At 41.9% G+C, this 108,110-nt stretch overlaps 3 protein-coding genes across 3 annotated transcripts in view; all 3 read right to left on the reverse strand.

Moving 5' to 3' along the window:
- LOC311121451 (class I histocompatibility antigen, F10 alpha chain-like) overlaps positions 1–4,167 on the reverse strand; it is a 5,294-nt gene extending 1,127 nt beyond the window's left edge. Inside the window, exons 1-5 of the mRNA XM_084157964.1 lie at positions 3,965–4,167; positions 2,120–2,392; positions 1,694–1,987; positions 1,294–1,578; positions 986–1,096 (exon numbers count right to left, since the gene is read on the reverse strand). Of these exons, the coding sequence (XP_084014090.1) occupies positions 986–1,096; positions 1,294–1,578; positions 1,694–1,987; positions 2,120–2,392; positions 3,965–4,034 (1,033 nt within the window). The 5' untranslated portion in view covers positions 4,035–4,167. The remainder of the gene's footprint in view (positions 1–985; positions 1,097–1,293; positions 1,579–1,693; positions 1,988–2,119; positions 2,393–3,964) is intronic.
- Positions 4,168–28,248: 24,081 nt separating this feature from the next.
- LOC311106830 (uncharacterized protein) lies at positions 28,249–57,814 on the reverse strand. The gene is made up of 11 exons (XM_084149202.1): positions 57,620–57,814; positions 55,799–56,071; positions 55,373–55,666; positions 54,973–55,257; positions 54,659–54,775; positions 32,607–32,702; positions 30,762–31,034; positions 30,336–30,629; positions 29,936–30,220; positions 29,628–29,738; positions 28,249–28,530 (listed from the first exon to the last, which is right to left on the reverse strand). Exons 1-11 carry the CDS (start codon positions 57,687–57,689, stop codon positions 28,523–28,525), a joined length of 2,106 nt encoding a protein of 701 aa, XP_084005328.1. The 5' UTR covers positions 57,690–57,814; the 3' UTR covers positions 28,249–28,522.
- Positions 57,815–77,401: 19,587 nt separating this feature from the next.
- On the reverse strand, positions 77,402–102,843 carry LOC311125292 (patr class I histocompatibility antigen, alpha chain G-like). Its single transcript, XM_084158390.1, has 22 exons — positions 102,660–102,843; positions 100,111–100,383; positions 99,638–99,931; positions 97,598–97,882; positions 97,265–97,381; positions 96,281–96,319; positions 96,123–96,173; positions 94,462–94,497; positions 93,735–93,789; positions 93,593–93,693; positions 85,346–85,381; positions 84,635–84,673; positions 84,477–84,527; positions 83,191–83,226; positions 82,480–82,518; positions 82,322–82,372; positions 81,057–81,092; positions 80,346–80,384; positions 80,188–80,238; positions 78,923–78,958; positions 78,212–78,250; positions 77,402–77,821 (listed from the first exon to the last, which is right to left on the reverse strand). Exons 1-22 carry the CDS (start codon positions 102,727–102,729, stop codon positions 77,808–77,810), a joined length of 1,788 nt encoding a protein of 595 aa, XP_084014516.1. The 5' UTR covers positions 102,730–102,843; the 3' UTR covers positions 77,402–77,807.
- Positions 102,844–108,110: the final 5,267 nt, after the last annotated feature.

Raw genomic sequence — 108,110 nt, forward strand, 5'->3', positions numbered from 1 at the left:
ACCAACACATTTCAGACAAAGCAGTCATCTAAATTACTGCAAAATCCTATTTCATCTAAATTAATTATGGGTTACCTGTACCATTTGGCTTTTTATTTTATTTTAATTACCAATAAAATATTACATTTGTAAAATAACTGTCCTTAAGGATTATATAGTAATTCTATTTAGCCCTACGTCTAGCCCCCCAAAAATGAGATAATGATTGACATATCATAAAACCATTTTGATAATGAAAATATGCTGATTGTGTGGTAACCAAACAATATGCTATTTTCTTCTAATTGCTTTTTTAGTGTATATGTGATTGATAATAGTGCCTTGTTCTGTTCTCTGACATAAGGTAACTCAGGTTTCACTGCATGTTTATTATCATACTAACATTGCTTGTCTTATAGAGCAATCAAAGAAACCTTTGGACTATGGTGAATGATCACACAGAAAATCTCTCATATTGGGGTCAGCCATTTTCTTCATCTTTTGAGAACGGCAAAACCTAAATCAGAAAAGGCCACTCCATTGCCAGTAGCTGGAAAAAACACAATCTAAAGTTCCAGTAAATTGAAAAAACATAATTATCTGTGACTTTCAAAAGTAACTTTTAACACAATGTATTTAATGCAACCATTCTCTTCAGAAGAGGATAATGTAATAGGAATGAGTGTCTAAAATAGGCCGTATTTTTCAGAACCAAAACATATATCTAAATACAGTAAATGCTTGATTCTTACATAGGGTGTCTTTACATTTGGATGAGCAGTTAGTTGTTTTGATATAAAAACATAATGTTGTCCTAACAACTAGTGTCAAAAGTAAGTTATACATAACATTCAACCATTATGTTGATAAATCACATGTATACAGACCGAGGGAGAGGCTGTGATACTAACCTGTAGTTCTCAAGCCAGGAATCACTATGATGGGAAAATTAAATTTAAAATTTAAAAAAGTAAAAAATGTTTCATTGATATAAATCAAGACCTACCAATTTTCCCTCTTCTGTGCAGAACAAACAGGACCACCAAGATCAGAACTCCAATAATGACTGCCGCAATGACTCCACCAACGACACTTCCGCAGTCACAACATTTTCCATCTGCAAAACAAAAGGCATAGTTTTTATAAAAAGCAACAATATGTAACCAGAAGCTAATTTCAGTTTCGTTCCTGCTTCACTTGCAAAGCTGTTGTTAGTATGCTGTTCAGATCAAATTAAGATTGTTTCCCGTCTCAATAACACTAAACCAAATTAACCATCAATAACACTACTAAACCAAATTAACCATACTTTACCCCATTCTTCCACAATGGGCTCCTTCAATGCTCTGTGGTTGACATAGCATTCATAAACGTCTGTGTCTGCCTCTGGGATCTGCACACTCATCCTGATCTGGTAGGTGTCATCATCATTGGGTAGGACTTCTGTAGACAGCACTCCATCATCTTTGGTCAATGGAACACCATTCTTCTTAATATGCATAACCACATCTTTGGGATAGAACCCTGTGGCCATGCAGGTCAGTCGGACATGTCCTGCAATTTGGGCCTTTTTAGCAAATGCATATACCTTTGGAGGGGCTAAAGAGGGAATAAATGGAGAACATTAATATTATTTCTGATCTCACATTTACAAATGGTCGTTTTTTGTTAACCATTTGTTAGGCTATACTATTTAAGGTTCATAAGTACTCACAATCAGCACTACTAAATTCTTTCTCCGCATATTCCATGAATTTAGACAGCCAGTCCACACACTCCTTCTCCAGGTAGCCCTTGGTGTACTGGTTGAGGATCTGCACCCCGTCCCACTTCCTCTTAGTCGGCAGAGCTTGATCAACTGGGGCCACCCACTGCATAGTGGCATCATCGAAGGCCAGGAAGTCGTCACCATCGTAGCTGTATTGGTCAATGCCCTTTATGAATTTCAATGTGCCGTCTGGCTGTTGGTCAGTCTCACAGCCATGCTTCCACTGAAGGATATGGACATCTGAAACAAAAAATAAACAATGAAAAAGAAGGTGAATGATGCCTCTATGGCAATATACATAGATAACTAATGACCCACAATTTTAAAAGATTAACGGTGAGCGTAGGACACATTTCAGGTGTGGTCCCTCACCAGTGTTGTTGTGCTTCATGCGGTCCATCAGGATGTTGACGTTAACTTTGAACCACTGCTCCTTGCTCTTGCGTGACTGAGTGCCTTTTTCCCAGTAGTCTGCAGGCAGCTTCTCCCTCATCCAGTCCTGTTTGGGAATCTTCTTCTTTGCCACACTGTCATAGTAGTCGATCTGTTTGTTATTAATCAGGCCCATGGCAGTGAACTCATGGATACCAGGCAATTCTACTGGCTTTGACAGGGCAGTGTAGATGTAATTCAGGGAGTAGATGGCTGTAGGGGAAAACTTTTTACATTAAGATAATTTATCGGAATTTGCCTTCTCTCCATGTTACTCAGACAACGCTGTAAAACATGAACAGGAAATTACTGTATGTCAAATATTTATCTCTATCACACTGTAGGTCTGTAACGGCCAACAAAATAATGTAGTCAATTAATAGTGTCAAAGAGACCTTGCATGATGTTGTCTAAATGGTAGGTAACATATCAATAACAAATAAGCCCACACTAGTGCATTAGTGAGAAGTGGGACACATTCTGCAACTTATAAATCAACCTATTTCATATTAATATATTAAAAGGATACTTTGGATTTTGGCAATGAGGCCCTTTATCTAATTCCAGAGTCAGATGAACTCATGGATACCATTTTTATGTCTCTCTGTCCAGTATGAAGGAAGTTAGCATTGGCTTGTGAATTTACCTCTAACTAGCATTAGCGCAATGACTAACAGTCTATGGGTACAGCTAGTTAGCGTTGGCTCTCAAAAGTACCTCTAACTTCCTTCATACTGGACGCAGATACCTAAAAATAGTATCCACGAGTTCATCTGACTCTGGGGTAGTAGATAAAGGGATTCATTGACAAAATCCTGAACTATCCCTTTAACCTAACACCTACCGACCTCATGAAGAGCTTTGGAACTCTTGATATAATGATTAAGGTGTTGGCTTGACAGTCGCTGGAACTGGGTTTGAGTCCCGGTCCGGGCTACCCTGTGAATTTGCTACATTGGTGTCAGAAATGGGATGTGGCCCGTGAGGTCATCGGAGAGGGACTTGGTAAAGAGAAGTGTGGGGACACGCTCGCCTGAATTAAGGTGGTAATGTAGTGACCTTAACCCAACACCTACCGACCTCATCAAGAACTTCGGACCTCTTGGTGAAACGATTAAGGTGTTGGCTTGACAGTCGCTTGATCCAGGTTTGAGTACCGGTTGGGGCTATCCCCCAGATTCACTACCATAAAGAATATAAATCATTATGTCTTTCCTTTGTACACGTATTGTTTTGTTGTTGTATTGTTTGTATATCGTATTTTAAATTTGTGTGACTGTCCTTGTCTATCAGTGAGTGTGTAAGTGTTTTGTTACTTGTTATGACTTGTGTTTTGTTTGTGGGCCCCAGGAAGAGTAGCTGCTGCTAAACAAATAAACAAATGTGTGTAAAATTACAGAAGTCATTATCAGTATATAGGCTACTGTAAAATTGCAAACACATTACAAACATATTAAATCTTCTTGCACTTGTTTTACTTTGTGATAATAAAAAATAAGTAGACGACGCTATGCCTGGTTATTCCAAGCAGAGTAAAAATATGTGTGTTCTTGTTCTTGTGCTGGCCTGTAAGTGCGCAATAGCTTTCCGGTAATCGATACAATGGATGGAGAAACGCGCATAAAGGTCCACTACAAATGCTATAATGCAATTTAAACAAGTAGACTATTATGCTAATAGGCCGCAGCAGTTTATATAGCGATTTTAAAAGTATTATTTTGTATAATTTTTTTGGCAAGCCTGGATGTAAACTTTTACTTTCACTTTTGATAGTCGAGTACTTACCGCTTTGGCTCTGGCAAATACATTCTAATGAAAAATATAAAACAAAAACCATCAAATTAGGTCTATACATCTTGTTAATTAAACTACAGCTGTTTTCTTAAGCTATATCCCTATTTTTAAAAGTAAATGTCGATGGAAAGCTCCTTCACAAATGTCTGATGAGTTGCTGCTGCTTCCTCTTCTTCTTCTGTGGGTTTTATGGCGGAGTACTTTTTTTTTTTTTTTTTCATAGTCATTTAGCAGACGCTCTTATCCAGAGCGACTTACAGTTAGTGAGTGCATACATTTTCATACTGTCCCACCGTGGGAAACGAACCCACAACCCTGGCGTTGCAAGCGCCATGCTGTACCAACTGAGCTACAGGATTTTCTTTTGTAATAATAATAATAATAAGCCATTTAGCAGACGCTTTTATCCAAAGCGACTTACAGTCATGCGTGCATACATTTTTGTGTATGGGTGGTCCCGGGGATCGAACCCACTATCTTGGCGTTACAAACGCAGTGCTCTACCAGTTGAGCTACATGGAATATTGGCTAAAGCCGTATCACCATCTCAGGTCCTAGAGCCTGAGAAGGGAGATATGGAGATTTAAAAGAAGGAAGAAATGGGAGTTTTGTTTTGGCAATGTACTATTTTCATTAGGGTGGAGTAAGTTAGTATCACTATTAAGTATGGATTTTTTTTTTTTTTTTTGTTTTATATATATTTTGTGGTTTCAAACCGTCCAGTTGCTGCCACCAAAATCCATTGTCCACCAGATGGAAGCAGTTTGTGTGCAAGGTTTCAGAATGATCCAGAGAAGAATTACATCACTACACAATATTTTGTATCAAGTCTGCCAAATTGTCATGCAACGGACACACCGATTGTGTTTGGCTTTTTGGTACACAATAAATACATTAATTTCCAATAGAACGCTGCGTCTACCTTGCAGCATTGCGTTGCGGAGACAGTTGCAGTGCGTTCTGTGAGGTGCATACCTTGGATTTATCGAACGTATGCGTCAAACCTTATGAGTAAATGGGTTGACAGAAACGGTAGCAGAAGGTGAATGTTGAACTTTTGTTGCACACATTTCTAGATGATACTGCATACTATTTTGCGCAAAAACACAGTTGGTGTGTTCAAAAAGCGTTGCATTGCATTCTTTGCCATTTGATGAGTATTTCTATCCAATGATTTTCGAGGGCTGAAATAAACCTAGCTGTTGTCAGGTAAAATAGAGCGTGGGAGGTTTCCGTGGCTGTAGCCTGTGGCGTCATAGTGAAGAAAAATATGGTATATGAAAAATATATGAAAAATATAAGGCTATGAAAATATCACAACATATTTTTACTTGAAATCAAATATTTAATAAAATCTCTACAATAAGTCAATTACAATTAAATGTGTTGTTACAACTCTATCATAGGTCTACACAATGGTAACACCTGACCTTATTCTCTTTATTTTATTTGAGGTACTTAAACTTTTGAAACTGTTGTCACTGACAATTCATGTGTAGTGATTTTATTTATTGTTTATTTGCTTTACTTTAATGTTATTTTATGTTTCTTAAGAGAAAATATACTTGTAGTGATGTCCTATGTTCATTTGTTATTTTATTGCAATTTGAAAAAAAAAATTAAAAGGCTGATTTTTCACTGTAGATAGGAATGGATAACTTATTTCATGCACAACATGAAATAAACATTCACATACCCTCAATAATTGTATTATGTAACAATAATGATAATTTGAATTTTACATTGACAGACTTTTTCTGACCACTTGGTAAACTTTCTGTTTATCGGTCTGTAAGTCTATTTTTCTCTGATGATACATACAGTGGGGGAAAAAAGTATTTAGTCAGCCACCAATTGTGCAAGTTCTCCCACTTAAAAAGATGAGAGAAGCCTGTAATTTTCATCATAGGTACACGTCAACTATGACAAATTGAGAAAATAAAATCCAGAAAATCACATTGTAGGATTTTTAATGAATTTATTTGCAAATTATGGTGGAAAATAAGTATTTGGTCACCTACAAACAAGCAAGATTTCTGGCTCTCACAGACCTATAACTTCTTCTTTAAGAGGCTCCTCTGTCCTCCACTCGTTACCTGTATTAATGGCACCTGTTTGAACTTGTTATCAATATAAAAGACACCTGTCCACAACCTCAAATAGTCACACTCCAAACTCCACTATGGCCAAGACCAAAGAGCTGTCAAAGGACACCAGAAACAAAATTGTAGACCTGCACCAGGCTGGGAAGACTGAATCTGCAATAGGTAAGCAGCTTGTGGGAGCAATTATTAGGAAATGGAAGACATACAAGACCACTGATAATCTCCCTCGATCTGGGGCTCCACGCAAGATCTCACCCCGTGGGGTCAAAATGATCACAAGAACGGTGAGCAAAAATCCCAGAACCACACGGGGGGACCTAGTGAATGACCTGCAGAGAGCTGGGACCAAAGTAACAAAGCCTACCATCAGTAACACACTACGCCGCCAGGGACTCAAATCCTGCAGTGCCAGACGTGTCCCCCTGCTTAAGCCAGTACATGTCCAGGCCCGTCTGAAGTTTGCTAGAGTGCATTTGGATGATCCAGAAGAGGATTGGGAGAATGTCATATGGTCAGATGAAACCAAAATATAACTTTTTGGTAAAAACTCAACTCGTTGTGTTTGGAGGACAAAGAATGCTGAGTTGCATCCAAAGAACACCATACCTACTGTGAAGCATGGGGGTGGAAACATCATTCTTTGGGGCTGTTTTTCTGCAAAGGGAACAGGACGACTGATCCGTGTAAAGGAAAGAATGAATGGGGCCATGTATCGTGAGATTTTGAGTGAAAACCTCCTTCCATCAGCAAGGGCATTGAAGATGAAACGTGGCTGGGTCTTTCAGCATGACAATGATCCCAAACACACCGCCCGGACAACGAAGGAGTGGCTTCGTAATAAGCATTTCAAGGTCCTGGAGTGGCCTAGCCAGTCTCCAGATCTCAACCCCATAGAAAATCTTTGGAGGGAGTTGAAAGTCCGTGTTGCCCAGCGACAGCCCCAAAACATCACTGCTCTAGAGGAGATCTGCATGGAGGAATGAGCCAAAATACCAGCAACAGTGTGTGAAAACCTTGTGAAGACTTACAGAAAACGTTTGACCTGTGTCATTGCCAACAAAGGGTTTATAACAAAGTATTGAGAAACTTTTGTTATTGACCAAATACTTATTTTCCACCATAATTTGTAAATAAAATCATAAAAAATCCTACAATGTGATTTTCTGGATTTTTTTTCTCATTTTGTCTGTCATAGTTGACGTGTACCTATGATGAAAATTACAGGCCTCTGTCATCTTTTTAAGTGGGAGAACTTGCACAATTGGTGGCTGACTAAATACATTTTTTCCCCACTGTATCTCATCATAATGTCATGACTGATTGCTCTGACATAGGTGTCAATCAGTACATCTCTACTGTCAACTCAGTCCTCCCTTCATCATCAATTCATCCTCCAGCCCTCTACCTTACCCTTTTCCAAGTTCCCCACACTCCAGTAGTCCGAGTGCCTCCTCTTTTTCCCGACCCCTCCATTCGAGTGCCTCCCTTCTCTCTGTTGAAAGCCTGAAGCCCGCCGGCGATGTACGTAAGAGCCTTGTTCCTGTTTCCTCCCCCCTCTCCTTCCTCTTCTCCACCCTCTCGGTAGTGCAGTGTCCATAGGGTGGCCGGGGAAGGGACCCAGCGGCCTCCTCTCCAGATCCCCCCTCTGCAATTTTACACACGTTTGTTTATTTGTTTAGGTCCCACAAACAAAACACAAGTCATAACAAGTAACAAAACACATCATAAATTGCAAACCTATCCAGATATTTGGAAGCCCTGATTCTTAGGGCCCTATTCAAGAATAAGAAAACATGTACTGTGTGGGGCAACAAATAAGATAAACTTCATAACACAGCATTCCTCCTTCCCACACAGAAATATGATTTTACCCTGAAATAGCACTAAGTGTGTTAGATAAGATAGGACATGATATCTAGCAGCACACAAAATGCATACCTAACATGAAGATTTCTGCAGGTGTTTACTTAGAACCATTTACTATGTAAGCACTGAATCATATGTAGCTGCTGTACATATTAGTACACAGAAATAAACTGAATATCAACATCGACACCTAATACCAACCACATAAGCATTGATATATCCATTGGCTTACCTTGTAGAGTTTTCAGTGTTTCTACCTTGACATCCCCCTGACCCTTTAAATACCCCATACATTAAAAGAGTTTATCAGCTGACAGCATCGTGTCCTCTGTCCCTAATTGGTTAATCGGGCCCTTGATGCACAAGTGTAACGCAACTCTGACATCTACATTCTTCTGGCTTGGAAACAGGTCTTACTTAATTGATGGACTCTAAAGTGCCCAATTATTGTGCTTGATTGTGAAGTGATTCATTAGGATTTGAAGAAACCTCGTCAAGGTCTCAGTCATTAAGGTAATCTCACGGGGAGGACACAGACACACCTGAAAGAATTCCATTGTCCAGTTCCTGACAAAATCCCAATCCTTATAGACATAATTCATAAATACTCCGGATCAGTCACTTTTCTCAATTGAACGATTCAAGTAAAAACATCATACAACCAGACTTCTATAATGATCATACAACATCAACAATGGCTGAAATTCCAACACGAAAGATAACTTCTCTTTTGCTTTCTGTTTGCCATGTATAAATCCTATTTTTATGTGGGTAGTTGGATGTATTTGTTTATGTTTTCTTATCGGTATATTGGTATCCAAGTTCATGTCATTTTCTGGTGTTGTTGTGTGTCTACACAATATCCTGTCTTTTGGGCATTGGGTAATTGGTATTATGCAATCATAAGTAGTTTATTGAGGTCACAACCATACTATAGATTACATTAATTACTAAACAGAGCTGTTATCCTCACAGAGGACAGTCCTGCCTGCTTAGTAAATTCTCATTTTAAAGACGTTCTCCGGTACTTTTGTATACTTTTTAGCCAGTAGTTCTGAAAGTAGTGCTAACGAGCCAAAAGTGGTCCCTGAAAATTGCTTGTTATGTCACATATGTGCAGATATGTGCTCCCTCTCTCGCTCTGTTGTGTGTGCATCTTGCTAGCTGTTACTCAAATGGTGAGGGGCTGAAGCTCATTGGCTGAAACTCGAATTGCTAGGGGGCTGGCCCATGTGGGGGAAATGGTGCTGCACAGCTTCCAGAAAACAGTCGCTTTCAAACTAGGGATTTTGTGGCCAATTAAGGTAAGACAGTAATTCTGCTCATAGATTATGTATGTATGAACTACACATTGAAACATCCAGCCCAAAGCAGGAGGTTTAAAAAAGACTTACTAATTGCCAAAGTTCCAGAGCATGCCTAAGAGGATTGTAACATGATCCTAACTAAACCTGGTCTGTTAAAAGCATTCTAGTAAGGTACGACTTCTCAGATTTGACTGATAGGTGTTTACTTCAGCTATCTGATCTGTTGAAAAATGCTTTTAGACAACGAGTAAATAAAAGACTACCTACACTTCCATTAGTTAATATAGCCCATTTATTAAAGACCTCATATTGTCATATTGTGACAAGGTGTGAATGAAGGAGTCAGGCACAGGAGGTGAAATACTGAAGTCCAGAGATTAATCCGTTTGCATAAATCAAACGCCTCAAGCGTCAAACGAAACTATACAAGGGAAAACATCCACCTTGGCAATAACACAGTGAAATGTAGCTCAACCGAGCTACACGCTCTCACAACAAACAATCACTCACAAAGACAAGGGGAACACTTATACACATACTAATTAGGGGAATGAGCACCAGGTGTGTGTGATTGACAAGACATGACAAGTGGAGTGATGAGAATCGGATCGGCAGTAGCTAGTACTCTGGTGACGACAAATGCCGAAGCCTGCCCGAACCAGGAGGGGGGGCAGCCTCGGCGGAAGTCGTGACACATATTTGGGGTGGGATTGGGTTACTTGATCTTGCGCACAGATTTCCTGGCACTCACTGTGTACAATATCATCACAAACGACGATGGGCCAATTGTGCGCCGCCCTATGGGACTCACAATCACAGCCGGTTGTGATACAGCATGGAATCGAACCAGGGGGTCTGTAGTGACACCTCAAGCACTGAGATGCAGTGCCTTAGACCACTGCGCCACTCGGGAGCCCATGACCCGAGTGGCGCAGTGAACCATGACAAACCGTGGAACAAAAAAAGTAGTCGCGAGGAATAATCATAAAACGCTTACATTTACCATAGCATTATTATATACTGAACAAAATATAAACGCAAGATTGAACAATTTCGAAAAGATTTTACTGAGTTACAGTTCATATAAGGAAATCAGTCAATTGAAATAAATAAATTAGGCCCTAATCTGGGCAGGGGTGCATTCATGGGTGGACCTTGGATGGCATAGGCCCACCCACTTGGAAGCCAGGCCCACCCACTGGGGAGCCAGGCTCAGCCAATCAGAATTTGTTTTTCCCCCACAAAAGGGCTTTATTATAGACAGAAATACCACCCCACCCCTCCTCAGGTGAAGAAGCCGGATGAGGAGGTCCTAGGCTGGCGTGGTTACACATGGTCTGCGGTTGTGATCCTCAATGACTTTAAATGCATTGTATCCAGGTGTGGTTGTAGTGTGTTTTTAAATGGTCAAATAAATCAAACAAAGGATAATTATTTTGCCTGAACTGAAATAATGGATGGATGTTTATCAGAAGCAATTGAATGTAATGTAATTTAATTGGAACTGAACAACTGCATTCCACATGAAGAGTTTGCACTTTACAGGAGTCTATTGTACATCATTAATGAACAGCATTAGGTGAAAATGGATGGGAAATACTCTTAGACAAATACAAGCAGACCTCTTCTGGAATGTATATACTATTCTTTAATGTTATCAATAACATCAGTCTGACCATTTTTTTCTCCATCACCCTGAGAGACATTCCAAAACAACTGACCAGGAATTGTTAATTGGATAACATTGTGTGAGTATCATTCAGGGGCACCTTGTGATTGAAGCTTTTTCTGCAGTTACCACAGCTTAATGATTTATCTCTTGGACCCAGTTTTTATTTACAATAACTGCCTGGCCAAGTTGCCAAAACCCAGCAATAGGCTACAATAAAAAGAGACACATGGACAATGCAATACTTAAGAGTTAAAACACATGGTAATGTTTTACATTTACATTTACATTTACATTTACGTCATTTAGCAGACGCTCTTATCCAGAGCGACTTACAAATTGGTGCATTCACCCTATAGCCAGTGGGATAACCACTTTACAATATGTTTTGTTTTGTTTTTTGTTTTTATTTTTAAGGGAGGGAGCTTGTTCCACCATTGGGGTGCCAGAGCAGCGAACAGTTTTGACTGGGCTGAGCGGGAACTATGCTTCCGCAGAGGAAGGGGAGCCAGCAGGCCAGAGGTGGATGAACGCAATGCCCTCGTTTGGGTGTAGGGACTGATCAGAGCCTGAAGGTACAGAGGTGCCGATCCCCTCACAGCTCCATAGGCAAGCACCATGGTCTTGTAACAGATGCGAGCTTCAACTGGAAGCCAGTGGAGTGTGCGGAGGAGCGGGGTGACGTGAGAGAACTTGGGAAGGTTGAACACCAGACGGGCTGCGGCATTCTGGATGAGTTGTAGGGGTTTAATGGCACAGGCAGGGAGCCCAGCCAACAGCGAGTTGCAGTAATCCAGACGGGAGATGACAAGTGCCTGGATTAGGACCTGTGCCGCTTCCTGTGTAAGGCAGGGTCGTACTCTCCGAATGTTGTAGAGCATGAACCTGCAGGATCGGGTCACCGCCTTGATGTTAGCGGAGAACGACAGGGTGTTGTCCAGGGTCACGCCAAGGCTCTTCGCACTCTGGGAGGAGGACACAACGGAGTTGTCAATTAAATGATGTGGCATAAATATTGCTGCTGCCTGAGCTCTGTCTTCAACCACTCCTCTCTGGAGAGTCTCTGCTTGTGGGCAGTAAACAGTCCCTTTACATTGGCTGTGCCCAGTCTGCTAGGTTCTGAACTGGCCAAATTTTTTGGCATGTGTTGCTACTGACTTTCCTTTTGTAGGCACGGCGCATTCTGTGGGTGGGTATGGTCACGGATGAAGCTTTTGTGGTAACAGTGGGTGTTGTCTGGAATATCACCTGGGGAACAAATTACATGAAGCACTGTCCAGAGACAGATGGAACTTGAACAACCAGAACACCTCTGGTGCCAGACAGCTGGTTATTTGGTAAATAGCTGCCTCTGATCAGAGGTGGTCCAATGGTAGGTGAAGTACAAACTCTTCTTGGTTATTGTCACGTTCGTTGACGGACGGGACGGACCAAGGCGCAGCGTGATATGTAAACATGTTTATTTACACGAAATAAACACACAACAAAACAATAAACTAACGACACGTGAAGTCCTAAGGTAACACAACAAACCTTATACAGAACAAGATCCCACAACCCACTAGTGCCAATAGGCTGCCTAAGTATGGTCCCCAATCAGAGACAACGAGCGACAGCTGCCTCTGATTGGGAACCACACCGGCCAACATAGATCTAGACATACTAGACTTATAACATAGACCTACATCACATAGAAAATACACACCCTGACTCAACAAATAAGAGTCCCCCGAGTCAGGGCGTGACAGTACCCCCCCCCCCCCCCCCCAAAGGTGCGGACTCCGACCGCACAACCTTTACTTAACAGGGTAGGGGCCGGGTGGGCATTCCGCCTCGGAGGCGGATCCGGCTCCGGGCGTGACAACCACCTATTCTCCGCCTCCCTGTTGCGCCCCTGGTCTGGTCTGGACCTCAGCGCGCTGCTTCCCCTCTCCTTCCTCCCACTATACTCCAAGCCCTGTCTGGACCCTGGTGTGGGAGACCCAGAACCAGGAGAGGGGCTGACGTCTGGGTCTGGACTATAGCCGCTGACTGGAGCTGGACCAGGCACCGGTGGAGCGGACTGCTCAGGCTCCGGACTGGAGCCGCTGACCGGATCTGGACTAGACCCCGGTGGAGCGGACTGCTCTGGCTCCGGAGTGGAGCCGCTGACCGGAGCTGGATCAGGCACCGGTGGAGCGGACTGCTCTGGCTCCGGAGTGGAGCCGCTGACCGGAGCTGGACTGGACCCCGGTGGAGTGGACTGCTCTGGCTCCGGAGTGGAGCAGCTGACGGGAGCTGGATCAGGCACCGGTGGAGCGGACTGCTCTGGCTCCGGACTGGAGCAGCTGACCGGAGCTGGATCAGGCACTGGTGGGGCGGACTGCTCTGGCTCCGGACTGGAGCTGCTGACTGGTGCCGGACCAGGCACCGGTGGAATGGGCACGGGCTGTGCCGGACTGGACACACTCACCACTGGCCTGGTGCGAGGAGCAGGCACAGGCCGAACCGGACTAGGAACATGCACCACTGGCTTAGCGCGAGGAGCAGGAACAGGCCGGCCGGACTTGCGACACGCACCACTGGCTTGGTGCGAGAAGCAGGAACAGGCTGGGCTGGGCTGGCGACGCGCACCACTGGCTTGGTGCGAGGAGCAGGAACAGGCCGGGCCGGGCCGGGCTGGCGACGCGCACCACTGTCTTGGTGCGAGGAACAGGAACAGGCCGGGCCGGGCTGGCGACGCGCACCACTGTCTTGGTGCGAGGAGCAGGAAAAGGCCGGGCTGGCAACGCGCACCACTGGCTTGGTGCGAGGGGCAGGAACAGGCCGGGCCGGGCTGGCGACGCGCACCACTGGCTTGGTGCGAGGAGCAGGAACAGGCCGGGCTGGGCTGGCGATGCGCACCACTGGCTTGGTGCGAGGGGCAGGAACAGGCCGGACCGGACTGGCGATGCGCACCAAGGCCGGGCCGGGCTGGCGACGCCACCACTGGCTTGGTGCGAGGAGCAGGAACGGGCCGGGCCGGGCAGGCGATGCGCACCACTGGCTTGGTGCGATGAGCAGGAACGGGCCGGACCGGACTGCGAAGGCGGACTGGAGGTCTGGAGCGGAGAGCTGGCACAACCGGGCTTCTTCCTCGGCCGGCGCCTTCTGCGTTGCCGCTGCTCCTCTCTATACCGGGCCTCCACTGTCTCCTCCCAAGGACGGCGATCCATCCCGGCCTGAATCTCCTCCCATGTCCAGGATCCCTTTCCTTCCAAGATCTCCTCCCATGTCCAGGCTGTCTGCTCCTGGACACGCTGCTTGGTCCTCGTTTGGTGGGATCTTCTGTCACGTTCGTTGACGGACGGGACGGACCAAGGCGCAAACATGTTTATTTACACGAAATGAACACACGACAAAACAATAAACTAACGACACGTGAAGTCCTAAGGTAACACAACAAACCTTATACAGAACAAGATCCCACAACCCACTAGTGCCAATAGGCTGCCTAAGTATGGTCCCCAATCAGAGACAACGAGTGACAGCTGCCTCTGATTGGGAACCACACCGGCCAACATAGATCTAGACATACTAGACTTATAACATAGACCTACACCACATAGAAAATACACACCCTGACTCAACAAATAAGAGTCCCCCGTGTCAGGGCGTGACAGTTATACTGAGGAGCTGCAGCAGGGCGGGTTTTTGCAGGCTGACATAGTGGGACATGGGCCTTGAGTTGACATGTGGAGTTGTAGCATTTTTTGCAGAAGGGGCATTCACTGGGTCTCTCCCTGGCAAGAGTGACGTGTCTCTGTAGGCTAGCTTTAAAAGCAAATGCTTCGCCACAGTGACATTTTTTAGACGTGGTGATACATTTTGAACAGTGTTCTCCCGCTGGTGGGTCGGGATCCAATGGTGTGCTACTGTAAGTGCTTTATTGCGAAGTGGAAACGTCTAGGAGCAACAACGGCTCGGCCGCGAAGTGGTAGGCCACACAAGCTCACACAATGGGACCACCGAGTGCTGAAGCGTGTAGCGCGTAAAGATTGTCTGCCCTCAGTTGCAACACTCACTACCGAGTTCCAAACTGCCTCTGAAAGCAACGTCAGCACAATACCTGTTAGTCGGGAGCTTGATGAAATGGGTTTCCATGGCCGGGCAGCTTCACACAAGCCTAAGATCACCATGTGCAATGCCAAGCGTCGGCTGGAGTGCTGTAAAGCTCGCGGCCATTGGACTCTGGAGCAGTGGAAACGCGTTCTCTGGAGTGATGAATCACGCTTCACCATCTGGCAGTCCGACGGCTGTATCTGGGTTTGGCGGATGGCAGGAGAACGCAACCTGCCCCAAATCATAGTGCTAACTGTAAAGTTGGGTGGAGGTGGAATAATGGTCTAGAGCTGTTTTTCATGATTCGGGCTAGGTCCCTTAGTTCCAGTGAAGGGAAATCTTAACACTACAGCATACAATTACATTCTAGACGATTCTGTGCTTTCAACTTTGTGGCAACAGTTTAGGGAAGACCCTTTCCTGTTTCAGCATGACAATGCCCCCGTGCACAAAGCGATGTCCATACAGAAATGGTTAGTCGAGATCAGTGTGGAAGAACTTGACTGGCCTGCACAGAGCCCTGACCTCAACCCCATCGGACACCTTTGGACTGAATTGGAACGCCAAGCCTAATCGCCCAACATCAGTGCCCGACCTCACTAATGCTGTTGTGGCTGAATGGATGCAAGTCCCCACAGCACTGTTCCAACATCTACTGAAAAGCCTTCCCAGAAGAGTGGAGGGTGTTATAGCAGCAAAGGGGGGACCAACTCCAAATTAATGTCTATGATTTTGTAATGAGATGTTTGACGATCAGGTGTCCACATACTTCTGGTCATGTGGTGTAGCTACGAACCTATTCTAAATAGTTTTATCTCCGGTGTGATCCATAGCAGTCTCCGTAGCGCATCATTGTCCTCTTTAGATAGGGAGATATCCTCCTGGTACTCATCGACCACTTTCTCAACTGCCCCAAAAATATCCACAACCGTTAAATGCTCCGAAAGAAACGCATTCAAAGACTGTAATTTATTAATTGTTTGTGGTTATTCACCTTCTTGAGTGTCTGGCTTCATCCACGAGGAAAGAATGTTCGAAATCAAAACAAATTCCCTCCCTCCCAGTTTCTACTTCCGTGTTGTCATCTTACGTTCTTATCAGCATGGTGAGCCCAGAAAAACAAATTAGCGTGGGTTTACTACACGGTACAGACCAGTGGTAAAGGGAAAATATGTGGGCAGAGAGGAACATTTGGGGTGGGTAAAATAGTGTTTATCCAAAATTATAGGGTAATCTGGAATGATCATTTCTTGTATGAACTAAAATAACACATTATAGATTGATCTAGATCAGAGAATGCCGTTAGCAGGTGTGTCGCAGCCGGCCGCAACCGGGAAACCCATGAGGCGGCGCACAATTGTTTTGACACTGACACAGGTTATCGAAGTAACATAGCTAGCTTAACGTCCGATGACTGACCAGCAAAATAGTCTAATGTTAACCCCTCTATTTCCATACTAAGCTGGAGTTATTCTTTTCTTATTACCGTAGCTAGCTATCTAAACAAAGTGTGATTTTATAGCTAGTAGTTGGCTAGGGTCATCATGTTAATTATGTATTAAAATGCATGATCAATATCCTATGCACTTGCATATGCTGGTGTGTTTGTGGTGGAAATGTGCTTTAGCAAGTAGCTAGAGTTTATACACTTCATTTTATTGTTTCATCTATTAATCCATTCTGCTAACTGTGATTAAAATGTATATAATTTATGCTTATTAAATGCAAACTTTCCCCTTTATTTTCACAGCAGACATGGAGCCCAGCTTCAGAAAACTGCCAAATGGAAGCCTTGTCTTAATGGACAGTAAGGATTCCAGGATTTACAGGACAAAAACTACTAAAAGAGTGTGGAGCAGGGCTGTTTCTCCAAACAAAGTGGTGGATTCAGCCAGGAGGGCTGTACTGCTCAGAGGTGGCAACCCAGCAAGCAGAGCACATTTGCTGGGTCAGCATGAGATGCAGTTTAGCCGTTATAAGGAGCAGACCTGACAAAATGTGGTGTGACCCCCCTCCGCCACCCCTCATCTGCAGCTCAGTACTGGTGATGGAGAGGTACTGTGCCCATTCTCTGCTGCTCTGGATGCCCAGGAAGCTCTGGCAGGTGAAGCTGTATTGCCCACATTCTGACTGTGAGAGGGGGGAGTTGACCTCATCAGGACTCCACCAGAAGATCAGGCAGTTTGTGGATGTGGATGGATCTTACTATGTGGCAGCAGAATACCTTCAATGTCCCAAGTGCAGTAGGAAGGTCATCAGTTGTAACATATGGTTCCTTACACTGTTCCAAGAAAATACACTGGTAATGGCAGTATAATTTTAATCTAATGAATAATCTAATGCAGCTTTTATATTTAACACAAACAGCAACACATTTCTCTTTGAGAAATGTTATTATAGAGTTATTCCATACTCAGTTCGATGTATTCTCATATATTTGTGTTGTGGGTTTTTTCTTTAGGGAAGCTGATAGGTTTGGAGTACCTCTTTGATCAGACTGGTTTGGTGCTGCAGGATTACATGGCTGCCATTGAGGAACTGGAGACAGGTGATCCTGATGTCCAAGGGGAGGATGATGAGGGCTTTGTCGAGCTTGTGGAATTTCAGGACCTGACAGTTCCAGTGCTGGAGACAGCCCTACCTCTTGTTGGCACCTTTCGTCCTACTGCAACCCCGTCTACTGATGTGGAAAATTATCACTATACTTTATTAAAAATCAAAGTTCTTCCAGAGTTTTTGTAGAATTAAGATAGACTTTATTACACAGAGTAACGTAAGCCGAGATGATCTGCAGAGCACCTCCCGTCTCCCTCTACGCTCTCCGTCTATATAGTCATATTCACACACATCCCAGCTCAAAGCCCCTCCCTCTTAGGTTCCCTCACCATTATCTTCAGTTTCCCTCTCTCTACCGCTCCGCCCACTTCCTTAGTCTATGATAGGGCTAAATTTGACTTTCATTCAGTTTAGAAACAATATTATTACAATCAATCACGCCCTTGTCATGCAAAAACACTCATCAACCCCGGCTCTCCCTGCCTTGACCTAAAGATTGATTGTTGGACATGACAGGTCCACACTTAATCATTCAAACATTCCCAAACCCAACTCCTCCTCCCCCTTCATGCTGTAATTACTCATGATTAGTCTAAACTCTGTTCAACTCTGGCGCCGCTCTTTGTACTTTGTTTGAGGAGAGATGCATTAGGCAACAGTCTGGTTTCAGCCTCTGATAAGGTAGGACAGCCATGGATTAGGTAAGAGCGAGCAATTCGACCCTAGGTCAGATCCCCACTTCACACACACATCCAAGCCCAGTGAAAGGAACCATTCAAGTTCTTGCCTAGCAACAGAGAATCCCGACGATGTGTTCATCACGTCTGTGATTTAACTTTGTTTATCCCATAGTTCACAAAAAAATTCCCATCACTACCAGCATCCAGTCCACAGCTGCATCAGTCAGTCCCCTGTCCTCCACTCCTGTACGGCTACTCCACCACCTGGGCCTCTGTCCTCCACACCTGGGCTCGCCAGTCCATCAGTCAGTCCCCTGTCCTACGTTCCTGTACAGGCTGGGCATTCTGATGGAGGCAGTGTTCAGTCTCTCACCCCGCCGGTAGACTCTATAAACCCTGATGTAAGTAATTAACATTTATTTGGAATTTCTGATGGAAATAGATTTATATGCTTCTTTTGTTGATTTATGTCAGTGATACAAGGGCTAATTTGTTACTTTATGTTTCTTTCAGGAATCTGTTGGTCCAGACAACATCGGAGGTTATGGTGGGATCCAGGACTTGGCTGATTACCTGGTCACGCTCCGTTCTCATGGCCTCTGAACACCCACAAAGCATTGTTACCTATCGCTCCACAAAAGCCGCAGCCCTTGCACACGCATACGCATGTTTACTCACTCCCATAACTGTTGCTATAATTTTGGACTATTTACTTGTACTGCTCACTTTATCTACTTGTTGACATACTGTAGCACATTTCATAGTACATATCGTTACTGTTTGTTTGACTCCTACTTTCATACCTTTTAATATTTGTTTACCACTTGCCTTATGTTTTTGTTGTTACTTTTATTGTTGCTATTATCATATTTCACTGTTGAGAGGTAGCCCAATAATGGACTAAAGGAGCCTAACGTTACTCCTTAGTCCAAGGACCTTAAATGTTCTTTTTAAAGTGTGAATTGGCTCTGGCAGCCAAAACAGCCAAATACTTTAAACTCTAAACGTGAATCGATTCTCAATTACGGTACGGTTCTAGAAACATAAATCACATCGAAATAATTTCAAATGCAAAATACACTTACTGTTTTAACACAGTGTGATGTCACGAGAGGCTGTGTCCTGGAGGGACGTTACATCCCCCTGAGGTGGCTGCAAACCCAGACAGCTATGGCTCCATCTGCTGGTATGGTCGGGAACTCCACCCCTCTATGGCCAATCTTCCCACGCAGCTGAAACAAATGAGGAGCTGATGAGCTGAAGGTTTGGAAGGGAAGAGACACACTGAGGGAGTGTGGGGGGGGGGGTGAAGAAACACAGTCTCCAACCTGGGCTCTCTGGAGGACAAGAGTGCTGCACGTCCACTTCCATGAGGAATATAAGGATTTGGAGATACTTACCTTTGGGAAATACTCACCTTTGGATATATGCACCTGTGGAAATACGTGAGAGACATTTGGAAGGACTTTTTGCTGTGTTGGCCACTAGCTGCAACGTGGACTACAGTAAGGCTGGGGAAAAGTTATCTGAGCGAGTGAGAATTATGATTTTGGATGTGGAAGAGACATCCCTGAACTGTTAACCCTTAAAGAGCCACAAGAGAACAGAATTTTGTTATATTTTCGTTAATTTCCCAAGACCTATAATAAAATCCTTGTTTTGTTTGAACCTTGTCTCCTTGCACTACTTGAGCAATCCCGCTGAAAGCTGTGTAGCCTCTCGTGACGTCACAGATGGTGGAGAATACGGGCAAGCTCAAGCGTTAATAGTGCATGTCAGAGGAGGATACCGAAGGTTTGATCACCCAGTTTTCCAAGTTGGCCGTAGGCTCCCCGTCGACTGAAATGGAGGACATATTGAAAGCCCTTGTTGCTGGCCAGCAAGCCCAGATGCAAGCAAACGTGGCTCTCTTGGAGGAGCAAAAGAAAGCCAACCTTCTGAAGGCAGAGGAATTGCAGTTGCAGAGACAGAGGGTTGTCCAAAATACCCGCCCAATAAAGGCAAGTGACTTTATATCTAAGATGGGAGCTACCGATGACATTGAGGCATACCTGCATGCATTTGAGGCCACGGCCACTAGGGAAGCCTGGCCCAAGCAACAGTGGGTTGGTCTGTTAGCCCCCTTTCTAACCGGGGAATCGCTGAATGCTGTCCGGGACCTGGGCCCTGACCAGGTTACTGACTATGATGCCCTGAAGTCTGAGATCCTCAGCAGATATGGACTCACAAAGTTTGGTATGGCCCAGCGCTTTCACAGCTGGACCTTCCAACCAGACCAACCTCCTCGGGCGCAGATGCATGAACTTGTCCGAATCGCAAGGAAATGGCTGGATCCGCAGAGGAATACAGCAGCGGCGGTGGTGGAGGCCGTTGTGGTGGATCGTTACCTACGCGCCCTGCCTTATGAGGCAAAACGGTTCATCAGTCAACAGGCCTTGACCACGGCTGATCTGACCGTGGAAGCTGTGGAAAAGTACCAGGCCACAGCGGAGATGCTGAATGCTTCCCGAAAAGACCCCAGGAGTGCGGCCCCACCACAAATGGGAAGAACTCGTCCAAAGGACCCCAAGGTCTCGAACCCAGCCACGTCAGGACTTATCCCGGCTCCAGGGGGAGCCAGAAACCAGGCGGGTCCAAGAAGAGTACACCAGGAGGGGGAAACTCGACAGTGTTACCGGTGTGGGGAGATGGGACATATCTCCTGGCAGTGTGGGAAACCAGCCGATGAACCTATGCCCACTGCGGAGTCCTCCAGCTCAGCACCCACACACCGTGTTGCCTCGCTCTTGGGAGTCGTAGATGGCGGCCCAGATCGACCCCCCACCTGCCCGGTAACTGTGAATCACCATGATGTGGAGGCCTTACTGGATTCTGGTAGCCGGGCCACCCTGGTGCGTAAGGATTTGGTGGGCCCAACGTGTCTGACCCCGGGGAAAGTCCTCCCAGTTTCCTGTGTCCATGGGGACACCAGAGAATACCCCATTACTGAACTTACAATGACCAGCACACGGGGAACCATACACACGACGGCGGGGGTGGTTGATTCCCTCCCCGTCCCTGTCCTAATTGGACGAGACTGCCCAGCCTTTTACCCACTCTGGAGAGAGTCTCAGGAGAGGATAACCCGAGTACCTCGGAAACGGAGAGGCAAGACTCAACCTGGGAAGGCTCCGGTGCAATCCTCCGAGTTACTCACTCCCGCCCGGGCTCTGATAGGGATGGCAGGTGCCCAGACCGACACCGAGACTGGTCCGGATACGGGAGAAGAGAACGCAGCCCAGGAAAGTGCTCCGGTCTCCAGTGAAGAAGACGTCCCAGGCACCCAAGAGCTTCCCCCTCTCACAGGCCAGTATGGTACGGCTCAATTACAAGATCCTACTCTTGCAAATGCCTTAAGAAATGTGCAGGTATTAGAAGGTGTAGTGTTAGGTGATAAGACAAACCCTACTTACCCCCATTTCGCAGTAAACCGGGGGTTAGTATATCAGATAGTCAAGAAAAATGATGAAGTGCATGAACAGCTCCTCGTGCCACAGCCCTATCGGGCCACAGTACTCAACCTAGCACACACACACCCGCTAGGGGCCCACTTGGGGGTAGAGAAGACTAAGGAAAGAATCATGCAACGTTTCTTTTGGCCAGGAGTACACAAAGAGATAGAGAACTACTGCCGTAGTTGCCCTGAGTGTCAGCAGGTTGCGCCAAAGCCCACATATAGAAACCCGCTCATTCCCTTGCCCATTATCGAAACTCCTTTTGAGAGGATTGGATTAGACATAGTCGGGCCCTTACCGAAAAGTTCCAGGGGACATCAATACATTCTGGTCATTCTGGACTATGCATCCCGGTACCCGGAGGCCATTCCGCTGAGGAAGGCTACATCCAGACAAATCGCCAAGGAGCTGTTCCGTCTCTCAACTAGTCTGGGAATCCCAAAAGAGATATTGACGGACCAAGGGACTCCATTCATGTCCAGGGTGATGAAAGAACTCTGTGCTTTACTGAAAATCAAACAGCTGAGAACCTCGGTCTACCACCCCCAGACAGATGGCCTAGTCGAACGTTTTAACAAAACACTAAAATCCATGCTGCGGAAAGCGGTAGGGGAAGATGGGCGCAACTGGGATCAGCTGTTACCATACATATTATTTGCGGTGAGAGAGGTACCTCAGTCTTCTACTGGTTTTTCACCCTTTGAGCTCTTGCTTTCCTACAGACCCAGAGGACTGCTCGACATCGCCAAGGAGGCCTGGGAGGAGCAGCCATGCCAACAGCGGACACTGATCGACCATGTCGGGGCTATGAGGGAGAGAATGAAGGCCATCTATCCCATGATGCGGGAACACCTGGAGGCCAGTCAGCGGCAACAGCAAGCCTCCTACAACAGATCTGCTCAACCCAGGGAGTTTAAGCCGGGGGACAGAGTGCTGGTCCTGGTGCCAACCGTTGAGTGTAAATTCCTGGCAACCTGGCAAGGACCATATGAGGTCATTGAACGCATGGGAGAAGTAAACTACAAGGTGAGGCAACCAGATAAAAGAAAAACCGAGCAGATTTATCATGTTAACCTTTTAAAGAAGTGGCACGCCAGAGAGGCGATGTTCAGCTGTCTACCCCCCACAGAGACCAAGGAACCGGCGCGAGAAGAGGTTCAGCTGGGTCCAAATCTGTCCCCACATCAACGACAGATGGCCCTGGAACTCGTGGAGCAGAACCAGGATGTCTTCTCCTCCCTTCCCGGTCACACAGAGGTGGTCCAACATGAGATCCGCACCATGCCTGGCCGAACGGTAAACCAGCGCCCGTACCGCGTGCCAGAGGCTCGTAAAGTGGTTATACAGAAGGAGGTAAGGAAGATGCGGGAGTTGGGAGTAATCGAAGAGTCCCACAGTGCCTGGGCAAGTCCCATCGTACTAGTTCCCAAGCCAGACGGTTCAGTACGATTTTGTAATGACTATCGAAAGTTGAATGAAGTGTCTGAATTTGATGCATACCCAATGCCTCGTGTCGATGATTTAATAGACTCCTTGGGGCATGCTCGTTTCCTAACCACTCTTGATCTCACAAAAGGCTACTGGCAGGTGCCCCTGACCCCGGCGTCCAAGGAGAAGACAGCCTTTGCCACCCCGGAGGGGCTCTACCAGTATACCCGACTTCCGTTTGGTCTCCACGGGGCACCTGCCACGTTCCAACGCCTGATGGATCGAGTCCTTGCGCCCCACAAGAGGTACGCAGCGGCTTATTTGGATGATGTTGTTATACAAAGTCCGGATTGGGCCAGCCACATACCCCGGGTACAAGCGGTGCTGGATTCGCTCAGGGAAGCAGGGCTCACGGCAAACCCGAAGAAGTGCAAGCTGGCCTTCAGTGAGACAAACTACCTGGGGTACACCATTGGGCGGGGGTTGGTCAAACCACAGGAAGCCAAACTGCGGGCCATACAGGACTGGCCGCAGCCCATCACCAAGAAGCAAGTAAGGTCATTTTTGGGCCTCGCTGGCTACTATAGACGCTTTATTGCAGATTTTGCTACCATAGCTGCACCGTTGACGGAGCTGACGACCAAACGCCACTCACGAATGGTGAAGTGGAACCCTGCGGCGGAGGCGGCTTTCCTCAACCTGAAGCGAGCACTCTGCTCCAGTCCGATCCTGGTGGCACCAGACTTCAAGAAGGAATTCATTGTCCAAGCGGATGCTTCGGAGGTGGGTCTGGGTGCTGTCCTCACCCAGGCACATGACGGTGAAGAACATCCCATTCTCTACCTAAGCAGAAAGTTACTTCCAAGAGAGAAGAACTATTCAACGGTGGAGAAAGAATGTCTGGCTGTAGTCTGGGCCCTGGAGTCCCTTCGGTTCTATCTCCTGGGCCGACGTTTCATGGTGGTATCTGATCACGCCCCTCTGCAGTGGATGGCCAAGAACAAGGAATCAAACAGTAGAGTAACCAGATGGTTTTTGAGCTTGCAACCGTTTAACTTTTCTGTTGTCCACAGGGCTGGCAAGCACCACGGCAATGCGGACGCCCTCTCCCGGCGTGATGCCGTCTTCGCTGCCTTTACCCCGACGAGGACGTCGGTCCCGAGGAGGGGGATGTGTGATGTCACGAGAGGCTGTGTCCTGGAGGGACGTTACATCCCCCTGAGGTGGCTGCAAACCCAGACAGCTATGGCTCCATCTGCTGGTATGGTCGGGAACTCCACCCCTCTATGGCCAATCTTCCCACGCAGCTGAAAAAAATGAGGAGCTGATGAGCTGAAGGTTTGGAAGGGAAGAGACACACTGAGGGAGTGTGGGGGGGGGGTGAAGAAACACAGTCTCCAACCTGGGCTCTCTGGAGGACAAGAGTGCTGCACGTCCACTTCCATGAGGAATATAAGGATTTGGAGATACTTACCTTTGGGAAATACTCACCTTTGGATATATGCACCTGTGGAAATACGTGAGAGACATTTGGAAGGACTTTTTGCTGGGTTGGCCACTAGCTGCAACGTGGACTACAGTAAGGCTGGGGAAAAGTTATCTGAGCGAGTGAGAATTATGATTTTGGATGTGGAAGAGACATCCCTGAACTGTTAACCCTTAAAGAGCCACAAGAGAACAGAATTTTGTTATATTTTCGTTAATTTCCCAAGACCTATAATAAAATCCTTGTTTTGTTTGAACCTTGTCTCCTTGCACTACTTGAGCAATCCCGCTGAAAGCTGTGTAGCCTCTCGTGACGTCACAACAGTTGCAGCCAACCTTATTTTTTTGTGACAACATGTTTGTGGCGCTCGTCTTCCGTTTACACATAGGTGTTAGGAGAGGCAGATAGCTTTTTAGCACAGGTAGTCAACTCGGTCTTCCGTCTGTTTTCTGAAAACTCGCGCTATAGCATGGAGATATGGCCATGTGGTAACATTAACCCTATAAAGGTGTGTATAATTTGAACATGTTGTTTAGAGCGTTGGGGCTTGTAGTATCGAGTCAATGCTGGCAATTATTGCTGATAAACAAAGGAGTCCGCTCATACTGAACCTTGACCATAAGTTTATTCATATCACAAGCTTTCAGCATGAGTTTACGGATGTCATGACACCCGGAGAACGGCGTCCCAGATTGCAATGGCCGCTCTAACCTCTTCGTCGTTTTTACCCAGTATATATAATCTATGTGTAATGTAATGGAACTGAGAGTCATGTTCAACGGCTATCTCAGGAGAAGCAAAGAGTTTGAATACATTTACATTTACATTTTTGTCATTTAGCAGACGCTCTTATCCAGAGCGACTTACAGGAGCAATTAGGGTTAAGTGCCTTGCTCAAGGGCACATTTACGTCATTTAGCAGACGCTCTTATCCAGAGCGACTTACAAATTGGTGCATTCACCCTATAGCCAGTGGGATAACCACTTTACATTTTTTTTTTTTTTATATATATATATATATTTTTGTTTTTCATTAATTTTATTTCTTATTTTTTACTTTTTTTTAAAATTATTATTATTTATTTTATTTTTTTTGGGGGGGGGGGGTAGAAGGATTACTTTATCCTATCCCAGGTATTCCTTAAAGAGGTGGGGTTTCAAATGTCTCCGGAAGGTGGTGAGTCACTCCGCTGTCCTGGCATCGTGAGGGAGCTTGTTCCACCATTGGGGTGCCAGAGCAGCGAACAGTTTTGACTGGGCTGAGCGGGAACTATGCTTCCGCAGAGGAAGGGGAGCCAGCAGGCCAGAGGTGGATGAACGCAATGCCCTCGTTTGGGTGTAGGGACTGATCAGAGCCTGAAGGTACGGAGGTGCCGTTCCCCTCACTGCTCCATAGGCAAGCACCATGGTCTTGTAACGGATGCGAGCTTCAACTGGAAGCCAGTGGAGTGTGCGGAGGAGGGGGGTGACGTAAGAGAACTTGGGAAGGTTGAACACCAGACGGGCTGCGGCATTCTGGATGAGTTGTAGGGGTTTAATGGCACAGGCAGGGAGCCCAGCCAACAGCGAGTTGCAGTAATCCAGACGGGAGATGACAAGTGCCTGGATTAGGACCTGTGCCGCTTCCTGTGTAAGGCAGGGTCGTACTCTCCGAATACAATATACAGTGAGCTCCAAAAGTATTGGGATTGTGAAATGTTTTGTTCTTTTGGCTCACTACTCCAACACTTTGGATTTGAAATGATACAATGACCATGCGGGTAAAGTGCAGACTGTCAACAAAATTTTCATCCATATCGGGTGAACCGTTTAGAAATTAAAGCACTTTTTGTACATTGTCCCCCCATTTTAGGGGACCAAAAGTATTGGGACAAATTCATTTATGTGTATTAAAGTAGTCAACATTTTTTTATTTGGTCCCATATTCCTAGCACACAATGACTACATCAAGCTTGAGACTCTACAAACTTGTTGGATGCATTTGCTGTTTGTTTTGTTTGTGTTTCAGATTATTTTGTGCCCAATAGAAATGAATGGTAAATAATGTATTGTGTCATTTTGAGGTCACTTATTGTAAATAAGAATAGAATAAGTTTCTAAACACTTCTACATTAATGGATTACGGATAGTCCAGATTAATTGTGAATAGCGATGAGTGAGAAAGTTACAGACGCATAAATATCATACCCCCAAGACATCCTAACCTCTCACCATTACAATAACGGGAGATTTGCATTTGTTTCGGGGGGATGACATAAGGGCTATGTTGAGAGGTAGCTTGCAAGTAAGTATTTCATTGCACTGTTTACACCCCGCTGTATTCTGTACATATGATTAATACAATTGGATTTGATTTAATTTGATTTGATTCTTGACAGTAAGGATGCTTGCCATTTCAGGAGACATAGTTCTAAAAGAGAGTACACCAGGGCCATACAGTGGCTTGCGAAAGTATTCACCCCCTTGGCATTTTTCCTATTTTGTTGCTTTACAACCTGGAATCAAAATTGATTTTTGGGGGGTTTGTATCATTTGATTTACACAACATGCCTACCACTTTGAACCCTCCCACGACAAAACATTTTTTTACTGCTCTAATTACGTTAGTAATTATGTTGGTTACTGCTCTAATTACGGGGGTTTGTGGTATATTGGCCATATACCACAAACCCCCGAGGTGCCTTATTGCTATTATAAACTGGTTACCAACGTAACTCTCGTAGTAAAGAAATGTTTTGTCATACCTGTGTTATAAGGTTTGATATACCACGGCTGTTGCGTCGTGCCTAAGAACAGCCCTTAGCTGTGTTATTTTGGCCATATACCACACCTCCTCGGGCCTTATTGTTTAATTATAGAAAGTGCAAAAAAAAGGGCTTGAATTATTTATTTTGTATTTTTTTCAGAAAAACTAATAACTCATACAGGATGTTTCAAAAGCAGTACAGACTATACACATTGTGTGTGTACATCCGTGGGCATGTATGCATTAAGTCATGTAAAATACTGGTTTAGTAAATAGTAACAGCAATGCCAAGCAAAATTAAAGAAATACTTTGGTGAATGCATTTAGTCCAGAGGTAGCATGCATAACACTAGAGGCCCTATTCATTAAAAACCCCTGACTAGGTTTCTGGCATAAGATACAAAATATTTTTGTCTTGAGCTTCAAGACTGCATGTTGGAATTACTTGTGTCCTCCATACATCAATGTTTACAATGTGATATTAAAAGAAACTCCACTGCATATTAATTCAAATGTACCTTTGTCTTAGCCTGGAAACCCAGTGAACGGTTTTGAAATGGGCCCTAGGTTGAAATAAACAATCATAACAAATGATATTGCAAATACCCCAAGTATTAAGAATGCTCTACAATATTAAACAACATAACACTTTTTACATATACTTGCAGGACCTTAAAACAAGATACACAATCCGGTAAAAACACTGACGAAACACACATACTGTAAATGTGTTGTAAAGAACATGTGCTTTTTTGTTACTCAAAATATTACTTAAAATGTTTGTCTACAACTCTTTTGAAATGTTACTTAAAAATGAGTATGTCATTGATTGGCCAGAGGTATAAAAACATATCAGCATATACCTGTAGACTTATATAACCCTGATCTAGTACAGGTCTAGTTATAATCCCTGAAGACCTATACAAATACCTTAAAGATGCCTCTCCATACAGTAACATCCACTGTAACAGTAAAACAATTAAATATATGACAGAATACATCCATTGAAGAGAATGAGCTACATCAACATGTAACTGAATAACAAGCGTTAGTAATAGCCATACTATAAAATTATGAAATGAATTGACGTTCCTTCGTGGTCCGGTCAGGAAGTTTGGCCACCAATGGTCATCTAGCAACCTGCACATAATTAGACATGGAAAATATGTGCATTATTAGATTGAACATGAGTTAACAGTGCATAATGTAGTTGCACTGATTACTTATTACTGACATGTAAAAACAACTCTCAACCAACACATTTCAGACAAAGCAGTCATCTAAATTACTGCAAAATCCTATTTCATCTAAATTAATTATGGGTTACCTGTACCATTTGGCTTTTTATTTTATTTTAATTACCAATAAAATATTACATTTGTAAAATAACTGTCCTTAAGGATTATATAGTAATTCTATTTAGCCCTACGTCTAGCCCCCCAAAAATGAGATAATGATTGACATATCATAAAACCATTTTGATAATGAAAATATGCTGATTGTGTGGTAACCAAACAATATGCTATTTTCTTCTAATTGCTTTTTTAGTGTATATGTGATTGATAATAGTGCCTTGTTCTGTTCTCTGACATAAGGTAACTCAGGTTTCACTGCATGTTTATTATCATACTAACATTGCTTGTCTTATAGAGCAATCAAAGAAACCTTTGGACTATGGTGAATGATCACACAGAAAATCTCTCATATTGGGGTCAGCCATTTTCTTCATCTTTTGAGAACGGCAAAACCTAAATCAGAAAAGGCCACTCCATTGCCAGTAGCTGGAAAAAACACAATCTAAAGTTCCAGTAAATTGAAAAAACATAATTATCTGTGACTTTCAAAAGTAACTTTTAACACAATGTATTTAATGCAACCATTCTCTTCAGAAGAGGATAATGTAATAGGAATGAGTGTCTAAAATAGGCCGTATTTTTCAGAACCAAAACATATATCTAAATACAGTAAATGCTTGATTCTTACATAGGGTGTCTTTACATTTGGATGAGCAGTTAGTTGTTTTGATATAAAAACATAATGTTGTCCTAACAACTAGTGTCAAAAGTAAGTTATACATAACATTCAACCATTATGTTGATAAATCACATGTATACAGACCGAGGGAGAGGCTGTGATACTAACCTGTAGTTCTCAAGCCAGGAATCACTATGATGGGAAAATTAAATTTAAAATTTAAAAAAGTAAAAAATGTTTCATTGATATAAATCAAGACCTACCAATTTTCCCTCTTCTGTGCAGAACAAACAGGACCACCAAGATCAGAACTCCAATAATGACTGCCGCAATGACTCCACCAACGACACTTCCGCAGTCACAACATTTTCCATCTGCAAAACAAAAGGCATAGTTTTTATAAAAAGCAACAATATGTAACCAGAAGCTAATTTCAGTTTCGTTCCTGCTTCACTTGCAAAGCTGTTGTTAGTATGCTGTTCAGATCAAATTAAGATTGTTTCCCGTCTCAATAACACTAAACCAAATTAACCATCAATAACACTACTAAACCAAATTAACCATACTTTACCCCATTCTTCCACAATGGGCTCCTTCAATGCTCTGTGGTTGACATAGCATTCATAAACGTCTGTGTCTGCCTCTGGGATCTGCACACTCATCCTGATCTGGTAGGTGTCATCATCATTGGGTAGGACTTCTGTAGACAGCACTCCATCATCTTTGGTCAATGGAACACCATTCTTCTTAATATGCATAACCACATCTTTGGGATAGAACCCTGTGGCCATGCAGGTCAGTCGGACATGTCCTGCAATTTGGGCCTTTTTAGCAAATGCATATACCTTTGGAGGGGCTAAAGAGGGAATAAATGGAGAACATTAATATTATTTCTGATCTCACATTTACAAATGGTCGTTTTTTGTTAACCATTTGTTAGGCTATACTATTTAAGGTTCATAAGTACTCACAATCAGCACTACTAAATTCTTTCTCCGCATATTCCATGAATTTAGACAGCCAGTCCACACACTCCTTCTCCAGGTAGCCCTTGGTGTACTGGTTGAGGATCTGCACCCCGTCCCACTTCCTCTTAGTCGGCAGAGCTTGATCAACTGGGGCCACCCACTGCATAGTGGCATCATCGAAGGCCAGGAAGTCGTCACCATCGTAGCTGTATTGGTCAATGCCCTTTATGAATTTCAATGTGCCGTCTGGCTGTTGGTCAGTCTCACAGCCATGCTTCCACTGAAGGATATGGACATCTGAAACAAAAAATAAACAATGAAAAAGAAGGTGAATGATGCCTCTATGGCAATATACATAGATAACTAATGACCCACAATTTTAAAAGATTAACGGTGAGCGTAGGACACATTTCAGGTGTGGTCCCTCACCAGTGTTGTTGTGCTTCATGCGGTCCATCAGGATGTTGACGTTAACTTTGAACCACTGCTCCTTGCTCTTGCGTGACTGAGTGCCTTTTTCCCAGTAGTCTGCAGGCAGCTTCTCCCTCATCCAGTCCTGTTTGGGAATCTTCTTCTTTGCCACACTGTCATAGTAGTCGATCTGTTTGTTATTAATCAGGCCCATGGCAGTGAACTCATGGATACCAGGCAATTCTACTGGCTTTGACAGGGCAGTGTAGATGTAATTCAGGGAGTAGATGGCTGTAGGGGAAAACTTTTTACATTAAGATAATTTATCGGAATTTGCCTTCTCTCCATGTTACTCAGACAACGCTGTAAAACATGAACAGGAAATTACTGTATGTCAAATATTTATCTCTATCACACTGTAGGTCTGTAACGGCCAACAAAATAATGTAGTCAATTAATAGTGTCAAAGAGACCTTGCATGATGTTGTCTAAATGGTAGGTAACATATCAATAACAAATAAGCCCACACTAGTGCATTAGTGAGAAGTGGGACACATTCTGCAACTTATAAATCAACCTATTTCATATTAATATATTAAAAGGATACTTTGGATTTTGGCAATGAGGCCCTTTATCTAATTCCAGAGTCAGATGAACTCATGGATACCATTTTTATGTCTCTCTGTCCAGTATGAAGGAAGTTAGCATTGGCTTGTGAATTTACCTCTAACTAGCATTAGCGCAATGACTAACAGTCTATGGGTACAGCTAGTTAGCGTTGGCTCTCAAAAGTACCTCTAACTTCCTTCATACTGGACGCAGATACCTAAAAATAGTATCCACGAGTTCATCTGACTCTGGGGTAGTAGATAAAGGGATTCATTGACAAAATCCTGAACTATCCCTTTAACCTAACACCTACCGACCTCATGAAGAGCTTTGGAACTCTTGATATAATGATTAAGGTGTTGGCTTGACAGTCGCTGGAACTGGGTTTGAGTCCCGGTCCGGGCTACCCTGTGAATTTGCTACATTGGTGTCAGAAATGGGATGTGGCCCGTGAGGTCATCGGAGAGGGACTTGGTAAAGAGAAGTGTGGGGACACGCTCGCCTGAATTAAGGTGGTAATGTAGTGACCTTAACCCAACACCTACCGACCTCATCAAGAACTTCGGACCTCTTGGTGAAACGATTAAGGTGTTGGCTTGACAGTCGCTTGATCCAGGTTTGAGTACCGGTTGGGGCTATCCCCCAGATTCACTACCATAAAGAATATAAATCATTATGTCTTTCCTTTGTACACGTATTGTTTTGTTGTTGTATTGTTTGTATATCGTATTTTAAATTTGTGTGACTGTCCTTGTCTATCAGTGAGTGTGTAAGTGTTTTGTTACTTGTTATGACTTGTGTTTTGTTTGTGGGCCCCAGGAAGAGTAGCTGCTGCTAAACAAATAAACAAATGTGTGTAAAATTACAGAAGTCATTATCAGTATATAGGCTACTGTAAAATTGCAAACACATTACAAACATATTAAATCTTCTTGCACTTGTTTTACTTTGTGATAATAAAAAATAAGTAGACGACGCTATGCCTGGTTATTCCAAGCAGAGTAAAAATATGTGTGTTCTTGTTCTTGTGCTGGCCTGTAAGTGCGCAATAGCTTTCCGGTAATCGATACAATGGATGGAGAAACGCGCATAAAGGTCCACTACAAATGCTATAATGCAATTTAAACAAGTAGACTATTATGCTAATAGGCCGCAGCAGTTTATATAGCGATTTTAAAAGTATTATTTTGTATAATTTTTTTGGCAAGCCTGGATGTAAACTTTTACTTTCACTTTTGATAGTCGAGTACTTACCGCTTTGGCTCTGGCAAATACATTCTAATGAAAAATATAAAACAAAAACCATCAAATTAGGTCTATACATCTTGTTAATTAAACTACAGCTGTTTTCTTAAGCTATATCCCTATTTTTAAAAGTAAATGTCGATGGAAAGCTCCTTCACAAATGTCTGATGAGTTGCTGCTGCTTCCTCTTCTTCTTCTGTGGGTTTTATGGCGGAGTACTTTTTTTTTTTTTTTTTCATAGTCATTTAGCAGACGCTCTTATCCAGAGCGACTTACAGTTAGTGAGTGCATACATTTTCATACTGTCCCACCGTGGGAAACGAACCCACAACCCTGGCGTTGCAAGCGCCATGCTGTACCAACTGAGCTACAGGATTTTCTTTTGTAATAATAATAATAATAAGCCATTTAGCAGACGCTTTTATCCAAAGCGACTTACAGTCATGCGTGCATACATTTTTGTGTATGGGTGGTCCCGGGGATCGAACCCACTATCTTGGCGTTACAAACGCAGTGCTCTACCAGTTGAGCTACATGGAATATTGGCTAAAGCCGTATCACCATCTCAGGTCCTAGAGCCTGAGAAGGGAGATATGGAGATTTAAAAGAAGGAAGAAATGGGAGTTTTGTTTTGGCAATGTACTATTTTCATTAGGGTGGAGTAAGTTAGTATCACTATTAAGTATGGATTTTGTTTTGTTTTTTTGTTTTATATATATTTTGTGGTTTCAAACCGTCCAGTTGCTGCCACCAAAATCCATTGTCCACCAGATGGAAGCAGTTTGTGTGCAAGGTTTCAGAATGATCCAGAGAAGAATTACATCACTACACAATATTTTGTATCAAGTCTGCCAAATTGTCATGCAACGGACACACCGATTGTGTTTGGCTTTTTGGTACACAATAAATACATTAATTTCCAATAGAACGCTGCGTCTACCTTGCAGCATTGCGTTGCGGAGACAGTTGCAGTGCGTTCTGTGAGGTGCATACCTTGGATTTATCGAACGTATGCGTCAAACCTTATGAGTAAATGGGTTGACAGAAACGGTAGCAGAAGGTGAATGTTGAACTTTTGTTGCACACATTTCTAGATGATGCTGCATACTATTTTGCGCAAAAACACAGTTGGTGTGTTCAAAAAGCGTTGCATTGCATTCTTTGCCATTTGATGAGTATTTCTATCCAATGATTTTCGAGGGCTGAAATAAACCTAGCTGTTGTCAGGTAAAATAGAGCGTGGGAGGTTTCCGTGGCTGTAGCCTGTGGCGTCATAGTGAAGAAAAATATGGTATATGAAAAATATATGAAAAATATAAGGCTATGAAAATATCACAACATATTTTTACTTGAAATCAAATATTTAATAAAATCTCTACAATAAGTCAATTACAATTAAATGTGTTGTTACAACTCTATCATAGGTCTACACAATGGTAACACCTGACCTTATTCTCTTTATTTTATTTGAGGTACTTAAACTTTTGAAACTGTTGTCACTGACAATTCATGTGTAGTGATTTTATTTATTGTTTATTTGCTTTACTTTAATGTTATTTTATGTTTCTTAAGAGAAAATATACTTGTAGTGATGTCCTATGTTCATTTGTTATTTTATTGCAATTTGAAAAAAAAAATTAAAAGGCTGATTTTTCACTGTAGATAGGAATGGATAACTTATTTCATGCACAACATGAAATAAACATTCACATACCCTCAATAATTGTATTATGTAACAATAATGATAATTTGAATTTTACATTGACAGACTTTTTCTGACCACTTGGTAAACTTTCTGTTTATCGGTCTGTAAGTCTATTTTTCTCTGATGATACATACAGTGGGGGAAAAAAGTATTTAGTCAGCCACCAATTGTGCAAGTTCTCCCACTTAAAAAGATGAGAGAAGCCTGTAATTTTCATCATAGGTACACGTCAACTATGACAAATTGAGAAAATAAAATCCAGAAAATCACATTGTAGGATTTTTAATGAATTTATTTGCAAATTATGGTGGAAAATAAGTATTTGGTCACCTACAAACAAGCAAGATTTCTGGCTCTCACAGACCTATAACTTCTTCTTTAAGAGGCTCTGTCCTCCACTCGTTACCTGTATTAATGGCACCTGTTTGAACTTGTTATCAATATAAAAGACACCTGTCCACAACCTCAAATAGTCACACTCCAAACTCCACTATGGCCAAGACCAAAGAGCTGTCAAAGGACACCAGAAACAAAATTGTAGACCTGCACCAGGCTGGGAAGACTGAATCTGCAATAGGTAAGCAGCTTGTGGGAGCAATTATTAGGAAATGGAAGACATACAAGACCACTGATAATCTCCCTCGATCTGGGGCTCCACGCAAGATCTCACCCCGTGGGGTCAAAATGATCACAAGAACGGTGAGCAAAAATCCCAGAACCACACGGGGGGACCTAGTGAATGACCTGCAGAGAGCTGGGACCAAAGTAACAAAGCCTACCATCAGTAACACACTACGCCGCCAGGGACTCAAATCCTGCAGTGCCAGACGTGTCCCCCTGCTTAAGCCAGTACATGTCCAGGCCCGTCTGAAGTTTGCTAGAGTGCATTTGGATGATCCAGAAGAGGATTGGGAGAATGTCATATGGTCAGATGAAACCAAAATATAACTTTTTGGTAAAAACTCAACTCGTTGTGTTTGGAGGACAAAGAATGCTGAGTTGCATCCAAAGAACACCATACCTACTGTGAAGCATGGGGGTGGAAACATCATTCTTTGGGGCTGTTTTTCTGCAAAGGGAACAGGACGACTGATCCGTGTAAAGGAAAGAATGAATGGGGCCATGTATCGTGAGATTTTGAGTGAAAACCTCCTTCCATCAGCAAGGGCATTGAAGATGAAACGTGGCTGGGTCTTTCAGCATGACAATGATCCCAAACACACCGCCCGGACAACGAAGGAGTGGCTTCGTAATAAGCATTTCAAGGTCCTGGAGTGGCCTAGCCAGTCTCCAGATCTCAACCCCATAGAAAATCTTTGGAGGGAGTTGAAAGTCCGTGTTGCCCAGCGACAGCCCCAAAACATCACTGCTCTAGAGGAGATCTGCATGGAGGAATGAGCCAAAATACCAGCAACAGTGTGTGAAAACCTTGTGAAGACTTACAGAAAACGTTTGACCTGTGTCATTGCCAACAAAGGGTTTATAACAAAGTATTGAGAAACTTTTGTTATTGACCAAATACTTATTTTCCACCATAATTTGTAAATAAAATCATAAAAAATCCTACAATGTGATTTTCTGGATTTTTTTTCTCATTTTGTCTGTCATAGTTGACGTGTACCTATGATGAAAATTACAGGCCTCTGTCATCTTTTTAAGTGGGAGAACTTGCACAATTGGTGGCTGACTAAATACATTTTTTCCCCACTGTATCTCATCATAATGTCATGACTGATTGCTCTGACATAGGTGTCAATCAGTACATCTCTACTGTCAACTCAGTCCTCCCTTCATCATCAATTCATCCTCCAGCCCTCTACCTTACCCTTTTCCAAGTTCCCCACACTCCAGTAGTCCGAGTGCCTCCTCTTTTTCCCGACCCCTCCATTCGAGTGCCTCCCTTCTCTCTGTTGAAAGCCTGAAGCCCGCCGGCGATGTACGTAAGAGCCTTGTTCCTGTTTCCTCCCCCCTCTCCTTCCTCTTCTCCACCCTCTCGGTAGTGCAGTGTCCATAGGGTGGCCGGGGAAGGGACCCAGCGGCCTCCTCTCCAGATCCCCCCTCTGCAATTTTACACACGTTTGTTTATTTGTTTAGGTCCCACAAACAAAACACAAGTCATAACAAGTAACAAAACACATCATAAATTGCAAACCTATCCAGATATTTGGAAGCCCTGATTCTTAGGGCCCTATTCAAGAATAAGAAAACATGTACTGTGTGGGGCAACAAATAAGATAAACTTCATAACACAGCATTCCTCCTTCCCACACAGAAATATGATTTTACCCTGAAATAGCACTAAGTGTGTTAGATAAGATAGGACATGATATCTAGCAGCACACAAAATGCATACCTAACATGAAGATTTCTGCAGGTGTTTACTTAGAACCATTTACTATGTAAGCACTGAATCATATGTAGCTGCTGTACATATTAGTACACAGAAATAAACTGAATATCAACATCGACACCTAATACCAACCACATAAGCATTGATATATCCATTGGCTTACCTTGTAGAGTTTTCAGTGTTTCTACCTTGACATCCCCCTGACCCTTTAAATACCCCATACATTAAAAGAGTTTATCAGCTGACAGCATCGTGTCCTCTGTCCCTAATTGGTTAATCGGGCCCTTGATGCACAAGTGTAACGCAACTCTGACATCTACATTCTTCTGGCTTGGAAACAGGTCTTACTTAATTGATGGACTCTAAAGTGCCCAATTATTGTGCTTGATTGTGAAGTGATTCATTAGGATTTGAAGAAACCTCGTCAAGGTCTCAGTCATTAAGGTAATCTCACGGGGAGGACACAGACACACCTGAAAGAATTCCATTGTCCAGTTCCTGACAAAATCCCAATCCTTATAGACATAATTAATAAATACTCCGGATCAGTCACTTTTCTCAATTGAACGATTCAAGTAAAAACATCATACAACCAGACTTCTATAATGATCATACAACATCAACAATGGCTGAAATTCCAACACGAAAGATAACTTCTCTTTTGCTTTCTGTTTGCCATGTATAAATCCTATTTTTATGTGGGTAGTTGGATGTATTTGTTTATGTTTTCTTATCGGTATATTGGTATCCAAGTTCATGTCATTTTCTGGTGTTGTTGTGTGTCTACACAATATCCTGTCTTTTGGGCATTGGGTAATTGGTATTATGCAATCATAAGTAGTTTATTGAGGTCACAACCATACTATAGATTACATTAATTACTAAACAGAGCTGTTATCCTCACAGAGGACAGTCCTGCCTGCTTAGTAAATTCTCATTTTAAAGACGTTCTCCGGTACTTTTGTATACTTTTTAGCCAGTAGTTCTGAAAGTAGTGCTAACGAGCCAAAAGTGGTCCCTGAAAATTGCTTGTTATGTCACATATGTGCAGATATGTGCTCCCTCTCTCGCTCTGTTGTGTGTGCATCTTGCTAGCTGTTACTCAAATGGTGAGGGGCTGAAGCTCATTGGCTGAAACTCGAATTGCTAGGGGGCTGGCCCATGTGGGGGAAATGGTGCTGCACAGCTTCCAGAAAACAGTCGCTTTCAAACTAGGGATTTTGTGGCCAATTAAGGTAAGACAGTAATTCTGCTCATAGATTATGTATGTATGAACTACACATTGAAACATCCAGCCCAAAGCAGGAGGTTTAAAAAAGACTTACTAATTGCCAAAGTTCCAGAGCATGCCTAAGAGGATTGTAACATGATCCTAACTAAACCTGGTCTGTTAAAAGCATTCTAGTAAGGTACGACTTCTCAGATTTGACTGATAGGTGTTTACTTCAGCTATCTGATCTGTTGAAAAATGCTTTTAGACAACGAGTAAATAAAAGACTACCTACACTTCCATTAGTTAATATAGCCCATTTATTAAAGACCTCATATTGTCATATTGTGACAAGGTGTGAATGAAGGAGTCAGGCACAGGAGGTGAAATACTGAAGTCCAGAGATTAATCCGTTTGCATAAATCAAACGCCTCAAGCGTCAAACGAAACTATACAAGGGAAAACATCCACCTTGGCAATAACACAGTGAAATGTAGCTCAACCGAGCTACACGCTCTCACAACAAACAATCACTCACAAAGACAAGGGGAACACTTATACACATACTAATTAGGGGAATGAGCACCAGGTGTGTGTGATTGACAAGACATGACAAGTGGAGTGATGAGAATCGGATCGGCAGTAGCTAGTACTCTGGTGACGACAAATGCCGAAGCCTGCCCGAACCAGGAGGGGGGGCAGCCTCGGCGGAAGTCGTGACACATATTTGGGGTGGGATTGGGTTACTTGATCTTGCGCACAGATTTCCTGGCACTCACTGTGTACAATATCATCACAAACGACGATGGGCCAATTGTGCGCCGCCCTATGGGACTCACAATCACAGCCGGTTGTGATACAGCATGGAATCGAACCAGGGGGTCTGTAGTGACACCTCAAGCACTGAGATGCAGTGCCTTAGACCACTGCGCCACTCGGGAGCCCATGACCCGAGTGGCGCAGTGAACCATGACAAACCGTGGAACAAAAAAAGTAGTCGCGAGGAATAATCATAAAACGCTTACATTTACCATAGCATTATTATATACTGAACAAAATATAAACGCAAGATTGAACAATTTCGAAAAGATTTTACTGAGTTACAGTTCATATAAGGAAATCAGTCAATTGAAATAAATAAATTAGGCCCTAATCTGGGCAGGGGTGCATTCATGGGTGGACCTTGGATGGCATAGGCCCACCCACTTGGAAGCCAGGCCCACCCACTGGGGAGCCAGGCTCAGCCAATCAGAATTTGTTTTTCCCCCACAAAAGGGCTTTATTATAGACAGAAATACCACCCCACCCCTCCTCAGGTGAAGAAGCCGGATGAGGAGGTCCTAGGCTGGCGTGGTTACACATGGTCTGCGGTTGTGATCCTCAATGACTTTAAATGCATTGTATCCAGGTGTGGTTGTAGTGTGTTTTTAAATGGTCAAATAAATCAAACAAAGGATAATTATTTTGCCTGAACTGAAATAATGGATGGATGTTTATCAGAAGCAATTGAATGTAATGTAATTTAATTGGAACTGAACAACTGCATTCCACATGAAGAGTTTGCACTTTACAGGAGTCTATTGTACATCATTAATGAACAGCATTAGGTGAAAATGGATGGGAAATACTCTTAGACAAATACAAGCAGACCTCTTCTGGAATGTATATACTATTCTTTAATGTTATCAATAACATCAGTCTGACCATTTTTTTCTCCATCACCCTGAGAGACATTCCAAAACAACTGACCAGGAATTGTTAATTGGATAACATTGTGTGAGTATCATTCAGGGGCACCTTGTGATTGAAGCTTTTTCTGCAGTTACCACAGCTTAATGATTTATCTCTTGGACCCAGTTTTTATTTACAATAACTGCCTGGCCAAGTTGCCAAAACCCAGCAATAGGCTACAATAAAAAGAGACACATGGACAATGCAATACTTAAGAGTTAAAACACATGGTAATGTTTTACATTTACATTTACATTTACATTTACGTCATTTAGCAGACGCTCTTATCCAGAGCGACTTACAAATTGGTGCATTCACCCTATAGCCAGTGGGATAACCACTTTACAATATGTTTTGTTTTGTTTTTTGTTTTTATTTTTAAGGGAGGGAGCTTGTTCCACCATTGGGGTGCCAGAGCAGCGAACAGTTTTGACTGGGCTGAGCGGGAACTATGCTTCCGCAGAGGAAGGGGAGCCAGCAGGCCAGAGGTGGATGAACGCAATGCCCTCGTTTGGGTGTAGGGACTGATCAGAGCCTGAAGGTACAGAGGTGCCGATCCCCTCACAGCTCCATAGGCAAGCACCATGGTCTTGTAACAGATGCGAGCTTCAACTGGAAGCCAGTGGAGTGTGCGGAGGAGCGGGGTGACGTGAGAGAACTTGGGAAGGTTGAACACCAGACGGGCTGCGGCATTCTGGATGAGTTGTAGGGGTTTAATGGCACAGGCAGGGAGCCCAGCCAACAGCGAGTTGCAGTAATCCAGACGGGAGATGACAAGTGCCTGGATTAGGACCTGTGCCGCTTCCTGTGTAAGGCAGGGTCGTACTCTCCGAATGTTGTAGAGCATGAACCTGCAGGATCGGGTCACCGCCTTGATGTTAGCGGAGAACGACAGGGTGTTGTCCAGGGTCACGCCAAGGCTCTTCGCACTCTGGGAGGAGGACACAACGGAGTTGTCAATTAAATGATGTGGCATAAATATTGCTGCTGCCTGAGCTCTGTCTTCAACCACTCCTCTCTGGAGAGTCTCTGCTTGTGGGCAGTAAACAGTCCCTTTACATTGGCTGTGCCCAGTCTGCTAGGTTCTGAACTGGCCAAATTTTTTGGCATGTGTTGCTACTGACTTTCCTTTTGTAGGCACGGCGCATTCTGTGGGTGGGTATGGTCACGGATGAAGCTTTTGTGGTAACAGTGGGTGTTGTCTGGAATATCACCTGGGGAACAAATTACATGAAGCACTGTCCAGAGACAGATGGAACTTGAACAACCAGAACACCTCTGGTGCCAGACAGCTGGTTATTTGGTAAATAGCTGCCTCTGATCAGAGGTGGTCCAATGGTAGGTGAAGTACAAACTCTTCTTGGTTATTGTCACGTTCGTTGACGGACGGGACGGACCAAGGCGCAGCGTGATATGTAAACATGTTTATTTACACGAAATAAACACACAACAAAACAATAAACTAACGACACGTGAAGTCCTAAGGTAACACAACAAACCTTATACAGAACAAGATCCCACAACCCACTAGTGCCAATAGGCTGCCTAAGTATGGTCCCCAATCAGAGACAACGAGCGACAGCTGCCTCTGATTGGGAACCACACCGGCCAACATAGATCTAGACATACTAGACTTATAACATAGACCTACATCACATAGAAAATACACACCCTGACTCAACAAATAAGAGTCCCCCGAGTCAGGGCGTGACAGTACCCCCCCCCCCCCCCCCCAAAGGTGCGGACTCCGACCGCACAACCTTTACTTAACAGGGTAGGGGCCGGGTGGGCATTCCGCCTCGGAGGCGGATCCGGCTCCGGGCGTGACAACCACCTATTCTCCGCCTCCCTGTTGCGCCCCTGGTCTGGTCTGGACCTCAGCGCGCTGCTTCCCCTCTCCTTCCTCCCACTATACTCCAAGCCCTGTCTGGACCCTGGTGTGGGAGACCCAGAACCAGGAGAGGGGCTGACGTCTGGGTCTGGACTATAGCCGCTGACTGGAGCTGGACCAGGCACCGGTGGAGCGGACTGCTCAGGCTCCGGACTGGAGCCGCTGACCGGATCTGGACTAGACCCCGGTGGAGCGGACTGCTCTGGCTCCGGAGTGGAGCCGCTGACCGGAGCTGGATCAGGCACCGGTGGAGCGGACTGCTCTGGCTCCGGAGTGGAGCCGCTGACCGGAGCTGGACTGGACCCCGGTGGAGTGGACTGCTCTGGCTCCGGAGTGGAGCAGCTGACGGGAGCTGGATCAGGCACCGGTGGAGCGGACTGCTCTGGCTCCGGACTGGAGCAGCTGACCGGAGCTGGATCAGGCACTGGTGGGGCGGACTGCTCTGGCTCCGGACTGGAGCTGCTGACTGGTGCCGGACCAGGCACCGGTGGAATGGGCACGGGCTGTGCCGGACTGGACACACTCACCACTGGCCTGGTGCGAGGAGCAGGCACAGGCCGAACCGGACTAGGAACATGCACCACTGGCTTAGCGCGAGGAGCAGGAACAGGCCGGCCGGACTTGCGACACGCACCACTGGCTTGGTGCGAGAAGCAGGAACAGGCCGGGCCGGGCTGGCGACGCGCACCACTGGCTTGGTGCGAGGAGCAGGAACAGGCCGGGCCGGGCCGGGCTGGCGACGCGCACCACTGTCTTGGTGCGAGGAACAGGAACAGGCCGGGCCGGGCTGGCGACGCGCACCACTGTCTTGGTGCGAGGAGCAGGAAAAGGCCGGGCTGGCAACGCGCACCACTGGCTTGGTGCGAGGGGCAGGAACAGGCCGGGCCGGGCTGGCGACGCGCACCACTGGCTTGGTGCGAGGAGCAGGAACAGGCCGGGCTGGGCTGGCGATGCGCACCACTGGCTTGGTGCGAGGGGCAGGAACAGGCCGGACCGGACTGGCGATGCGCACCAAGGCCGGGCCGGGCTGGCGACGCCACCACTGGCTTGGTGCGAGGAGCAGGAACGGGCCGGGCCGGGCAGGCGATGCGCACCACTGGCTTGGTGCGATGAGCAGGAACGGGCCGGACCGGACTGCGAAGGCGGACTGGAGGTCTGGAGCGGAGAGCTGGCACAACCGGGCTTCTTCCTCGGCCGGCGCCTTCTGCGTTGCCGCTGCTCCTCTCTATACCGGGCCTCCACTGTCTCCTCCCAAGGACGGCGATCCATCCCGGCCTGAATCTCCTCCCATGTCCAGGATCCCTTTCCTTCCAAGATCTCCTCCCATGTCCAGGCTGTCTGCTCCTGGACACGCTGCTTGGTCCTCGTTTGGTGGGATCTTCTGTCACGTTCGTTGACGGACGGGACGGACCAAGGCGCAAACATGTTTATTTACACGAAATGAACACACGACAAAACAATAAACTAACGACACGTGAAGTCCTAAGGTAACACAACAAACCTTATACAGAACAAGATCCCACAACCCACTAGTGCCAATAGGCTGCCTAAGTATGGTCCCCAATCAGAGACAACGAGTGACAGCTGCCTCTGATTGGGAACCACACCGGCCAACATAGATCTAGACATACTAGACTTATAACATAGACCTACACCACATAGAAAATACACACCCTGACTCAACAAATAAGAGTCCCCCGTGTCAGGGCGTGACAGTTATACTGAGGAGCTGCAGCAGGGCGGGTTTTTGCAGGCTGACATAGTGGGACATGGGCCTTGAGTTGACATGTGGAGTTGTAGCATTTTTTGCAGAAGGGGCATTCACTGGGTCTCTCCCTGGCAAGAGTGACGTGTCTCTGTAGGCTAGCTTTAAAAGCAAATGCTTCGCCACAGTGACATTTTTTAGACGTGGTGATACATTTTGAACAGTGTTCTCCCGCTGGTGGGTCGGGATCCAATGGTGTGCTACTGTAAGTGCTTTATTGCGAAGTGGAAACGTCTAGGAGCAACAACGGCTCGGCCGCGAAGTGGTAGGCCACACAAGCTCACACAATGGGACCACCGAGTGCTGAAGCGTGTAGCGCGTAAAGATTGTCTGCCCTCAGTTGCAACACTCACTACCGAGTTCCAAACTGCCTCTGAAAGCAACGTCAGCACAATACCTGTTAGTCGGGAGCTTGATGAAATGGGTTTCCATGGCCGGGCAGCTTCACACAAGCCTAAGATCACCATGTGCAATGCCAAGCGTCGGCTGGAGTGCTGTAAAGCTCGCGGCCATTGGACTCTGGAGCAGTGGAAACGCGTTCTCTGGAGTGATGAATCACGCTTCACCATCTGGCAGTCCGACGGCTGTATCTGGGTTTGGCGGATGGCAGGAGAACGCAACCTGCCCCAAATCATAGTGCTAACTGTAAAGTTGGGTGGAGGTGGAATAATGGTCTAGAGCTGTTTTTCATGATTCGGGCTAGGTCCCTTAGTTCCAGTGAAGGGAAATCTTAACACTACAGCATACAATTACATTCTAGACGATTCTGTGCTTTCAACTTTGTGGCAACAGTTTAGGGAAGACCCTTTCCTGTTTCAGCATGACAATGCCCCCGTGCACAAAGCGATGTCCATACAGAAATGGTTAGTCGAGATCAGTGTGGAAGAACTTGACTGGCCTGCACAGAGCCCTGACCTCAACCCCATCGGACACCTTTGGACTGAATTGGAACGCCAAGCCTAATCGCCCAACATCAGTGCCCGACCTCACTAATGCTGTTGTGGCTGAATGGATGCAAGTCCCCACAGCACTGTTCCAACATCTACTGAAAAGCCTTCCCAGAAGAGTGGAGGGTGTTATAGCAGCAAAGGGGGGACCAACTCCAAATTAATGTCTATGATTTTGTAATGAGATGTTTGACGATCAGGTGTCCACATACTTCTGGTCATGTGGTGTAGCTACGAACCTATTCTACATAGTTTTATCTCCGGTGTGATCCATAGCAGTCTCCGTAGCGCATCATTGTCCTCTTTAGATAGGGAGATATCCTCCTGGTACTCATCGACCACTTTCTCAACTGCCCCAAAAATATCCACAACCGTTAAATGCTCCGAAAGAAACGCATTCAAAGACTGTAATTTATTAATTGTTTGTGGTTATTCACCTTCTTGAGTGTCTGGCTTCATCCACGAGGAAAGAATGTTCGAAATCAAAACAAATTCCCTCCCTCCCAGTTTCTACTTCCGTGTTGTCATCTTACGTTCTTATCAGCATGGTGAGCCCAGAAAAACAAATTAGCGTGGGTTTACTACACGGTACAGACCAGTGGTAAAGGGAAAATATGTGGGCAGAGAGGAACATTTGGGGTGGGTAAAATAGTGTTTATCCAAAATTATAGGGTAATCTGGAATGATCATTTCTTGTATGAACTAAAATAACACATTATAGATTGATCTAGATCAGAGAATGCCGTTAGCAGGTGTGTCGCAGCCGGCCGCAACCGGGAAACCCATGAGGCGGCGCACAATTGTTTTGACACTGACACAGGTTATCGAAGTAACATAGCTAGCTTAACGTCCGATGACTGACCAGCAAAATAGTCTAATGTTAACCCCTCTATTTCCATACTAAGCTGGAGTTATTCTTTTCTTATTACCGTAGCTAGCTATCTAAACAAAGTGTGATTTTATAGCTAGTAGTTGGCTAGGGTCATCATGTTAATTATGTATTAAAATGCATGATCAATATCCTATGCACTTGCATATGCTGGTGTGTTTGTGGTGGAAATGTGCTTTAGCAAGTAGCTAGAGTTTATACACTTCATTTTATTGTTTCATCTATTAATCCATTCTGCTAACTGTGATTAAAATGTATATAATTTATGCTTATTAAATGCAAACTTTCCCCTTTATTTTCACAGCAGACATGGAGCCCAGCTTCAGAAAACTGCCAAATGGAAGCCTTGTCTTAATGGACAGTAAGGATTCCAGGATTTACAGGACAAAAACTACTAAAAGAGTGTGGAGCAGGGCTGTTTCTCCAAACAAAGTGGTGGATTCAGCCAGGAGGGCTGTACTGCTCAGAGGTGGCAACCCAGCAAGCAGAGCACATTTGCTGGGTCAGCATGAGATGCAGTTTAGCCGTTATAAGGAGCAGACCTGACAAAATGTGGTGTGACCCCCCTCCGCCACCCCTCATCTGCAGCTCAGTACTGGTGATGGAGAGGTACTGTGCCCATTCTCTGCTGCTCTGGATGCCCAGGAAGCTCTGGCAGGTGAAGCTGTATTGCCCACATTCTGACTGTGAGAGGGGGGAGTTGACCTCATCAGGACTCCACCAGAAGATCAGGCAGTTTGTGGATGTGGATGGATCCTACTATGTGGCAGCAGAATACCTTCAATGTCCCAAGTGCAGTAGGAAGGTCATCAGTTGTAACATATGGTTCCTTACACTGTTCCAAGAAAATACACTGGTAATGGCAGTATAATTTTAATCTAATGAATAATCTAATGCAGCTTTTATATTTAACACAAACAGCAACACATTTCTCTTTGAGAAATGTTATTATAGAGTTATTCCATACTCAGTTCGATGTATTCTCATATATTTGTGTTGTGGGTTTTTTCTTTAGGGAAGCTGATAGGTTTGGAGTACCTCTTTGATCAGACTGGTTTGGTGCTGCAGGATTACATGGCTGCCATTGAGGAACTGGAGACAGGTGATCCTGATGTCCAAGGGGAGGATGATGAGGGCTTTGTCGAGCTTGTGGAATTTCAGGACCTGACAGTTCCAGTGCTGGAGACAGCCCTACCTCTTGTTGGCACCTTTCGTCCTACTGCAACCCCGTCTACTGATGTGGAAAATTATCACTATACTTTATTAAAAATCAAAGTTCTTCCAGAGTTTTTGTAGAATTAAGATAGACTTTATTACACAGAGTAACGTAAGCCGAGATGATCTGCAGAGCACCTCCCGTCTCCCTCTACGCTCTCCGTCTATATAGTCATATTCACACACATCCCAGCTCAAAGCCCCTCCCTCTTAGGTTCCCTCACCATTATCTTCAGTTTCCCTCTCTCTACCGCTCCGCCCACTTCCTTAGTCTATGATAGGGCTAAATTTGACTTTCATTCAGTTTAGAAACAATATTATTACAATCAATCACGCCCTTGTCATGCAAAAACACTCATCAACCCCGGCTCTCCCTGCCTTGACCTAAAGATTGATTGTTGGACATGACAGGTCCACACTTAATCATTCAAACATTCCCAAACCCAAATCCTCCTCCCCCTTCATGCTGTAATTACTCATGATTAGTCTAAACTCTGTTCAACTCTGGCGCCGCTCTTTGTACTTTGTTTGAGGAGAGATGCATTAGGCAACAGTCTGGTTTCAGCCTCTGATAAGGTAGGACAGCCATGGATTAGGTAAGAGCGAGCAATTCGACCCTAGGTCAGATCCCCACTTCACACACACATCCAAGCCCAGTGAAAGGAACCATTCAAGTTCTTGCCTAGCAACAGAGAATCCCGACGATGTGTTCATCACATCTGTGATTTAACTTTGTTTATCCCATAGTTCACAAAAAAATTCCCATCACTACCAGCATCCAGTCCACAGCTGCATCAGTCAGTCCCCTGTCCTCCACTCCTGTACGGCTACTCCACCACCTGGGCCTCTGTCCTCCACACCTGGGCTCGCCAGTCCATCAGTCAGTCCCCTGTCCTACGTTCCTGTACAGGCTGGGCATTCTGATGGAGGCAGTGTTCAGTCTCTCACCCCGCCGGTAGACTCTATAAACCCTGATGTAAGTAATTAACATTTATTTGGAATTTCTGATGGAAATAGATTTATATGCTTCTTTTGTTGATTTATGTCAGTGATACAAGGGCTAATTTGTTACTTTATGTTTCTTGCAGGAATCTGTTGGTCCAGACAACATCGGAGGTTCTTTGAAAAGAAGGTTGACGACATCCGATCCTCGTTTGTTAAGTCTAATGACACTGCTGGTCCTGCTCACACTGCCCTACCCTATGCTTTGACTTCTTTCTCCCCTCTCTCTCCAGATAAAATCCTGCGACTTGTGACTGCAGGCCGCCCAACAACCTGCCCGCTTGACCCCATCCCCTCCTCCCTTCTCCAGACCATCTCCGGTGACCTTCTCCCCTACCTCACCTCGCTGATCAACTCATCCTTGACCGCTGGCCATGTCCCTGCCGTCTTCAAGAGAGCGAGAGTTGCTCCCCTTCTCAAAAAACCAACACTCGACCCCACTGATGTCAACAACTACAGACCAGTATCCCTTCTTTCTTTTCTTTCCAAAACTATTGAGCGTGCCGTCTTTAGCCAACTCTCTTGCTATCTCTCTCAGAATGACCTTCTTGATCCAAACCAATCAGGTTTCAGGACTGGTCATTCAACTGAGACTGCTCTTCTCTGTGTCACGGAGACTCTCCGCACTGCTAAAGCTAACTCTCTCTCCTCTGCTCTTGTCCTTCTAGACCTGTCTGCTGCCTTTGATACTGTGAACCATCAGATCCTCCTCTCCACCCTCTCCGAGCTGGGCATTTCCGGCGCGGCTCACTCCTGGATTGCGTCCTACCTGACCGGTCGCTCCTACCAAGTGGCGTGGCGAGAAGCTGTCTCCGCACCACGTGCTCTCACCACTGGTGTCCCCCAGGGCTCAGTTCTAGGCCCTCTCCTTTTCTCCCTATACACCAAGTCACTTGGCTCTGTCATATCCTCACATGGCCTTTCATATCATTGCTACGCTGACGATACACAACTAATCTTCTCCTTTCCCCCTTCTGATAACCAGGTGGCGAATCGCATCTCTGCATGTCTGGCAGACATATCAGTATGGATGACGGATCACCACCTCAAGCTGAACCCTGGCAAGACGGAACTGCTCTTCCTCCCGGGGAAGGACTGCCCGTTCCATGATCTCGCCATCACGGTTGACAACTCCGCTGTGTCCTCCTCCCAGAGTGCGAAGAGCCTAGGCGTGACCCTGGACAACACCCTGTCGTTCTCCGCCAACATCAAGGCGGTGACCCGATCCTGCAGGTTCATGCTCTACAACATTCGGAGAGTACGACCCTGCCTTACACAGGAAGCGGCACAGGTCCTAATCCAGGCACTTGTCATCTCCCGTCTGGACTACTGCAACTCGCTGTTGGCTGGCCTCCCTGCCTGTGCCATTAAACCCCTACAACTCATCCAGAATGCCGCAGCCCGTCTGGTGTTCAACCTTCCCAAGTTCTCTCACGTCACCCCCCTCCTCCGCACACTCCACTGGCTTCCAGTTGAAGCTCGCATCCGCTACAAGACCATGGTGCTTGCCTATGGAGCAGTGAGGGGAACGGCACCTCTGTACCTTCAGGCTCTGATCAGTCCCTACACCCAAACGAGGGCATTGCGTTCATCCACCTCTGGCCTGCTGGCTCCCCTTCCTCTGCGGAAGCATAGTTCCCGCTCAGCCCAGGCAAAACTGTTCGCTGCTCTGGCACCCCAATGGTGGAACAAGCTCCCTCACGACGCCAGGACAGCGGAGTCACTCACCACCTTCCGGAGACATTTGAAACCCCACCTCTTTAAGGAATACCTGGGATAGGATAAAGCAATCCTTCTAACCCCCCCCCCCCAAATTGTAAAGTGGTTATCCCACTGGCTATAGGGTGAACGCACCAATTTGTGAGTCGCTCTGGCTAAGAGCGTCTGCTAAATGACGTTAATGTGCCCTTGAGCAAGGCACTTAACCCTAATTGCTCCTGTAAGTCGCTCTGGATAAGAGCGTCTGCTAAATGACTAAAATGTAAATGTAAAATGTTATGGTGGGATCCAGGACTTGGCTGATTACCTGGTCACGCTCCGTTCTCATGGCCTCTGAACACCCACAAAGCATTGTTACCTATCGCTCCACAAAAGCCGCAGCCCTTGCACACGCATACGCATGTTTACTCACTCCCATAACTGTTGCTATAATTTTGGACTATTTACTTGTACTGCTCACTTTATCTACTTGTTGACATACTGTAGCACATTTCATAGTACATATCGTTACTGTTTGTTTGACTCCTACTTTCATACCTTTTAATATTTGTTTACCACTTGCCTTGTGTTTTTGTTGTTACTTTTATTGTTGCTATTATCATATTTCACTGTTGAGAGGTAGCCCAATAATGGACTAAAGGAGCCTAACGTTACTCCTTAGTCCAAGGACCTTAAATGTTCTTTTTAAAGTGTGAATTGGCTCTGGCAGCCAAAACAGCCAAATACTTTAAACTCTAAACGTGAATCGATTCTCAATTACGGTACGGTTCTAGAAACATAAATCACATCGAAATAATTTCAAATGCAAAATACACTTACTGTTTTAACACAGTTGCAGCCAACCTTATTTTTTCGTGACAACATGTTTGTGGCGCTCGTCTTCCGTTTACACATAGGTGTTAGGAGAGGCAGATAGCTTTTTAGCACAGGTAGTCAACTCGGTCTTCCGTCTGTTTTCTGAAAACTCGCGCTATAGCATGGAGATATGGCCATGTGGTAACATTAACCCTATAAAGGTGTGTATAATTTGAACATGTTGTTTAGAGCGTTGGGGCTTGTACTATCGAGTCAATGCTGGCAATTATTGCTGATAAACAAAGGAGTCCGCTCATACTGAACCTTGACCATAAGTTTATTCATATCACAAGCTTTCAGCATGAGTTTACGGATGTCATGACACCCGGAGAACGGCGTCCCAGATTGCAATGGCCGCTCTAACCTCTTCGTCGTTTTTACCCAGTATATATAATCTTCCCAAGATATGGGTGGCTCCCTCTACTGTCCAATCCCCTGACTACAACACACAGACTTCTCTGTCCTATCCGGGGTGTCACACTAAAACCGGCTCTCTTTCTGCTAAATAAACATCCTTTCAGGTTCCACTTAAAAACATTAACAAAGTCATAATCTTCATATACGACAGGCTCTAAACAAAACTCCCCTGTACAGAAGACGCCTTTGTCCAATGACTCTTATGTGTAATGTAATGGAACTGAGAGTCATGTTCAACGGCTATCTCAGGAGAAGCAAAGAGTTTGAATACATTTACATTTACATTTTTGTCATTTAGCAGACGCTCTTATCCAGAGCGACTTACAGGAGCAATTAGGGTTAAGTGCCTTGCTCAAGGGCACATTTACGTCATTTAGCAGACGCTCTTATCCAGAGCGACTTACAAATTGGTGCATTCACCCTATAGCCAGTGGGATAACCACTTTACAATTTTTTTTTTTTATATATATATATATATTTTTTTTTTTCATTAATTTTATTTCTTATTTTTTACTTTTTTTAAAATTATTATTATTTTTTTATTTTTTTTTGGGGGGGGGGGGGTAGAAGGATTACTTTATCCTATCCCAGGTATTCCTTAAAGAGGTGGGGTTTCAAATGTCTCCGGAAGGTGGTGAGTGACTCCGCTGTCCTGGCGTCGTGAGGGAGCTTGTTCCACCATTGGGGTGCCAGAGCAGCGAACAGTTTTGACTGGGCTGAGCGGGAACTATGCTTCCGCAGAGGAAGGGGAGCCAGCAGGCCAGAGGTGGATGAACGCAATGCCCTCGTTTGGGTGTAGGGACTGATCAGAGCCTGAAGGTACGGAGGTGCCGTTCCCCTCACTGCTCCATAGGCAAGCACCATGGTCTTGTAACGGATGCGAGCTTCAACTGGAAGCCAGTGGAGCGTGCGGAGGAGGGGGGTGACGTAAGAGAACTTGGGAAGGTTGAACACCAGACGGGCTGCGGCATTCTGGATGAGTTGTAGGGGTTTAATGGCACAGGCAGGGAGCCCAGCCAACAGCGAGTTGCAGTAATCCAGACGGGAGATGACAAGTGCCTGGATTAGGACCTGTGCCGCTTCCTGTGTAAGGCAGGGTCGTACTCTCCGAATACAATATACAGTGAGCTCCAAAAGTATTGGGATTGTGAAATGTTTTGTTCTTTTGGCTCACTACTCCAACACTTTGGATTTGAAATGATACAATGACCATGCGGGTAAAGTGCAGACTGTCAACAAAATTTTCATCCATATCGGGTGAACCGTTTAGAAATTAAAGCACTTTTTGTACATTGTCCCCCCATTTTAGGGGACCAAAAGTATTGGGACAAATTCATTTATGTGTATTAAAGTAGTCAACATTTTTTTATTTGGTCCCATATTCCTAGCACACAATGACTACATCAAGCTTGAGACTCTACAAACTTGTTGGATGCATTTGCTGTTTGTTTTGTTTGTGTTTCAGATTATTTTGTGCCCAATAGAAATGAATGGTAAATAATGTATTGTGTCATTTTGAGGTCACTTATTGTAAATAAGAATAGAATAAGTTTCTAAACACTTCTACATTAATGGATTACGGATAGTCCAGATTAATTGTGAATAGCGATGAGTGAGAAAGTTACAGACGCATAAATATCATACCCCCAAGACATCCTAACCTCTCACCATTACAATAACGGGAGATTTGCATTTGTTTCGGGGGGATGACATAAGGGCTATGTTGAGAGGTAGCTTGCAAGTAAGTATTTCATTGCACTGTTTACACCCCGCTGTATTCTGTACATATGATTAATACAATTGGATTTGATTTAATTTGATTCGATTCTTGACAGTAAGGATGCTTGCCATTTCAGGAGACATAGTTCTAAAAGAGAGTACACAAGGGCCATACAGTGGCTTGCGAAAGTATTCACCCCCTTGGCATTTTTCATATTTTGTTGCCTTACAACCTGGAATTAAAATAGATTTTTGGGGGGTTTGTATCATTTGATTTACACAACATGCCTACCACTTTGAACCCTCCCACGACAATTTTTTTTTTACTGCTCTAATTACATTGGTAATTATGTTGGTTACTGCTCTAATTACGGGGGTTTGTGGTGTATTGGCCATATACCACAAACCCCCGAGGTGCCTTATTGCTATTATAAACTGTTTACCAACGTAACTCTCGTAGTAAATAAATGTTTTGTCATACCTGTGTTATAAGGTTTGATATACCACGGCTGTTGAGTCGTGCCTAAGAACAGCCCTTAGCTGTGTTATTTTGGCCATATACCACACCTCCTCGGGCCTTATTGTTTAATTATAGAAAGTGCAAAAAAAAGGGCTTGAATTATTTATTTTGTATTTTTTTCAGAAAAACTAATAACTCATACAGGATGTTTCAAAAGCAGTACAGATTATACACATTGTGTGTGTACATCCGTGGGCATGTATGCATTAAGTCATGTAAAATACTGGTTTAGTAAATAGTAACAGCAATGCCAAGCAAAATTAAAGAAATACTTTGGTGAATGCATTTAGTCCAGAGGTAGCATGCATAACACTAGAGGCCCTATTCATTAGAAACCCCTGACTAGGTACAGAAGATACAAAATATTTTTGTCTTGAGCTTCAAGACTGCATGTTGGAATTACTTGTGTCCTCCATACATCAATGTTTACAATGTGATATTAAAAGAAACTCCACTGCATATTAATTCAAGTGTAGCTTTGTCTTAGCCTGGAAACCCAGTGAACGGTTTTGAAATGGGCCCTAGGTTGAAATAAACAATCATAACAAATGATATTGCAAATACCCCAAGTATTAACAATGCTCTACAATATTAAACAACATAACACTTTTTACATATACTTGCAGGACCTTAAAACAAGATACACAATCTGGTAAAAACACTGACGAAACACACATACTGTAAATGTGTTGTAAAGAACATGTGCTTTTTTGTTACTCAAAATATTACTTTAAATGTTTGTCTACAACTCTTTTGAAATGTTACTTAAAAATGAGTATGTCATTGATTGGCCAGAGGTATAAAAACATATCAGCATATACCTGTAGACTTATATAACCCTGATCTAGTACAGGTCTAGTTATAATCCCTGAAGACCTATACAAATACCTTAAAGATGCCTCTCCATACAGTAACTTCCACTGTAACAGTAAAACAATGAAATATATGACAGAATACATCCATTGAAGAGAATGAGCTACATCAACATGTAACTGAATAACAAGCGTTAGCAATAGCCATACTATAACATTATGAAATGAATTGACGTTCCTTCGTGGTCCGGTCAGGAAGTTTGGCCACCAATGGTCATCTAGCAACCTGCACATAATAAGACATGGAAAATATGTGCATTATTAGATTGAACATGAGTTAACAGTGCATAATGTAGTTGCACTGATTACTTATTACTGACATGTAAAAACAACTCTCAACCAACAAATTTCAGACAAAGCAGTCATCTAAATTACTGCAAAATCCTATTTCATCTAAATTAATTATGGGTTACCTGTACCATTTGGCTTTTTATTTTATTTTAATTATCAATAAAATATTACATTTGTAAAATAACTGTCCTTAAGGATTATATAGTAATACTATTTAGCCCTACGTCTAGCCCCCCAAAAATGAGATAATGATTGACATATCATAAAACCATTTTGATAATGAAAATATGCTGATTGTGTGGTAAGCAAACAATATCCTATTTTCTTCTAATTGCTTTTTTAGTGTATATGTGATTGATAATAGTGCCTTGTTCTGTTCTCTGACATAAGGTAACTCAGGTTTCACTGCATGTTTATTATCATACTAACATTGCTTGTCTTATAGAGCAATCAAGGAAACCTTTGGACTATGGTGAATGATCACTTAGAAAATCTCTCATATTGGGGTCAGCCATTTTCTCCATCTTTTGAGAACGGCAAAACCAAAATCAGAAAAGGCCACTCCATTGCCAGTAACTGGAAAAAACACAATCTAAAGTTTCAGTAAATTGAAAAAACATAATTATCTGTGACTTTCAAAAGTAACTTTTAACACAATGTATTTAATGCAACCATTCTCTTCAGAAGAGGATAATGTAATAGGAATGAGTGTCTAAAATAGGCCGTATTTTTCAGAACCAAAACATATATCTAAATACAGTAAATGGATGAGCAGTTAGTTGTTTTGATATAGAAACATTGTGTTGTCCTTACAACTAGTGTCAAAAGTATGTTATACATAACATTCAACCATTATGTTGATAAATCACATGTATACAGACCGAGGGAATCACTATGATGGGAAAATTAAATAAAAAATTTAAAAAAGTAAACAAAGTTTCATTGATATAAATCCAGACCTACCAATTATGACTCTTCTGTACCGAACCAACAGGACCACCAAGATCAGAACTCCAATAATGACAATGACTGCCGGAATGACTCCACCAACGACACTTCCGCAGTCACAACATTTTCCATCTGCAAAACAAAAGGCATAGTTTTTATAAAAAGCAACAATATGTAACCAGAAGCTAATTTCAGTTTCGTTCCTGCTTCACTTGAAAAGCTGTTGTTAGTATGCTGTTCAGTTCAAATTAAGATTGTTTCCCGTGTCAATAACACTAAACCAAATTAACCATCAATAACACTACAAAACCAAATTAACCATACTTTACCACATGTTTCCACAATTTGCTCCTTCAAAGCTCTATGGTTGACATAGCATTCATAAGTTTCCTTATCTGCCTCTGGGATCTGCACACTCATCCTGATCTGGTAGGTGTCATCATCATTGGGTAGGACTTCTGTAGACAGCACTCCATCATGTGTGGTCAATGGAACACCATTCTTCTTAATATGCATATCCACATCTTTGGGATAGAAACCTGTGGCCATGCAGGTCAGTCGGACATGTCCTGCAATTTGGGCCTTTTTAGCAAATTGATATACCTTTGGAGGGGCTAAAGGGGGAATAAACGGAGAACATTAATATTATTTCTGATCTCACATGTACAAATGGTGTTTTTTTGTTAACCATTTGTTAGGCTATACTATTTAAGGTTCATAAGTACTCACAATCAGCACTACTGAATTCTTTCTCCTCATATTCCATGAATTTAGACAGCCAGTCCACACACTCTTTCTCCAGGTAGCCCTTGATGTACTGGTTGAGGATCTGCACCCCGTCCCACTTCCTCTTAGTCGGCAGAGCTTGATCAACTGGGGCCACCCACTGCATAGTGGCATCATCGAAGGCCAGGAAGTCGTCACCATCGTAGCTGTATTGGTCAATGCCCTTTATGAATTTCAATGTGCCGTCTGGCTGTTGGTCAATCTCACAGCCAACCTTCCACTGAAGGATATGGACATCTGAAACAAAAAATAAACAATGAAAAATGAGGTAAATGATGCCTCTATGGCAATATACATAGATAACTAATGACCCACAATTTTAAAAGATTAACGGTGAGCGTAGGACACATTTCAGGTGTGGTCCCTCACCAGTGCTGTTATGCATCATGCGCTTCATCAAGATGTCGACGTTGACTCTGAACCACTGCTCCTTGCTCTTGCGTGACTGAGTGCCTTTTTCCCAGTAGTCTGCAGGCAGCTTCTCCCTCATCCAGTCCTGTTTGGGAATCTTCTTCTTTGCCACACTGTCATAGTAGTCGATCTGTTTGTTATTCATCAGGCCCATGGCAGTGAACTCATGGATACCAGGCAATTCTACTGGCTTTGAGAGGGCAGTGTAGATGTAATTCAGGGAGTAGGTGACTGTAGGGGAACACATTTTAACATTGAGATCATTTGACTGAATTTGCATTCTCTCCATGTTACTCAATGCTGTAAAACGTGAATATGAAATTACTGTATGTCAAATATCTATGTCGATCATAGGTCTGTAACGGCCAACAAAATAATTTATTCAATTAATAGTGTCAAAGAGACCTTGCATGATGTTGTCTAAATGGTAGGTAACATATCAATAACAAATAAGCCCACACTAGTGCATTAGTGAAAAGTGGGACACATTCTGCAACTTATAAATCAACCTATTTCATATTAATATATTAAAAAGGATACTTTGGAATTTTGGCAATGAGGCCCTTTATCTAATTCCACAGAGTCAGATGAACTCATGGATACCATTTTTATGTCTCTCTGTCCAGTATGAAGGAAGTTAGCATTGGCTTGTGAATTTACCTCAAACTAGCATTAGCGCAATGACTAACAGTCTATGGGTACAGCTAGTTAGCGTTGGCTCTCAAAAGTACCTCTAACTTCCTTCATACTGGACGCAGATACCTAAAAATAGTATCCACGAGTTCATCTGACTCTGGGGTAGCAGATAAAGGGATTCATTGACAAAATCCTGAACTATCCCTTTAACCCAACACCTACCGACCTCATGAAGAGCTTTGGAACTCTTGATATAATGATTAAGGTGTTGGCTTGACAGTCGCTGGAACTGGGTTTGAGTCCCGGTCCGGGCTACCCTGTGAATTTGCTACATTGGTGTCAGAAATGGGATGTGGCCCGTGAGGTCATCGGAGAGGGACTTGGTAAAGAGAAGTGTGGGGACACGCTCGCCTGAATTAAGGTGGTAATGTAGTGACCTTAACCCAACACCTACCGACCTCATCAAGAACTTCGGACCTCTTGGTGAAACGATTAAGGTGTTGGCTTGACAGTCGCTTGATCCAGGTTTTAGTACCAGTTGGGGCTATCCCCCAGATTCACTACCATAAAGAATATAAATCATATGTCTTTCCTTTGTTCATATATTGCTTTTTTGTTGTATTGTTTGTATATCGTATTTTAAATATCAGTGAGTGTATAAGTGTTTTGTTACTTGTTATGACTTGTGTTTTGTTTGTGGGCCCCAGGAAGAGTAGCTGCTGCTAAACAAATAAACAAACCTGTGTAAAATTACAGAAGTCATCATCAGTATATAGGCTACTGTAAAATTGCAAACACATTACAAACATATTAAATCTTCTTTGCACTTGTTTTACTTTGTGATAATAAAAAATAAGTAGATGACGCTATGCCTGGTTATTCCAAGCAAAGTAAAAATATGTGTGTTCTTGTTCTTGTGCTGGCCTGTAAGTGCGCAATAGCTTTCCGGTAATCGATACAATGGATGGAGAAACGCGCATAAAGGTCCACTACAAATGCTATAATGCAATTTAAACAAGTAGACTATTATGCTAATAGGCCGCAGCAGTTTATATAGCGATTTTAAAAGTATTATTTTGTATTATTTTTTTGGCAAGCCTGGATGTAAACTTTTACTTTCAATTTTGATAGTCGAGTACTTACCGCTTTGGCTCTGGCAAATACATTCTAGTAAAAAATATAAAACAAAAACGATCAAATTAGGTCTATACATCTTGTTAATCAAACTACAGCCGTTTTCTTAAGCTATATCCCTATTTTTAAAAGTAAATGTCGATGGAAAGCTCCTTCACAAATGTCTGATGAGTTTCTGCTGCTTCTGCTTCCTCTTCTTCTTCTGTGGGTTTTAAGGCGGAGTACTTTTTTATTTTTAATCGTCATTTTGCAAACGCTCTTATCCAGAGCGACTTACAGTTAGTGAGTGCATACATTTTCATACTGTCCCACCGTGGGAAACGAACCCACAACCCTGGCGTTGCAAGCGCCATGCTCTACCAACTGAGCTACAGGATTTTCTTTTGTTACATGGAATATTGGCAAAAGCCGTACCACCATCTCAGGCCCTAGAGCCTGAGAAGGGAGATATGGAGATTTAAAAGAAGGAAGAAATGGGAGTTTTGTTTTGGCAATGTACTATTTTCATTAGGGTGGAGTAAGTTAGTATCACTATTAAGTATGGATTTTGTTTTGTTTTTTTGTTTTATATATATTTTGTGGTTTCAAACCGTCCAGTTGCTGCCACCAAAATCCATACTTAATAGTGATACTAACTTACTCCACCCTAATGAAAATAGTACATTGCCAAAACAAAACTCCCATTTCTTCCTTCTTTTAAATCTCCATATCTCCCTTCTCAGTCTCTAGGGCCTGAGATGGTGATACGGCTTTTGCCAATATTCCATGTAACTCTTTTGCAGAGAAATCTTTCAGCCCCAGGAACCATTCCGCTGCAACCGCAATGATTTCAATCTTCCTAGATCTTTTCTCCACCTTGGCAGTGCCATTAATCACCATTGCGATAAAGGCTACAAAGTTCACCTTTTTAACCTTTAAAATGTCAGGATCATCTTGGTGAAAGGCAACCCCTGCAGCGTGCATTGAAGGCCTATCCACCACAATGGACTCTTCAGGAGCACCATTCAAACCCTCAACCCTTTTAACCGCTGCTGCATAGGAAATGCTCTGTACAACCCAAACTTTGGCCACCTCATTTTCTTTCACCCTTGTCGGGCATTCAAAAGACGTGGCTTCATGGTTCCCACCACAATTACAACATTTAACTTTTTCATCACTTTTGTAACACATTAAATGATATTTTCCACAACTTGGACATCTTGGTTTCTCCCTTCTGCAAACCCTTGACACATGACCAAAAGCTTTACAGTGATCACACTGAATTGGTCTTGGGATAAATGCTCTGACTTTGTAGTTTATATACCCCAACTGCACTTGAGTAGGGAGAGACTCCATATAAAAAAACAAAAGAACAGATAAACTCTTCACTTTTTCATCATTCACCTCTCGAGTCATCCGACGTGCATCAATCACTCAAGGAATAATTTTAGCCTAAAATGACATACCCAAATCTAACTGCCTGTAGCTCAGGACCTGAAGCAAGGATATGCATATTCTTGATATCATTTGAAGGAAACACTTTGAAGTTTGTGGAAATTTGAAATTAACGTAGGAGAATATAACACATTAGATGAAGTAAAAGATGGTAGAAACAAAAAACGTGTTTTTTATTTATTTATTTTTTGCATCATCTTTGAAAAGGCCAGACAGTGATGTACGATTCTAGATGTAATTTAGATGTTGTCCACCAGATGGAAGCAGTTTGTGTGCAAAGTTTCAGAATGATCCAGAGAAGAATTACATCACTACACAATATTTTGTATCAAGTCTGCCAGGAGTTTTCCCAAATGTGCCGAATTGGTTTACAAGTACATAACTATAGAGAACATACAAAAATGCTATGGTAATACAACATTTAAGTTTGCACACTCCCAGGAATGTCATAAATTATGGCTCATTAGCTTCCCTACAGAAAAGACACTAACCTTCACACATCTAGATGGCCGAACAGGGTGGGTGTTGTTAAGTTGCGTCAATTCAAATCTGGTATTAGGAACAAAAGAGGTCAATACACGTCTTCTAAAATAGACTAGTATTTTAATTCATGCAAAACCTTCAATGGTAAATATAATGTTCGTATATACGGGTCCACTGAAATACCACGCAGGGCAGACAGAGAACTAATCCATTGTTACAGATTCTTCTTCAAATACTCTGACAGAGATATTTCCCACTCCCTGCTGGCCAATCAGAGTAGAGACTGAGCGTGGTTTAGACTTACTCAGCCAATCCGTTGGCGCACCGGCTGGTCCCAGTCCCTTGGCGCTCCACTTGTTGCACACTGTTGCCAGGCTTAAGTTTTTATCATAACAACCTGTAGAGTCAGCACCCAAAAAAACACCATTCCACTGTACTGTGAGTACCTACGTTCAAGGACGGTTCACAGACAACGGTTCACAGACAACAAAGAGGCAGTGTTCGTATCTGTAAGAAATACAAGTCTTATCTGTTCTACCCCCTAACGTTCCTTTCATGAATCACAGCTTGTTATGTGAAACAATTTATATCAGTATAGTACAAACCTTCTATGCTTATCATTAATGCATTCCTTCTAAGCTATTCATCACATACGGATCCAATTATGAGAAAATAGAACCCCACTGTGTGGTGTCAGAGGTCAAACTGTAGAACCCAGTTCCTACATTTGAATATAAAAATTGATTTTTCAAACAAAACTACACTACATTTTTATCTCTGGGACCCTCAGGATGACAAATCAGATTAAGATTACTGAATGTAAGTACATTATTTACCTTCAGAGGTGAATGTACCAAACCAGTTGCCGTGATAAGTGTTTTGTTGTTGTGCATTACCCTCAAACAATAGCATGGTTTTTCTTCACTGTAATAGCTTTTGTAAATTGGACACTGCAGTTAGATTAACAAGATTGTAAGCTTTCTGCCCATACAAGACATGTCTATGTCCCGGAAAGTTGGCTGTTGCTTACAACACCATTCTAGTCATATATTGCATATTGAGCAACAACTGTCCCGTATGGGACACCGATCCTGTAGAGGTGAACAAACCTTACTCCGACAATATATAAAGGGACATTCTCCATACTGTACCCTACTTTGCTCCTTTTTCCATTATTTTGAACAATATTCCAATCCTCCTTGATTCTACCGCCATTAGATTCACAATCCACTTCATCGTCCGCCTCCGCCATCTTTTCAAATCTGTCATACCCTCGTGTCAGTTCAACGTTTTTTGCGACGGCCACCAACAGCACCGCCCAAATTGTCATGCAACGGACACACCGATTGTGTTTGGCTTTTTGGTACACAATAAATACATTAATTTCCAATAGAACGCTGCGTCTACCTTGCAGCATTGCGTTGCGGAGACAGTTGCAGTGCGTTCTGTGTGGTGCATACCTTGGATTCATCGAACGTATGCGTCAAACCTTATGCGTAAATGGGTTGACAGAAATTGTAGCAGAAGGTGAATGTTGAACTTTTGTTGCACACATTTCTAGATGATGCTGCATACTATTTTGCGCAAAAACACAGTCGGTGTGTTCAAAAAGCGTTGCATTGCATTCTTTGCCATTTGAAGAGTATTTCTATCCAATGATTTTCAAGGGCTGAAATAAACCTAGCTGTTGTCAGGTAAAATAGAGCGTGGGAGGTTTCCGTAGCTGTAGCCTGTGGCATCATAGTGAAGAAAAATATAGACAAGGCTAAGAAAATATCACAACATATTTTTACTTGAAATCAAATATTTAATTAAATCTCTACAATAAGTCAATTACAATAAAATGTGTTGTTACAACTCTATCATAGGTCTACACAATGGTAACACCTGACCTTATTCTCTTTATTATATTTGAGGTACTTAAATTTTTGAAACTGTTGTCACTGACAATTCATGTGTAGTGATTTTATTTATTGTTTATTTGCTTTACTTTAATGTTATTTTATGTTTCTTAGGATAAAATATACTTGTAGTGATGTCCTATGTTCATTTGTTATTGTATTGCAATTTAAAATTTAATAAAAAATAAAAAATTAAAAGGCAGATTTTTCACTGTAGATAGGAATGGATAACTTATTTCATGAACAACATAAAATAAACATTCACATACCCTCAATAATTGTATTATGTAACAATAATGATAATTTGTATTTTACATTGACAGACTTTTTCTGACCATTTGGTAAACTTTCTGTTTATAGGTTTGTAAGTCTCTTTTTCTCTGATGATACATATTTCATCATAATGTCATGACTGATTGCTCTGACATAGGTGTCAATCAGTACATCTCTACTGTCAACTCATCCCTCCCTTCATCATCAATTCATCCTCCAGCCCTCTACCTTACCCTTTTCCAAGTTCCCCACACTCCAGTAGTCAGAGTGCCTCCTCTTTTTCCCAACCCCTCCATCCGAGTGCCTCCCTTCTGTCTGTTGAAAGCCTGAAGCCCGCCGGCGATGTACGTGAGAGCCTTGTTCCTGTTTCCTCCCCCCTCTCCTTCCTCTCTCCACCCTCTCGGTAGTGCAGAGTGTCCATAGGGTGGCCGGGGAAGGGACCCAGCGGCCTCCTCTCCAGATCCTCCCTCTGGCCCCTCATCATGCCCTTCTGTCCCCAGCTGTTCTCTGCCACCAGCTCCCTGAGCATGCCCAGAAGTGGGTCCTCTGGTCCCAGCTTCAGCAGCGGCCCCCAGGTGCTGCCTGGAGCTGGAGTAAGTCAGCCTCCCACTCAGGGTTCTCCAACGTGGGCAGGATGGAAAGGGGGAAGTGGGGGTGCCCGTGTGCCCCCGGGATGGGAACCAGCAGAGCCAGTGAGAAAAGAGTGAGCATCGGCTGAGAGGCACAGAGAAGGAACGAAGATAATCTCATCTATAGGTTGTTGGAAAGATAAAGTAGTTCTGAAATAAATCACAAAATTTAAAAAGACGGCTGTAGTTTAATTAGTAAGATGTATAGACATCATTTGATGGTTTTTGTTTTATGTTTTTCACTGGAATGTATTTGCCAGAGCCGAAGCGGTAAGTTGTGTACTCGAATATCAAAGTGAAAGTAAGAGTTTACAGCCAGGCGTGGGAAAATAATAATAAAAATGTATTTAAAATCTCTTACCATATATACTGCTGCGGACTATTAGCATAATAGTCTACTTGTTTTAATTGCATTATAGCATTTGTAGTCAACCTTTTTGCGCGTTCCTCCATCCATTGTATGGATTACTGGAAAGCTATTGCGCACTTACAGGCCAGGCACAGTGTAACAAGAACACACACATTTTTCTTTGCTTGGAATAACCAGGCATAGCATCATCAACTTATTTATTTAAATCACAAAGTAAAACATGTGCAAAGAAGATTTAATATGTTTGTAATGTGTTTGCAATTTTACAGTAGCCTATATACTGATAATGACTTCTGCAATTTTACACACGTTTGTTTATTTGTTTGGGGCCCACAAACAAAACACAAGTCATAACAAGTAACAAAACACATCATAAATTGCAAACCTATCCAGATATTTGGAAGCCCTGATTCTTAGGGCCCTATTCAAGAATAAGAAAAAATGTACTGTGTGGGGCAACAAAGAAGATAAACTTCATAACACAGCATTCCTCCTTCCCACACAGAAATATGATTTTACCCTGAAATAGCACTAAGTGTGTTCGATAAGATAGGACATGATATCTAGCAGCACACAAAATGCATACCTAACATGAAGATTTCTACAGGTGTTTACTTAGAACCATTTACTATGTAAGCACTGAATCATATGTAGCTGCTGTACATATTAGTACACAGAAATAAACTGAATATCAACGTCCACACCTAATACCAACCACATAAGCATTGATATATCCATTGGCTTACCTTGTAGAGTTTTCAGTGTTTCTACCTTGACATCCCCCTGACCCTTTAAATACCCCATACATTAAAAGAGTTTATCAGCTGACAGCATCGTGTCCTCTGTCCCTAATTGGTTAATCGGGCCCTTGATGCACAAGTGTAACGCAACTCTGACATCTACATTCTTCTGGCTTGGAAACAGGTCTTACTTAATTGATGGACTCTAAAGTGCCCAATTATTGTGCTTGATTGTGAAGTGATTCATTAGGATTTGAAGAAACCTCGTCAAGGTCTCAGTCATTAAGGTCATCTCACGGGGAGGACACAGACACACCTGAAAGAATTCCATTGTCCAGTTCCTGACAAAATCCCAATCCTTATTGACATAATTCATAAATACTCCGGATCAGTCACTTTTCTCAATTGAACGATTCAAGTAAAAACATCATACAACCAGACTTCTATAATGATCATACAACATCAACTATGGCTGAAATTCCAACACGAAAGATAACTTCTCTTTTGCTTTCTGTTTGCCATGTATAAATCCTATTTTTATATGGGTAGTTGGATGTATTTGTTTATGTTTTCTTATCGGTATATTGGTATCCAAGTTCATGTCATTTTCTGGTGTTGTTGGTTGTCTACAAAATATCCTGTCTTTTGGGCAGTGGGTAATTGGTATTATGCAATCATAAGTGGTTTATTGAGGTCACAACCACACTATAGATTACATTAATTACTAAACAGAGCTGTTATCCTCACAGAGGACAGTCCTGCGTGCTTAGTAAATTCTCCTTTTAAAGACGTTCTCCGGTACTTTTGTATACTTTTAGCCAGTAGTTCTGAAAGTAGTGCTAACGAGCCAAAAGTGGTCCCTGAAAATTGCTTGTTATGTCACATATGTGCAGATATGTGCTCCCTCTCTTGCTCTGCTGTGTTTGCATCTTGCTAGGTGTTACGCAAATGGCGAGGGGCTGAAGCTCATTGGCTGAAACTCGAATTACTAGGGGGCTGGCCCATGTGGGGGAAATGGTGCTGCACAGCTTCCAGAAAACAGTCGCTTTCAAACTAGGGATTTTGTGGCCAATTAAGGTAAGACAGTAATTCTGCTCATAGATTATGCATGTATGAACTACACATTGAAACATCCAGCCCAAAGCAGGAGGTTTAAAAAATACTTACTAATTGCCAAAGTTCCAGAGCATGCCGAAGAGGATTGTAGCATGATCCTAACTAAACCTGGTCTGTTAAAAGCATTCTAGTAAGGTACGACTTCTCCGATTTTACTGATAGGTGTTTACTTCAGCTATCTGATCTGTTGAAAAATGCTTTTAGACAACGAGTATATAAAAGACTACCTACACTTCCATTAGGTAATACAGCCCATTTATTAAAGACCTCATATTGTCATATTTGGGGTGGGATTGGGTTACTTGATCTTGTGCACACACTTCCTGGCACTCACTGTGTACAATATCATCACAAACATCTATACATCTTGTTATTGATTACTGCATTGTTGGGTTTAGAGCTTGCAAGAAAGGCATTTCACTGTACTTGTGCACATGACATTAAAACTTGAAACTCTAAACTACGTGCACATATTGATATCATAACAACCATGACAAACCGTGGAACAAAACAAGTAGTCGCAAGGAATAATCATAAAATGCTTAAATTTACCATAGCATTATTATATACTGAACAAAAATATAAACGCAAGACTGAAAAATGTCAAAGATTTTACTGAGTTACAGTTCATATAAGGAAATCAGTCAATTGAAATAAATAAATTAGGCCATAATCTATGGATTTCACATGTCTGGGCAGGGGTGCAGCCATGGGTGGACCTTGGAGGGCATAGGCCCACCCACTTGGAAGCCAGGCCCACCCACTGGGGAGCCAGGCCCAGCCAATCAGGTGAAGAAGCCGAATGAGGAGGTCCTAGGCTGGCATGGTTACACATGTACTGCGGTTGTGAGGTCGGTTGGACGTATTGCCAAATTCTCTAAAACGACGGAGGCAGCTTATGGTAGAGAAATTAACATTAAATTATCTGGCAACAGCTCTGGTGGACATTCCTGCAGTCAGCATGCCAACTGCACGCTCCCTCAAAACATGAGAAATCTTTAGCATTGTGTTGTGTGACAAAACTGCACATTTTAAAGTGGCCTTTTATTGTCCCCAGCACAAGGTGCACCTGTGTAATGATCATGCTGTTTAATCAGCTTCTTGATATGCCACACCTATCAGGTGGATGGATTATCTTGGCAAATGAGAAATGCTCACTAACAGGGATGTATACACATTTCTGCACAACATTTCAGAGAAATAAGCTTTTTGTGTGCGTATGGACAATTTCTAGGATATTTTATTTCATCTCCTGAAACATGTGACCAACACTTTACATGTTGCTTTTATATTTTTCTTCAGTAAATATAAACCCTGAATTGTTAATAATAGGTATTGGCCATTGAGAGGATTTGAAGCCACCAGTCGGACATATTGGCACTCCCCAATAGGAGCAGTCCTCCATAGGAATGAATGGAATTTCAATTAAAGGACACAATTAAATGTATTTAAGTAGTTGGGACAGTAACATTAGTCATTTAAAAAAAGTATACCTTAACGAAAGTTTGTTTATATGTTATTTAATTTCAAATGTTATGTTTAGCTCACATAATACATATAATTTAAAAGTATGCACTAAGGTGTCTGTAATAGAATAAATATGGCAAAAACGAATGTAGACATCAATAAATGCATTTCTATAGCTTCCTTCAAAAGCACCACAATTCTCTCGCCCTCCATTTGGCAAAACTGACCATAATTCTATCCTCCTGATTCCTGCTTAGAGGAGTAAAAACTAAAGCAGGAAGTACCAGTGACTTGCTCAATATGGAAGTGGTCAGATGATGCCGATGCTACGCCACAGGACTGTTTTGCTAGCACAGACTGGAAAATGTTCTGGGATTCATCCAATGGCATTGAGGAGTATACCTACTCAGTCACCGGCTTCATCATTAAGTGCATCAACAACATCTTCCCGTACGTACATTTCCCAACCAGAAGCCATGGAATACAGGCAACATCCGCACCGAGCTAAAGGCTAGAGCTGCCGCTTTCAAGGAGCGGGACACTAATCCGGACCCTTATAAGCAATCCCGCTATGCCCTCAGATGAACCATCAAACAGGCAAAGCGTCAATACAGGACTAAGATTGAATCATACTACACCAGCCCTGACGCTCGTCGGATGTGGCAGGGTTTGAAAACGATTACGGACTGCAAAGGGGAACACAGCCGCGAGCTGCCCAGTGTCGCGAGCCTACCAGACGAGCTAAATGCCTTTTATGCTCGCTTCGAGGCAAGCAACACTGAAGCATGCATGAGAGCACCAACTTGATCCTGGACTTCCTGACAGGCCTCCCCAAGTGGTAAGGGTAGTCAACAACACATCTGCCTTGCTGATCCTCAACACTGGGGCCCCTCAGGGGTGCGTGCTTAGTCCCCTCCTGTACTCCCTGTTCACACACGACTGCGTGGCCAAGCACGATTCTAACACCATCATTAAGTTTGCTGATGACACAACAGTGGTAGGCCTGATCACCGACAACGATGAGACAGCCTATAGGGAGGAGGTCAGAGACCTGGCAGTGTTGTGCCAGGACAACAACCTCTCCCTCAATGTTAGCAAGACAATGGAGCTGATCGTGGACTATAGGAAAAGGAGGGCCGAACAGGCCCCCATTAACATCGACGGGGTTGAAGTGGAGCGGGTCGAGAGTTAAGTTCCTTGGTGTCCACATCACCAAAGAACTATCATGGTCCAAACACACCAAGACAGGTGTGAAGAGGGCACGACAACACCTTTTCCCCCTCAGGAGACAGAAAAGATTTGGCATGGGTCCCCAGATCCTCAAAAAGTTCTACAGCTGCACCATCGAGAGCATCCTGACCGGTTGCATAACATTTCTGGCTTTTTCCAAAGTATTCTGTCACAATAATGCTCCTCTACTGTATGTGGCTTGTGTGGGAACATGACAACATTTATAAGTAAGTTGTTTTGATCTTGAAGCATGATCTTATCCTTGTCAATATTCATACTAAAGCTGAAAGTATCAAATCAAATCAAATGCTGTTTGTCACATGTGCTGGATACAACAGGTGTAGACCTTACTGTCAAATGCTTACTTACAAGTCCTTAACCAACAATGCAGTTCAAGAAAGAGTTAAGAAAATATTTACTAAATAAACTAAAGTAAAACAAAATAAAAAATAAGATAAAAAGTAACACAATAAAATAACAACAACAAGGCTACATACAGGGGGTACCGGTACCGAGTCAATGTGCGGGGGCACAGGCCAGTCGAGGCAATTCGTACATGTAGGTAGGGGCAAAGTGACCATGCATAGACAATAAACAGCGAGCAGCAGCAGTGCAAAAACAAAGGGGGGGTGGGGTCAATGTAAATAGTCCGGGTGGCCATTTTATTAATTCTTCAGCAGTCTTATGGCTTGAGGGTAGAAGCTGTCAGTATGTGTAGTATGATAGGTTCATTGTGTCAAACAGCATGCTTGTTATTCTTCAGTGTTTTACTTCCTTGACAAACCTGTTCTTGATCATAACTACAGTAACTCCTCTGTCTCTCCTGTTTATGACTAATGTACCACGTGATTTACGATAAGTGATAAAAGCAACCTTTGCAATGAAAACATTTCTAAATGGTTCCTTATGTAATTCTTTGGTAAACCCTGCAGTCTTTTTTGTATAATTGTTTGGTAAACCCCACAGTCTTCTTTCACCTAAACGTTACCTAATAGTATCACTATACATACTCAGCTATAATCAACTACATTGTCCTTGTTATGCTCAAAGTTACAAAGTTAATGCGACTTTGTAATTATAGGTCTGCAGTAGGTATGTAAGTCCTTCAGAATGGTTACATTAGCTACATACCCTGTAGTTTATAGGTCTGCAGTAGGTATGTAAGTCCTTCAGAATGGTTACATTAGCTACATACCCTGTAGTTTATAGGTCTGCAGTAGGTATGTAAGTCCTTCAGAATGGTTACATTAGCTACATACCCTGTAGTTTATAGGTCTGCAGTAGGTATGTAAGTCCTTCAGAATGGTTACATTAGCTACATACCCTGTAGTTTATAGGTCTGCAGTAGGTATGTAAGTCCTTCAGAATGGTTACATTAGCTACATACCCTGTAGTTTACCTGTTGACTCTTTGATGGTCATGGCATCACTTTCGAACTTGTCTCTGAAGATGCCGGACACGGCCACCTTGTATTCAGTGTTGGGAATCAGTCCAGTCAGAGGGTAGGTGTTCATGTTACCATTCACCAGCATCTTCACCATGGGGAGAAAGAGCGAGAGAGAGCTATATAAAGAGAAGGATAGAGATTAATTTCAGTAGGCAACAGAAGAAAAAACTGACAGAGACAGACAGAGACAAAAAACCAGAAAGACAGACAGAAATACCTATTCAGTTGCTCCTCCTCTGGTTGGGGTCCAGGTGAGTCTGTGTAGAGGGCCACGTCTTGAGCTCTCTGTGGAGAACACACTGCTCCTCAAGTTCAGAGGCTTTGGGACAATCTCTGGATTAGACACAAAGGGCGAGTCATTTAAAGAGAGCACACATGACACATACATTTTCCATCTAAATTGCTTCCTAAAAACATTCAGAATTCATTGCACACAGGTAGATCATATAGAGTGTATCACAATGAGATAGCTGCATAGGCTGGATGTAAGGTGGCAGTAAATGTTACAAATTCCCTGCCTCTTTTTAGCACCTCACAACCCTACCTGTCGTCTGCCGAAAAATAAGTCAATCAAAATTACATATTTGTACTGCTAAAGAAAAGCAGGACAGCAACACACAAGAGCAATAGAGAAGTACAGTAGAGTAGAGCAATAGAGAATTACAGTAGAGTAGAGTAATAGTGAAGTACAGTAGAGTAGAGCAATAGAGATTTACAGTAGAGTAGAGCAATAGAGAAGTGCAGTAGAGTAGAGCAATAGACAAGTACAGTAGAGTGGTAGAGTAGAGCAATAGAGAAGTACAGTACAGTAGAGCAATAGATAATTACAGTAGAGTAGAGCAATAGAGAATTACAGTAGAGTAGAGCAATAGAGAAGTACAGTAGAGTAGAGCAATAGATAATTACAGTAGATTAGAGCAATAGAGAAGTACAGTAGAGTAGAGCAATAGAGAATTACAGTAGAGTAGAGCAATAGAGAATTAGAGTAGAGTAAAGCAATAGAGAATTACAGTAGAGTAGAGCAATAGAGAAGTACAGTAGAATAGAGAAATAGAGAATTACAGTAGAGTAGAGCAATAGAGAATTACAGTAGAGTAGAGCAATAGATAATTACAGTAGAGTAGAGCAATAGAGAATTACAGTAGAGTAGAGCAATATAGAATTACAGTAGAGTAGAGCAATAGAGAATTACAGTAGAGTAGAGCAATAGAGAATTACAGTAGAGTAGAGCAATAGAGAAGGACAGTAGAGTAGAGCAATTGAGAATTACAGTAGAGTAGAGCAATAGAGAAGTACAGTAGAGTAGAGTAATAGAGAATTACAGTACAGTAGAGCAATAGAGAATTACAGTAGAGTAGAGCAATAGAGAATTACAGTAGAGTAGAGCAATAGAGAAGTACAGTAGAGTAGAGCAATATAGAATTACAGTAGAGTAGAGCAATAGAGAAGTACAGTAGAGTAGAGCAATAGAGAATTACAGTAGAATAGAGCAATAGAGAATTAGAGTAGAGTAAAGCAATAGAGAATTACAGTAGAGTAGAGCAATAGAGAATTACAGTAGAGTAGAGCAATAGAGAATTACAGTAGAGTAGAGCAATAGAGAATTTCGGTAGAGTAGAGCAATATTTTGGAATAGTCTTTCTGGCCATCAGTCTTTCTCCTTTAGTACATTTAACATTTTAGCAGACACTCTTATCCAGAACGACTTACAGTATTGAGTCCATACATTTTCATAATTTTTCCATACTGGTCCCCCTCAGAAATCGAACCCACAACCCTGCCGTTGCAAGCACCATGCTCTACTTACTGAGCTACACGGGACCACTGTACCAAACACTGTACCAAACGCATGACTGTAAGTCGCTTTGGATAAAAGCGTCTGCTAAATGGCATATTATTTTATTATTTTATTTATAACTAACAACTGGGGAGATTAAAGGGGAGAACCAGTCTTACTGGGGGTAAATCAGCCAGTCAGGGGCTTAGCTTGGCGACCTCCATCATTCAATGCCAAGATGGTCACAGTGTACTCTGTCAGTGACATCAGGTTACTAAGCAACACTGGAGTTTTGTTGCATTCACATTCGCCCTATGGTCAAAGAAGAGGTAAGGTGAGTGTGAATTAATCTCAAAGATATGTAGATGGTATTCAGATACAGTCTTTACATCTTGGCAAATATTGAAAACATTCATTCATTTTAAGAATAACAACAAATAACAATAATGATACTGGGATGTCTGTACCTCCTGGATTTGCCTTTTTTTAAGGTAGTACACAGAACAAAAATAGAAACGCAACATGTAAAGTTTTGGTCCCATGTTTCATGAGCTGAAATAAAAGATCCCAGAAATGTTCCATATGCACAGAAAGCTAATTTCTCAAACATTTTGTGCACAAATTTGTTTACATCCCTGTTAGTGAGCATTTCTCCTTTGCCATAATGATCCATCCACCTGACAGGTGAGGCATATTAAGAAGTTGATTAAACAGCATGGTCATTACACAGGTGCACCTTGTGCTGGGGACAATAAAAGGCCACTCTAAAATGTGCAGTTTGGTCACACAATGCCACAGATGTCTGAAGTTTTGATGGAGCGTGTAATTGGCATGCTGACTTCAGAAATGTCCACCAGAGCTGTTGCCAGAGAATTGAATGTTAATTTCTCTACAATAAGCCGCCTCCAACATCGTTTTAGAGAATTTGGCAGTATGTCCAACAGGCAGCACAACTGCAGACCACGTGTATGGTGTCGTATGGGCGAGCGGTTTGTTGATGTCAACGTTGTGAATAGAGTGCCCCATGGTGGTGGTGGGGTTATGGTATGGGCAGACATAAGCTATGGACAACGAACACAATTGCATTTTATCAATGGCAATTTGAATGAACAGAGATACCGTGACGAGATCCTGAGGCTCGTTCCATTCATCCGCCGCCATCACTTCACATTTCAGCATTATTGTGGATAGGTTAATATAATAGTTTGTTTAAAACATTGACATGCATTGCAAGAAGAACGATTTCTCTAATAAACCTGTTTAAATGAACTCATCTGAAATCAGGCTACTGATGGGACTTAAATATATGCAGAAAATTGCCAATCAAAATAAACGTTCTACCACTGTGACCATGTTACTTTTGTGAATACTATTTGATTCTGAGTTCGGACATATAACCTTTGTATGTGAAAACTATTCATAAGATGCATACTTTCAGTTTTTCCGAACTCACTTCACTCGCGCATAATAGAGGGATGGTAGCACTACCTGGTTCTGCACATGCGCAGATCAAATACACAGCTGGAACGCTGATTAAGCTGTTTACATGTCCTAATAATTTGAAAGATTGCTCAGAAAAACAGGTATTTTACTTCGATTATGATTTTACGCCGATTAAGATAAGCAGAGGAAAGTGTTTACATGACTAATGCCATAGTCGGCCTTCTGCCATAATCAGTTTAATATCGAATTATTAGTGTGTCTGTAAACTAATCATTGTTTCATGTGTTGATGTAAGAACTAAGATTCATATGTTATCAAGTTTACCATGTGATTTGTTCCCGAGTTAAAGAAAATCTCTTTGCAAAGTGCAATGAATTATTGGACACCTTTTTAAACATTAACACTAAGGGTTCGATTCAATCTGTAGCACTGATGCAGAACATCAGCGCTGTAAAGCAGTTCACAATTAAAGGGGAAATCTGTAGTTGCTACATCCATATTTGGACTCATTATAAATTCATTAAATATACCCATTGATTCTTCAAGAATATAACTTAGAAATGCCTCATGAGCTTAGTTCAACTGTCGTACCTCATCAGAACCCAAAATATAATCTTGTTTTACTCCAAGGTTTGTAAACAAAATAAATGTAAACAAACACTATGTAGCCTCAAAACATGGTTAAAACTATCATTTTGGTATCATGGATGGTTAGTCCTTGCATCCATAGCTCTGTTAATGTATTTGAGAGTGGTTAGCTACATTTCTCCAGGCCCATCCTTCAGCTTTTTAACGAAACAGGGGCGGTGAAAATGCTTTGTTATTGTTTCAACTGCTGATTGCCCCTTTAATGGTAATTTCTAATTGAGCCCACATATGCAGTGTTTATAAATGAATGCCATCTCTGCTACCGCGGGAACGTTGCCTTGAATTGTCAATCGCGCTATGAAGTGGATCTTTAGTGCTACGGATTGAATTGAGATCTGACTATGACATAAAGTCCAGCCATGTTATTAGCTGAGTGTTGGTGTGAGCTCTTACCTCATGGGTCTTTAACCCCTTGGTCATAGCCCACCAGCAGTAGCGGTTGGCCTTGAAGAGCGGTGTTCCCCAGGTGAACGTTGTAGAACTGTGGTCGATTTTGGGAGAATTGCAGGTTCCGCGCCGGGAGTGCTGGGAGAAGAAGGGGCATAGTTCTAGACAAATGTCTTCTCTCTACAAAAATAACAATGTGTCTCAAATTACATAACCACATTATGTTATAGAACAATCACTGCAGAAAACGTACAAATGATGCCCCTTTTCAAAAGAAACAGTATCAAGGGAACCGAGATCAATATGAGCAGAAGGACTACAACAGCACCAATGACACCACCTGTGACTTGACTACAGTCACAGCATTTTCCATCTTTATGGAAGAAAAGAGGATATATTAAGCATTGATAATAAAATCCTATATATTGAGCTTGAAACTGTTCTCATTTGCATAGAATTTTCCAACAATCAACCACTTCATTTATGTTCATTATTCAAATTAACTAAATATAATATTAAATACTGATAAATGGGGGGAAATTATATTATTATGTCTAATTTTTTATAGATAGCTAACCAAAATAGAATCTATATTCATGACCTCATAACTGTGACAGCAAAGAAACGTCTACACTAGAATACTTTACCCCATTTTTCCACAATTGGCTTCAGTAAATCAAACAACATTTTGTTTAGTTTTGGCAGAAACCTGTGGCCATGCAGGTCAGGCTGACATATCCTGCAGTTTTGGCCTTTATAGCAAATGCATGGACCTTTGGAGGGGCTAAAGAGGGAATAAACAGTTTTACAAAGTGTGGATTGCAGTCAAGCCTTGTCTATAGACTGCATTAGAAGCAATATCTATAAAAAAATATATATATATATTTGAAGTATCTGTTGCAAAAAGACCCTTTGAGTTATCCAAAGTTAGGCTACCCTATGTGAGGTTTAGAACACTATTCAAAAAGTACTCACAATCATCCCTACTGAAATCTTTCTCCCCATATGCCATGAATGTTGAATGCAAGTTCACACACTTCTTCTCCAGGTAGCCCTTGGGGTAGTGGTTGAGGATCTTCACCCCGTCCCACTTCCTCTTAGTCGGCAGAGCTTGATCAACTGGGGCCACCCACTGCATAGTGGCATCATCAAAGGCCAGGAAGTCATCATCACCATTGTAGCTGTTCTGGTCAGTGCCGTTTATGAAATTCAATGTGCCGTCACTCCATTGGTCAATCTCACAGCCATGCTTCCACTGAAGAATATGGACATCTGAAAGGAAAAACAAGTAGAAGAAGAGAGAGAATGACTTAACCATACTATGGCATTGTACTTAGAGTCAAGTCTTAGAAGTTAGTACTTAGAAATTCATCCATTATGTTGGAGTTTTAGTAAAATATCTACTGTAGGCTATGTAGAGTGATACAAATGCAAGCGTTGTTTCTCACCAGTGTTGTTGTGCCTCATGTGCTCCATCAGGATGTTGACATTGACTTTGAACCACTGCTCCTTGCTCTTGCATGGCTGATTGCCTTTTTCCTAGTATTCTGCTGGTAGCTTGTCCTTCATCCAGTTCTGTTTGGGAATCTTCTTCTTTGCCACACTGTCATAGTAGTCGATCTGTTTGTTGTTCATCAGACCCATGGCAGTGAACTCATGGATACAAGGCAATTCTACTGGCTTTGACAGGGCAGTGTAGATGTAATTTACTGACCATTTCTCTACTGGTCACAAAGAGGGAAACATGAGTTAGTCATGACTTCTGAGTAGAGATAAAATGCTTCTTCTTCAAAGACCAAAATAATTGAAGACGATTGTTTTAAGGAATATCAAATTAATTGGAATTCTAAATGAATGGATGATGGTGATAAAATGTACCTTAATCAATGTGTTAAATGTTTTTTATTATTTGTATTTAATAATCATTCAATTGCTGTTCACCACTTAGCCTACAATGGTTATTGAAAGAAACCAAACGAAAACTGATTCTGGATCAACGAAATTGGACACTTGGCTAGTCGGCAACATAGCATTTCCAACCAATCAAACTGTCCTTTTATGTTGCCAGGTGGGATGGTTTTCACAGCTGTACAGTCAAGTACAGTCAATGGAACTTGTCAGCAACAGGCAAAACAAACATTGTAGATTAATTACCTATATAGTTTAGCCCTTGTGTGGTGTTCATGTTTTTGTTATTCACCCAATGTTCGCGGGTCTGATGGACCCACAGTATTATTGGGTTTTTAAAACAATACAGCCATAACAATTTACGTAAAAATACTTAATACTTAGATGTTGACTTATATAAATTACAAGCAATATAGACAGCATACATTAATATTTGCCATTTACCGCTGCTAGATCACATTTAGCAATAAAAGCGCAAATCGGTTTTTTTCATAACATTTTGTTTTTGTAAAGAAAAATCAATTATAATCAAGACATGGGTGGAATAAATCATGTTTATATTGAACAAATACAAATGAAACAAGGTTTTCATCACTATTGATGTTTATTGCTTTGAACTGACAGATTTTACTTCCAGTATTTTATGGAAATGATTAATGAGACGCTCCTTCCACACTAGTTTCTGTCTCTGCAAAAAAAAAATCTAAGGCCCTCTGAGTAGAGATGATCTTTGCCATACTGATTGATTGTGGTAAAGAGACACACATGCAAAGCTATTTATTTGATGTGTCCCTCCCCCAATTTGCACCTGGCTAGGGTAGAGTGTGGGAAAATACTGCATTTTTTACAATGTATCGAAATAATGTATTGAAATAATGTATTGTAATAACATTGTGATGTTTCACACACTACAAAGGGTAAAGAGTGCTTGAAAAGCAGGAGACAGGCAGACAGGCAGCAAGACAGACAGGTTATTGGTGCTATGTTGAAACAGCAGGCCTAGGGAGGAGGAAGACAGAGTGAAGGCACACAGCAAACCTTTTTGTTTCATTTTTACTTGTTTTCATCTACACACACACTTTTCCACACTTTTATTACCCCCGGGTCCAGTGGACCCGAACACCACATATGTAATATAAATGTGTAAGGGGGAGCACAGTGTACTCTCAATTCAAATGTGTTATTTACATGTTCTTCACAGAAAATTAGTCCAGGTTGAAAGAATACTTCATTGTATCATAGTAAACATTGAAAATGTGTCCCACAGACCCGAACACTACACAAGGGTTAAAAAAACCTAACAAATTGTCAGGATTTTGTAGTTCTTAGGTTACTCATGAATGTTTTTGACAGTTTGCACGCATTTGGCCTATCCCTTTTTCTTGTCAACAATAAATAGCCTAACTTAACAAAACATTACATTTTTACATGAAACAATCATTAAACACGAGTCATCTAAATGTGCCTCTATAATAATAGTTTCTCCATATGTAAACAAAAATAAAACGGAATCTCCTATAAGCAACTTGGCCAAAACAACATTTTACTTTCCTTTTTAACAACATTACAGATAAATAATCTTAGGCCTACCATTGTTCATCGTCGAAAGTGTCCCAAAAAGGAACAAAAGTACGACAAAATATATTTTAAAGGCTCACATGAATGATGAATTGCCCGAAAATAATAAGAATATCTATCCTAAATCAATTCTGTGTCGAATTCGCAGGTGAGCCACACAGTGCGACAAAAGTGAACCTGGGCTTTCTTACCAGGTGAACTCCTGTCTTTCCTCATGGAACGTGGTCGCGGCCGGGTGCTCCTGAGTGGCGCAGTGGTCTAAGGCACTGCATCGCAGTGCAAACTGTACTTGTCTATTGCTCTACTCTACTGTAATTCTCTATTGCTCTACTCTACTGCACTTCTCTATTGCTCTACTCTACTGTACTTCTCTATTGCTCTACTCTACTGTACTTCTCTATTGCTCTACTCTACTGTAATTCACTCTACTCCCGAGTGGCGCAGTGGTCTAAGGCACTGCATCGCAGTGCTAGCTGTGCCACTAGAGATCCTGGTTCGAATCCAGGCTCTGTCGCAGCCGGCCGCGACAGGGAGACCCATGGGGCGGCGCACAATTGGCCCAGGGTAGGGGAGGGAATGGCCGGCAGGGATGTAGCTCAGTTGATAGAGCATGGCGTTTGCAACGCCAGGGTTGTGGGTTTGATTCCCACGGGGGGGCAAGTATAAAAAATGTATTCACTAACTGTAAGTAGCTCTGGATAAGAGCGTCTGCTAAATGACGTAAATGTCAAACTAGTTTGGTTGCTTGTGTTAACTGTAGCTAGGCCTACTTGTGTTAACTGTAGCTAGGCCTACTTGTGTTAACTGTAGCTAGGCCTACTTCATAAAATATGCATAATCTTAACTTTATTCGTTGGTATCCTTCATTATTATAATGACTCAAAAGCATAACAAGGGTCCTTTAATTATTGGAACAGTCAAATGTGGCATCATGCATTGTTGAACACATAAGGGCTACTGAGGCGTTCACATAATAGTATTTTATTAAAGCAGTGATTTATTCTTTACAAAAAAACATTTCAGTGTATGTGTGTTTGTGTGTGTGTTTATGTGTGTGCAATGATTTAAATGATTGGTTTCTAGTTTAAAATAAACAATCTACAATAGAAATAGAATAAGGTTCCAATACCAATATATTAAAATGTCCAACATATAGGCGATTTACAAATCAATTTGTTGAAAAATAATTTGGCACATTTTATTCTTACAAGGAATTCCATTATGATATTCAAATATAAGTATTCATTTCCAAGCCGATATGTCCAAAATGGTCAGTGCTTGGGAATGAACACATCCAGATTGACAGTATTTGTTGATTAACAAAACAGAATCACACGTGCTTTGCTAGATTTGGATGCGTTGTCATTCACTCCCCAATGGCTGAGAGAATAGAGAGAGAAAGTCATTATGGGAATGGGTGCTTGCTTTTTATACTAAGGCTATAGCTGCACTAACAGTAGGAATGCTAGTGACAATAATACAATCATTTAGACAACTAAGAATTACACCTAAATAATAAATAGTAATGTTGCAGTAAGAATTACATGTCCATGTAGTCTCATGATGCGGATATTTGTAAAATGATGTTGGGATATTTGGGGATGTTAGTTAATATATGGTTTATACTGTCAATGAACATGTGCCAGTAGCCTAGTTGGATACAGGGTGGTATGGCTGGAGGCACCAAATCCTTTAAGTGCTCAGATACATAATAGTATACTCAAAAACAACTAACACCAAATAACTGGCAATACTTTTGAATAACATTACCAGAGTCAGAGGAAGTGCTGCTAGCGTCATCCTTTCTCACTGGGAAAAGAGAATATAATCACTCTTTAGTTAGATATACAGTATTCAGTGATGATCATCGGTCCTCTATAGGCATGCATTTTCCCAATTAAAATTATATTAATTAAATGAAAAGAATCCTCATAGCAAACAATGGGGAATTTCCAATTCATTACTTCAATTAACTTCCTGATTTGACTGAATCGAAAACTACCCACCTAGTACATAGAAGATGGGACTTTACGTTTCACGTCAGTGTCATAATAATCCAACTCAGTACAGATAATTCATTTTGTCATGTTGTCCCCCACTATGTTCACAGTGTCTAATTGCTAGTTATTCTTTAGGTGTTTCCTTCCTTGAGACATTTTTTCTTGACTATGATTCACAGTCCTCTCATTTTACAAGTCTATATACCACATGATTTGTGATAAATGTGATTAAAGCAACCTTTGCGGTGAAAAGCAAACATGACAGACCTTGTTATATTGTTCCTTGTTATAGTCACCTTTGAAAACTCCATGAAGGTGTTTTTTTATAATACCAGAAATCAATGTTATCAGTCAATCATTCTTAATTGTAATTATAATCTACACTCCGTTGCATGAAAGAAATTGGAGCCTTCTCTGCTTTTAACAACTGTAAAACATAACATGACCTCCACTCTACAACTATGAGTTTTGTAAGTCTTACCAGGCATGTTCAAAACAGCCGCCACATTTCCATTGCCTGAAAGTAACAGAGACATGTGAACATGATTGATGTGTAAAAACAAGGATTAGGGGGGCTGTCATTAATTTAATCACCACAAGACATAATTAAATCACTACAATTAACAGTCATAAGATGGCCCATCGTTAGTCATATCCCACCAGATATGAAGCGCAGCTGGGTCATGCAGCAAGACAATGATCCAAAACACACAATCAAGTCTACATGAAAATTGCTAAAAAGCAACACATTGGAAGTTTTAGAATGGCCTAGTCAAAGTCCAGACCTAATCCCAATTGAGATGTTGTGGCAGGACTTGAAACGAGCAGTTCATGCTTGAAAACCCACACGTCACTGAGTTAAAGCAGTTCTGCATGGAAGAGTGGGCTAAAATTCCTCCACAGCGACGTGAGAGACTGATCAACAACTACAGGAAGCATTTGGTTGGAGTCATTGCAGCTAAAGGTGGCACAACCAGTTATTGAGTGTAAGGGGGCAATTACTTTTTCACACAGGGGAATTGGGTGTTGCATAACTTTGTTTATGAAATAAATATGTAATTGTTGTGTTATTTGTTCACTAATGTTCCCTTTATCTAATATTAGGGTTTGGTTGAAGATCTGATAACATTCAGTATCAAAATAACAAAATGTTCATAAATAAGTATTCATATCCAAGCCGAACTGATCAGAATGGTCAGTGCTTGGGAATGAACACATCCAGATTGACAGTATTTGTTGATTAACAAAACAGAATCACACGTTCTTTGCTAGATTTGGATGCGTTGTCACTCACTCCCCAATGGCTGAGAGAATAGAGAGAGAAAGTCATTATGGGAATGGGTGCTTGCTTTTTATACTAAGGCTATAGCTGCACTAACAGTAGGAATGCTAGTGACAATAATACAATCATTTAGACAACTAAGAATTACACCTAAATAATAAATAGTAATGTTGCAGTTAGAATTACATGTCCATGTAGTCTCATGATGTGGATATTTGTAAAAGGATGTTGGGATGTTTGAGGATGTTAGTTAATATATGGTTTATACTGTCAATGAACATGTGCCAGTAGCCTAGTTGGATACAGGGTGGTATGGCTGGAGGCACCAAATCCTTTAAGTGCTCAGATACATAATTGTATACTCAAAAACAACTAACACCATTTTTTTTTTACTTTCAAGAATGAGATTGGGAGGCCATGATTGTATTACATTATATATCTTTTTTAAGAATAAATTATATTACCTTCATTTGTCAGCATTGCCTCCTTCTCTAGACATTCATTGCTGCCTTGACCTGGAACAGCAGAACTAACATCAGTGCTTCCATAGTTTCCACCGCATTCACTGTCTATGTAAGTAATATAAGATCAAATAACTGGCAATACTTTTGAATAACATTACCAGAGTCAGAGGAAGTGCTGCTAGCGTCATCCTTTCTCACTGGGAAAAGAGAATATAATCACTCTTTAGTTAGATATACAGTATTCAGTGATGATCATCGGTCCTCTATAGGCATGCATTTTCCCAATTAAAATTATATTAATTAACTGAAAAGAATCCTCATAGCAAACAATGGGGAATTTCCAATTCATTACTTCAATTAACTTCCTGATTTGACTGAATCGAAAACTACCCACCTAGTACATAGAAGATGGGACTTTACGTTTCACGTCAGTGTCATAATAATCCAACTCAGTACAGATAATTCATTTTGTCATGTTGTCCCCCACTATGTTCACAGTGTCTAATTGCTAGTTATTCTTTAGGTGTTTCCTTCCTTGAGACATTTTTTCTTGACTATGATTCACAGTCCTCTCATTTTACAAGTCTATATACCACATGATTTGTGATAAATGTGATTAAAGCAACCTTTGCGGTGAAAAGCAAACATGACAGACCTTGTTATATTGTTCCTTGTTATAGTCACCTTTGAAAACTCCATGAAGGTGTTTTTTTATAATACCAGAAATCAATGTTATCAGTCAATCATTCTTAATTGTAATTATAATCTACACTCCGTTGCATGAAAGAAATTGGAGCCTTCTCTGCTTTTAACAACTGTAAAACATAACATGACCTCCACTCTACAACTATGAGTTTTGTAAGTCTTACCAGGCATGTTCAAAACAGCCGCCACATTTCCATTGCCTGAAAGTAACAGAGACATGTGAACATGATTGATGTGTAAAAACAAGGATTAGGGGGGCTGTCATTAATTTAATCACCACAAGACATAATTAAATCACTACAATTAACAGTCATAAGATGGCCCATCGTTAGTCATATCCCACCAGATATGAAGCGCAGCTGGGTCATGCAGCAAGACAATGATCCAAAACACACAATCAAGTCTACATGAAAATTGCTAAAAAGCAACACATTGGAAGTTTTAGAATGGCCTAGTCAAAGTCCAGACCTAATCCCAATTGAGATGTTGTGGCAGGACTTGAAACGAGCAGTTCATGCTTGAAAACCCACACGTCACTGAGTTAAAGCAGTTCTGCATGGAAGAGTGGGCCAAAATTCCTCCACAGCGACGTGAGAGACTGATCAACAACTACAGGAAGCATTTGGTTGGAGTCATTGCAGCTAAAGGTGGCACAACCAGTTATTGAGTGTAAGGGGGCAATTACTTTTTCACACAGGGGAATTGGGTGTTGCATAACTTTGTTTATGAAATAAATATGTAATTGTTGTGTTATTTGTTCACTAATGTTCCCTTTATCTAATATTAGGGTTTGGTTGAAGATCTGATAACATTCAGTATCAAAATAACAAAATGTTCATAAATAAGTATTCATATCCAAGCCGATCTGATCAGAATGGTCAGTGCTTGGGAATGAACACATCCAGATTGACAGTATTTGTTGATTAACAAAACAGAATCACACGTTCTTTGCTAGATTTGGATGCGTTGTCACTCACTCCCCAATGGCTGAGAGAATAGAGAGAGAAAGTCATTATGGGAATGGGTGCTTGCTTTTTATACTAAGGCTATAGCTGCACTAACAGTAGGAATGCTAGTGACAATAATACAATCATTTAGACAACTAAGAATTACACCTAAATAATAAATAGTAATGTTGCAGTTAGAATTACATGTCCATGTAGTCTCATGATGTGGATATTTGTAAAAGGATGTTGGGATGTTTGAGGATGTTAGTTAATATATGGTTTATACTGTCAATGAACATGTGCCAGTAGCCTAGTTGGATACAGGGTGGTATGGCTGGAGGCACCAAATCCTTTAAGTGCTCAGATACATAATTGTATACTCAAAAACAACTAACACCATTTTTTTTTTACTTTCAAGAATGAGATTGGGAGGCCATGATTGTATTACATTATATATATTTTTTAAGAATAAATTATATTACCTTCATTTGTCAGCATTGCCTCCTTCTCTAGACATTCATTGCTGCCTTGACCTGGAACAGCAGAACTAACATCAGTGCTTCCATAGTTTCCACCGCATTCACTGTCTATGTAAGTAATATAAGATCAAATAACTGGCAATACTTTTGAATAACATTACCAGAGTCAGAGGAAGTGCTGCTAGCGTCATCCTTTCTCACTGGGAAAAGAGAATATAATCACTCTTTAGTTAGATATACAGTATTCAGTGATGATCATCGGTCCTCTATAGGCATGCATTTTCCCAATTAAAATTATATTAATTAACTGAAAAGAATCCTCATAGCAAACAATGGGGAATTTCCAATTCATTACTTCAATTAACTTCCTGATTTGACTGAATCGAAAACTACCCACCTAGTACATAGAAGATGGGACTTTACGTTTCACGTCAGTGTCATAATAATCCAACTCAGTACACATAATTCATTTTGTCATGTTGTCCCCCACTATGTTCACAGTGTCTAATTGCTAGTTATTCTTTAGGTGTTTCCTTCCTTGAGACATTTTTTCTTGACTATGATTCACAGTCCTCTCATTTTACAAGTCTATATACCACATGATTTGTGATAAATGTGATTAAAGCAACCTTTGCGGTGAAAAGCAAACATGACAGACCTTGTTGTATTGTTCCTTGTTATAGTCACCTTTGAAAACTCCATGAAGGTGTTTTTTTATAATACCAGAAATCAATGTTATCAGTCAATCATTCTTAATTGGAATTATAATCTACACTCCGTTGCATGAAAGAAAATGGAGCCTTCTCTGCTTTTAACAACTGTAAAACATAACATGACCTCCACTCTACAACTATGAGTTTTGTAAGTCTTACCAGGCATGTTCAAAACAGCCGCCACATTTCCATTGCCTGAAAGTAACAGAGACATGTGAACATGATTGATGTGTAAAAACAAGGATTAGGGGGGCTGTCATTAATTTAATCACCACAAGACATAATTAAATCACTACAATTAACAGTCATAAGATGGCCCATCGTTAGTCATATCCCACCAGATATGAAGCTTAGCTGGGTCATGCAGCAAGACAATGATCCAAAACACACAATCAAGTCTACATGAAAATTGCTAAAAAGCAACACATTGGAAGTTTTAGAATGGCCTAGTCAAAGTCCAGACCTAATCCCAATTGAGATGTTGTGGCAGGACTTGAAACGAGCAGTTCATGCTTGAAAACCCACACGTCACTGAGTTAAAGCAGTTCTGCATGGAAGAGTGGGCCAAAATTCCTCCACAGCGACGTGAGAGACTGATCAACAACTACAGGAAGCATTTGGTTGGAGTCATTGCAGCTAAAGGTGGCACAACCAGTTATTGAGTGTAAGGGGGCAATTACTTTTTCACACAGGGGAATTGGGTGTTGCATAACTTTGTTTATGAAATAAATATGTAATTGTTGTGTTATTTGTTCACTAATGTTCCCTTTAATTTATTTAATTTAATTTTTATCTAATATTAGGGTTTGGTTGAAGATCTGATAACATTCAGTATCAAAATAACAAAATGTTCATAAATAAGTATTCATATCCAAGCCGATCTGATCAGAATGGTCAGTGCTTGGGAATGAACACATCCAGATTGACAGTATTTGTTGATTAACAAAACAGAATCACACGTTCTTTGCTAGATTTGGATGCGTTGTCACTCACTCCTCAATGGCTGAGAGAATAGAGAGAGAAAGTCATTATGGGAATGGGTGCTTGCTTTTTATACTAAGGCTATAGCTGCACTAACAGTAGGAATGCTAGTGACAATAATACAATCATTTAGACAACTAAGAATTACACCTAAATAATAAATAGTAATGTTGCAGTTAGAATTACATGTCCATGTAGTCTCATGATGTGGATATTTGTAAAAGGATGTTGGGATGTTTGAGGATGTTAGTTAATATATGGTTTATACTGTCAATGAACATGTGCCAGTAGCCTAGTTGGATACAGGGTGGTATGGCTGGAGGCACCAAATCCTTTAAGTGCTCAGATACATAATTGTATACTCAAAAACAACTAACACCATTTTTTTTTTACTTTCAAGAATGAGATTGGGAGGCCATGATTGTATTACATTATATATCTTTTTTAAGAATAAATTATATTACCTTCATTTGTCAGCATTGCCTCCTTCTCTAGACATTCATTGCTGCCTTGACCTGGAACAGCAGAACTAACATCAGTGCTTCCATAGTTTCCACCGCATTCACTGTCTATGTAAGTAATATAAGATCAAATAACTGGCAATACTTTTGAATAACATTACCAGAGTCAGAGGAAGTGCTGCTAGCGTCATCCTTTCTCACTGGGAAAAGAGAATATAATCACTCTTTAGTTAGATATACAGTATTCAGTGATGATCATCGGTCCTCTATAGGCATGCATTTTCCCAATTAAAATTATATTAATTAAATGAAAAGAATCCTCATAGCAAACAATGGGGAATTTCCAATTCATTACTTCAATTAACTTCCTGATTTGACTGAATCGAAAACTACCCACCTAGTACATAGAAGATGGGACTTTACGTTTCACGTCAGTGTCATAATAATCCAACTCAGTACAGATAATTCATTTTGTCATGTTGTCCCCCACTATGTTCACAGTGTCTAATTGCTAGTTATTCTTTAGGTGTTTCCTTCCTTGAGACATTTTTTCTTGACTATGATTCACAGTCCTCTCATTTTACAAGTCTATATACCACATGATTTGTGATAAATGTGATTAAAGCAACCTTTGCGGTGAAAAGCAAACATGACAGACCTTGTTATATTGTTCCTTGTTATAGTCACCTTTGAAAACTCCATGAAGGTGTTTTTTTATAATACCAGAAATCAATGTTATCAGTCAATCATTCTTAATTGTAATTATAATCTACACTCCGTTGCATGAAAGAAATTGGAGCCTTCTCTGCTTTTAACAACTGTAAAACATAACATGACCTCCACTCTACAACTATGAGTTTTGTAAGTCTTACCAGGCATGTTCAAAACAGCCGCCACATTTCCATTGCCTGAAAGTAACAGAGACATGTGAACATGATTGATGTGTAAAAACAAGGATTAGGGGGGCTGTCATTAATTTAATCACCACAAGACATAATTAAATCACTACAATTAACAGTCATAAGATGGCCCATCGTTAGTCATATCCCACCAGATATGAAGCGCAGCTGGGTCATGCAGCAAGACAATGATCCAAAACACACAATCAAGTCTACATGAAAATTGCTAAAAAGCAACACATTGGAAGTTTTAGAATGGCCTAGTCAAAGTCCAGACCTAATCCCAATTGAGATGTTGTGGCAGGACTTGAAACGAGCAGTTCATGCTTGAAAACCCACACGTCACTGAGTTAAAGCAGTTCTGCATGGAAGAGTGGGCCAAAATTCCTCCACAGCGACGTGAGAGACTGATCAACAACTACAGGAAGCATTTGGTTGGAGTCATTGCAGCTAAAGGTGGCACAACCAGTTATTGAGTGTAAGGGGGCAATTACTTTTTCACACAGGGGAATTGGGTGTTGCATAACTTTGTTTATGAAATAAATATGTAATTGTTGTGTTATTTGTTCACTAATGTTCCCTTTATCTAATATTAGGGTTTGGTTGAAGATCTGATAACATTCAGTATCAAAATAACAAAATGTTCATAAATAAGTATTCATATCCAAGCCGATCTGATCAGAATGGTCAGTGCTTGGGAATGAACACATCCAGATTGACAGTATTTGTTGATTAACAAAACAGAATCACACGTTCTTTGCTAGATTTGGATGCGTTGTCACTCACTCCCCAATGGCTGAGAGAATAGAGAGAGAAAGTCATTATGGGAATGGGTGCTTTCTTTTTATACTAAGGCTATAGCTGCACTAACAGTAGGAATGCTAGTGACAATAATACAATCATTTAGACAACTAAGAATTACACCTAAATAATAAATAGTAATGTTGCAGTTAGAATTACATGTCCATGTAGTCTCATGATGCGGATATTTGTAAAAGGATGTTGGGATGTTTGAGGATGTTAGTTAATATATGGTTTATACTGTCAATGAACATGTGCCAGTAGCCTAGTTGGATACAGGGTGGTATGGCTGGAGGCACCAAATCCTTTAAGTGCTCAGATACATAATTGTATACTCAAAAACAACTAACACCATTTTTTTTTTACTTTCAAGAATGAGATTGGGAGGCCATGATTGTATTACATTATATATCTTTTTTAAGAATAAATTATATTACCTTCATTTGTCAGCATTGCCTCCTTCTCTAGACATTCATTGCTGCCTTGACCTGGAACAGCAGAACTAACATCAGTGCTTCCATAGTTTCCACCGCATTCACTATCTATGTAAGTAATATAAGATCAAATAACTGGCAATACTTTTGAATAACATTATCAGAGTCAGAGGAAGTGCTGCTAGCGTCATCCTTTATCACTGGGAAAAGAGAATATAATCACTCTTTAGTTAGATATACAGTATTCAGTGATGATCATCGGTCCTCTATAGGCATGCATTTTCCCAATTAAAATTATATTTATGAACTGAAAAAAAAATCCTCATGGCAAACAATGTGGAATTTCCAATTCATTACTTCAATTAACTTCCTGATTTGACTGAATCGAAAACTACCCACCTAGTACATAGAAGATGGGACTTTACGTTTCACGTCAGTGTCATAATAATCCAACTCAGTACAGATAATTCATTTTGTCATGTTCTCCCCCACTATGTTCACAGTGTCTAATTGCTAGTTATTCTTTAGGTGTTTCCTTCCTTGAGACATTTTTTCTTGACTATGATTCACAGTCCTCTCATTTTACAAGTCTATATACCACATGATTTGTGATAAATGTGATTAAAGCAAACTTTGCGGCGAAAAGCAAACATGACAGACCTTGTTGTATTGTTCCTTGTTATAGTCACCTTTGAAAACTCCATGAAGGTGTTTTTTTATAATACCAGAAATCAATGTTATCAGTCAATCATTCTTAATTGTAATTATAATCAAAGCAACTTCGTCGGGAGAGGTTGTGTTTTTCTCTAGCAGGAGGTAAGCTTGGCTTCTCATATGGTGTTGAGTAAAGCTTAAACCATGTATTTAGATCGTAGGTAGGTAGTTTATTTACGTAGTTATTTAGGTTGTTATTGTAGGTTTCCGTAGGCAATTATTGTAGGTAAGTATTGTATTGTTTACGGCGAAGCACGAGGCTAGCTAGCTAGCGGGTAGCTACTGGTAACGTTTATTGGTAATTATCTGTTTAGTGCAACGGTGGAGAGTTGTTTCCAGTGTTAATGTGCTAGCTAGCCAACGTTTAATCTTTGCTGCGTTATGAAAGGAACTAGACACGGACATGAATTATCTGTTTAGTGTGTTAACACACTCTTGGTATGCTAGCTAGCTAGCGGGTAGCTACTGGTAACATTTATTGGTAATTATCTGTTTAGTGCAACGGTGGAGAGTTGTTTCCAGTGTTAATGTGCTAGCTAGCCAACGTTTAATTTTTGCTGCGTTATGAAAGGAACTAGACACGGACATGAATTATCTGTTTAGTGTGTTAACACACTCTTGGTAGTTTGTTGTAACCAAGTATTGGTGCTAAACTGTGTGTTATTGGATGCTTGCATGCTAGTTAGCTATGGCGTCATAGCTAGGCATTGTGGGCTGTTGTGGGTAGTTACTGTAGGTTGGCATTGTTCTTCGGTGGTGCCGGGGGTTGCACGAAGCTAGTTAGCTAGCTAGCCGTTCTTCAAACAAGGTCAACACAGTGGCCATTGCTAGCTAGCCAACATGACCAGCTAACTGTACTGTAGTAGCTAAATACAATATAGTTGTGCTACATAGCCGAATTATCTGCTTAGTGTGTTAACACACTATTGGTGGTTTGTTGTGACCAAGTGTTGGTGCTAAACTGTGTGTTATTGGATGCTAGCATGCTAATTAGCTATGGTGTCATAGTTAGCTAGCTGAATAAAGTGGGTTGAGTCTATTCCTTTAAACATTGAACCGCTGTGGTTCACAACAATTCTGATTTCTAAAGGTGGAAGTTGGTAGAGTTTTTGTTCGGGTGGTTCAGTGAAACAATTATAGTTTCTGAGGTAGAAGTTTTTGGTGAGGGAGGCCCTGCTCTCTACTCTCCCAGATGTTTAGTTCATTTCATTCCGATCTCCTCTGCATTATTGTAGCCATTTGCTACAGCCTGTCAACTATGCCTCTGCCTATCCCTGTTCTCTCCTCTCTGCACAGGCTACACAAACGCCCCTCACCGCGTGGCTGCTGCCTCTCTAACCTGGTGGTCCCTGCACGCACCCCACACCTGGAGTTCCAGGTCTCAGGCAGCCTCTGGAACTGCCGTTCTGCTGCCAACAAAGCTGACTTCATCCCAGCCTATGCTAATCTCCAGTCCCTCGACTTCCTGGCGCTGACGGAAACATGGATTACCACTGAAAACACTGCTACTCCTACTGCTCTCTCCTCGTCTGACCATGTGTTCTCGCATACCCCGAGAGCATCTGGTCAGAGGGGTGGTGGCACAGGAATCCTCATCTCTCCCAAGTGGACATTCTCAATTTTTCCCCTAACCCATCTGTCTATCTCCTCATTTGAATTCCATGCTGTCACAGTCACTAGCCCATTTAAGCTTAATATCCTTGTCATCTATCGCCCTCCAGGTTCCCTTGGAGAGTTCATCAATGAGCTTGACGCCTTGATAAGTTCCTTTCCTGAGGATGGCTCACCCCTCACTGTTTTGGGGGATTTCAACCTCCCTATGTCCACATTTGACTCATTTCTCTCTGCCTCCTTCTTTCCACTCCTCTCCTCTTTTGACCTCACCCTCTCACCGTCCCCCCCTACTCACAAGGCAGGCAATACGCTTGACCTCATCTTTACTAGATGCTGCTCTTCTACTAATCTCACTGCAACTCCCCTCCATGTCTCCGACCACTACTTTGTTTCCTTTTCTCTCTCGCTCTCCTCCCACACTACTCACTCTGCCCCTACACAGATGGTAATGCGCCGCCGCAACCTTCGCTCTCTCTCTCCCACTACTCTCTCCTCTTCCATCCTATCATCTCTTCCCTCTGCTCAATCCTTCTCCCTCCAATCTCCTGATTCTGCCTCCTCAACCCTCCTCTCCTCCCTTTCTGCATCCTTTGACTCTCTGTGTCCCCTATCCTCCCGGCCGACTCGGTCCTCCCCTCCAGCTCCGTGGCTTGATGACTCATTGCGAGCTCACAGAACAGAGCTCCGGGCAGCGGAGCGGAAATGGAAGAAAACTAAACTCCCTGCCGACCTGGCATCTTTTCACTCCCTCCTCTCTACATTTTCTTCATCTGTTTCTGCTGCTAAGGCCACTTTCTACCACTCTAAATTCCAAGCATCTGCCTCTAACCCTAGGAAGCTATTTGCCACATTTTCCTCACTGCTGAATCTCGCTCTCCTCCCACACTACTCACTCTGCCCCTACACAGATGGTAATGCGCCGCCGCAACCTTCGCTCTCTCTCTCCCACTACTCTCTCCTCTTCCATCCTATCATCTCTTCCCTCTGCTCAATCCTTCTCCCTCCAATCTCCTGATTCTGCCTCCTCAACCCTCCTCTCCTCCCTTTCTGCATCCTTTGACTCTCTGTGTCCCCTATCCTCCCGGCCGACTCGGTCCTCCCCTCCAGCTCCGTGGCTTGATGACTCATTGCGAGCTCACAGAACAGAGCTCCGGGCAGCGGAGCGGAAATGGAAGAAAACTAAACTCCCTGCCGACCTGGCATCTTTTCACTCCCTCCTCTCTACATTTTCTTCATCTGTTTCTGCTGCTAAGGCCACTTTCTACCACTCTAAATTCCAAGCATCTGCCTCTAACCCTAGGAAGCTATTTGCCACATTTTCCTCACTGCTGAATCCCCCCCCCCCCCCCCCCCCCCTCCTCTCTCTCTGTGGATGACTTCGTCAACCACTTTGAAAAGAAGGTTGACGACATCCGATCCTCGTTTGTTAAGTCTAATGACACTGCTGGTCCTACTCACACTGCCCTACCCTATGCTTTGACTTCTTTCTCCCCTCTCTCTCCAGATAAAATCCTGCGACTTGTGACTGCAGGCCGCCCAACAACCTGCCCGCTTGACCCCATCCCCTCCTCTCTTCTCCAGACCATCTCCGGTGACCTTCTCCCCTACCTCACCTCGCTGATCAACTCATCCTTGACCGCTGGCCATGTCCCTTCCGTCTTCAAGAGAGCGAGAGTTGCTCCCCTTCTCAAAAAACCAACACTCGATCCCACTGATGTCAACAACTACAGACCAGTATCCCTTCTTTCTTTTCTTTCCAAAACTATTGAGTGTGCCGTCTTTAGCCAACTCTCTTGCTATCTCTCTCAGAATGACCTTCTTGATCCAAACCAGTCAGGTTTCAGGACTGGTCATTCAACTGAGACTGCTCTTCTCTGTGTCACGGAGGCTCTCCGCACTGCTAAAGCTAACTCTCTCTCCTCTGCTCTTGTCCTTCTAGACCTGTCTGCTGCCTTTGATACTGTGAACCATCAGATCCTCCTCTCCACCCTCTCCGAGCTGGGCATCTCCGGCGCGGCTCACTCCTGGATTGCGTCCTACCTGACCGGTCGCTCCTACCAAGTGGCGTGGCGAGAAGCTGTCTCCGCACCACGTGCTCTCACCACTGGTGTCCCCCAGGGCTCAGTTCTAGGCCCTCTCCTTTTCTCCCTATACACCAAGTCACTTGGCTCTGTCATATCCTCACATGGCCTCTCCTATCATTGCTACGCTGACGATACACAACTAATCTTCTCCTTTCCCCCTTCTGATAACCAGGTGGCGAATCGCATCTCTGCATGTCTGGCAGACATATCAGTATGGATGACGGATCACCACCTCAAGCTGAACCCTGGCAAGACGGAGCTGCTCTTCCTCCCGGGGAAGGACTGCCCGTTCCATGATCTCGCCATCACGGTTGACAACTCCGCTGTGTCCTCCTCCCAGAGTGCGAAGAGCCTAGGCGTGACCCTGGACAACACCCTGTCGTTCTCCGCCAACATCAAGGCGGTGACCCGCTCCTGCAGGTTCATGCTCTACAACATTCGGAGAGTACGACCCTGCCTTACACAGGAAGCGGCACAGGTCCTAATCCAGGCACTTGTCATCTCCCGTCTGGACTACTGCAACTCGCTGTTGGCTGGCCTCCCTGCCTGTGCCATTAAACCCCTACAACTCATCCAGAATGCCGCAGCCCGTCTGGTGTTCAACCTTCCCAAGTTCTCTCACGTCACCCCCCTCCTCCGCACACTCCACTGGCTTCCAGTTGAAGCTCGCATCCGCTACAAGACCATGGTGCTTGCCTATGGAGCAGTAAGGGGAACGGCACCTCTGTACCTTCGGGCTCTGATCAGTCCCTACACCCAAACGAGGGCATTGCGTTCATCCACCTCTGGCCTGCTGGCTCCCCTTCCTCTGCGGAAGCATAGCTCCCGCTCAGCCCAGTCAAAACTGTTCGCTGCTCTGGCACCCCAATGGTGGAACAAGCTCCCTCACGACGCCAGGACAGCGGAGTCACTCACCACCTTCCGGAGACATTTGAAACCCCACCTCTTTAAGGATTACCTGGGATAGGATAAAGTAATCCTTCTACCCCCCCCCCCCCCCCCCCCCCCCCAAAAAAAAAATGGTAAAGTGGTTATCCCACTGGCTATAGGGTGAACGCACCAATTGGTGAGTCGTTCTGGATAAGAGCGTCTGCTAAATGACGTAAATGTGCCCTTGAGCAAGGCACTTAACCCTAATTGCTCCTGTAAGTCGCTCTGGATAAGAGCGTCTGCTAAATGACTAAAATGTAAATGTAAATGTATAATCTACACTCCGTTGCATGAAAGAAATTGGAGCCTTCTCTGCTTTTAACAACTGTAAAACATAACATGACCTCCAATCTACAACTATGAGTTTTGGAAGTCTTACCAGGCATGTTCAAAACAGCCGCCACATTTCCATTGCCTGAAAGTAACAGACTCATGTGAACATGATTGATGTGTAAAAACAAGGATTAGGGGGGCTGTCATTAATTTAATCACCACAAGACATAATTAAATCACTACAATTAACAGTCATAAGATGGCCCATCGTTAGTCATATCCCACCAGATATGAAGTGCAGCTGGGTCATGCAGCAAGACAATGATCCAAAACACACAATCAAGTCTACATGAAAATTGCTAAAAAGCAACAAATTGGAAGTTTTGGAATGGCCTAGTCAAAGTCCAGACCTAATCCCAATTGAGATGTTGTGGCAGGACTTGAAACGAGCAGTTCATGCTTGAAAACCCACACGTCACTGAGTTAAAGCAGTTCTGCATGGAAGAGTGGGCCAAAAATCCTCCACAGCGACGTGAGAGACTGATCAACAACTACAGGAAGCATTTGGTTGGAGTCATTGCAGCTAAAGGTGGCACAACCAGTTATTGAGTGTAAGGGGGCAATTACTTTTTCACACAGGGGAATTGGGTGTTGCATAACTTTGTTTATGAAATAAATATGTAATTGTTGTGTTATTTGTTCACTAATGTTCCCTTTATCTAATATTAGGGTTTGGTTGAAGATCTGATAACATTCAGTATCAAAATAACAAAATGTTCATAAATAAGTATTCATATCCAAGCCGATCTGATCAGAATGGTCAGTGCTTGGGAATGAACACATCCAGATTGACAGTATTTGTTGATTAACAAAACAGAATCACACGTTCTTTGCTAGATTTGGATGTGTTGTCACTCACTACCAAATGGCTGAGAGAATAGAGAGAGAAAGTCATTATGGGAATGGGTGCTTGCTTTTTATACTAAGGCTATAGCTGCACTAACAGTAGGAATGCTAGTGAAAATAATACAATCATTTAGACTACTAAGAATTACACCTAAATAATAAATAGTAATGTTGCAGTTAGAATTACATGTCCATGTAGTCTCATGATGCGGATATTTGTAAAAGGATGTTGGGATGTTTGGGGATGTTAGTTAATATATGGTTTATACTGTCAATGAACATGTGCCAGTAGCCTAGTTGGATACAGGGTGGTATGGCTGGAGGCACCAAATCCTTTAAGTGCTCAGATACATAATTGTATACTCAAAAACAACTAACACCATTTTTTTTTACTTTCAAGAATGAGATTGGGATGCCATGATTGTATTACATTATATATATTTTTTAAGAATAAATTATATTACCTTCATTTGTCAGCATTGCCTCCTTCTCTAGACATTCATTGCTGCCTTGACCTGGAACAGCAGAACTAACATCAGTGCTTCCATAGTTTCCACCGCATTCACTGTCTATGTAAGTAATATAAGATCAAATAACTGGCAATACTTTTGAATAACATTACCAGAGTCAGAGGAAGTGCTGCTAGCGTCATCCTTTCTCACTGGGAAAAGAGAATATAATCACTCTTTAGTTAGATATACAGTATTCAGTGATGATCATCGGTCCTCTATAGGCATGCATTTTCCCAATTAAAATTATATTAATTAACTGAAAAGAATCCTCATAGCAAACAATGGGGAATTTCCAATTTATTACTTCAATTAACTTCCTGATTTGACTGAATCGAAAACTACCCACCTAGTACATAGAAGATGGGACTTTACGTTTCACGTCAGTGTCATAATAATCCAACTCAGTACAGATAATTCATTTTGTCATGTTGTCCCCCACTATGTTCACAGTGTCTAATTGCTAGTTATTCTTTAGGTGTTTCCTTCCTTGAGACATTTTTTCTTGACTATGATTCACAGTCCTCTCATTTTACAAGTCTATATACCACATGATTTGTGATAAATGTGATTAAAGCAACCTTTGCGGTGAAAAGCAAACATGACAGACCTTGTTGTATTGTTCCTTGTTATAGTCACCTTTGAAAACTCCATGAAGGTGTTTTTTTATAATACCAGAAATCAATGTTATCAGTCAATCATTCTTAATTTTAATTATAATCTACACTCCGTTGCATGAAAGAAATTGGAGCCTTCTCTGCTTTTAACAACTGTAAAACATAACATGACCTCCAATCTACAACTATGAGTTTTGTAAGTCTTACCAGGCATGTTGAAAACAGCCGCCACATTTCCATTGCCTGAAAGTAACAGAGACATGTGAACATGATTGATGTGTAAAAACAAGGATTAGGTGGGCTGTCATTAATTTAATCACCACAAGACATAATTAAATCACTACAATTAACAGTCATAAGATGGCCCATCGTTAGTCATATCCCACCAGATCTGAAGTGCAGCTGGGTCATGCAGCAAGACAATGATCCAAAACACACAATCAAGTCTACATGAAAATAGCTAAAAAGCAACAAATTGGAAGTTTTGGAATGGCCTAGTCAAAGTCCAGACCTAATTTTATTTTTATTTTATTTCACCTTTATTTAACCAGGTAAGCCAGTTGAGAACAAGTTCTCATTTACAACTGCGACCTGGCCAAGATAAAGCAAAGCAGTGCGATAAAAACAACAACACAGAGTTACATATGGGGTAAAAAACATAAAGTCAAAAATACAACAGAAAATATATATACAGTGTGTGCAAATGTAGCAAGTTATGGAGGTAAGGCAATAAATAGGCTATAGTGCAAAATAATTACAATAGTATTAACACTGGAATGATAGATGTGCAAGAGATTATGTGCAAATAGAGATACTGGGGTGCAAAAGAGCAAAATAAATAACAATATAGGGATGAGGTAGTTGGGTGGGCTAATTTCAGATGGGCTGTGTACAGGTGCAGTGATCGGTAATCCCAATTGAGATGTTGTGGCAGGACTTGAAACGAGCAGTTCATGCTTGAAAACCCACACGTCACTGAGTTAAAGCAGTTCTGCATGGAAGAGTGGGCCAAAATTCCTCCACAGCGACGTGAGAGACTGATCAACAACTACAGGAAGCATTTGGTTGGAGTCATTGCAGCTAAAGGTGGCACAACCAGTTATTGAGTGTAAGGGGGCAATTACTTTTTCACACAGGGGAATTGGGTGTTGCATAACTTTGTTTATGAAATAAATATGTAATTGTTGTGTTATTTGTTCACTAATGTTCCCTTTATCTAATATTAGGGTTTGGTTGAAGATCTGATAACATTCAGTATCAAAAGATCAAAATGTTCATAAATAAGTATTCATATCCAAGCCGATCTGATCAGAATGGTCAGTGCTTGGGAATGAACACATCCAGATTGACAGTATTTGTTGATTAACAAAACAGAATCACACGTTCTTTGCTAGATTTGGATGCGTTGTCACTCACTCCCCAATGGCTGAGAGAATAGAGAGAGAAAGTCATTATGGGAATGGGTGCTTGCTTTTTATACTAAGGCTATAGCTGCACTAACAGTAGGAATGCTAGTGACAATAATACAATCATTTAGACAACTAAGAATTACACCTAAATAATAAATAGTAATGTTGCAGTTAGAATTACATGTCCATGTAGTCTCATGATGCGGATATTTGTAAAAGGATGTTGGGATGTTTGAGGATGTTAGTTAATATATGGTTTATACTGTCAATGAACATGTGCCAGTAGCCTAGTTGGATACAGGGTGGTATGGCTGGAGGCACCAAATCCTTTAAGTGCTCAGATACATAATTGTATACTCAAAAACAACTAACACCATTTTTTTTGTACTTTCAAGAATGAGATTGGGAGGCCATGATTGTATTACATTATATATCTTTTTTAAGAATAAATTATATTACCTTCATTTGTCAGCATTGCCTCCTTCTCTAGACATTCATTGCTGCCTTGACCTGGAACAGCAGAACTAACATCAGTGCTTCCATAGTTTCCACCGCATTCACTGTCTATGTAAGTAATATAAGATCAAATAACTGGCAATACTTTTGAATAACATTACCAGAGTCAGAGGAAGTGCTGCTAGCGTCATCCTTTCTCACTGGGAAAAGAGAATATAATCACTCTTTAGTTAGATATACAGTATTCAGTGATGATCATCGGTCCTCTATAGGCATGCATTTTCCCAATTAAAATTATATTAATTAAATGAAAAGAATCCTCATAGCAAACAATGGGGAATTTCCAATTCATTACTTCAATTAACTTCCTGATTTGACTGAATCGAAAACTACCCACCTAGTACATAGAAGATGGGACTTTACGTTTCACGTCAGTGTCATAATAATCCAACTCAGTACAGATAATTCATTTTGTCATGTTGTCCCCCACTATGTTCACAGTGTCTAATTGCTAGTTATTCTTTAGGTGTTTCCTTCCTTGAGACATTTTTTCTTGACTATGATTCACAGTCCTCTCATTTTACAAGTCTATATACCACATGATTTGTGATAAATGTGATTAAAGCAAACTTTGCGGTTAAAAGCAAACATGACAGACCTTGTTGTATTGTTCCTTGTTATAGTCACCTTTGAAAACTCCATGAAGGTGTTTTTTTATAATACCAGAAATCAATGTTATCAGTCAATCATTCTTAATTGTAATTATAATCTGTCTATTGCTGTGCTACTGCTATACATGTAATTGTTCTAGGAAGGAAAAAAACCATAACATTGCATCAACAGTACCATTTAGAGGTGACCAGCCCCTAAAACATTGGAGCAAGATGTTAACGCCAAATATGACAGGTTTTTATTAAATGAGTATCTGAAACAGTGGAAGAAACAGTGGAAACACAGGGGTAGGAAACATAAATATACAATACTTCATTTTGTTTGATCTCCTGACTTGAGATTAACTAAGGTCATGCCCTGATGTCAAAAAAGGTTGTGACATTACCATAATCGCTTTAGTTTATCTCACAGAACAATACCAATAAGAAAAATAACATACTGTATGAAATTCATTCACAATGTGAGAAACGTACATATTTTGCATCTTTTCCAAAGAAGGAGTGAGGCAACCAAGATCAACAGGAGGGCCACCACAACAACAGCACCAATGATAACACCTGTTTTTTGGTAACAATCACAGCATTTTCCATCTGCATGGAAGACAAGATGAGGACATATTCAGCATTAACAATAACATCTTGTACATTGAGCTTGAAAAACAGTTGTCACATTTTAATAATCTGCATTCATGACCTGTTAACAGTCTCAGAAACGTCTGATTTTACCACAATTGATAACCATGCTAATAGCTGTTTAAAAAAAATATATAGGCAGTACCGGTATATTAAATATAAGGACTACTTTACCCCATTCTTCCACAATGGGCTCCTTCAATGCTCTGTGGTGGACATAGCATTCATAAACGTCTGTGTCTGCTTCTGGGATCTGCACACTCATCCTGATCTGGTAGGTGTCGTCATGATTGGGTAGGACTCCTGTAGACAGCACTCCATCATGTTTGGTCAATTGGACCCCATTCTTCTTAATATGCATAACCACATCTTTGGGATAGAACCCTGTGGCCATGCAGGTCAGGTGGACATGTTCTGCGGTTTTTGCCTTTTTAGCAAATGCATATACCATTGGAGGGGCTAAAGAGTGAATAAACAGAGAACATTAGTGTTTCATTTCTGATCTCACAGGTACAAATATGCCTTTTCTGTAATCCACATTTACACTATTTGAAGCTTAGATGACCATTCAAATGTCAGTCCTTATTAGCCTCTTTCATTCAGTGAGGGAAAAAAGTATTTGATCCCCTGCTGATTTTGTACGTTTGGCCACTGACAAAGAAATGAACAGTCTATAATTTTAATGGTAGGTTTATTTGAACAGTGAGAGACAGAATAGCAACAAAAAAATCCAGAAAAACGCATGTCAAAAATGTTATAAATTGATTTGCATTTGAATGAGGGAAATAAGTATTTGACCCCCTCTCAATCAGAAAGATTTCTGGCTCCCAGGTGTCTTTTATACAGGTAACGAGCTGAGATTAGGAGCACACTCTTAAAGGGAGTGCTCCTAATCTCAGCTTGTTACCTGTATAAAAGACACCTGTCCACAGAAGCAATCAATCAATCAGATTCCAAACTCTCCACCATGGCCAAGACCAAAGAGCTCTCCAAGGATGTCAGGAAGATTGCAGACCTACACAAGGCTGGAATGGGCTACAAGACCATTGCCAAGCAGCTTGGTGAGAAGGTCACAACAGTTGGTGCGATTATTCGCAAATGGAAGAAACACAAAAGAACTGTCAATCTCCTCCGGCCTGGCGCTCCATGCAAGATCTCACCTCGTGGAGTTGCAATGATCATGAGAACGGTGAGGAATCAGCCCAGAACTACACGGGAGGATCTTGTCAATGATCTCAAGGCAGCTGGGACCATAGTCAACAAGAAAACAATTTGTAACACACTACGCCGTGAAGGACTGAAATCCTGCAGCGCCTGCAAGGTCCCCCTGCTCAAGAAAGCACATATACAGGGCCGTCTGAAGTTTGCCAATGAACATCTGAATGATTCAGAGGAGAACTGGGTGAAAGTGTTGTGGTCAGATGAGACCAAAATCGAGCTCTTTGGCATCAACTCAACTCGCCGTGTTTGGAGGAGGAGGAATGCTGCCTATGACCCCAAGAACACCATCCACACCGTCAAACTTGGAGGTGGAAACATTATGCTTTGGGGGTGTTTTTCTGCTAAGGGGACAGGACAACTTCACCGCATCAAAGGGACGATGGACGGGGCCATGTACCATCAAATCGTGGGTGAGAACCTCCTTCCCTCAGCCAGGGCATTGAAAATGGGTCGTGGATGGGTATTCCAGCATGACAATGACACAAAACACACGGCCAAGGCAACAAAGGAGTGGCTCAAGAAGAAGCACATTAAGGTCCTGGAGTGGCCTAGCCAGTCTCCAGACCTTAATACCATAGAAAATATGTGGAGGGAGCTGAAGGTTCGAGTTGCCAAACATCAGGCTCAGAACCTTAATGACTTGGAGAAGATCTGCAAAGAGGAGTGGGACAAAATCCCTCCTGAGATGTGTGCAAACCTGGTGGCCAACTACAAGAAACGTCTGACCTCTGTGATTGCCAACAAGGGTTTTGCCACCAAGTACTAAGTCATGTTTTGCAGAGGGGTCAAATACTTATTTCCCTCATTAAAATGCAAAACAATTTCTAACATTTTTGACATGCGTTTTTCTGGATTATTTTGTTGTTATTCTGTCTCTCACTGTTCAAATAAACCTACCATTAAAATTATAGACTGATCAAGTCTTTGTCAGTGGGCAAACGTACAAAATCAGCAGGGGATCAAATACTTTTTTCCCTCACTGTAAGTACTCACAATCATCCCTACTGAATTCTTTCTCCTCATATTCCATGAATTTAGACAGCCAGTCCACACACTCCTTCTCCAGGTAGCCTTTGGTGTACTGGTTGAGGATCTGCACCCCGTCCCACTTCCTCTTAGTCGGCAGAGCTTGATCAACTGGGGCCACCCACTGCATAGAGGCATCATCAAAGGCCAGGAAGTCGTCACCATCGTAGCTGTATTGGTCAGTGCCCTTTATGAATTTCAATGTGCCGTCATTCTGTCGGTCAATCTCACAGCCATGCTTCCATTGAAGGATATGGACATCTGAGAGGGAAAACAAGTAGAATAGGAGAGGGAATGGCTCACCTATGGTATAGTCAAGTCTCCCCCCCCCCCCTTTTTTTTTGCATTGTACTTAGAAAATAGTGAATTATCTTGGAGTTTTAGTCAAATATCTACATTAGGCTATGTAGAGTGATACAAATGCATAAACGGTCGCTCACCAGTGTTGTTGTGCTTCATGCGGTCCATCAGGATGTTGACGTTAACTTTGAACCACTGCTCCTTGCTCTTGCGTGACTGAGTGCCTTTTTCCCAGTAGTCTGCTGGCAGCTTCTCCCTCATCCAGTCCTGTTTGGGAATCTTCTTCTTTGCCACACTGTCATAGTAGTCAATCTGATTGTCATTCATCAGACCCATGGCAGTGAACTCATGGATACCAGGCAATTCTACTGGCTTTGACAGGGCAGTGTAGATGTAATTTAGCGACCATTTCTCTATTGGTCACAAAGAGTGAAACATGAGTTAGTCATGACTTCTGAGTAGAGATACAGTCAGGTCCATAAGTATTTGGACAGTGACACAATTTGCATTATTTTGGCTCTGTACGCCACCACAATGTATTTGAAAGGAAACAATCAAGATGTGCTTTATACATAGCCCCCCAATTTTAGGGGCTCAAAAGTAATGGATAAACTAACATAATCATAAATTAAATTGTTAGTTTTAATACTTGGTTGCAAATCCTTTGCAGTCAATGACTGCCTAAAGTCTGGAACTCATAGACATCACCAGATATTGGGTTTCTTCCCTGGTGATGCTCTGCTAGGCCTTTACTGCAGCTGTCTTCAGTTCCTGCTTGTTCTTGGGGCATTTTGCCTTCATCAAGTGAAATGCATGATCAATTGGATTCAGGTCAGGTGATTGACTTGGCCATTGCAGAACATTCCACTTCTTTGCCTTAAAAAGGTATTGGGTTACTTTCGCAGTATGCTTCGGGTCATTGTCCATCTGCACTGTGAAGCGCCGTCCAATGAGTTTTGAAGCATTTGGCTGAATCAGAGCAGATAATATAGCCTTAAACACTTCAGAATTTATCCTGCTGCTTTTGTCAGCAGTCACATCATCAATAAATACAAGGGAACCAGTTCCATTGGCAGCCATACATGCCCACACCATAACACTACCAACACCATGCTACCACAGAGGTGGTATGCTTTGGATCATGAGCAGTTCCTGCCCTTCTCCATACTCTTCTCTTCCCATCATTCTGGTACCAGTTCATCTATGTATCATCTGTCCATAGGATGTTGTTCCAGAACTGTACAGGTTTTTTTAGATGTTTTTTGGCAAACTCTAATCTGGTCTTCCTGTTTTTGAGGTTTACCAATGGTTTACGTCGCTGTATTTACTCTGGTGAAGTCATCTCTTGATTGTTGACTTTGACACAGATACGCCTACCTACCGGAGGGTGTTCTTGATCTGGCCAACTGTTGTGAAGGGGTTTTTCTTCACCAGGGAAATAATTATTGTCATCCACCACAGTTGCTTTCCGTGATCTTCCGGGCCTTTTGGTGTTCCTGAGCTCACCAGTGCGTTCTTTCTTTTTAAGAATGCACCAAATAGTTGATTTTGCCACACCTAATGTTTTTGCTATCTCTCTGATGGGTTTGGTTAGATTTTTCAGCCTAATGAGGGCTTGCTTCACTGGCAGTAGCAGCTCTTTGAACTTCATATTGAGGGTTAACAGCAACATATTCCAAATGCAAATGCCACACTTGAAATCAACTCTAGACCTTTAATCTGCTTACTTGTAAATGAACTAATGAGGGAATAACACACACCTGGCCATGGAACAGCTAAGCAGCCAATTGTCCAATTACTTTTGATCCCTTAAAAAGTGGGGGGGGGGCCACATATAAAAAGTGCTGTAATTCCTACACCGTTTACCCGATTTGGATGTAAATACCCTCAAATTAAAGCTGTAAGTCTGCACTTTCAGCTCATTTTCATTATTTTATTTAAACTCCAATATGCTGTGGTAGACAGCAAAAATAATAATAACTTGGTCAATGTCCAAATATTTATGGAACTGACTGTAAATACTTCTTCAAAGCCCAAAATAATTGATGACGATTGTTTTAAGAAATATCAAATTAATTGGAATTCTAAATGAAGGGATGATGGTGATTAAATATATCTTAATCAATCTGTACATTTTTTTCATATTATTTGTATTTAATAATCATTCCATTTTTGTTCACCACTTAGCTTACAATGGTTATTGAAAGAGAACAACCTAAAAAAAAATATGATCCTGGATTAATGAAATTGAACACTAGTCTAGTCTACGCCATAGCATTTCCAACCAATCAAACTGTCCTTTGCTGTTGCCAGGTGAGATAGTTTTCACAGGTGTACAGTCAGGAACAGTCAATGGAACTTGGCAGCAACAAGCAAAACATAAACATTGTAGCCTAATTATCAATACAGTTTTAAGAACTAAATAAAATGTTGGGACGTTGTAGTTATTAAGTAACTAATTATTATTTTTGACAGTTCACAAGCATTTTCGTGTCAACAGAACAATAAATAACCTAACAAAACAACATTTTCACATGATACAATAATTGAACATCAATCGTCAAAATGTGCCTCTATAATAATCATTTCTCCATGTGTTTTTTTTTTTTTACGTAGGCCTATTGCAACTTACCCAAAAAACATATTACTTTCACTTTTAGCAACATTACAGACAAATAAATATTCTTACCACTGTCCACCGTTGAAGGTTTTGCAAAAAGGAACAAAAGTACGACAAAATACATTTTGAACGCACACATGAATGATGAATGGCCCGAAAATAATAATAATAATATGCCTCTCCGAAATAAAGTCTGGTCCCAGGTGAGCCGCACAGTGTAACAACAGTGAACCTTGGCTTTCACAACCAGGTGAGCTCTAGTCTTTCCTCATGGAACGTGGTCAAACAGGTCAAACAAGTTTGGTTGGTCATGTAAACTGTAACTGTAGCTAGGCTTACTTCATGCAATATAAATAAACATACCTTTATTCATTGCTATCTTACAGGGGTCCTAAAATTACTGGAACAGTCAAATGTGACATGAATTGTTGAACACATACTGTAAGGGCTACTGAGATGTTCACATTGGTTCATAAAGTAGTCCTTTATTAAAGCAGTGATTTATACTTACAAATATATATATACACTACCAGTCAAAAGTTTGGACACACCTATTCATTCAAGGGTTTTTCTTTATTTTTTACTATTTTTTACATTGTAGAATAATAGTGAGTTTATTTGCAACCAAGTTTTAATACTTGGTTGCAAATCCTTTGCAGTCAATGACTGCCTAAAATCTGGAACTCATAGACATCACCAGATATTGGGTTTCTTCCCTGGTGATGCTCTGCTAGGCCTTTACTGCAGCTGTCTTCAGTTCCTGCTTGTTCTTGGGGCGTTTTGCCTTCATCAAGTGAAATGCATGATCAATTGGATTCAGGTCAGGTGATTGACTTGGCCATTGCAGAACATTCCACTTCTTTGCCTTAAAAAGGTATTGGGTTACTTTCGCAGTATGCTTCGGGTCATTGTCCATCTGCACTGTGAAGCGCCGTCCAATGAGTTTTGAAGCATTTGGCTGAATCAGAGCAGATAATATAGCCCTAAACACTTCAGAATTTATCCTGCTGCTTTTGTCAGCAGTCACATCATCAATAAATACAAGGGAACCAGTTCCATTGGCAGCCATACATGCTCACACCATAACACTACCTACACCATGCTACCACAGAGGTGGTATGCTTCGGATCATGAGCAGTTCCTTCCCTTCTCCATACTCTTCTCTTCCCATCATTCTGGTACCAGTTCATCTATGTCTCATCTGTCCATAGGATGTTGTTCCAGAACTGTACAGGTTTTTTTAGATGTTTTTTGGCAAACTCTAATCTGGTCTTCCTGTTTTTGAGGTTTACCAATGGTTTACGTCGCTGTATTTACTCTGGTGAAGTCATCTCTTGATTGTTGACTTTGACACAGATACGCCTACCTACCGGAGGGTGTTCTTGATCTGGCCAACTGTTGTGAAGGGGTTTTTCTTCACCAGGGAAATAATTATTGTCATCCACCACAGTTGCTTTCCGTGGTCTTCCGGGCCTTTTGGTGTTCCTGAGCTCACCAGTGCGTTCTTTCTTTTTAAGAATGCACCAAATAGTTGATTTTGCCACACCTAATGTTTTTGCTATCTCTCTGATGGGTTTGGTTTGATTTTTCAGCCTAATGAGGGCTTACTTCACTGGCAGTAGCAGCTCTTTGAACTTCATATTGAGGGTTAACAGCAACAGATTCCAAATGCAAATGCCACACTTGAAATCAACTCTAGACCTTTAATCTGCTTACTTGTAAATGAACTAATGAGGGAATAACACACACCTGGCCATGGAACAGCTAAGCAGCCAATTGTCCAATTACTTTTGATCCCTTAAAAAGGGGGGGGACCACATATAAAAAGTGCTGTAATTCCTACACCGTTTACCCGATTTGGATGTAAATACCCTCAAATTAAAGCTGTAAGTCTGCACTTTCAGCTCATTTTCATTATTTAATTTAAACTCCAATATGCTGTGGTAGACAGCAAAAATAATAATAACTTGGTCAATGTCCAAATATTTATGGAACTGACTGTAAATACTTCTTCAAAGCCCAAAATAATTGATGACGATTGTTTTAAGAAATATCAAATTAATTGGAATTCTAAATGAAGGGATGATGGTGATTAAATATATCTTAATCAATCTGTAAATTTTTTCATATTATTTGTATTTAATAATCATTCAATTTTTGTTCACCACTTAGCTTACAATGGTTATTGAAAGAGAACAACCTAAAAAAAAAATGATCCTGGATTAATGAAATTGGACACTAGTCTAGTCTACGCCATAGCATTTCCAACCAATCAAACTGTCCTTTTCTGTTGCCAGGTGAGATAGTTTTCACAGGTGTACAGTCAGGTACAGTCAATGGAACTTGGCAGCAACAAGCAAAACATAAACATTGTAGCCTAATTATCAATACAGTTTTAAGAACTAAATAAAATGTTGGGACGTTGTAGTTATTAAGTAACTAATTATTATTTTTGACAGTTCACAAGCATTTTCGTGTCAACAGAACAATAAATAACCTAACAAAACAACATTTTCACATGATACAATAATTGAACATCAATCGTCAAAATGTGCCTCTATAATAATCATTTCTCCATGTGTTTTTGTTTTTTTACGTAGGCCTATTGCAACTTACCCAAAAAACATATTACTTTCACTTTTAGCAACATTACAGACAAATAAATATTCTTACCACTGTCCACCGTTGAAGGTTTTGCAAAAAGGAACAAAAGTACGACAAAATACATTTTGAACGCACACATGAATGATGAATGGCCCGAAAATAATAATAATAATATGCCTCTCCGAAATAAAGTCTGGTCCCAGGTGAGCCGCACAGTGTAACAACAGTGAACCTTGGCTTTCACAACCAGGTGAGCTCTAGTCTTTCCTCATGGAACGTGGTCAAACAGGTCAAACAAGTTTGGTTGGTCATGTAAACTGTAACTGTAGCTAGGCTTACTTCATGCAATATAAATAAACATACCTTTATTCATTGCTATCTTACAGGGGTCCTAAAATTACTGGAACAGTCAAATGTGACATGAATTGTTGAACACATACTGTAAGGGCTACTGAGGTGTTCGCATTGGTTCATAAAGTAGTCCTTTATTAAAGCAGTGATTTATACTTACAAATATATATATACACTACCAGTCAAAAGTTTGGACACACCTACTCATTCAAGGGTTTTTCTTTATTTTTACTATTTTTTACATTGTAGAATAATAGTGAAGACATCAAAACTATGAAAGAAAAACCCTGGAATGAGTAGGTGTGTCCAAACTTTTGACTGGTACTGTATGTACAGTTGAAGTCGGAAGTTTACATACACTTAGGTTGGAGTCATTAAAACTCGTTTTTCAACCACTCCACAAATTTCTTGTTAACAAACTATAGTTTTGGCAAGTCGGTTAGGACATCTACTTTGTGCATGACACAAGTAATTTTTCCAACAATTGTTTACAGACAGATTATTTCAATTATAATTCAATGTGTCACAATTCCAGTGGGTCAGAAATGTACATACACTAAATTGACTGTGCCTTTAAACAACTTGGAAAATTCCAGAAAATGATGTCATGGCTTTAGAAGCTTCTGATAGGCTAATTGACATAATTTGAGTCAATTGGAGGTGTACCTGTGGATGTATTTCAAGGCCTACCTTCAAAAAAGCCAGACTATGGTTTGGAACTGCACATGGGGACAAAGATTGTACTTTTTGGAGAAATGTCCTCTGGTCTGATGAAACAAAAATATAACTGTTTGGCCATAATGACCATCGTTATGTTTGGAGGAAAAAGGATGATAGCTTGCAAGCCGAAGAACACCATCCCAACCGTGAAGGACGGGGGTGGCTGCATCATGCTGTGGGGGTGCTTTGCTGCAGGAGGGACTGGTGCACTTCACAAAATAGATGGCATCATGAGGAAGGAAAATTATGTGGATATATTGAAGCAACATCTCAAGACATCAGTCAGGAAGTTAAAGCTTGGTCACAAATGGGTCTTCCAAATGGACAATGACATTTATATTTACATTTTAGTCATTTAGCAGATGCCCTTATCCAGAGCGACTTACAGGAGCAATTAGGGTTAAGTGCCTTGCTCAAGGGCACATTTACGTCATTTAGCAGACGCTCTTATCCAGAGCGACTTACAAATTGGTGCATTCATCCTGGTGCATGACCCCAAGCATACTTCCAAAGTTGTGGCAAAATGGCTTAAGGATAACAAAGTCAAGGTATTGGAGTGGCCATCACAAAGCCCTGACCTCAATCCTATAGAACATTTGTGGGCAGACCTGAAAAAGCGTGTGCGAGCAAGGAGGCCTACAAACCTGACTCAGTTACGCCAACTCTGTCAGAAGGAATGAGCCAAAATTCACCCAACTTATTGTGGGAAGCTTGTGGAAGGCTACCCGAAACGTTTGACCCAAGTTAAACAATTTAAAGGCAATGCTACCAAATACTAATTGAGTGTGTGTAAACTTCTGACCCACTGGGAATGTGATGAAAGAAATACAAGCTGAAATAAATCATTCTCTCTACTATTATTCTGACATTTCACATTCTTAAAAGAAAGTGGTGATCCTAACTGACCTAAGACAGGGAATTTTTACTAGGATTAAATGTCAGGAATTGTGAAAAACTGAGTTTAAATGTATTTGGCTAAGGTGTATGTAAACTTCCGACTTCAACTGTATATTTAAATAAGTGCTGTGTGTGTGTGGGTGTGTATGTGTGTGTGTGGTGATTGAAATGAATGGGCTCTATGTTAAAATAAACAACCATAACAAATTATGTTATAATATAAATAGATGTATGGTTCCAATACCAATACATTTGGTAAGAAATAAATCAAATCAAATCAAATCAAATTGTATTGGTCACATGCGCCGAATACAACAGGTGCAGACATTACAGTGAAATGCTTACTTACAGCCCTTAACCAACAGTGCATTTATTTTAAACAAAAAAAGTAAGAATAAAACAACAACAAAAAAAGTGTTGAGAAAAAAAGAGCAGAAGTAAAATAAAGTGACAGTAGGGAGGCTATATATACAGTAAAATAAAGTGACAGTAGGGAGGCTATATATACAGGGGGGTACCGTTGCAGAGTCAATGTGCGGGGGCACCGGCTGGTTGAGGTAGTTGAGGTAATATGTACATGTATGAAAAACATGAAAACAAACACAATGTTCCATTTCTATATCTAAAATGTGATTCACTAAAATGTTATTGAAGTGAAAATACATTTATTTTGGCACATTTTATTCTCACAAGGAGTTCCATTATGATATTCAAAAGATCAAAATGATCATAAACTACGAACTTCATATCAAAGGCCATCTGTTCAAAATGGTAAATGCTTGGAAATTAATACATCTAGATTCACAGTATTTGTTGATTAACAAAATAGAAACACACGTTCTTTGATAGATTTGGATGCCCTGTCAGTCACTGTGATGGCTGAGAGAATAGAGTGAGAAAGTCATTATGGGAATGGGAGCTTGCTTTTTATACTCAGGCTATAGCTGC

Source organism: Coregonus lavaretus, assembly GCF_964263955.1.
Source record: "Coregonus lavaretus genome assembly, chromosome: 3".
Taxonomy (NCBI): Eukaryota; Metazoa; Chordata; class Actinopteri; order Salmoniformes; family Salmonidae; genus Coregonus; species Coregonus lavaretus.

Coding starts and splice junctions, on each gene's coding strand:
- LOC311106830 (XM_084149202.1), bottom strand. CDS start 57,689: ATGTATAGACCTAATTTGATCGTTTTTGTTTTATATTTTTTACTAGAA. Junction 55,258..55,372: donor AGAATTCAGTAGTGCTGATT/GTGAGTACTTAT, acceptor TTCCCCCTTTAG/CCCCTCCAAAGGTATATCAA. Junction 29,739..29,935: donor GCCCATTGTGGAAGAATGGG/GTAAAGTATGGT, acceptor TTTGTTTTGCAG/ATGGAAAATGTTGTGACTGC.
- LOC311125292 (XM_084158390.1), bottom strand. CDS start 102,729: ATGTGTGCGTTCAAAATGTATTTTGTCGTACTTTTGTTCCTTTTTGCA. Junction 84,528..84,634: donor CAGCACTTCCTCTGACTCTG/GTAATGTTATTC, acceptor CTGCTGTTCCAG/GTCAAGGCAGCAATGAATGT. Junction 80,385..81,056: donor GGCTGTTTTGAACATGCCTG/GTAAGACTTACA, acceptor CTCTTTTCCCAG/TGAGAAAGGATGACGCTAGC.